Source organism: Blennius ocellaris, assembly GCF_963422515.1.
Source record: "Blennius ocellaris genome assembly, chromosome: 15".
NCBI lineage: Eukaryota > Metazoa > Chordata > Actinopteri > Blenniiformes > Blenniidae > Blennius > Blennius ocellaris.
In genome coordinates, this window is record NC_137664.1 from 10,684,697 (window position 1) to 10,811,488 (window position 126,792).

The window sequence follows — 126,792 nt, forward strand, 5'->3', positions numbered from 1 at the left end:
TGGTTGGTTGTCGTATCTGCAGAGCAGTCAAGTGCTTGTGTAATCAGATATCCCACACGTGATGACTCCTTCTACTCCGAGGCTGTTTATTGGGGGGGGTGGTGGTGATGGCGAGTACAGTGAGGTGGATGATCTCACGAAGCCATATGTGTGAAGCGTCTGGGAGATTATAGTCTGGCTTCATGAGCTGCAAAGCTCCTCTAAAGCTTTTTGGTAACAAGGACCGAGGGTCTGCAGCTTTATCCCCACCTGCCATCCCTTGTCAGACCCTCTGCCCGATGGGGGTGATTAGATTGGGCTGGGGGGGTAGAAGTCAAGATGTGCGGAGAAATAAAAATGTATTTCTTTTTTTAACGTTTGAGATAGGATGCTTCTAACTGCTTCAGAGCCATTTAAAGATGTAAAACCATAGAAAATTAAAGGTTTTTCAGGAAAAAGCTTTACCCCCCCCCCCCCTCAGATAGATACTTATATAATCCCCGATCCGGGTCAGAAAAGTGATTATCAGGTCTTGAACTTTGGGTCACCAGCAGGAGCCCTTTTCTGATGACATGAGAGTCCCGGAGGACTAATTAGGGTCCAACAGCTCACTGAAGCATGGAGGACGGAAGAAGACAAGTCAGTCAAAGGAAGATGAAGCAGATGTCTGGAAAAAAAAAAAAAAAAAAAGTTGAAATGTTTCAGCATCTAAAACGGAGAACAAGTGTTTCTAAATAGTCTGAAACAAGGGAGATCAAATAATGGATGGTTTGTTCATGCAGTCAGAAAGATCACAGGAAGACAAGCGCAGGACTGTGGAGGGAAAATTGATTTTTTTTTTTTTATTGCTTATTCATTCGACGTGTCGAAAGAGATTCACTGATCGCTGATGAGTGCATCACGTTAAACACGACCATTCTCTGTCTGAGGACAAGCAATGATATGAAAAGCGTCATCACTCTGCCCTCAATGCACTGTATAACCTGAATGTGTTTTAAAAAAAACAAAAAACAAAAAACAGCTTTGATGAATCGTTTCAAGTAGCAGAGCTGCACGTGCGGGGCAGGAAGCCGACTGGAAGGTGTCGAGGGTCAGACAGATGCTCAGTCAATGGGCAGTGGACAGGAAGGGTGTGTGTGTATGTGTGTGTGTGTGTGTGTACCCTTTTTACGGCTGTGCTCAAGATAACAGTAGCTGCACATCCAGCCCCAATAATCCCAGATGCATCAGCGTCTGATGCCAGGTTATGATTTGTAGCTGGGGAAAAAAAAAAGAAGATAACTCACACCTGTTGGTTCCAGATGGAGGATGCCCCCAATTCTCCATTACCAGAAGAATACCAGCTGAATGTGAAATGAATCATCGTGGGACTGATTTATGCTGCTCATAATTCGAGTGACATGAAAAAGTACTTTTAGCCAAGCAGACTGACTAAAGCAATGTCGTATAAAAGATCAAGCAGATAAGTTCACTTGACAAATACTATAGAAAAGCATGTATTCTTAATAGGAGATTAAGTCCTTTTCTCTTCTTTTGTAGTCAAACTGTCATTATTGAAGAAACCAGCTATAAAAGAGCCCATTTCCCCCATAATGCTTCTTCTCCTTTTCATTTCAAAGTGTTTCATGTTCGGTTAACATGGCTACTGGTTACATACTAAACAGACTCCAAAGCTATCAGGTTTTCTTCTTGTGGCTGCCCTGTCGTGACCTTTGAACTGTTCAACAAACTTCTCTCAAATTGAAGATCCCTTCTATACAACCTGCTGCAGGTTTTGTAGGTTTGACAATATCCTGATGTGCCTTAGTGTTTCAGACTGCATGCATTAAATTTTTTTTTGTGTGTGTGTGTGTGTAGATAACTTTAAAGAATCAGGTGCATTCAGGCAGAAAATTGTGCTGGCAGGCAAAATATTGACTTGTTGAGTGTGTTATTAAGCTGTGTTGTTATTGTGGCCAGATATTGACGCTAAAGTCGTCAAATCGTGTGAAATCTTCATCAGTCTATAAAGCTGACATACTGAGCGAAATGCTTCATAACTCAACGATACCGACGGCAGCGGCAGTTATTTGTGGTAAAACCTTGTTTCCAAACTAATAGTGCTGTTTGATATTACTGGTAGTGGCTGGAACGTCATCCAAGGCAATGCAATGTGTCTTTATTGTTTAATGTAGAGTAATTTTTACTGTAAATTAGATACCAAAAATACAATTTTAGTGAGTATAATAGTAATTTTAACGGATCTGTTGGTTGTTTGTGTTTTTCGAGGCTGCAGTCATGTTTTCACTCACTCTGTGCGTCGCAGTGTCACGTTCTGTTGTCCTCCGTGCCTTGTAAAGTTCCTTTGGCACTGTTTGTGCTGCATGTTTATCTCTTCACCGGGGATGTTTGTTCACTCGGCCGTGCGTTGTCGATGCGGTTGTGTACTAATCTGTATTGATCTGAAGTCACTTCCTGCCATTGTTGTGTCACATCCCCACTGTCTCCTCTCTTCCTGTCCATCAAGTCCTCTCTTTCCCCCGGCAAGGAAACCGGGTTTTGGGGGGGGGGGGGGGGGGGGCAGAGAGGATGCACAGAGGTGGAGTGGGGAGCGATGTGCATGCATGCAGGAGAGAGTCGGCCGGCCTGCGGCTCTGATAACAGGCTGACAGCGCAGGCGGCCTATAATAAGACTGAAGAGAAACATTAAGACACTCTGGTATGTGTAGTTGATTTAATACCTTCAACATACTGAGGATCACAACTGCTGTAAACAAGATTTTGATCATTTTAAGTATTGCATGAGATGAGTTCTCTTTTGTTTTGTTAGGGATTTCAGCTGCTTTAGCTGATCCCAGCTGACGAGGTTGATCCAGGCCAGGCCACCAGTAGGCTCAAAGAGATAATTAGTCAAATCAGGAAATGTTTTTTATTGGACATGATATTATTGTCATGATTTTTCTTCTGTGATTCTTCGTTGGATCAAATAGTGTGCGGTTGCTCACTTCTGCAAGACAACCTCAGATGTGTTTCTTCTTTATGACTGACAGCTCCAATATAAAAAGAAAATGCGTTGGTTTTTGTTGTTGTTGCGAGGACTCACAAATTAAATAAGGCGACAGAAAATGGGGATGTTCCATCAATATAGGATTGTGTGAGTGAGAAGAAGTAAGGGATGTTATGTGGCAGGTGACCTCATAGCCTGGTATAATTGAGACTAACGACAAAAGCACATGTGCATCGGGACCGTTCGGTTTGAGGTTACAATAGCTCATTGTGTTGCGTCCAGTATAGTCACGGCTGTTACATAGTGTGTGAACGTGTCAAACTCGGTAGTGTGTTTTTTTGTGCACTTTCAGGGGTGTGTGTGTGTGTGTGTGTGTGTGTGTGTGTGTGTGTGCCTTTTGCAACCTTGAAACCAAGCAGAGGGCTTGTGTTTCCAAAACTCTGTGAAGTTCGGACAGCCATAAAACTCTATTAAAAAGTTCACATTACATGTGGGGGGGGGGGGTTAAAAGATTCAGTCAATTTCTAAATCCTGCAGCTCAGTTCATACACTGTTTCTGGATTGTTCTACTGTTCTCCTGACACATCACTGTTTCACACAGGTTTTTTTTTTTTTGGGGGGGGGGGGGGGGTCGCCCTGTGATCCAGCAGCAGTACAGAGGAAGAGGAAGAGTGTTTTCCCGCCTTTCTGCCTGCATGGATCTCCCAGCAGGAGGAGGAGGGAAATGTGGGTTTAAGACTTTTCTGCAGTTTTTACGTTCAGACTGCAGGATAACACAGATTTTAGACATGCATCTTCTCACATGCTTCACATTTTAATGTCTTATATATCTGGATTTATTTTCTGAATGTGTTGAGCTTCCATCCTTCAGACACACAGCCGCGAGTAAAAACCACGACACCACTAACTCTTCTGTCAACAAATCCTCCACACGTCCCACTTTAAAGCCACCATTGCTTTCTGTTTTCGGCATGCTTCGAAAGGGTGTGGAGGATTTTGTGTTTTTAGAGACATCTGAGAGACCTGGGAAAAGTAGAAAAGAAAAACAGAAAGTGATGCAATCGAATAGTTTAGCTCATGAGTGACTAATAAAGTAACAGGGTCCTTTTTGATCACCTCCATTCTTCCCTAAGAGTTGCGGTGTTTGGATAGTGTGCATCCTGTCATTTTTGCAAACATCTTTCACAAACAGTTAATTTGTCTGTTGGTTACTTTCTGCTTTGGAAAAATTGAGTTTCATATTAATTGTGTATTTCACTTTTATTGTCGTAGTGCTTAGAATAGATTCCCTATTTTGGAGAATGTGCAGCCTTAAACTGTGAGATTGTCTGTCTCTATGTGTGGGATGGGTGTATTAAATATGGGAGAGATGGACAACCTTATAATGCCTTTGTGAGGAGTCTGTCGTATTTTGAAAACAAATTGCACCTTTATTTCACTCCGCTCTTGGTTAATATATGTTATGTGACTGTTGCTTTCAGTAATTAGTTTCGTCATTACCTTCATTTGTAAATAAAATTCTGATTTACAAGAGACGACACCCTCACAGGATCAGATTTACAACAGACATCGGCCTTATCTTAGAAATATTTCGCCTCCTACCTCGGGAGTTTGCGCATGCCACCAAATAAACAAACCATACCGCTCTTTATCCTGTGTCAGACAGGAGGCAAATACAAGCACTGATACATCTCCCTGCGAGAGTAAACAAATCATGGTGTCACCTTTCTGCCTCGGGTGATACATGAGCCTCTCAGTTTTGTTCCAATTAAAACTCTTGGCTGTCCTGCATAAGAGAAGATGACACCCCACCCCCCAAAGTATGTTTCTCCACTGACCTTGAGTGAGTTCATGCAGAAGTTATTTATACCTTTTTCGTGCAAACTGTCAGGGATTTCCCTCTGCTGCCATCATATATTTATATTTGATAAACACAGCATTTGGCAGCAGAAGACAACAACAGGCCGAAAGCAGGAAGGTTTCTGTCAACAGGCAATTCCGGTCGACTGTCCCACAGACAGTCAGTGAAATGAGACCCATCACATGCGATGGTCTCTACGGAGCATGACTTTCTACCCAGCAGATTAAAACCACTTGATTTAATTGGTGTAACTACATGTCGGGCCCCGGAAGCCGACGCATCTCTGATTCCAGACTTTTAATCCACGCACAAACTCTTTCGGAATTCACAGTATGTCGAGTGGTTGCCGCTGATCTTGATGTCTGACTGAGTGGCGTGCAGCTGGGTCATCGGGGTCATGAAGTCATGAAAACATCTTGCAACCTCTTAGCACACGTGCTAAATTGAATCAGGGCAGAGCGCTGCTGTGGAGGCACACAGAAGCTCGGTGACGGAGCTGAACGGCTGCTGCTTCCTGGCCTCCGACATAAAGGTCCATCAGCTGGACAACATGCAGGATCTGCACGTGTTTCTTTATAAAACTCTTTTAGTGGACAAAATGATGGCATACAACTGTGAATCAAGAACCGAAATAACATTGAAAACACTGTCCTTTTTCAGTACTGAATTGTTATACAGTACAGAATTGGAATGATTATTACCTGATGTGTTGCAATCTCTTTAAATAAACACCATGTATTTGCCAAAACACTGATATCGTAAAGTAAAATTTGGGGTGATATTGTCTGAGCGTGTATGTGGGGAGTATGTGGTGCCGAATCCGCAGCTCAAGTCTTTTGGACAAGTGAGAAAAGTGGTCATTGTATTGACTTTTGTGTTTGACATCTTGGTGTCAATCACCTCAGTCGCCTCGCTGACGTGAGTAAAAGGAGGAGCGGAGGAAGTGAACGGGCAGCAACGGAGCACAAATGGTTTCAGCCTTCTTGAAGTGTTGACTTTGACGACATCCTGATAATCAAGCCTGAAATATGAGACCGACCGCAGATTCAATGAGTAATGTCAGCGGTGCTGATGGCTCAGTCTCTGCCCCGGGGGTTTCATTTTTCACCAGGCGTCGTCAGAGCTGCTCTCAGGTTTTCTGTCGGGCATGTGATGTCAAGGATTCTCAGAGCGGTGTGCGAGTCCGAGTCAGAGCTGATCACACGTGAAGCATCCAGGAGTCAGCTGTCTCACTACAGGGGGGTGGGTGGGTGGGGTTTGCTGCTCTGTGCATGTGGTCTGACAGCTTAACACAACACATCAAACAACTGTCAGACCCCGACCAGCATTCACACGCACACACTTAAACAACAAGAACACACACCTCGTGCTCTACTGGTGCTGCAAGCGTCACCCAACCAGACTCGTAAAGACGCAAACACAAGGTCAGGAGAAAAAGATCAAAGTGATGCTGCACGGTGCTACAGACAGACTGACACTGGCGGCACTGCAGCGACGTGTCTCCGCGTCTTCGTGTAGCGTCGGAGAAACGTCCACACACATCTTCTCGATGTTGCCGGTGACTCAGTGGTGAGTATTGAATGAATTGAACGAAGGGTGAGGACGAGCGGTGAAATGCCTCGGGGTGGTTAAATAAAAGGAACGTCCCCGGTGCCTTCATGGTGTGTGGTTTATAGCGGAAGGCCACACATGAGAGGACAACACCAACCACAATCAATATGAGCCACAGGTGGGCAATTAAGAGGAAAAACAAGCCGCATGTTGTGGAAACGGGAGCTCTGGCATGCTGGTGGAGAGTCCAATCGGAAGTTGTCACTCCTAAAATCTAAAAAATAAAAAAGTTTTCGGGGGACTTTTGTCTCTCGGAGGTCATCCTTGCAGAACGACTCCCCTCATTTCATTTTTGAGAAGCCGATCCGTAAATGATGATAAGTGGATTCTGGGAATGTGGGTGGACTGCAGCTTTATTCACATCCTCATCAACAAATGGGGCTAAAAACAGATCACTATCCCACCAGAGTACAGATAGGAAACTTGCTTTGATTCATTCGTTCGCTCCACTTTGCTTTTTTTTTTTCCTGTTCTGGCAAACATCCTGCAGCAGGGAGAAGACGTTCGAATGGAGCCACACAATCACTTTGGGTTTGATTAACAAACAGCAGGCTCACATCACAATAACTGGCAACAACAAGTGGTTTCCCTGAGGGTAAATGACGTTGGTGACAGCAGAGGATACGGGAATAAATCCTCATCTCGATAATCAGAGGATGGTTGGGGGGGGGCAAAGCGCAGAATTGGGTAGAAGGAGGGAAGAGGCAGAGTCCGAGTGGCGGAGGAAGGGATGGGAGGAGGATGAATGCTGAGTGATACAGTAGTTGTGTCTAAAGGTCGGTGCCCTGGCGCCACGGCTGCCACTTTGCTGAGAGACGGAGCAGACGGCAGACTGAGACGTCCCACCTGGGACAGAAAAACACAATGAACACGAGAAACGCAGAACAGGAGACGTCTTAAAAAGAGTTCCCCTCCCCTGTTTCCCCCAGTTAAGTGCTTTCAAAGTTTAGAATGCGTTATGTTTTAAGGAGCGACAATTTGGCACTTTGAAGGACAGCTTAAAATAGTAACGATGAAGTAACATTGATGTGCCAATAATAAAAAGGCAAGAATCCAATATTTTTGTGTTTCCTGTCATTATATTTAATGGTGTGACAGCTGAAACTCGTGGTCAAATAAGGAACTGAGTTTTGAGATTTTCAGAGGAAACGGGGAGGTAATTGAAGAAAACTGTGTTTCACCGGCATGTTTCTGCAGTTTCACTACTCTGTTCTAGGCCCCTTTAATACAGATTGGACTAGTAAATAAAATATATTGTGGTTAATGCTGCAATATTTGCTGCTGGAAGCTCTCAGATGTTTCTCACTCAGCCAGTTAGGAAGCTCCCAATATTGAGATGATTTTTCTTCCTACTGGGAAGTGGGACTTTTCCCACCTCAAAGCTCGTCATTGCAACCAGTCACTACAAACTGCTAAAAGAAGGATTGACAAAGTACTCAAAACATTAATTTCTCTCAAGCCATTTGAATGCAGTGATTGTCACAGCAACAGATCCAAAACCACTCAAACTACAAATGAGTTGTTTTTGGACATTGTTTTGAATCCTTCAACATCTCCTATTGCAACTTACCGGTACACAGCAGAAAATTTCCCAAATACATTTTGCGAATCAGGAAGTAATCGCCACTCAACATGAGATTCTTCTGTTCTGGCAGATTCAAGGTACAACTACAAGTTAATATTGTTGTTTTAAAAAACAAACCAAAAAGAGGTAGAATATAAGTTTATATTGTATGTCGTCCTATCAGAACACACTTCCGCCATACTTGTTTTTGTTACATTTAAGGCTTTCATGGCCGCCAGGATATTCAAGGAACTTTATTTCAAATGTTGTATTAAGTTGTACTTCATTCTTGTCTACTTAATTCTACCCTTGATAAAACACAGTTCATTAAAAAAACAGCTTCTTTTTTGTTTGTTGTTTGTTGATTTTTAACCAGGAACTTGCTTTGCATATGTAATTGGTAAAAAAAACAAAAACAAACAAACAAAGGTGTGGCTCTTACTTCATGTCTACCGGTACTTCTAACATAACATCAAAGAGAAGATCCAATAAAATACTAAAATACTCAAATAAAAATGTTACAATAAAATTAAAGCTGAGTTTTATTTCATTTTGTAATCTAAAGACCATATGCAGGTTGTAGAATTGCATAACCTTTATAACATGTATATGTTTTCAAATAAAAAGGGTCAAAAATACCTTGAAAATGATCAAAAGCAAACATCTTTAATTGTATTTTCATGTTGTGGTTAAGTTGTTGGTGCATGTCCAGGCAAAGGATGTAAGAGACCCCGAAATGTAAATACACTTGCAGGATGTTCCAGTTTCAAAAACGATTCTCCATTGATATTAAAATTTAGAGTCATCTTGTCCAGACGTAACCCTACCCAAGGAACTTTGATCCTGTGAACAAAATAAAACTGTTGCAAGTTAGAAAGCATCAAGATTCAAGTAGAAAATGTGAAAAGAAAAGAAAGAAAGGAAAAAAGAAAGAATTAAATAAATGTCTGAAGAAACCAAATATACAGTATCGTGCAGGTTAAAATCGCAGTGAAGTGCTTATCAAATGTATGGGAAGTAGAGTGGGTGTGTACGCAGAGCAGAGCGGAGCGGGGGAGGAGTTGAGCAGGGGGGGTGGGGGGGTCAGGGGAGGGCGCAAGTCGGAGTGGGGGTATATAAGCGAGGGCAGATTTCACACATAGCAACAGAGTTCAGACTGCTGTCAGCTATCGTGGATCTATCTGCACCCGTACAAAGACTTTTATTCATCTTTGGAAAGAGAAAACCAAGAATGGAGATGGAGCCAACGGTGGGTCCTTATGAGTACTACGACTACGAGGAGACAGAAAACTCCACCATGTGTGACTATTCCGAGTGGACGCCGTCATACTCTGTCATCCCGGTGCTCTACATGCTCATTTTCATCCTTGGCCTCTCTGGAAACGGCGTGGTCATCTTCACCGTGTGGAGAGCCCAGGGCAAGCGGCGAGCTGCCGACGTCTACATCGGCAACCTGGCCCTGGCCGACCTCACCTTCGTGGTAACGCTGCCTCTGTGGGCCGTCTACACCGCCATGGGCTACCACTGGCCATTTGGAATGGCTCTCTGCAAGATCAGCAGCTACGTGATCCTTCTCAACATGTACGCCAGCGTCTTCTGCCTCACCTGCATGAGCTTCGACCGCTACCTGGCCATAGTTCACTCGCTGTCCAGCACCCAGCTGCGGACGCGGGGCCACATGCACGGCTCGCTAACGGCCATCTGGCTGCTGTCTGGGCTGCTGGCCGCCCCGACTCTCATCCTCCGCACCACCAAGTACGATGGAGAAACCAACCGCACGTCCTGCGCCATGGACTTCAGCCTGGTGGTGACGAGTAAGGAGCAGGAGAACCTGTGGATCGCCGGCCTCAGTATCTCCTCCTCCACTTTGGGCTTTCTCCTGCCTTTCTTGGCAATGATGGTGTGCTACGGCTTCATCGGCTGTACTGTTACCCGCCACTTCAACACTCTGCGCAAGGAAGACCAGCGCAAGAGGAGGCTGCTGAAGATCATCACAACGCTGGTGGTAGTTTTTGCCGCCTGCTGGATGCCGTTCCATGTGTTGAAAAGCGCCGACGCCCTGTCCTACCTGGACCTGTTCCCTGCTACCTGTGCCTTCCTGCGCTTCCTCCTGCTGGCTCACCCCTACGCCACCTGCCTGGCCTACATCAACAGCTGCCTCAACCCTTTCCTCTACGCCTTCTTCGACCTGCGCTTCAGATCCCAGTGCCTGTGCCTGCTCAACCTGAAAAAGTTCCTGCAGGAAAGCCCGGCCAACTCCCTGTCCTCACAGAAGACAGAGGCTCAGTCTCCGGCCACAAAGGTGTGACACCCAACCAGGATGCCCAGAGGCATGCTGGGGAGGAGGTGAGCATTGCAGAACAATGCAAGGCAAATCAAAACTCGGTGGGTGCTTGCTTACAGACCGTCTACGGTCACTTTCAGGGTGTCACCTTTGCTCCCCTCTGATGCGACTGGCTATGGTTTTTGGACTCGCTGAAAATCCAGCCTTCACAAACAGGAAAGCAGAACTGATCGAAAACCGGGGAACAAGCCTAAAACAAACTTTTGTAAAAAAAAATGTTAAAAAAGGCAAAAAGTATGGAAGGAGAATGACGGTTTCACAAGTTTGTCTCAGTTTGCAAGTGGACTTTTAAGCTAAGTACTGAGCTTTGAACTCTGAAACTGTGTCCTGAAGTCACAGTGACATGTAATAGTCACGTTTTTGCCTCTGCTGTTCTTGTTGTTATTAGTAAACACCCGAGTGTGGTAGTGCGGTATCTACTCCTAGATCATCGTGTCCGGTGTATCAGTCTGTAGTACCGGTATCTGTGCCCCAGACAGAAAAGCGACATTTGCGTGATGGGTGTGTCAGTCAACGAGACGTGTTTGAGTCAGATAAGACTGTGTGTGTGTGTGTGTGTGTGTGTGTGTGTGTGTGTGTGTGTGTGTGTGTGTGTGTGTGTGTGTGTGTGTGTGTGTGTGTGTGTGTGTGTGTGTGTGTGTGTGTGTGTGTGTGTGTGTAGATACTGCAGATAGACAAATGGCAGCTGACAAATGGATCCAGGTTGGTGAAAGACCCAATTAAAAAGGTGACTGTTTTGACAGTCTCCTGGCACATCTGCCTGTGAAGGACCACATTTGTGTGTCAGAATATCAATGAATTTGTTCCTGACAAGCATTCTGTGAATACACATTATTTTTTTGAACTCGTGTCTATAATTTGCTAATAAAAAGGTGCTCTGAAAAAAAAAAAAAAAGAAGAAGAAAAAAAAAGAAGCTCTTCTCTGTCCAGTGTCACTCTGCTGCAGCTTGTTAAGGCTCCCTGGAATGTATTTTCTCCTGTCTGGTGAATATGCTTCTTCCTGTTGGTGTGTTGCTGCGAGGGGGCCGTCTCCTTTCCATTGTGTTTCACAGGGCTGAAATCAAAGCATATGTCTGCAGGAAATGCACGGTCCACTTCTGTTTCCCTCTCCCAACGTTCTCGTTTCTTCTCTTTCCATCCGACCAGCAGGAAAAAAAAAATGTGCAAAGGTTTTCTCAAATGGATGATTCTGTTCCAGAGATACTAAAACCTTCAGTGGTAATTATCACAAAAATTACAGTGGTACGTCGGAAGAAATACTGCTTCAATTTTTAAATCCCTTTCAAAGTTGTTGTTGTTCATCATGTAAGTTTAAGAAAGGAGGTGGGAATGAACCATACAATTACAATATATATTTCATGTCACATTTTTATTTGCAAAAGTCTTCATTCATTTCAGTGTTTATAGTCTACAATGAATAGATAATAACCAGCAGCCCGCAGGCTCCATGTGACCCTCCATAGTCAGTGAAAAATTGTTAGTTCATAGTTTATGAGAACACTGAACTCATTGTAACCACATGCAAACACAATTTCAGATGTAAATACTTTGTGACCGCAGGGTTGAATTAAACTTGGGATCAACTTTTCCTCAATGTTAAGTCATAAATTGGCCCCTTGGCAGTAACGAAGGGAGTGTCGCAGCCCTCGCAGTGGTTAAAGTTGCTCATCCCTGGTTCAGCAAATATAAATAACTTCAACATCTTAAAGCATTTCTCCTACATCCAACCATGAATTGGATGTGCGATGCTACTCTGGATCTGCTCAGTATTCTGGTGCAGTTTCAGCCACGTGACTTTTCGTTCTCCCTGTACAAAGACGTCATATTTAATTCTCCCATAGGCAAATTATCCATCTTGCATCTGCTTCGTTTTGTGGGTCATTTTCACTTTTTCACCCGCAATGAATGAAATGTTTTGCTCAGTAAAGGTCATTTCTGTGTGTTTTTGTTCAATTTTATAAGAGAGCGAGCACGCAGTGCTGCAAATGTGAACTAAAATTAAAGCCGAAGTTAAAATAAAGAACAGACCCTTTGTGTTGAAATGTAACAGATTAAAAAGTTATTAGGAACATAAATACCGGTGCATCAAATTAGTAGACTTTTTCATACGTTCAGATGATTTTCCAATTTAGATTGAATGAAAGTTTGTAGTTTACATGGGATGAGAATTAAAATAACAAAAGAAAGAAAGTACCCATTGAAATGATATTCAAATTTTTTTCATGCGTTTTTCATGCATTTTCTATTGGAGTCTTTAAAATCTCCTCTCAAGTAGAATTACAAAACATTTGTTTTGTTACTTTTCACCTCAGTCCATCCTCTTTAATTCTTCAGGTAATCTATTGTTATCTAATGTGATCAACAGTGTGATAATTGCTTTCAGCATGTCAACACTACTGCTGAGCTTTAAATTACAATTCACTGGTTAACCAATTTTGACCGTAATGAGCTTTTTGCAGGAGAAACAGCGGGGACACAGAGGGATTGGACTAATCCTTGGTTACTTATTTGTGATGGCTGTCGACTGTCTGCCTCAATTGTAATGCCTGTAATGTAGCTTGAGTCTAAATCAATTACAGTTAAGGTCCAAATCAGGGGACCACTTTTTTTGGGGGGTACATGTGACCGGACTGAACTCTTCTGGTGACGGAAGCTTTTAGCTGTGAATTCAGGTTCAAACAGGTGACATGGCGTTTGTCAGTGTGAAAAGAAAAAAAAAAAAAAAGAATGCAACAGCTGCAGCCACATTCATCTTGCCGCCTTCATCACTGTCTCGGATCTCTTGATTCTAATCTGAGCCGGGGCGCAAACACAGAAATGCAAATGAAATCTCTGTCAAACTGAGTTTGAAATTTACTTTAGAACCTGTTGTGCTTTGTTGTGTTTTTTGTTTTGTTTATTTTTAATAAAAGAGGGACCGTCCTAAACTGAATTTACTAACTTTCTCCAGGAAACCTGCAGAAAGTTGCATGAAACAGGCACCATGCTTTCCAGAGTCGGCGCAACAGAACGTGCCATTGGTGAGACAGCACACAGTACATTTTTGAAATCCCACACATGAGCTATTTGCTTTTCCAAGACGACTTGTCACATTATCCTCCACCTGTTCGCATCAAAACCGAACGCGAGCTGTGAAAGATCAGATGGACGGATTATTTTCATGAGTCTCTGAGTACCGTGGGGGCTTATGTGATCACGTTACGCACATTTCACAGAGGGAACTTTGCCAAAAGTGCCACAAGAGAAAAGTGATTTATTCCGTTTGATCGTCCGCTGAGCTGGGTGTTTGTCTGAGATGACAAACAAAAATGTTTTCTCACTCCTGTAATTACCGAGTGTGAAAATTAAGCGTGTCTGCACTGGAAGACTCGCCTGAAGGAATCCTGATGGGAGAGACAGTCTTCCTTTTCCCTTCTAACAAATAACAAAAACAAATAGACCGACTTTCAGCGGTATAGGGATTTTTTTTTTTTCCCCCTCAAACTGAGTACCGGTACTTGTATGAGGCATTTTTGCAGCAGAGTCATATAAAACAACAGGTACCAGACAGACTTCTAATCGTTTCTATAATTTCATTGCGTAGACACCACAGTCATCTGCTGGTAAACAGCAACTAGCTCAGCTCTAACAACACAAGACTACTGTAAATATCAGGTCTAAATATAAACATATCGTTTATACAAATTGATTAAAGTATCATTTCGAAGGTTTTCATGCAGTTATACATCTCAAGATCATTGTTGCATTACCTTTAACAGCTATAATCTCATTTTTCTTTTTTTTACCTATATTTAACCAAGTGAGTCCTATTGAGATTGCAAGATCTCTTTTTCAAGATGAAACGGTGAGTTAGAGCTTTGCACTCTGTGACAAACCTCAAAGAGCCATCATGGCACACAGTGTCCAGGCAATGCAGGCGGTGGAAACGGTAGATCACCATAGTCAAGCAAGGGGGTGGACATTGCCTCAACCAACTTTTTCCCAGGAAAAACACGACTTGTTCTCTAAAATATAAACCGAGCTTGAGCTTCTTTACAGCGGTTTCTAGATGAGGTGTAAACGTTTTAAAGCATCGTTTTGGTTTTTGAGGCATACAAACACAAGTTTTAAGCCAAACAGGAGGAGTTGTACAGCAGCTTGCAGATACTAAAGAGATTGAGCAAGGGTAACGCCACAGCAGTAAATGACACAATCATCATAAGCATAATAATGAAGCTGCACTTGTGGATGGTTAAGACCCAGGTTAACATAAATGGTAAAAATAAGTGGATCCAGGACAGAACCTTGGGGGGTCCTGATATGACATTTAAGAGACAATATAATCATATTTAACACATCGGCTCCTCTCAGGAAGATCATTTTCAAAACCAACCAGCTACCTGCAGGGACAACCTTACATTGAGCAGTCGTTGCTTCAGGATGTGGTCGTCAACAGTGTCGAAGGCCTTTGAAAGATCGACGACAAGACAAACCTCCTTATTTTCCAGCACCTTAATTACATCACTTGACAATCTCTAAGAATGCAGTGATGGTACAATGTGGTTTTCAGAAGCCAGGCTGGTAAAGGGAGAGAATGTTATTAGCATTCATGGAATCTTTCAATGAGTTACTAACCAGTCCCTCAAGGCTGTTTTTTGAGTGAGGGTGAGGTTAAAATTACATAGTTTTGTGATCAAATCAGCTGCAAGTGTTAAGAAAATATGCTTCAAAATGACCTGGACCTGCAAGGTTTTTTGGTGTCTTGCGAGAGAAGAACTCTACTTCATCCACACAAAAAAAGAAACTAAATAACAAGACTAAGCATTAAGAACAAACTTATCATTGAAAGATTTTAAGGGTGGCAACTGCTTGAACATAGAGCCAGAGGCAATGAAATGCTCATTAAGACAATTGAAATACTCAAAATTAGATAATTCCACTTCCTTTTTTTAAGTATACTTTATATTGTATTGGGGTTTTTTTGTGTTTTTTTTAAGAAATATTTTTGCTGAGTCAAGCTTAAGGGGGTTTTGTCTTGATTCATAGTTGCTTTTAGCAGCCAGTTACATTTGCACAATGAGTCCAACTGAATCTAACAGTCAAGTCTTCTCTGGCTTTTCAGGTGACGTGTTAATACAGACCGTGATGCAGTGTGAAAAGGTTTAACATCCACTCTTCACTTAAACCAGGGCCGATGTCCTTATCAGTGAAATGTAAATGCAGTTTTAAAGAGTTTCTGTTGAGCTATCCACCCTCATTCACCCATTGTCATATGAATGGGTGACTAATAGCCTGCGTCATTGTGTTGTTTTAGAGCAGGCTTGTCGCCAGGCCTACTGTACGTTACAAACACATGTCCAACTGTTATAAATCAGAACCCAATAAACTAGGCCAGGCAGAAAATAGACATAGGAAGTGTGCGCACGTTTTTACTCCGTCCCATAACAATAGGGGCTGAGCGGCAGGGCCTGCAGACCGGACCTGGAGCCTGGTCTGGCCGATGCATGGTAGGATGAGATGCTGACCTCCCAAGTGTCTTGGAGGACCCTCTGCTTCCTGCCAGCCGCTCCTCCAGAACCCCCCCCCCCCCCCCCCCCCCCCCCGCACCGTCCCAGGAGAGTGACAGACCTGACGGACAGGATAGGAGTGAGCGGGCCATGCAGGAAGAGTGAATGGATGGTGGCCAAGTAAGGGGGATATCCTGCCTTTCAGCAGCATCTCTGCCCTCTGCCAGAGATGCAGGGTCTACCTGACGTCTTGGAAGGCTTTTGTCTGTTTGGTTCATACTCTCTTTTACAATTATTACATCAAGAAACCTCTAAAAAGCCTTTTTTTCAGTGTTTGACAACAGAAAATCCCAGTGAATAAGAAAATACTGTAAAATGTTATAATATATTTATCGTGGCGTGTGATTCAAACACCTGAAGTAACAACTACCGATGTGTCTCCCTCCTCTCTCACTGTCCCCTCACTGCCTCTCTGTCCCTTCTGACATGGCAGACATTTCAAAGGCCTTCAAACAAGGCGGCCAATCGTTAGTGAAGACACGTCGTTTCCGAATGAGCGGAAGTGCCCAAGCTTCGGTTGATTCCGGATCTTGGGGGTTATGAGACCCTTCGAGGAGATCGTCCTCTTCACCGGGCACAAAGTGTCCCTTCATTCCCAACTCTATCCTCTCCATTGTGCATCTTTCCCTCTCTCGGCTCTAAATGGAGGCCCTGTCAGCCACAACAGAACTCCGCCGGTTAAGAGCCTCAGCTGCATCAATTTGAGGGTTGCAGGTAAAAAAACAAAAACAAAAACAAAAACAAAACAACAACATTTAGTGCAAACATTTTTTTTATTGATGTATGATGATGTTTAATTTGCAAGTACAACCTGTTTACATATTCCACCAAAGCCAGGGTTTGGATGTTATTAAGAATGTATCTTTTAATGGAATCCATAAAAAGGTCCCGAATTACACTCTGCACTTATCAAGAAATGCAAGCAGTTTTTTCCGTTCTCTGAAAATCTGATCTGCTCCAGGTTGAATTAATGGAGCTATTGTAAATATTAATAAAAGCTTTGTAGCAGAAGCTTGTATGTTACTTACTGCAAGCAATAGGTAGATTACCCAGTTACGTAGCACCACATTTCTGAATATGTACTTATTAGCAAAATGTCTGTGATTCAACAACAAATGGATATTTACTCAATTGAATATTATGTAAAAGTTGTACTCTCAGACTTAAAGCCTGTATTCTTTTCATATCTGACAGTCAAATTGTTATCTAAAATTGAGTTTCAACAAATACAAATCTGGATTTAACCACATTGCAGTTAACCATAGTTGTGTATTACACAATGCAATTTTAGAGTGAGTCACTGTCTCGTGCTGTATAGGCAACAATCTGTTGCCATAGGCATTGTGTGTGTGTGTGTGTGTGTGTGTGTGTGTGTGTGTGTGTGTGTGTGTGTGTGTGTGTGTGTGTGTGTGTGTGTGTGTGTGTGTGTGTGTGTGTGTGTGTGTGTGTGTGTGTGTGTGTTTTGTATTTGTATTTGTGTTCGAGAGACATAAATCTGTTCGTACAAACACACTCATGTTTACTCAGTCACGGTGGGGAAACGCAACTTCCTTCAGAAGACAAAATGTCAGTCCTTAGACTATAACTCATTAACTTTAATAGCAAAGAGTGACTTTGGGGTCAGTCTAAGGGTTAAGTTTCAGTAAGCAGTATTTGTGGATGGGGTTTGTGTCCAGTTGAGGCATTTCAGAAAAAGAAAAAAAAACTCTCCTTTGAATGATACCTTGATGTCTCTAAGACTTCATGACTGATTTGTTTTATTGATCTTCATAGATAAAATTACATTTCCTGGTCCACTCAGAATCAATTGTCAGTGATTGTGCATTAGATTTTGTCATTCTTGTGCCAGCCTCAGAAGCTAGGCGCAAAGATTACTACTCTAATTTGTTGGATTTTATTTTTCTTCTTACGCAATTCTTTCAAAGCGTGTGGAAAATTTGGGAATAGTGTGCCATGACTTTTGTTAACCATTCGGCTAACCGTTTCTGGCGCTCAAAGGAGATGATGGAAATCAGCGTCTGTTGCCAGCTGACAGCTGAGCAGAGCTCTGATAGTTAAAGATGTCATCAAAGTAAACCTCTTCTCGAGGACCTCATTGGTCTGTATGTTTCATACTTTTCAAGTGATGGCTTTTCAGTATGTATTTTAAGTGATGTATTTTCCATATGCATTTTAAGTTATGTGTTTTCAGTATGTATTTTCGGTGATCTATTTTCAGTGATGTATTTAAGCCCAAGAACATTTAAAGCTTTAGAGAGAAAAAGTAATATTTTGAAGTTTATCACGACACACAGGCATAGAAGAACAAATCCAATCGAATGAATTCACAGAAATGCATTCAATCATGACACCTAGCGGTAGGCATTAGGAACTGTTTTGTCTCCGGACCTCTTGAGGTGTCTACTGTTGCTGGCGGACATATTTCAGCCACGCACCGAGGCCTGCTAGCAGAGGCTAACAGTTAGCCTCTCTTCTTAGGGAATGGCGTCGCGAAAACAGACGCGAGTGTGGAAATACGTCGAGGAGGGCAGCGTGCTGAAGCTGAAGTCGTACCTGCGGAAGCACCGGGACCTGGACGTGAACTTCTCTCAGGGGAAGAGGCAAAGGAGCCCGCTGCACCTGGCCTGCGGCCTGGGAGACGACGCCGCCCTGCGGCTGCTGCTCCGCCATGGAGCCGACGTTCTGCAGCGGGATCACCGAGGAGACACGGCGCTGCACGTCGCTGCCAACAGAGCCCTGAAACACGGGAAGACAGGTGACGATGACCCGGTTAATAGACCCCCCCGTAAATCCGCTGATTTTGTTGTTGTGGTTAATCTTTGGGGCTTGTTGTTTCAGCGTTTGATGACCTGGTGGTTCCTCTGAAGAACAGCTGCCCAGATGCTTTGACTGCTCCAAACAGAGCCGGTGTCACTCCTCAAGACCTGCTGAACTGGATCAAACAGTCCAAGGTAAACAACAACAATAATAATGCTGATATTACACCTCTTCTTGTCTCACGTCAGAAATGGTACAAACACACCCTATCAATACATCTGCCTCTCACTCAGTAGAGTGAATCGATCACAGTGCAGTTCATTTTTTTCTTTGTCAATCATTAGTATTACTTATGGATTCCCAATTTCACTGCTTTAAATACGCGTTTGATTGGGAACTGTGTCCATGATGGCGAGCTATTATTTCTCAAGTAGTCAAGCTTTGTATTATCCCTTTGTAAGGAGCCCTCATGACAATGACAACAACAAAAGCATTATTTTAGCCTTCAGCAAATGGGGTAGTGCTGCAGTTCTCTTGCACATAACACAACAATGCAAACAAAACATGTGGTTGCCTTTTTGGTGAAGTGATGTGAGGAAGCTCAGCGTCCTGATGACAATGTCTACTTGAAACTTACATGTTAATACATTTCAAACACATTTGCTGCCACATATTTTGCGGATGCTTTATACAAATGTGAAGCCAAGGTCTGCGGACCTAAGTGTAGAGAAACCAAGGAGACTCAGACTTGGAACTAAATTTACTCTTACCTGAACTCATTTAAAGTTGAATAAGATCAGTAAAAAAACAAAAACGCACGTGCAAAGTCATTGAGTAAGGATTGTAGCTCACATACTAGTCAACCTAGTCAGCAACTAGTCAGGCCACCTTAATGAATCTTTAAAGTCTCTCTAAAGGTATTTGCATGATATTTACATGCCGTCTTATTCTCATCACAGGCTGCAGAAGCAATGAGCCGTCCACGTGAGTCGGATCCTGAGAAGGAGTGGCTGGGGAAGCTGTTCGATGAGTGCGAGGATGAATTCTGTGAAACCTTTGGAGTGTATGATGGTAAATATTTAATGCTGTATCTCTTCAAACTTTGATCTTTGTAAATTTGATACGTTTTGAGAGGTTGTTGTTTGTTTTTTTTTTGCCTTCATGCCTATTTAATCATGTTTCTATGACAACTTATGGAGCACCATGTTTATGTAGCCTCTGACTGGTGTTTCCTGAGCACTTTACGTTGCTTGTCAAACTACGTGCTGCTTCTCTGCACCATCACTCTTGTTTTATTGATGTGCTCTTAAAGTCAAGGTCACAGAAAGTTGAAATTTTTTATGTGGAACTGTTTCACTGAGCGATTGAGCTACGTTTTGCTACATCACGACTATTGGCGGTCCTTCACCATTGTGTTTTCATTAAGTTATGGAAAATCAATGTCAGGCTTTCAGTGGTCACATGACCATGACCTCGTCTGTCTGCGAGCCTGTTTCACTTCCCAATATGAAACTAGATTTTTTTTTTAAGCCATGATCAATTAATTGCATGTCTTTAATCTGACGCCTAAAGTCTCCCGCCTTTCGTCTTTTCATCATTTGCTGCTAACTGCCGCGTTTGTTTTTCCACAGCCGATGACTTCCTCCCCGTCGACGACGACGACGAAGACTTCGGGGACTGGGCCGATCGTATCAGGAAGGAGTACTTTGATAAGAAACACGCAGAGGCTCAGAGACTGGCTGCGTCGTCGAGCGGATGGAAGAAGAGGAAGACCAAGGAAGAGCGAGAGGAGGAAGAGCGAAGCAACAAGGAGCTGCAGGAGAAGCTCCGCAGGGAGCACGAAGAGTATCTGGCTCGGGCGGCGCGGAAGGAGGAAGAGACCCGTCGGGGGAAGAAGCGTCACTACGAGGAGCGGTGCGCGGCCACTTTTCACGGCGGCTCTTCGACCGACGGCACAAAGCTGAGCTACGGCGACATCCCGTGGCCGGCTCCGCTGGGCACGGTGCGGGAGATGGTGGACGTGATGCTGCACGGCGTCGACCGGAAGGACGTGGCAACGTTCCGCAAAGTGCTACGGAAGCAGCAGGCCCTGTGGCACCCCGACAAATTCGCCCAACGGTGTGAAGCTCGGCTAGAGGAGGAGGACAAGCGGCGGGTTCTGGATACTGTCACGGCGCTGTCGCAGGAGCTCAACAAACTGGCGCAGAGTCTGAGGACTTAGAGAGGCCCGGGAGGGGCCGGCGTGGTCAACTGGCCGGCCAGAATCCCTCAGGTCGTCCTCTGAAACATGTTGTTCGTAACCTAAAAAAAAACAACTTTTGAAGCCCACTTTCCTCACGTTGCCCCTCAGAGTGGTTGGAATTTTATATCAGCATCAGCAACCTGACCGCTACTCTTTGTACTCATTAAAATTATTAAATGCAAAGTTGATTTCAGTTGTGAACTCTGTGTTTTGTATGGTTGGAACAGCAAGTAGAACTCACGAGTCGACGAATTCTGATCGTGAATAAAAGAATCAAATCTGAGTGAAGCTCAAAAATGGACTTCTAGGAACAAAACTGGAAAATTGCAAACCTAATAAGAGAACATGGTATGAGTCCATTTTCATTGTATTTTTTTTTACAGCCAGCAGGAATACATTATAAATCAGTCATTGATATATATATATACACTTGTATATGTACACTCCCCTCTGTAAATAAACAGAATAAATAAACATACATCACCAGAATAGTTATTAAACAGGGTTTGTTTTGTTAATTTCTTCCCCTGAAATGGTAGGAAAATGCTCATTAAATCACCTGACTGGGTGGATAATGGCTCATCGGAGTTGAAAATTATGACTGCTTCAGCTTTCCCTGGATTCCAGTGCTTTAATATTCAGGTAACCAATTATATTTAAGCTTCAGCTGCATTTTAATGAGAACATTTTACACTGACACCATTTAGTTTTTGATGTATAAGAGCTGATCACAAAAGCCCAGTTTTTTTGGTGTTATTCTGCAAATGGAAGTATGACTCGCTACCTGTTTAGATGTATTCTACACATCACTGGTACCGAGCATATCAGTAGGAGAAACCAGGAGAAATGAGCAGACGAACCTGCACTGAGCTGCTAAGTCATTACAAACCAGAAGATTGGAGTTGCACGTGTCACATTTCTCGAAACTTCATTCAGATTTTCCATTAATAATGAATTATAGCCTCTCTTACCACCATATGAACAGCTTCACTCAGACGTGCACCACTGTTCTAAAGGCCGTTTTATTTTGAATCATCATACGCTGTATGGTTTATTTATAGAAACAAAACGGATGATTTCTGAGTCTAAAAGTATTTAAATTAGAACAAAATACCCTAAAGCCTGCCTCACACTTCGAGAACCACTGACATGTCCAGTCATGGTGATTTTCAGTGGCAACATGGGATTTATGGGTGTGTTCTAATAAAAAAAAATTTAAACGCATTTTATTTTAATTTTAAATATCTTCCTCTTGTTTCACTTGCAGACGTCAGAATTTAAAGAAAAGTCTGAACTGGTTGGAATAAAGGAGGCAGATGGTCGGGCCGCTTTCAGCGGTGCAACAGAATATAAGAAGATGCGTTGGTTGCCAGGTTTCTCACATAATCCCCTTTAGAAGAAAACACGCACCTCCGCCTTCTACAAGCGAAACTAGAAAAAAGTGGGCTATGGCGAGGGCAAACCGAAATAATCGGCAAAACTGTGAAAAGCTAATTTAGTTCAGTTATAGCGATATTTAGTAACAGATGGATTTTCTTCAACAGTTACTAGAAAAAAAATCTTTACATATTTTTTGTTTTTGTTAAGCATGGTGAAACGTAGGAACCACACACTGCTGTAGTGGTTTGCACTCTCACAGTCACTTCATAGCAAGAAAGTGTACACAAAAGACCTTATTTCTGTCTTCTTCTTTTTTTTTTATTCCAGATTTTACCATTGTTTGTATGAACACAGAATATTATGGGCATGAAAAAAGCATTTTGGGGAAAGTATCCTGCTTTTGTGTCTTTGGCTGTCGCGAGACATTATTGAACTGAATATATATGCAAATAAACGAGACATACGTTGAAAATATTACGATTATAAAGCAGTAACGAAGCTCTATCATTTAAGTATCTTTAGCTCAAACACGTGTTCGCTATTTCTCCAGAGATACTCTATAGAATACAGATTTAACTTACATTTTATGTATTAAAAAAAAATCCTGTTTTTAATTCCTTTCTAGTCAGTACTTGCAGTGAAACATCTCTCCAACGAGAGCGACGCCTCCCTCCCTTCAAGATCCGATGATTCTCGGGGGATGCGACGATATCTGGCAACCCCGGAGACGCAATCTGTGTCAATTGCCGGGCGACGTAGCGAATAAAGGCCGTAGCCTATTTCTGTGACTGTGGCTTATTTTTGACGTGACTTTCAGCCTCGTCCGTCTGCGTGTGCGCCTCGATCGAGTTTTGTTTTTTTGGTTTTTTTTGCTTGTCGTCAGTGCGCGTGCCGCCGCTGCGTCGTCGTTGTTGAGGCGGACAGGTGTTGAAGGTAAAAAGAAATAAATAAATAAAAAAGAAACCGAGCCTCCAGGATGATGACGCCCCGCTCACACGTCGCTTCGTGCAAAAGGCGCATCGGGAGGCGTCTGCCTTTGTTTTCACGTTAGACGAGCAGACGCTCGGCGGGGGGGCGGTGGTGAGGGGGGTGGGAGACGACCCGGTGCGACTCCCACATCCAGCAGCATGAGGACGAACCCATCTTTCCTCATGGAAAGCGTCGACATTAGTGGACAATAATTAAATCCTCACCGGAGTTAATTGGTCTGAGCGGTGATTTTGGTCGAACATTGCGATGCCCTATTTTTTTTGCTTGTGGTGAATAGGGTCGTTGTGCAGGTGCAGGAGCCCAGGCTACAGACAGATTACAGGCAGGAGGAGGAGGAGGAGGAGGAGGAGGAGGAGGAGGAAGAGGATCTCTCTGTGTGGCAGATAAAGATGGTGTTTCGGAGTGAGGAGATGTGCTTGGCGCAATTGTTCCTGCAGTCCGGCTCTGAATATGACTGCGTTAGTGAGCTGGGAGAGCTGGGGCTGGTCGAATTCCGAGATGTAAGTATCAAGAGGCTCGTGGTGGTGAGGGGGGGGGGGAACAAAACATCAATGTCTTTTCAGATTAGATACGTTGTAATTTTAAAGCAATGAGGATGAATGAACTGATTGATCTCTACCATTCATTATCTGTCTGATTATGCATGCATGTTGCAGGGAGGATGTGCATCTATCTATCTATCTATCTATCTATCTATCTATCTATCTATCTATCTATCTATCTATCTATCCATCTATCTGATGCAGTAACTCGCAGCCCCTGACTTGTGGGGCCTCCTCTTGTTTCAGCTCAACCCAAGTGTCAGCTCATTCCAACGGCGCTTTGTCAGCGAAATCAAGAGATGCGAGGAGATGGAGAGGATTCTGGGTAAGCAGGGCACCTGGGAAGGTTCATGTGGGTGCATCAGGGTCATCAAGGGACTCACATGGCTGGTTGTAATTATATTTTGTGGTTAAAAAGAAAAAAAAAAATGCCAACGCGAGGGATTTTTAGCTTTCACAGCTCACTCTGACACATTTTTTTGCGTGGACAGGTTACCTCCTGCGAGAGATCCAGAAGGCGAAAATAGCCATTCCGGAAGAGGAGGAGAGTCCGCTCGCCCCGCCCCCAAGACAAGTTCTTGAAATCATGGTCAGTGTTGTGATTGTGACATTGTGATTGTCGTCTCTGATTCCTCGTGGTCCAAGTCTCTCCATACAATGTAATATTGTACCGGTTGTTTCGTCGACATTTCGTCAAATTAAACCCACCCCTGAATAATAATGCTGTACAAATTCAGTCGGATGCGTCTTTGGGTGCCTCTGTGATGGACTGGTGAGCTGCCCAGGTTGTGACCTGCCTTTGGCCATTGTTCGCCGGGATCGGCTCCAAGCCTCTGAAGCAGGAGAGAAGATGAATGAAATGACGGGAAAAAATAGAAAGTTGTAATTACGCCGCTTTCCCCGCCTAATTGAGAGATTAGTCTTTTTTGTCTCACCGACTGAGCTATTCGCCAGCAAATTGACGAATGAATGCATCCCATCAACTTGTTCGCTAATATATTTCTCACCTTTACCGCTCTGAAAGGCGGCTAGTAAAATATTTGGACCCGTCCTTGTGGCTTTTCACGAGTAATACGTTTCTTTGCATTAAAAGTACTTCTGTACAGAAATGTAGGATAAACAATCGAATGTATTGAAGATGGATGGATGAGCACATATTAACACAAATTCTTTTCAGACACAGTAAAACAAAAACAAAAAAAAACACGCCAGATATTTATCAATGCTGTGTGATAAAACCAAGCTATTAAAAGAAGCTCATTGTAAACTTGACCGTATCATGAGGGGATAACTACACTTTCTTCACCCAATTTACATTTTTTCCTCAAAATACTATTTGTGCGCTCACATAATTTGTTTTCCGGCGTTTCCCATTGCTCGCTCAGAATTTAGGCACAAATATAACGGCGGAGTGAGATACAGCAATAATGTAGCTGAACAAAAGATGAATGAATTGATTCATTTGTAACCCCGGCACCATGACTGAATACTGAGACTGTAACAGATTTTCATTGCCACTGTATTGATTGAAACTTCGTTTTCAAATGCAACATGTATTGTCATTATTTGTGTTATTTATTCTTCATGAAAAAAAAAAAAAAGCATTTTGGTTGTCATTGGTCTTTCAACAATAATAATAATCATTTACAAGGTCATGTATCTCTCAAAGTGAAGGTAAGGTTTTTTGTTTTTTTTCTGTGCAAAATGTCATCAAATGTGTTCCTCCCATTTCTGAAAATCTGACTTTTTAACTTGTATGATCTTCAGGTTTAAAGGTGCAGCATGTCATTACTATTATTTGATGTTTTACTGCATTAGGTGGCAGTAGAGAGTCGCTTTACTAACTGACGTGTATTTTATTTATAATATCTATGTGTTTATCCATCAGTAATGTCCACCACTGCCCCGTCTTTATCGAGCTCACTTAAGGAAGTGAAGACTGCAGCCGTGTTTTGATGCTTGGTCCATTTTAATGTTGATTCTTGACCCTGATTGAGCTGCAGAAGTCAGACTGAAAAAAACCCCAAAACATCTATTTTTGTGTCCAGGAGCAGCTCCAGAGGCTGGAGATGGAGCTCAGCGAAGTGGCAAAAAACAAAGACAAGCTGCAGAGGAACCTGCTGGAGCTCACCGAGTACACGCACATGCTCAAGATCACGCGGACCTTCATACACAGTCGCTCCAGGGTGAGTGCGTTTCCACGCAGCTTTCACGTCGGCTGCCACGCGCCAGCGTTTTCTCCTCCCACTCTGTTTGCGATCTTTGGCGAGACGCCATGTTTTTTTCTTGCCGCTGACGCGTTTTATTTCCCCGAGGTGCCGGTGCGGACTTTAATTAACGACTCGGTCATATCGCGGCCGCCATACGCAGCACCTGACTCGCGCAGAGTGCGACCGCTGCAGTGGCCCGCGCGTGTGTGATGGTAGAGAGTAACAGTACGCAGAGTCGACATCGCGGCATCGTAACAGCTTATTCGTCTTTTGCACGCCAAGAGCCCATTGCCAGGAACGCTTCGTGCAAGCTGTCAGAAATGTAACACGCTCCTTTTCATAACTAGCATGAGGCTCTTGGTCCCCAGTATGAAGAGTTCCCCACCATGGAGACCGACTCAGTCACGGGATGTACTGGGATGCAAAGACTTGGAGCCAAGCTGGGGTGAGCTGCATCAGGAGTCGTCAAACACATCGCGGTGTGATTCCTCTCCTTTTCAAATGCCTCGGACTTATACTCGGTCTGATTTCTCCTGGGGACAGTTTTATATCCGGCCTGATCCAGCGGGTGAAGGTGGAAGCCTTTGAGCGCATGTTGTGGCGAGTGTGCAAAGGTTACACCATCCTCAGCTACGCAGAAGTGGACGAGAACCTCGCCGATCTTGATACTGTGAGTTCATCCTTCAAGATGGGGAGAAAAAACTAAATTGCTAGATCGTTCAAAGAATTTGCAAAGTCAGGTTAATTTGTGACTTCAGATTGCTGGAAGCTGTTAATGTGTGTGCGTTCTGAGATGAACTCCTGGCCTATTCAGGATGTACATGTTTGTAATGATATGTGACACTCAACAAGCTACACAACAATGATGAACGTTTTAGTAGAGGCAGATTATAATGTTTATTAATGTTTTGGAAGAAAAAAAAAACTCATCTGACATGTTTGTTTGTTTGTTTTTTCAGGGTGAGATCAGCAAAAGTGTGGTGTTTCTCATCTCTTTTTGGGGAGACCAGATTGGGCAGAAAGTTCAAAAAATATGTGATTGGTAAGAAACATAATCACTCAGTCTTACCTTATCGATTGTCCCTCGCTAATAGTTGATAGATCTGTCTTTGTTGTCGCCAGTTACCACTGCCACCTTTATCCGCACCCCGAAAACGACGAGGAGCGGGCGGACGTGTTGGACAGCTTGAGGACACGCATCCAAGACCTCAATAACGTAGTGACGAGCGCTTCCTTCTGGCCCACACGGGAATATATAGTCGTACATGTGTTTTTCAATGAGCTTTTGTTTTCCTTCAGGTGCTTCATCGCACGGAGGATTACTTGAGGCAGGTCCTGCAGAAGGCTTCAGAGTCGGCCTTCACCTGGGTGCTCCAGGTGAAGAAGATGAAGGCTATTTACCACATACTCAACCTCTGCAGCTTTGACGTCACCAACAAGTGTCTGATCGCCGAGGTGTGGTGTCCCGTCAGTGACCTGGCAAACCTGAGAGGGGCACTCGAAGAGGGCTCAGTGAGTATGAAGCTCAATATATCTATCGGATTGAGCTGAGTTTATTTATTTATTTATTTATTTATTTTTTGCATTTCCACATTAAACTGAGACTAAGTAACGTCCAATAACAGTTCACAATAAGAACCCCAATCAGAAACACCACGACAGTCATATTGCATTTGTACTGGTTCTTTGTCATGTAAGTACTTGATCCCAGCTCCCTACTGTGTAGTTGCAACTGTAAATAAATGGTAAAGCCGCCAAAGTCATTATTTTGTCTTATGAATAGAGTTGGATGACGATGACAGCCCGAATAGAATAGAATAGAAGTCCTCTCAGTGTTCTTGCCTCATAATCCGATCCGGTTGGACTACAACCTTTGTAAAGTGGTATCAAAGATTAATGTAGAATAGAATTTTTTTTTCTTTCTGTCCAGTCCAGTGCCAGCTTCAGCTTGATCATTCACTTTTCTTTCACCTATTCCTTTCATCAGAGAAAAGGCGATGCCACTGTCCCATCCTTTGTGAACCGCATCCCAAGCTCCGACACCCCGCCCACCCTGTTAAGAACCAACAAGTTCACATCGGGGTTTCAGAGCATTGTGGAGGCGTACGGGGTGGGGGACTATCGTGAAGTGAGCCCAGGTAAAAGGACTCGCGTGGGTTTCTTTTCCTCGAAGGTTGGTTTTAAGTTCTGAATACAGACTCACTATATTTCTTCTGTTGGCAGCCCCATACACCATCATCACCTTCCCCTTTCTGTTTGCTGTGATGTTTGGGGACTTTGGCCACGGGATGGTAATGAGTCTGTTTGCCTTGTGGATGGTGCTGACAGAGAAGAACCAAAAGAAGAAACGCTCCAGTAATGAGGTGGGAATGATTTGGCACCATCTTCCATTGCTGGATCGCTTTTAATTAGCTTCAGCTGATAGCCGCGCTTCTGCTTCTCCCAGATATGGATGACGTTTTTCCACGGACGCTACATCATCCTGACGATGGGACTTTTTTCTATCTACACTGGACTCATTTACAATGACTGCTTCTCCAAATCTCTAAATATATTTGGCTCTGGCTGGAGCATCAAGGCAATGTTTGCAAGTCAGCAGTGGACGTGAGTTATCAGTACGAACACACATTCAGATCATAATTTTTTTTTGTTTATTCGCACGTCGGTGCGGGCAGGGTTTCAATGTTTTGGCTTTGTCGTTTTTGCGTGTTGCAGAAACAAAACCCTCCAAGCCAACGCTTTGCTCACGTTGGACCCTAATGTCAGTGGTGTTTTCAGTGGTCCGTACCCATTCGGCATCGATCCTGTGAGTAAAGGCACTCCGGACATTGCGGATGGACTATGAATGACTTGTTCTCTTATCATTTCTGCCTTGTAAATATTCCACCAGATATGGAACATGGCTGTGAACCGTCTGTCCTTCCTCAACTCCTACAAAATGAAGATGTCAGTCATCATCGGGGTCATCCACATGAGCTTTGGAGTTGTGCTCAGTGTTTTCAACCACTTGTAAGTTGCCACAGACATCATATATATATATATATATATATATATATATTCACATCACGTAGGAACAGGCTTTTGCAGAAGCCCCTTATCTGCTTTCCAGTGGGCGTCACAGCTATCCAACTTCAATAATAACACTGGCAGATAGAGTGAAAAATACAATTTCCTCATAGGTGTATGCTTGGTAGATTTGATCGAAAGATCGTAACGACTAATGAAGGTTCTGATGGTAATAAAGGTGAAGTAACTCTCAGTAGCAGAAGCAGCGGCACATGAAGCACTCAAACATACGGTACTACTGTCAATGATGTGCATGAGGGAAAGAAGAAAAGCATCATCAGAACAGACGATAGGAATAAGAAAATACTATGTTTTTGATTATATGTATTGTATTTAACATTGTTCATATTTGGAATACTGACACGTCAAGCTGGACTTTGCAGAAGCATTCAAATGAATGAAAACATGAGGACAGAATGATCTTTTGTTTGTCGATGAAGAGAGCTCTTGCCCTGGATTTGCATCTCAGTGAAACTCTACCACAAGGTTTAGACAACATCTCTGAAATACAAGAAGAGTCACGAGTTGCATTATTTAATTAATAATCCACAAATGAAATTGTCATATTTTGCAATAGTTGTACTTTTTTTTTTTTTTTAAATATGGTGCTTAAGTTAAATAACATTAGCTGTGGTTACATAAGCAATCCAATGCCAATCCAAATTAAAATGGGCCCATATATACAGTATATAATTCTGTCAGATTAGATGGCCCCTATTTGATTGGAGTCAGGATCAGATCGGAAGAGTTTTTGGAACCTGTTTATGCTCATAGTCCATGAAAACAGCTCATCAGGCTGCTTCCCACTGTGGGAGATTTGTGCAAACTTTGTGAAATTGTCGGTGGCACTAATTCGCCATGTGACACTTCAATCAATGTGCTTTGAAAAGAAGTGGAGGTGGCAAAGCCGCCAACTGATGCAGGAGACAATGATGCCACATCATGTTAAAAAAAAAAAAAAAAAAAAAAAAAAATGCTGTGTGTCCATGGCTTCCTGATCGGACTCTGAACAAAGATGTTTTCTGTTGTTTCAGTTCCTCGAGAAACACAGCCAGCTTGATTATCCTTTGTTGACAAATGAATATACACAGACTGAAAGCTCAGCGTGGGCAGCATTGCCAGACAGTTTTGAGCCCAAAACAAGATCAAAACAATCCAACTCAAAAAAAAAAATGGTCACTTGCGTGATGGTGAACTCACAAACTTTAACAATTGCACTAAACAACTAAAGAAAAATGGAGCACAAACAGGATTTAACAGCAAAAAGTTGCTGAATTCTTTTAGGTTTAATGTTTTTGATCATGTGAATCTATTTTGTTAATGCTTTTTTTTTTTCTATCTTGCCCAATGTGTTCACAATAAGCCCAAATGTATGGAAACCTGCTCAATTTACCAAAAAAAAAAATTGTGTGTGGGATAATGTTAGCATGTCATGGATAAGATAAGCCAACGTCATTGTTCAGATCAATACGGGATTGACACTTGAGGTGAATAAAAATCCACACAACAGCCTGATCACTTCCTTCAGTGTTCATGTAAACTGTAAAATCTGCTTTCTCAGTCCCAAATAAATCAGTTTAGACTGACAAGAAAGTTACCAAGTTACCATATCAACACAGCCACAGTGTTAACCCAGTTTCTGTTGGCATGAACTATTGAGTTATCCCTCCCTTATCTTTTTTTTTTTTTCTTCCCATATTTTCTTTTCCTCTCCCTTCAGGCACTTCCGACAGAAATTTAATGTCTATCTACTATTTCTTCCTGAACTGCTCTTCCTGCTTTGTCTCTTCGGCTACTTGGTCTTCATGATTGTCTACAAGTGGCTGGCATTTGGTGCCCGGGACTCCAGTCAGGCTCCCAGCATCCTCATCCACTTCATCAACATGTTCGTCATGCAGGGGAAGGATATCACTCCCCTGTATCCCGGACAGGTCCGTATTGACGACGTCCTACTGGACTTGGATGCCGATGCCAGGCAGGTTGCATTTACAGCTCACGTTTGTTGTGTCGGCTCAACAGATGGGGCTGCAGATTTTCTTGGTTGTCGTAGCTCTGCTGTCGGTGCCCGTGCTGCTGCTAGGGAAACCTTTTTACTTGTACTGGCTGTACCGTGGAGGAAAAGGCCTGCGCAGACGCAGAGTGAGTCCGGTTTAAAATCCACCACTGTTTGTTGACGTTGGCTTAACTGGGAGCGGGGTTGACTTAACGTTATCCGCGCGCCGTTGCAGGGTTACGAGAGAGTGAGGCGCGTAAGCGAGGATGACAACTCCGCAGCGCCGTCCTACGAAGATGATGAAGAGGAGGGATTAGACGAAACACAGACCAGAGAAGCTTTACCGAAACAGGTGTTGCTCAAAAAGACTCCCAGCTATAATAAAGCAGTACATTCTTTACTACGTTTATGTCATTGTTTGATATGTATGAAATCGCTGAGAGATCTTATACACTACTGTTTTGCAGTTCGACTTTGCCGATGTCACCCTGTACCAGGCCATTCACACTATAGAGTACTGCTTGGGTTGCATTTCCAACACCGCGTCCTACCTGCGCCTCTGGGCACTCAGCCTGGCTCACGCCCGTAAGTCCGGTCAGGGGCCCCTGACAAGTCTCCGCCTCTCCGTCACCGTTTTACCTTTGCTCTCATTCCCACTCGACGCGCGTCGATTTCTTCACGCCCCGTTTGTTTCCGTTTGGCTGCAGAGCTCTCCGAGGTGCTGTGGGGCATGGTGATGCGCCTGGGTTTCAGGATCACCACCAAAGTCGGGGTGGTGTTTCTGGTGCCAGTGTTTGGTCTGTTCGCCGCTCTCACCGTGTCCATCCTGCTCGTCATGGAGGGCCTGTCGGCGTTCCTCCACGCGCTCCGCCTTCACTGGTGAGTCGGCCTTCAACCTTTAGCTAACATATTGAGTCGAACGTGAAGACTTGTTTGTCTATGCATGAGCCTCTGAGCTTTCTGCTTTGACTTTATTTAAGTATTTTTTTTTTTTTTTTTAATCTCAGGGTGGAGTTTCAGAACAAATTTTACCATGGGACCGGCATTAAGTTTGTGCCCTTCGACTTCTCCCTCCTCCCCTCTGTTTTTGAGCAAGACGGCTTGCTCTGAAAACTCTGTGAAACAGTGGCTTCACATGTAAGCAGACTTTGAGGCCGGGAAGGATGCTGGACGTGGGAACAATGCACACTGTGATTAACGACAACAAACCTTCAAGACAATGAATTGAAGCTCATTCTTGTAGCAACTTTTTTCACCATGACAATTTTTAAATGTCCCTGGCTGTGCTGACTGCCTTACCACTGTACCCAGCAAAACCTTTGGATTTACAGAAGTTCAAAACTCTTCTGTCGATTTTATTTTCATTTTGTAGGTGAGAGATTACTCGGCACTACCTGTCGCACCAGTTGGATTATTTTCATTTCCTTTATTTGCATTGTGCTATGTTATGCTAAGGTTTGTATAATTTACAACATAGTATTTAAACAGATATACAGTGCAATGTAAAATTTGCAATTTTAATATCTACCAGAATCATATCACACATCCCAATGTAGTGCCATAGAGATTTATTTCTGATGACGATGTGAGGATGCCTTTGGGTTTTTAAACAACTCCTCCCATGACAAAGACGTCCAAACACAAAATGACAATAACACAACTCTTTTGTGAGGCATATTGTCACAAAGCACTTTGCAGAAATGATTGTACAATTTCAAGTTTTCACTAGTTACTGTGACGATGCCAAATGAAAATAATCAACTGTTTGCTGTTTGCTCATTTACTCATTCACACATTTATTTAAACATAACCTTCCCTGTTATGGATAAAAATGAAGAAAAAAAAAATACTTCGTAAAAATGTCAAAGAGCCTGAGGTCTCTTTCTTTGATTATACTGCTTTTTGGATTACTTAATAATCCTGATATTTATTTAAATTATTGTCTGTACAAGAGTCTAATATTTTACCATTTTACGTGTTGAATAAAGGTTTTGAGAAATGCAAACAAATACAGCATTCATTGTGATTTAACTGGCTACATTAAACATCATGTTGGTGAGAAACTGTTAATTTGTGACATGAATTGAGTTGTTATCTGTAAATCATACGTGGAATTGGCTGCCTGTAGGAACAGATTACAAATATAGATGAAGCCTTTACACTGACAGCAGCCTCTATTTTGATCAAGGTATCATGTAAATATGAGTATTCAGTTTGATATATTTTTCAACCTGGTAATATTTCAGTATTTTACTTTTTACAGACGCTTCAGGAGATATATCGAACAATGTTAGTTGGGCATTGTTGCTATGATGATTTCATTTATCTAAATATAATACCACTAAATGAAGCAGAAGATAAATAGTTGAGTGATGGACACCTGCTTTATAAAAGTTATCAAACTTAAATAACTGTTATTGAGCTTTTAGCTGATGATTGCAAAGGACATACATGATTAAATTGATTCAGGCCATTCAGTGACCCCCACTTAAGTTGGCACCCTCTTTCTTTACTACATTGTCACATGGGGGAGTGCAGTGTCATCTTTGAGAAGGTCACTCCGACCAGAATAGATATAATTTTGGAATAAACCTCTCCTCTTGCAAGTTAACCATGACCAGAGTGCGCCCCCTGTACCATAACTGCTCAAAAGGTCAACACATCACTGCAAGGGTCAATCAATTACTTTTTCTTTTTTTTTCCTAGGGGGTGTTATAAAAGGTAAAAGAAGCAAGGGCGCCCTCCAGTTGATTTAACCCAGTGGTTCTCAATTATTTTCTGTCACGCCCCCCCCTAGAGGACAAAAACATTTTCACCCCCCCCCCCCCCCCCCCCTCCGAATTGTACTACCATTGAGAACCTGATAATATTTATTTATTTATCTGTATAAACCACTGTATGAGTTGCTGGCACCAGCATTCTGCATACAATCGCCTGATTATCAAAATAAATTAATAAAATGAGCTGGAGGCCCTTTTTTTTATCGTTCAAGCATGAATAAAGACACTAATACTGAAAGTTGCGCCTGCCTCACGCCCCCCCTGACACCCCACCACGCCCCCCCAGGGGAGCTCGCCCCACCATTTGAGAAGCAGTGATTTAACCTAAGTTGCAAGTGAGGGTGAAAGACTCAACATTGATTAGCTGGGGCCTCACTGCATAGAGATTCATCCAACCACAGGGAAAATGTAGTGAGACAGACAACCAGACACACTTGTATTCACACCTATAAGGGCACTTTATTGTCAGTCGATATCCGACTGGCCCAGGTTGGAATCCCATGTTGAATTTAAAGACTACAACAGTTATTCCTAAAAAAAAAAAAAAAAAAAATTGGTGATGGACATGTTATTTATTAACAATGAAACTATAGGTTACAAAGTAATAATGTACACATAGCACATAATCTGCAAATAAATGAAAATACAAGTCCAAAGCAATTAGATTATGTAATGGGATACTTGTTAAATGTGATTGAATATTGGGGAAGTGATAGAAATAAATACATTAAAACTTCTTCCTTCTAATTGTCAGACATGTAGAATTATTGATATATATGTGGTTAAATTAAATATATATGATTGTAATGATGATCCCGGTTTCTGTAGATTCATGCAAAAACACACGCGCCACATGCGCGCACGCGCACCCACCCGCGGACCTGCACCAGCACCTTTCTGCCAGGATCCAGTGAACAGACGTCATCATGGTCCCCCTCGCTCACATCCTCGCGCTACAGCCACTAACAGTTAAAGTGCAGCCTCTGCACGCCCCCGCGCCATAACGAGGTCTCCTAATTCACTCAAGCTACGTCACCCGGTCGGTGAATATATCCGGTAGAAGTTGAGGTGTCTCGGGGCGGGAGTGGGGGGGGAAAAGAAAAAAAAAAGAAAGAAAGCTCCGGTACATCCACAGCTGCATGCTAACACGGTCGCTGTAATCCGCCTCCGGTCCCCGCTAACGGCTAAACCCGCACAGCTGTTGACCAACTCTCGGCGAGACGACCACCACCGCCCGCCGCAACCGACTCCCTCCGTTCCGTGTATCCCACCAGAGGGGCTCTCCCGGGCGGCCAACGACGCTCACAGGATGAACGAGCTGGTGAAGAGTTTGCCCTCCCCGACCCTTCCGGGGCTGCACCTGCCGTGTCTGGACGCCTACAAGGGCTGGCTCTTTAAATGGACCAACTACCTGAAGGGCTACCAGAGGCGCTGGTTCGTCCTCAGCAACGGCCTGCTGTCCTACTACAGGTAACACACACACACACACACACCTATTTCATATTAGAATGGAAAGTGACATTCCAGAATAGAAAAATCTAACTTTTCAATGAGCAACATGAATTGTCTGAGTCATGACTAGAAGCAGCAGCAGCAGCCACCACCCTCTTCCTCGACAAACTGCAGTTTCATACTTATTTAGTCTCTCTTTGTTTTCATTGTTCTTTTCTTTGTGACCTGAAATATAATTAGATATTAGTGGCCATTGTGTGACTTATAAAAGGCCTTGTGATGTCTCTGTGTGTCTTTGTTTGCTCAGCATATCAATTTATAGTCATGTTTTGTTTTCACTGTGGTCATTTGGCGATGCTTTGTAGTCATTCTGGTGCAATTAGTGTCCATTCTGGGTTATTTTCTATCTTTCTTGGTGGCTTTTTTATTTTTATTTATTTTAACTTTCTGGCTATGCAAAGTTTCTTGTGGCCATTTTCCCTTTGTTTGTGAACATTTTGAGTCTTTGTCACGCTTAATATTTTGTTTATAGACTGTCATCATATTATTTAATGCTTTTTGTGGGTCTTTTGTGTGCTTGCTATATATTATTGATCACGGCGTCTTAGTTTGTGGTAATTTTGTGTCTCACTGTTGATGTTTAATGTCTCATGTTTATATCATTCTGGCTTTTCGAATCTTTCATGTCACTTTAGGACAGTCTTGCTGGGACCATGTAATTGACTCATCCTTGCATAACAACATCCAATGAACAACATGTTTGCTGAAATACATTTATAAAGTTAGATTTCACACTGTCATACAGATCTTTAAACAAGTGTATAAGTTATTTCTTGTAGGATATGTGAAAAGAGGAGCCAGTAACTAAATTATTCAAACTAAACTGACAGCTAAATGTGTTTGGAAGTATGCTTTTAGTCCTTCAACATATAAAATGACCTTGCGTTGACTCTTTGTGTCATAAATAACTGTAATAGCACAAGAAAGGGGATGCAGACAGATGCAAGAAAATACTAATTTACTTTTTCTGTAGCTTCTCACAAGGCTGAGTAAGTTTGAACCTCTGCTGAAATAAATTATAGAATTGCAGAAGGTAGTCAGTCATGTGTAAACTACAGTAGGCTACTTCTACATAAAAAATACATTATAATCATGAATAAAATATTTATGAAAAGATCATAGATATTCTCTGTTGACAAAGAGAGAAAAAAAAACCTTTTCCTTCCACCTCTCAGGTTAGGTTGTCTAACTGATGTATTGGAATGCTATTTTAAAAAAACAAAGTATGTTAAAAAAATATAGCTGTTCCATTTTGTAAATGGAGCACATCAATATGGGACTGGGCGGCGAGGCTGCAACGTTTATCTTTCTTGTTCAGCTGTTGCACGCAAATGTAAATTCAGCTTTTTTTCTCTCTCTCTCTTCCTTTCTTTCCCCCAGGACTCAGGCAGAGATGGCGCACACTTGCCGGGGGACTATTCCCCTGGCGACGGCTCACATCGAGGTGGGCGACACCTGCCACATGGTGTTAACCAGCGAAGGCCGAAGCTACCACCTGAAGGCCACCTCCGAGGGGGAGTGTCAGCGGTGGGTGTCAGCTCTGCAGCAGGCCAAATCCAACGCCACCTTCCTCACGAATCACTCAGGTGAGCTCAATGTGGGTTTTTTTTTTTTTTTTCTTGTTCATGTCCTTATTCATGAATCCCCTGATGCAATCGAATAAACTGATTTCTTGTAAAGGGAAAAAAAAAATGGTGATAGTCAAACTAATTTTAGCTGCAACCTGAATGCAGCCAAGACCCACTTTACCTTCATGCGGAGCCTTTAGTGTTATATAAACTGTGGGACACACGATGGCAGTATGATTCAATATTCTCTAATAGGGGCTGAGGTGTTGATGGGGGGGGGGGCAAGGGTGTGAGCAAAGACAAAAAGGACAAAGCTGCATTTAATGATGCTGTAGTTAAATTATTCTACCAGCGACCAATCCGTTTGATACTCATTCTTCTTATCTCTGGACCTCACAATGTCATGTTGAAATAGACTGATGCTAAATGTTTTGAGGAGGGTGACTTTAAGAGATCCGGTTGTTTAGTCGTGTTTTTATGGATGCTTGTACGGATAAACCAGCAGCAAAGATGTGTAGTCTCTCTCTCTCTCTCTCTCTCTCTCTCTCTCTCTCTCTCTCTCCCTCCCACTCTGTCTGCTTTCTCCCTCCCTGTCTCCTTCAGTATGACGACAGCGAATGCTGAATGAAATGACCTTCCTTTAGGCTCCTCCTACCTGTTCTGGTAGCAGAAGCGGTTAAAAGAAAAAGAAGAAAAAAAGAAAACGAGAGAAAAGGAGGGTGTGAGGATTTTCATTGAAAATATTTTTTCACGGTGCACTCTGTGAACAATAGGGAGACACGAGGGCAGCCTTTTCAGTCATTGTCACCTCGTAAGTACCACGTTTCTTTATTATCCCTGACCGCACGATGAAGAAGTGGGGCAGAATGCTGTGTGTTTGCATTCGTGCTTTGATTGCATATGTTTGTTTGTATTGGCGGCCAAGTGTGTCTGTTTGGAGTTAAGCAAGTTGACCAATTTTAGATTTGTTACAAAATGTAGATTGGTAGTATTTCAAAAGTGACAGAAAAAAAACCCCAGAACAGTAACAAATAATCCTACTTTTTTGGGGGGAGGGTTGTTAAATATAGCTGATCAAGGTGTGTATTTGTAAGCTGGTTAAGAGGAGTGCACCTGCAGACTGATATATAAGGGGGTTTATGTTGCATCTCACCGGAGATGTTTTGCCTTTTTTTTTATAACGATTGTAGATGAAATACTAACCAGTGTTTAAAGATTTTTGTCCAGAGTTTGTGTGTGTGTGTGTGTGTATGTTTCTGATGAATCCTGCAATACAGAAGTTGTATTCACAGTAGTCATGATCTGCACGTTCCGGGTGTTATTTATTTCCCTCACAGAGACTAAATCTGTCTGTTTTTATGTCTGGTCTCACACAATGTGAGCAGCTTGTGGTGATGTGTGTGATTTTTTATGCTTGGGTGATTACTGACGCAAATCTTTGTGTGTTTTGCTGATGTGTGTGATGTGATTATAGATTATCCCGGCATGAGCTTTTTTGCTCCTGGGCTCAGTAGCGGGGGTATATTAATTGGCTAAAAGTGGATTAGAGCAGCAGTAATTAAGTGGATGTTGCAGGAGTCTACACATGCCCCTGGACTGGTTATGTAGTTATACTCTGAAGAGATATTTTGAAGGCACATAGGTAATTGATTAAAAAGGGATGAGACAATGTTTAACTGTGGTGTAGCCAGCTCTCATCCGATCACAGCCAGATCGTAAACGCTCTGTGTGTGTGTGTTGCCGTGGCTCGTAGTACATCCCCTGATCGTCAGCCCCCAATTCCTCTCTTCCCACACCGTGTCCATACTGATGGCCGCCAATATCACCTGTGGGTGTGTTTCTTCTATGATTCAGTGATGAGTCACCGATTGGTCTCAATCTCTCCAGCGTCCTGTGTGACAAATAACCCATCAGTGAGCAGACCACCAGAAAAGTGTTCTTTGGCCCTGTGTTGTCCATCTATCATTCCAAAGATGAGTGTAAATGAGTCTATGTAAACATGCTGCATGGCAGATGGCTCCAGATCTCGGTTTCATAATCTCACGTCTTGACACCTTGAGCACCAGAAGTCAAGAGAGATGCTTCTCTGTCTGCTATAATGTGGGTCATGGAACCATTGCAGAAGCTTGAAGGATATTTTTTCTTTTTTTTTTTTCTTTCACCCTCTCATTTTTTAATCTTCCCCTGCAGAGACTTTGTTAATCCAGTTCGACCTGGTTTGTTTTTGTTTCTTTTCCTCTCTGACGGAGTGTAGTAATTTGCCTCCACACTCTGGTACTCCAAGGCAATGCTATGCTGGCCTAGATTCAGTCAAAGTGCTTCAGAGTTTTTTTTTCAGTTTCTCACACACACACACACACGCAAACACGCAATGTTTCTTTCAGCAGACAAAGAATGCTTTGACCTAGAAAAGTTTAATTACATAGGATGAAGGCAGCGACCTGCATTTTAAATCTGGATTATTTGTTGTTTAGTAGTCTATGACTGCAGATTTGTATCTTTTTTTAATTATTATTCCAAGAGGCCTTGTTTGGCGCTCTGTTAACTCTTTCCAGCCACGCAGACTTTTTTGTAGGTGGAGAAAGTATCATCGAAAATGTAATTAAATAGCCAACGATGCTTTGGAGAGTTTGGAGAGTTGTAAAACTGCAAACGTGTCAAACGGTAAGAACGTAAGACTCTGACCCAGATTGGATGTATTTGTTGAATTTTGTGTACCTAAATAAAAGTGGAGAATGTAGAGGGGCAACATCAACGCTTTAACTGAATCAAGAGTGATACCTAGTAATCAATCAATCAGTTTCCCTGCTCTCTTCTGAAACTCTCTATGACTGATGGCTCAGCTCATGCCAGCAAAGGGTTGAGAGAGAGAGAGAGAGAGAGAGACAGAGAGACAGCGGAGAGAGAGAGAGAGGGGTAGTGCGTCATCTTTTTTTTTCTGCCTCTTCCTCTAAAAATAGCCTTGCCTCCTGATTGCACAGGCCTACGTTTCCAGGGCAACGGTGTTCATTCACAGCTTCCCAGTCTTGTAGAGGAAAGGCTTGTGAAGGATCAGGGCGTGAGGTGTTATTATCCTCCGCCATCCGTTCCCCATTAACGCCCTGCCAGCACGTCCCCACCTGAATTTACAGATCGGAAAGTGTACGTTTCCATCGGTCTCATGATGACACATTAATCTCATGTTATTGTTTACTAAAGTTAATACTTGAACTAACATAAACAGCAACGACATAATAGCCTGTAATTATACCCTGTTATCTCTCTCTCTCTCTCTCTCTCTCTCGCTCTCTCTCTATAAAGATGACTCAGGGGATGAGGCTCCTGTACCCCAGGAGGATCGAGCCCTGACACAGGGGGTTCTCAAGACCCTGGCCAGCAAGCTCGATGACCTGAGCACCTGTAATGAGCTGATTGGAAAGCACGGGGCCGCCCTGCAGCGCTCCCTCAGTGAACTCGAGGATTTGCGAGGACCCACCGACAGCACAGACAAAGTGAAAGCTGTCAATGAGCGAGCCACCCTCTTCCGCATCACGTCCAATGCTATGATCAATGTGAGTTCTTTTGATCCAAGCTTCCAACGCGGCTTCGCCGCTCGAAAGTCATCGACCATTTCCAACGTCTCTACGAGGGAACGTTGCTGAGGGGGAGCTGCCTGCGTCCGCTCACATGTCCTCTATTCACACCTTCAGGCCTGTCGTGACTTTCTGGATGTGGCAGAATCTCACAGCCGGAGGTGGCAAAAGGCCCTGCAGCATGAGAGAGAGCAGCGTCACCATTTGGAGGAGACCATCGAACAGTTGGCCAAACAGCACAACAGCTTAGAGAGAGCCTGGAGGGAGAATCCCACCTCATATCCAGGTGAGAAATGTCACTTTCTTTGTCTCCTCCACAGCTTGGCGCCTCTCTGTGTAGCGTCAGTGTCACAGTATAGCAGTATTGCCCTCTGTTGGTCATCAGCAGTGCTGCACTTGCTCTTCTATCAGCAATTGCATTGTATATGCACATAAATAGACAGAGCAATCACAAATGCTAGACATTCATGAGTAGTTCAGTAAACTACCTATTGGTGACAAGCATACAATTGTCTTTACTGATTTTAACACCACAGTTCGACGTCAGTGAAGCTTATTTCCCACTGAATGTTATATTTATGTCAAGTAACTGTTGACCTGTTTTGTTTTTCTTGAAATAGGTGTGGAGCAGTCTCAGGGAGGGGATGCCAGTGACGAGAATGATGATGCCGAGTTCTTCGATGCCATGGAGGACTCTCCTGCATTCATAACAGTGACTGCGACTGGCAACGTACAGCACAAGTCAGTGAAGACTTCCCGTTGGACATTCATCCCGACATAAAGCCAAAAAAAACCCCAAAACTAACATTTCTTTCTGTCAGGCGCTCAGGGAGTAACCAGAGTATGATGAGTGGAATCATGCCCAATGATTGGACTCACAATGAGAATGTACGTCCCACGCATACTAAGAAAATGCATTAACATCATGTCATTGTGTAGATAAATGAAATGAAACTCCATGTCTTGTTGCGTCTCTTTGCAGGATTCAGGCACAAACCACATACAGCTACGCCGAACGAGGCGCAGCCGCATTCCAGACAAGCCAAATTACTCCCTTAATCTGTGGAGCATCATGAAAAACTGTATTGGCAAAGACCTGTCCAAGATACCCATGCCTGTAAGTTAAAAAAAAACCAAAGGGTACTCTTCCCAAACGAACATAGATTAGTCAATGTTTTGTTGATTCTCAAATGCGCAATTGCAGGTTAACTTCAATGAGCCACTGTCGATGCTGCAACGTCTGTCGGAGGATCTGGAGTACAGCGAGCTTCTGGACCGGGCGGCTCAGTGCGACTCGTCCTTGGAGCAGATGTGCCTGGTGGCAGCCTTCTCCGTCTCCTCCTACTCCACAACGGTCCACCGCACGGCGAAGCCCTTCAACCCTCTGCTGGGCGAGACTTATGAGCTCGATCGACTGGAGGAGTATGGCTATCGCTCCATCTCTGAGCAGGCATGTCAAAAAAAAAACACATATTTCTCATATTGTTTACATAAGACAAAGATGCCTTGTTCTATTTTTTTTGTTACTTGCCCCTCACTGACACCAGCTGATACGCTTCCCTCTCAGGTCAGTCATCATCCGCCAGCTGCTGCCCACCACGTGACGTCGAGGCGAGGATGGACCCTGTGGCAGCACATCACGATTGACAGCAAGTTCCGTGGGAAATATATATCTGTCATGCCATTAGGTGAGCAGCAGTGACCCAGGAGCTTTTCTCGGTGCTGTCCAAAGCTGACAGTCAGTATACATGAACAGCAATGCCACACGGGGCCAGATCTGGTCTGTAAAAACGAATGTGTGGGTGGTGTTTGTCGCTCTTCCCATAGGAAACATCCACCTACAGTTCCACTCAAGTGGGAACCGCTATGTGTGGAGCAAAGTCACATCCACGGTGCACAATATTATCGTGGGAAAGCTTTGGATTGACCAGGTGTGTGCATGCTGAGTGCTGTTTATGTCAGTATTATCACTTCATTAGAGAGAAAATTTAATAAAACTCACTTGTGTCCTGCGGTCACATGTAAAGGTAACTTATAATGAATTACTCTAAAAGGTTGAGACGTAAGAGACACAACATAAAATGTTCACTGTCGAAAATCACTTATATTAAACACACACACGTAAATGAATAAGTTATCACGTTTGGTTATCTTATTCAACTCGAACATTTGAGTCTCGTTTGTTTCCTTCCTGTCTTTCTGCTTGCTGCCTGCAGTCGGGGGACATTGACATTGTAAACAACACGACCAAAGACACCTGCCGTCTCAAATTCTCCCCCTACAGCTACTTCTCCAGAGACGTTCCGCGTAAAGTAAGTCTGTTTCCATTTAACAGCAGACTTCTGGCCTTACCATCAGCTTGTTTTGTTTTTGTTTTTTAACACTCTCCTGAGTGCTAAAAGTGTCACTCGAGTTCCCAATAACCTCTAACATATGTTAAGTTTGATCCTCCTTGAGAAGAAAAATCTTGCATCTTCAGAGCTTAACAGTGATCATAGTCCAAGAAAGATCTGTTTCCTGATTAATGTTTATGTTGCGATGACCATGTCCTTCACAGTCAATGAGTCATCAGCTGAGACCATCATATGGTCTAACACCATGAATTGGAAAAAAAAAAAAAAAAGACCCCCATGCGAACGGACGACTCTGCCGTGAATATATCAGAGTGGGTCTGTAACTGATCTCATCCTGTGTGTCGGTGCCTCTGGTGTTCAGGTGACCGGGGTGGTGGAGGACAGAGAGGGCACAGCCCGCTACATCCTGTCGGGGACGTGGGACGACAAGATGGAGAGCGCTAAAGTCGTGGACAGCAGCCAAGGCTGCGGTGGCTCCGAGGGAAAGCAAAAGACCGTGTATCAGACTCTGCAGCCCAAACTGCTTTGGAAGAAATACCCTCTCCCGTACGTTTTTGGCACGTCGGGACCTATCTCTCCCAACATCTCAGTGACCGAACGTGTCATTTCAACCTCCTCACCTTTTGTGATGATCGTATTGTCTTTCCCCTCCGTCTGACTCTGTCTAAATGAGCTGTCCGTTCTACCTGTCCCTCCCCAGAGACAATGCAGAGAACATGCACTTTTTCTCCTCCCTGGCTCTCACCTTGAACGAGCCGGAAGAGGGCGTGGCGCCCACGGACAGCCGTCTCCGTCCCGACCAGCGGCTGATGGAGGCCGGCCTATGGGACGAAGCAAACGGCCAAAAGCAGCGACTGGAGGAGTGTCAGAGACTGGAGCGCAAAAGAAGGGAGGCGCAAGCCAATCAGGCTCTGGAGGAGGGTGAGTACAAATATCAAGACAAACAGCGGTGACAGCGACCCTCACTTCATTACTTATACATTTTCAAATTACTGTTTACCCTTTTTAATGGCACAAAACTTCAAAACATACAAATAATACATACAGGGAAAGCAGAGTAAGTTGGTTTAGAGGTGGAGTGTGTGTTATTTGGGTCATAGTGATAATAAAATCTCAGCAGACTGAACATTACTCAATCGTTTTCACTGTAGCCTTGAATTAAAACTCATATAGAATTATATACAATAGAGCATTTCTTCACGTTGAGAAAAACTACTATCGGCAGAAGAAGATAGAAAAATAGATTAATTCAAGTTGCTCAGTCTGACTGAGTGGCCAATCGTTGTTTTTGTGTCGCTTATACACTTGAATCTATTGGCAAAGCACCTCAAAAAAATTGTTTTTTGTTATTAGATTTCCATTTTTGTGTGGAATTTTCTGTAGTTTTTTTCTGTTGTTTTGAATTCTCATGAAAAAAAAACCCCCACAACATTTCTCTTATTCCATTCATGCTCCCAAGTCAGAAACTGCTCATGGTTTCCACATCATATATAGTTTAATAATAATGTTGTCGTGGGGAATCGATGATACCTTCTGGTTGATTTTGCACCCGACATATTAAACTGTTCCATTGGCTCTACTTTTGTGTAATAGTATTTGTAATTCTAAATTAAGAACACTTTTTTTTCAGCTAAAGATTTCAATTTCGATGACTCAAAACTTTTAGTTTATCGCATCCTCCTTCAACTTGGCTCGTAAGTTTCGATGAATAGATTGTATTTATTCATGATTTGTTACGCTTACTTATCGGTTCTTCATAAATGTGGTGACGTTGTGTTTGGGTCCCAGAAATGTAGACGTGGCAGTGACTTTTTTTTTTCGATTACACTGTCTGACATTTCGATTCTGTTCCACAAGGGCAAGATTTTGAAGGATACCAGCCACTGTGGTTTGAGAAGAGGACAGACGACACAACGGGAGAAAGAACCTACGTCTACAAAGGTGGCTACTGGGAGGCCAAAGAAAGACAAGACTGGAGTCAGTGTCCAGAGATCTTCTAGGACAAAATGTCGCTCACTCCAACGCACTCGGAATCGCGGATCCTCGTTTTAGCACGTGTGTGTGTGTGTGAGCCAAGAAATGCAAACGCAAAAAACTCCTCCTTTCACTCTCTCGTTTCAACGCTTCTGCTCTAATATACCCGTGTTTCCTGAACGCATGGCCTTCAGTTTGGAGAGGAGAAAACGGATTTATGAGACTGTAAAGAATCCCTGCGTGCTTGTGGGTGTGAGTGGGTATGTGTGTGTGTGTGTGTGTGTGTGAAAGCATTGCAGGAAAGTGTGTTACTGTACACTGAAACACACTTCGCCAGTGTGAAGGCTGATAACTTGGGAGGCAAGGAGTGCGATGTATATCTTGGGGAAAATGTTTTGAATGTCTTGTTCTCCATGAAGCTGGGACAATGAGTTCCTTGCAGGGCTTTTGCAGAGACAGCGGGTGTGAAGAGACACACACACACACACACGGGCTCGGAAGCCTTTCTTCTGTGCAAAAATGCTTTCTCAGCAAAACTTTACCTATCGATCTCCCCTGATACCTGGGCATTTTTTTTTTTTTTTTTACTCTTTTTTTTTTCCTAACGAAATGCACAAACTATGTTTAGTGTTTAGACAACTGTTTAGTGTCTGACCAACACAAGGCCATGAAAACTGAAGTACATGTGGATCTCTTCGGATGAACAACTTGAGTTGTTTGACAGGTAATCATTCCTTCTCCCAGAACTTTGATGTTATCTCTGGTTTTTTTGATTAAAGGTGTACTTCACCAGCTTTACACAATTATATCAGTTCACAAGTATCAAAGCACAACACACCCTGTGAACACTCTCGTATATTGTGTTCACTTTCCCGTGAGAAATGTTGAGTAATCTCAGAGTGGAGCGGACAGGCTTTGCAAGTTAATGGAGGTTCTGGGCAACTCTTGTCACACTGCCGAGATGCATTATGGGAAATGTAGGAAGCAGCCTTTTTAAAGGATGACCTATAGCAGGATCTAAACATCAGGAGATTGCTGCTTCTGTTCAATTTGGTTGTTTTTTTTGGTTTTTTTCATTCAGTAATAATTATGAAAGGTTTTTGTGATCGTCACAAAACTTTGCAAAAGGTCAGAAGTCCATGTGGCGACTGGAATACCGTCTCAGATATCCACTTCCACCGAAGCATAAATCTGGGATTGCCCTCGACAAGGGAATATATTGGTGCTCGATGGTCATTTTTAGCCTTAATTATGTAATGATAGCTAATTCCCAAGTTAGTACTACATCAAAATGAGGGATTTTGTACAGATTATAGCAATCTGGCAGGCATTTACTCAGAGAGTGTATAATTTGGTATGAAGTTTTTGTAATAACTTTACTCAGCATTTCAGGGTTTATCGTCTTGATAAGTAGCAACGAGTTGTTTCCCACAATCAAAACTGTCACAAATGGTTAGCTTTAGTAAGGTACATCATTATTAAAAATGGTCATTTTGTTGTGTGTATATATATCTATTCTGGCATTCGGCAATAACACTGCACAAGTTGTTTGTTTCAACCAAAACTTTGGCTCAGACCATTCGGACATTTCATGAATGATATTCATGGGAATTTATAACCATTTGCTAATTACCAGGAAATAGTCAAGGGAAGGCTTAACGACACACTTGCTAAGGGTTTTGTTTTCAAGTGAGCACTTATGTACAATAGTAGTAAATACGTAGACTCTATAACCAATAATAACCTGGAGGGTTGTTTTTTTTATTAATAGCTTACTGTGGTACAACCAGGCATGAAGCACATGTAAGACTGCCTGGTTGGTTTCTGGCTTGTACATAGCAAGATTATTATTATTAGAGATAGATTTATTTCATTCACACTCACTGCAAATAAAAAATGTCGTTTCACATTACTTGAATATTCAAAGTGAATCTCTGTTTGTGTATATAATTCTAATTGAGTCAAGACTATATACCAGTTCATAACATGTTGGGAAAAGTAAATTGTGGATTTAAGCTTGAGAGATACAATATATTATATCTATGATACTAATAAGATGTTCAAATCAAGCACAATTTTGTGCTTGCCTATTAATACATACCACATAACTCAACGGTTTTCATAGCAAAATATAGCTATGCATGGTTTTAAAGTGCGCGTGCACTTCTGTAGTGAGAAGCCTCATCACCTAGCTACTTGTGTGTGAGTTCTTACTGACACATGATGTGAATTCACCTTTTGTGCCCAATTACCTCAGAAATTTTACATTTTTGAGCTGAAATAAATATATGAAGCAGACATTGTGTTGTGTTTTACTGTTTAAGCTGTGCAATTGCCACAGAGAATGTAAAATGAAACCTGACAGAAATGACAATACAAAACAAACACCGATTTGACCCATTCAAATATCAAATTGTGCAGCTTTTTCAGGACATTTCTGATTTGTGGTATGTTTTTTTTTATTTTAACCATTTCCGAATAAATCACAAAAAAAATACTGAAAAATGTCCCATACAAAACGGATGATCAACATCTGCTGCCCTGGAGACTCAGGGGTGTCTCCATCAGCTTTGTCAGCGTTACAGTTCAGCTTTATTCAGCTTCAGCATTCACAAATGTGGGCTGTTCTGGAAATGCAAACCTCTCTTTGATCATTAGCTTGCCCATCATAAGCAAAATGAAAGAAGAAATACATTAACCAAACTATTAAAGTAGTTCCACTTAACCTCCTGAATATTAAACATTTAATAAAATTCTCTAAACACGCCACAAGGAGTTTGTTGAGGTGGTGGTGGTGGGGGCTTTTCTCCGTGCGCTCTGCCCCGAGGCTGGCTGCGTACCTACGTCCGCCCGTGCGTAAAGGTCGCCAGCTCCGTGCAGTTCACGCGCGGCGTCGCCCTTTATATAAACTGTCGTGTGCCTCCGGACCGCGTTCCCCTCTCGGCTGGCAGCGGCGGCGATCCACTGACGGAGGCTTCAGGGATGCGACCAGTGCTCAGAGGACAAGGTAGATAAACAACACCATCTAAGTCAACTTGTGGCGACACGTCGGGGAGGCGTGTGTCGGCGCGCGCTGGGAAGATGACACCCGTCCACACACACACACACGGTTTGTTTTTGTTTTGAAGCTAACCAGCGCTACCTGGATGCTAACAGCTACGCGTCAGCTAGCGCCGAAAACACGGGGGCTTGCGCGGTGTTGCGTGACAACGGCTCCACCACCACGCGGGGGTCACCGAATTAAACCTTCATCCAAAAATAATGGCCGCGGGTGTCAGTGGTGTAACGACGTGTTTTGGTTGCGAGCGAATTGAAGCCGTCACTACGCGTTCGGATGGCAGGGCTTCCCTCCGCTTCACCGCTCAGTCACAAGACCTCCCGGTGAAGTCAGCAGCTATATAAAGCACAGAATGGAGTGGGGAAACTCAGCAGCTGCCTGTGTCGTAGGCTTTTTTTTTTTTTTTTTTTATTATTATTGTTTTTGATCATATTTGGTTACAAGCACGTCCAGTACCCAAAAGTTCCGCTGCTTTTGGTGCATCACACCTACTCGTCCCCGTCAGTCCATTGCTGCATGTCGGATAAAAACCAATCGTGAAGAAGGCGCGTACATTTTTTTTTTCTTCCCTTCTCTATTATTTGTCTGGCCCGCCCTGAACAGATCTGCTCTCTCCTCCTTCCTCGCCTCCGCCTGTCTCCCTCCTGCACTCCCACCATGTGTCATTTCAGTCAGGGGCTCGTTACACAACCGGGCAAAATAGGAACACGTGTCTACAGGCGGCGCTGAGAACACAACAAAAGCCCCTGCAGATGGGGCAGCAAGCAGCTCGCCCAGGCTCTTAAGACTTTTTCTTAAAGTTTTCATTCTGGAGATGAGCGTTTTGGACTCAACATGTGCTTCCCTTCCAGAGAGGGCCATGACAAGAAGAATATGATCAGCGCCGATGGCTTCTCCAAATGCGTGGCGACCCTGCGAGAGACTGGCAGGAGGAGACCCCCTGCCGAGATGCTCCATCTGCTGTCTGCTGTCATCGTGTGGCTGGTGACCGGCACCACCATCTCCAGCCTCAACAAATGGATTTTCGCCGTGTACAACTTCAGGTACCCGCTGCTGCTGTCGGCATTGCACATGCTGACGGCCATCGTGGTGGACTACGGGCTGATCAAGCTGCGGGTGGTCCGGCACAGGGGGGCGGGAGAGCAGGACCTGACCCCCAGCGCCAAGTGTAAGGTGTTCCTGTTGAGTCTGACCTTCTGTGCCAGCATCGCCTTCGGGAACATGGGTCTGAACTATGTCCAGCTGTCCTTTGCACAAATGATCTACACCACGACGCCGCTCTTCACTCTGGCCATCTCCACGCTCATCCTTGGGAAGCAGCACCACATCCTGAAATACACCGCCATGATGCCCATCTGCTTGGGGGCGTCTTTCAGCATCATGGGAGAGGTGCAGTTCGACCAGACCGGCTGCTTCTTTGTGTTTGCAGCGACCATGCTGAGAGGCGTCAAGTCCATTCAACAGAGTGAGTACATGCTCTTTATCAGTCTTTTTCAGTGTTTTTCCTCTTTGTTTGCTTTTTTTTCTGCTTCAGGAATGGGTTCTTCTGTGAGCTGCAACATTTACTCCCATGTCACGCGGCTGACATCAGCAAACGCGTCTGTGTTTTCCGTCCCAGACACCGCAGCAGCTTCTGGTGCTGGAAGTTTTTAGACCGTTTGGTGATTCACTCCTCCGCTCAGTGACACACCCTCAAATTACGGTGGAATGACACACTGGCATATTTTATGTTGCCAAGACAACATAATAAAAACAAAATCAAATCAAAACTGCGGAACTATTCAATTGGTCCTCATAACATCATCTTCATTTTTGTCCAGTACCTTGTCATTTGGCATAAATGTACTTTTTCCCAGGCATTTTTAGTTATTTAAAAGTAAAGTGGCACTGTTTATCACTGGCGTACAAAACAAGCGCAGTAAGGTCATTCTGGTCAACACTTTACTTTAGTTTTTGTTTACAAGAAAGAATGATCTCAATTTCTAACAATTTTGCTTTCTAAATAAACACATTGTTACCAAATAAATTGTGATTGAGCAGGTGTTGGGTGTTTTTCAGTTATGTGTTGTTTTCCAGTTAGTCTGTTGTTCAAGGAAAACATCATAGTCAGTGACTTAAGTTCAAAAATGATTTCATAAATGATAATCATTTTTTTTCTGTCTTAGTTATTGTTAACTAATAACTCAGCTATTCACTCCGTTTTTAGATTATTATAATAAATGAAATCTAATGACCGTGATCATATGTTTGTGTTATTACATGTAAACAGTTTTAACAGTGTTCAAAAAGTTAGGCAACAATAATCAGTTTCCAAATTCAACCCATAACCATTTTCGATTTCATTTTATACATCCTCAAAAGAGGAGAGGAAAAAAAAAAAAAAAGATCAAATGTCCCCTGATCACTTTTTTCGTGTGCTTAAGCCAAGAGTCGCCGGTCTAAATAAAAGCAGCATCTTTAATACTTTCCCCAGTAAATACTGTGAGTCTCTGCACCCGGCTGCAGTTTTAAGTTAACGTCTGGGAAAAGAAGAAACTCTGTCATGTCATGTGAGCTGACTTAGTACATGTTCCCACTGTATCTCCATTATCTCATGTTCTGTGCTTTCACTAATACATTTTTTTTTTTTTTTGCATGAATTACTTTAAAGCTGTTTTTTTTTTCTTCCTGAAAACCGATTGGAACACAGAGGAGTGATTGTGTTCGCCAGATTAGGCTGCTTAACATTATTAGTCTCCATAACATGGTTTTGGTCAGTGGAGGTTTTGAAAAAAAAAAAAAGGAAAGTGGTGCGTTTCTAAAAATATATAGAGGCTCGCGCTTTAATTTAGTTGCGTAACTCGGGGTCATATATTAGGGATTGCTCAGAGGAATGCAATGTTGCTTACTTTGTTCCTGGGTGAGCACCGCAGGGCTCGTGACCACGGAGGTGATCCGTTTAAATCCCGGCGACAGACTTTACAAGTTTGCCGAAGAGTTTACAAACCCTGGCTTTGACCTTTTTGGCAAATAAACATGTAAGAAGGGAAGTTATGACTTGGAGTCAAATCTATAAACCAGCAAATAAAGGCTGCTGGACATTACTTATTTTTAAATCGCCGCTAAATCTTTATGTTCCGGGGATGTCGTCTCGAGTTTCAGAGAAGCTATATTTAGCGTTTCTCTCGTGTTATGATTTTGTTTTTCTCGGTTAACCTTTAAAAGAGCACAACAGGTGTAAACGGCACGTTTTGGCAAATGGTGCAAGGTCTTCTATGGTGCTTTAAAAAAAAAACTAAAAAAAAACTGCAGCAGCCTTAATACAAGTCGAATAATCAGTCAAAATCTAACAGTCACACATCAGTGGTTATGGCTGCTGTGCAAGCTGCTCCATGCCGTCGGGGGGAAAAACTACGGAAAGTAGTTTCAGTTTCACCAACAATATAGATGTAATGTCATTTGAGTGCTCGGTGATCGTTCTCTGCATGGTGTTCGGACCGTAAGGGCACGTCTGGAGTGACTTCCGTGGCCCGTGGAAGCAAGTTTGAACCCCTTAAACTCCCAACCAGAGATAATTGGTTTCACGGGTTGCCGGGTTATCAAACTTCCTTAATGTTGCCTTTCCGCTCCAGGCGCTATCACAGAGACGGTTTGGGGTCTGACGAGGGCAACGCGACAGGTGTGCTCATGTGCAATCCGCAGAAATATTTAAAAGGTTGTTGATTCCTTTTCAAGAGTTTCGAGCTTATCTAACCATCATCACAAGTCGTGGCTTGTCGTCCATCAGGAAAGAGTCTGTATGACCGAACACAAACATCTACTGGCACGTTCAGTAAACCAAAAGAGCAGCATTTTGTATTTTATGGTTCAGCCTGCAGGACATTAAATGGCTTGTGCTGACATAAAGAAGTCATTCTCTTCTACAGGGATTCATGTCTGTAGTTGTGTGGGAAGAAGAAGAAAAAAAAAAAAGTCCATAATCCATCTTCACACACAAATATTTGCATGTGATCCTCTTTCAACAGGGATTTTCAGTCATCAATGCTTTCCATATGTATTGATCAGTATCTCATACATACCCCGCTGCGGCTCACGGGTCAAGCTATAGGATGCGTTTTCTGGTTTTAATTTGAAATTCTCTCCAGTGTCTGCATGCCGGCTTCTACGTGTTCTTCTATGTTTTGCTCCTGTCACGCGGCCCCGGTGCATCAACAAAACACGCAGAGCAACAACAATAATTTCCTCTCCGACATCGCTGAGATTCCCTGCATCTTTGTCCAGTTTTGAATCCGCCTCAAGAATTCCTGTGTTTCTTCAGGTCGTTTTAGTTCAGAGGTTGCAGGGAACACTTTTTCTGCACCCACTACGAGTCAATGTGGTTGCTGCTCTTACATAATCTCCACAGTTTGCGCGGGTACATTTATTTATTTTAGTTTAAAGGTCGGTGGTCGCAGGTACGGAAATCAAACTTCACGTTCTGCTTATAATCTGCCCGCATCTCTTCGTTTGTTCAGGCATCTTGCTTCAAGAGGAGAAGATCAACTCGGTCTTCTTGCTCTACCTGATGTCCATTCCGAGCTTTTGCATCCTGGCCGTGGCCGCCCTGGCCTTGGAGAACTGGGCCATGCTGGAGTCGCCGTTGCACTACGACCGCCACCTGTGGGTCTTCATCCTGCTCAGCTGCCTGGGCTCCGTCATGTACAACCTGGCCAGCTGCTGCGTCATCACGCTCACCTCAGCCGTCACCCTGCACATCTTGGGCAACCTGAGCGTGGTGGGCAACCTGCTGCTGTCGCAGCTGCTCTTCGGCAGCGAGCTGTCCGCCCTCAGCTGCGCCGGCGCCGTGCTCACGCTCTCCGGCATGCTCATCTACCAGAACTCCGAGTTCATCGCCGGCTACCTGGACGCGCGGCGAGCCAAAGCAAAGGAGTCCGGACGGGGGGGGTTTCACCGTGCGAGCGGAGAAGACTCGGACACGGCGGATACGCCTAAAAGTACATGTCAGCGGCAAACTTTGGATGGGAAACGGGAAGATAAAATGGACTGAGGCGGGTGGAGGGGAGTTTGTTGAGCTCTTCGTGTCGTCAGGTGGTAGAGCAGCTGGAGTGTGACCTCATCAGGACAATGTCACTCATTGACTGACCCCCCCCCCCTTCCCCCCCATTGTGCCAATTGATGTCACACAAAATCCAGTCTGCAGAAAGGAAAAAAGGTTGCCTTCTATTTCATCTTTTCCCCCCCCGATTCATTTGTAAATCACTCGTATCTGTAACTTATAGCGATATATGCATGCATGAGCACACAGAACTGTTCGATACCTACTGAGGTGTCCACGCCGTCACTCATACGCCTCCACTGTGAAAACGTCCTCGCGTCCAGAGGGCTGTAAATTGACGTTTTGGGTGGCTGTCATGGACATTTATCTACTGCAGCGAGAGCCTCGTTTTTTTTAGGCGTAGAAAGGGGGGGGGGGGGGGGGGGGGGGCAGGTTTTTAAAGGCACCTTGCCTCCTGGTCTGTACGGGCACAATTTGAATTAAATCTATATTTATGGTACTGTTACACGACGACCACCCAGCCACCCCGTCGCAGTGAGGGACTGGGTGCTTTTGGCAGCTTTGATTTAATTTTTTTCGACGGTATGTACAGTAGGCATATTTGTTCTATCAAGAGTTTGTGCGTTGAGGCAGAAGTTACAATCATGCGATGAGATGTCCCGTTACCTACTGAAGCACATTTTCTTTTTCCACAAGGCACCACAGTGCCGTGTTTTTCAATTCTGTGTGGCTTCCCAACTCGCCGAAAGTCCTAGATTTTTGTTCTCATCCCCCAACCTGCAAAAGGCGGCCCCTGGAGAGACGGTCCAATTGTGGTCCTCGCGGCGTACCTCGAGTAATTGGGTTCACCAGATCTCTAAGGAGTGTCACTTCCTTTTAGCTTTCTTTTTCCCAGGCGCAGTGACAAGTTAAAAAAAGGGGGATTAATCGGGTTGTTTAAGATCTCTTTTATCCTCACCTTCTGTGACGGTGACGTTGTTTAAAAAAAAAAAAAAGTTGGCTCACCAGCTTGGCTTGAAAAACGTATTCCTGCTGGACAGTGTTCTATTTTTTTTTTTTTTTTTTTTTTTTTTTTTAGTATTACTAAAGAATTATATTAACATTATTTTATTTTATTTAAAAAAAAAAAAGAAAGGAAAGAGGAAAAAAAATAGAGATGATGTATCTGCTGCGAAATATTTATTATGTTGCAGGTCCATGTAGTCACTGGTGTGTGATGTTGTATAGCTATTGGTCTTAAAACGGCATGTATGAAATATTAGGTGCTGCCAGTCTCTTTTGAGAGAAAAGCACAAGCGTAATACTGCATGCTGCTCTTCCTCAGTCTAAAATTTTTGAGGGGGTGGGGGGAAAAAAATCATATTTGCAATCGGCAGCTAAACATGCAAACCCCTGCTGTGAGCGCTCCTTTCGGTAGTGCACCACCTGGAAATCAATAACAAAAGAAAAGGATGTAGTTATTAATGTCCGAGGAGCATAGCCGGATAGCCGTGGCCGGAATTTAGTGGCAGAAAACCAAAACGAAAGCCAACATAGATGTTGAGTATGTAGATTTACTGCCTCGCCGGTGAATAAAAGGTTCTACTGGATGCAGGAGTTTAGTCTTTTCCACCAACAAAATAAATCTATTGACTTTTCTAAAATAGACTAAAAGGAGGAGAATCTAGGAGCTGCAGCTTCTGAGTCACAGCCTGGTTTTAAGAGGCGGTTTGGGATCCTCGCTCTGCAAAACGACACACTAGATGCGGCCGCACGAAGTACGTGGAACGTTTTGCGTGTATCGACAAGACCGTCGGCAAGTTTCTCACAGCTGGTCCTATAACTTCCCATACACGCAACACGAGTGATTTAATGATCTTATCGGCTCATTTGGCTTTAGTTTTGTTGCATGTTGAAAGAATTGACTTCAAAAAGTACCGGTACTTTAAGCGGAACAAATTATGTTGAGTATGAAATCAACTAGAAAATAACTGAAAGTACACTTGTGGCTCAATGTTAAGCACCAGCATTGTGTAACAATTGTACAGAAGACCTGAACGCCTGCGTTTACATTGTATAAGTTAGTCGTTTTGTTCTCTTGGTCTTTGAGTCTCGGGCTCTTCCCTTTTTCTAAATAGGGGGTACGTTTTACTGCTTGTACTAGTACAGCATGCCAAATATTTTCTTTGAAGACCGATTTTCGGTTTGACTGATTCTGTCCGTAAACGTGGCCGTCGCTCGCGTAGTGCGAGGTCTTCACACGACACAACAACGTACGTCTTTTGATGTGTTTGTTTTTATCATCACACTCTGCCATAGAAGTCCCATCCGTCACGCGCGTACGTTTCCAGGGTGCCAATCACAGAATGAGCTTGTTTTTAATCGTCTCGTCGTCGCGCGCTTCATGATTTCACGGGAAATGGTTGACAAAGCATACGAGACGGATGTATTTGAGAATTTATCGTGTGCTTTTGGCTGGTTTGAATAGCTTACACGTGTAAGATGACGTAGAGCAGGACACTCCGTAGTCTTGATATTACCGAATACCTCAAGCGGGTCAATGGGATCTGCAGCGCGTGCAGAGGAAGAGGACTGAGGTCAAGCAGGTCTCCCAATAACGACAAGGAAGGTGCTGCATGAGGAGGATGGGTTTACTTTTTCAGTTATCAGAATAATCCTATCACAGATGTCAACATATTAAAAAAAAAAAAAAAAGATATGCTCTGGGTTTTTTTTTGTTTTTTTTAAATATATATATATATAATCAGTTAAACGCTACCTGTTTGGCTGCTTGTTATCACGTTGAGCAGATTACAAATCTGGAGATAAGCGACTGTTGCACTGACAGGGTACGATAACACTACCTTCAAAGCCTACGGTTCTTGTGTATATACTGGTTTTGATTGTTTTGCAAAGCTAGTGGGATGTAAATAGTTATTTTAATATATTTATGTATTTTATAGTCATATATGGCTGGTTGAATATTGACTGGTTTAAAGAAACAAAACATTTGCCTCATGCCTTATTTGGACATACTGTAGTTTGGGGGGGGGGGGGGGGGGGACTTTGAATGATGCAGGTGCTTTTGTTCGGGGGCAAATAGGTGGATAATTCACTGTTACATGACCTGCAGTTGCTTGAAACCGACAACCTGACACAATAAACTAACAAAACTGAACACCTCATTGCTGAGTCCCTTGTTTTTTTGTTTTTTTTCTTGGAGATATCAAACAAATTCAATGTTTTGTGCCGTACCAATGTCCGATTTGAATCTCACCGAGTCCTTTGTAGTAAACGCAAAACTAGATGAGCCCCTTGCAAATTACTAAATCAATTATGAGTAACATTACAGCCTCCGAATGCACAAAAGGGGGCATTACTTGAGTTTTACATATTTTATCGTTAAATTAGGAGGAGCGTGCAGCGGGGAAAGCTGAAACGGTAAGATTTTTAAAGCGTCTGGCACAGTAAATCCAAATCCCTCCCTTGGGACTCGACATAAAACAAAATCCTCCCAAACACACAGATGCACTTTTAACACTGGAGTCCATGAGAGAGCACTGTCACCATTTACTTAAAACCCTTACAATGTTCCCTAAAGTCAACCACTGAGATAGATCGCCAGTAAATCGCTAAAGTGAGTTCCTAAATTTCTACTTTTGCCCACTTTTATGTCTGCATGTCAGGAAAAAGAGCTGTTAAACCCAACCAGCCTCTAAAGCCCAGACTCAAACCAGGGATTTTTCTCTCTGTGAGGCAAAAATATTAACCACTATACTAACGGCACTTGCTGTCCAGTATTGTGGAGCAGTTCTGAATGTCCACCACTGGATGGGGCCAATTTGTTTTCTATTATATGAGCTCAAGCGCTGCTTAAACTACAAACTCTAGAGTCACCCTGCTGAAGTTGGAAACTATTTGATTGATGGTGTTTTTCGTCCAGATGTGCATGCTTCTGCCTGTCCCCGGGTGTAAACGTCGCCTCCCCATGTAGAGCTTCCTTTCTTACTGTAAACAGTTCAGTCTTATGCCTGAATAAGGCAGTGAAGCTCACTTTTTTTTTTTTTTTTTGCCCAGTTAACCCTTGACAGCCCACCCTAAGTTTGAGGCTCACACTTAGTGAGATCTATGGTTTCGAAAGTGAAAAGTTTATCCAGCAGAGTGTCCCATTCATTTTCAACATGACATCACCCACGATTCGGAGACGGGGCAGAGGAGACATGCTGCCACGGGGGGACGGAGATGGACGACCAAAAGGTCTGATGTGTCCCTCCCTTCCCCTTCTTCTTCTTCCTCCTCCTTCTTCATCCCTTTTTTGGGAGGTTCATGCAAAAGCTATCCCTACTTTCTCTCCAAACAAGCATCCTCATGAAGCTCTGCAGAGCGAGGTGTGCTGCCAGGGCTCAACTCTTCCCCTCCAGAGGAGTTCAAGGAGGAGCAGGAAAGAAGAGCTGAAGACCCTGGAGACAGCATCCATCACACATCCTGGGAACAGGTGAGACACTTTAAACACACACAATCCCCCCCCCCCAGTCGGATATATTTTTTCGGTGGGGGGTGGAATTTTTTGGGAACCCGTGTTTCAAGCGCATAGTTTCCATGCCGTTATCTCTGTTTCAGTAACGCACCGGTTCCACTGCATTACTATATTTGTACGTGTCTCTGCACTCAGCCAGCTGCTGACATACACAGAGGAGTATTCCAGCAGGACAAACATCTCTGCTCAGACGCACACACTTGTTTATATCTTCTTTACTCGTGGACTTGCATAGACAATGAATGTGGTATTTTTTTTCCTTTACATTCTTTAGATCAAGTTTATCAGTTTTGTTTTGTTTTTTTAATTTGCTGTGAATTAAGTTATCCAAGCAAAGTTGTGATTTGAAAAAAAAACATTTCTGTCCAGTTCTCTTCCCGTGAAGCGTACGTTGTCAGGACAGCTGCGATTTCACGCGACAAGATTTTTGCACATCGGACATGGGGTCCAACTCACCGTCGATCACCAGCGAACAACTGGCCGCAATCGAGGATGAAGAAGTCCTCAACAAGATGGTGAGCCAGCTCTTCATGACAGACAAGGAGAGATGTTGCTGGAGGAGTGAGATGTGACTGCCCATTTCTGTTTGTCCAGCAGAATTCTTTTTGACACTTAGTTTTTCTCACTCTTTTCTCCTGTGAAACCGAGTAAAAGAAACGTGGCCACCTGGATTCACTTTGCATTTTGCATGCACATGGCACGAGACAAAATTGTTCCCTCTGCTGAATTAACAGACGTTACCAATGCTGTATTAGAACGAAATGTGAAACGTGTTTGCGTCAAAGTGTTTCCTTCTAAATTCTCGGACCCCTGATTATACATTTCAGCTGGACGACGCAGCAGATTTTGAGGAGAGGCGGATGATTCGCGCCGCGTTGAGGGACCTGCTCAAGAAGAAGAGAGGTGGACACAGACAATATAAGATCTATTTGAGTGATGTAGAAGTCGGTCGACAAAGTTGCTTTTTTGACTCTCTGCCATCAGACAAGCGGGAGCAGGATCGAGGGTCGAGGCAGCAGGACCTCAGACAGCAGGGCCTGAGCAAAGGAGGAGCACCAGGCGGAGCCGTGAGCGTCGGGAGAGCATCCCTGAACCAGCAGCCGCCAACAACAACAAAAAGTGAGTCCTATTCGCGTTGTTCTGATTTTAGTTTTCAAGGCTCATCTCAGTTCTTCACTTGTCCTTTTTTTTTTTTTGCTCACAACAAGCAGGCCAGCAGTCATCCTACACTCCCTTCAACAGAACAGCAGGGAGGTGAGTCACATAACTACGAACAGCGAAAACATTTAAACGGTCCCAGGCGAGCGCCATTAGCTTTGAAACCACTTAATAAAATCGTGTTGATATAACAGGCAGCGGTTTGTGTCAAGTTGTAGCCGTCGTGTGTCAATAACGTTTGGGTTTGGGTTTTTTTAAACAGATCATTTACCTCGTTTTAAAAGACGACGTGGGCTTTCTGTGCAACTGTTGAGTGTCTTTGTCTCAAAAACGTTTCAGCTCCTCCGCCGTCTCGGGCCAGCAAGGTCCTGCTGCTACAGTACCCAACGCTAAAAATGTCAAACAGATGCTTCTAGACTGGTGCAGGGCCAAAACAGAGCCATATGAGGTCAATGTGCACTAACTCTCTCTTTTTGTATGTGAATTACGGCCTGGAAGGAGCCATACATAGCTCTGCCACTTGTGCCTGCTTGAACGGACTTCTTCTCTCTGGCATGAAACAGGGAGTGGACATCCAGAACTTCTCTTCCAGCTGGAAAGACGGCATTGCCTTCTGCGCCTTGGTGCACCGTTTCTTCCCCGACTCGTTTGAGTACTCCGTCCTCAACCCCAACAAACCCAGGGACAACTTCCAGTTGGCTTTCAGCACCGCAGAGTGAGCGCTCCCTCCTTACCCTTGCTTTAATGTGCCATCACACATTAAACCAGGGGTGTCAAACCCATTTTAGTTGAGGGGCCACATCCGACCTAATCTGACCTCTGGAGGGCCGAACAAGTCAAACGTAACATATTAAAAACTGCAGATACGGACAAATGCAAAGTCTTTCCTTCGTTTGATTATTTTGTAACTGCAGGAATTTGCCAGTCTATTCTGAAATATACGTATTAAATGAAATCAGATATTATTATATTTGCAAAAAAAAAAAACACCAAAAAAAAAACCTTAGTCACCTGTATCTGGATATCGTATTCGGGATTAAAACAATTTGTCATCATCTGGAAATTGTTTTGAGTTTGCGTGTCTAAAGTATCATTTCACATAAGTTGGACTCATTGTTTATTGTGAAAGGTGTTGCATTACATGTCCTCCACAGATGCATTAATGTTGGGAGTCAAATTCTGACCAAGGGTGGTTTTGAATGTCATTTTTGCCAATCGAGTGTTTTTAGATCAGCCTCTGTCAGATTTCATTTTTATACTTCACACTTCAAAAATCACACGGCGGGCCGGATTAGATCGTCTGTTGGGCCGGTTCTGGCCCCTGGGCCGCATGTTTGACACTCGTGCATTAAAGAGACAACTCTGTTTTGCTTTACACTTTTGACAGGAAGTTTTCTCTGCCGGTGTGTGTCTCAAGTGTTTTTTCTCTCATCGCAGGAGGCTGGCGGGCTGCCCCCCTCTGCTTGATGCTGACGACTTGGTCCGGATGAAAGAGCCTGACTGGAAGTGTGTGTACACCTACATCCAGGAGTTCTACCGCAGCCTTGTGGAAAAAGGATTGGTCAAAACCAAAAAGCGGCCGTAGACTCTGAGCAATCCAACTCAGATTTTTCTTCTTTTTTTTTTTTTTTATGTTACGCGCCTTTTCCAGCTACAGCTTGTCTTTGATTTTCCACATCTGGTTGACGTAGCATTTGAATGAAAATGATGATGTGTAGTATTGTTGATTGTTAGCAGGGACTTATGGGTGACTCAGTGGACAGCTGGTGCATTCCACTGAGATTACACATCTGTATTAATCCCAGCAGAGCCATAGTGCATCTGGGACTGACTTTTATGATGCTGTTGAGGGCCGGAGAGTGTGAGTATTAAAGATCCATTTATTGAATGTTCACTTCATTATGTGTGATGTTTGATCTATTAAATAAATATATTGTAATGGTTGTTGACTTATCTTTTGTCCTAAACTAGATTTGATAACTTTGTCCGATATAGTGTATAATTTCAAACTATTGAAAACTTTTGAAGGTTTTTAATGTTTTTGTTTTTATTTCTATGAATGTGAAAGACTAACAGTTGAAATGTCATAAAGCTCACTTCTCTCTTCAATGCTTTCAAAGGGCACTTGGTGAAATGTCTTCAGATTTATATCGTGTGAATAAATAATATGTCTGGTTTAAAATACTTCAGATAACAATCTTTTTTTTTTGCTTGATAAATCCTGTTGAACAGCTTCAAACTGACCACAATCAGCATCTGATCAATGAAATTTATGAGAATTCGGGTGATTTCAGAATGGGTTTCAGTTTGCCAACACACTTCTGAATACATCTGTCCTATATCTTTTATTGTAAAACAAAAAAAGAAAAGGTGCAGCAGCTTGAAAATAAACATACTGTGACTTGTATGTGCGTACTCCCTGCATGAGGAAAGAAGTGTGGAATTATTTTGGCACTGTTTTTGCATATTCTCAGAGTCCCATTATCACAACCTCCATGAAAGGACATTTCTAAATCTCACAGTGTTGCATCATCTCGGATTATCCTGGCTTTGGCTTGACACTTTAAATTTACAGCAGAGAGACTGCTTGTTGAAGGATGAAGTCTAAATCATGGCATCCAATACTTGCGTCTTCTATGAGCCCTCCAAACTTTTATTTATTACAATATTTAAATTCCTCCAGTGTGCACTTGGATGAAATACATGAGTGATGCATGATGGGTGCATATGACAAAGAAGTAGAACTGAGGCTGCAGTGCAAATTGTCAATAATTAATTATACCTTCAAATGTCCAAGCTGTGAGGGATATCTGAGGCACAGATGTAACCTAATAGAATTAATTATTTGATCGACTGCATGGTGGTGAGTGCATGATATTGTGAGGGCTGCTGGGTCGTCCTTTGCAGCTGCTATAAAGATATTGGGAGGGGGGGGGCGGATAGGTGGCCCTGCCAGCATCAAATTTAATTATTGACATGCTGATCAATTCTCCACATCAGTGACGCATTAATCTGCCATCGGTGCGACAGGACGGCCATTCAATTACACGCGGCAGGCTGCACTTTGGCAGCGGATTTCTTTATTTATTTTTGGGTTTTGGGTTTTGCCTTTTCTGCTGTTCCCGCCCCGAGAGAGAGAGAGAGAGAGAGAGAGAGAGAGAGAGAGAGAGAGAGAGAGAGAGAGAGAGAGAGAGAGAGAGAGAGAGAGAGAGAGAGAGAGGTGTGCAGGAGGTGCAAGCGGGATGCTGAGCAGAAGAAGGGAAAAAAAACACACACACACAAAAAAAAAGAAACCAAAGTGCACAGCAGCTCCGGCCAACTGCGTGGTGCATGGGCGGCAGATAACAAGTAGGATGAGGTTTAATAATCAGCTGACGGATTGTGGCTCACAAATCAACATGCAGGAGTCCGCGCGCATCATCGCGCGTGACCGCTCTCTGTCCTGACAGCCGAGAGGCGCGCGCCGCGGTATACCGACGGGGCCGGGTCCCGGTCCAGGTCCAGGTCCGTGCATCCATCCAGCCCTCGCCTGAATGAATGTGACAGTCTGGTCGTGTTGTGACCGTGGTGGCGAGGTGGAGGGAAAAGAAGAAGAGACTGATGACTGATCCCCTCCTTCACTGTGGATTTTTTTTTTCACATCACCTTTGCGGTTCACCTTGGAAATAAATCAGAAGGTAAGACTTGTTCCGGCAGGTTTACGTGGGAAGCAGTGGAAGCACTGCTGTTGTAGTTGTAAAAAAAAAAAAAAAAAATGTCCTTGTGACATTTTAATGAGCCTTAAAGCTGGTGCCCCCCCCCAGATCATGTCATTGGGACTGAAACATGAAAAAGGCCATGTTTTCATATGTGACAAATGCCTTTAGCACTTTGGAAGTGGGATCAATACAAACCTGTGCGATCACCACCATTTCCACTGCGGTCACGTGGATTTCTCAGTTTGCTTCGGATGAATTATTAAAGGAGGTGTATGATTTCTGAATGGGGACACAAAAAAACAAAAGGAAGCGGTGGGTTTTGTCCTCCTGTAATATCAGGCATCCTCCTCCTTGTGACCTACAGTATCTGTTGACATTGTCTGATGTGCTCCATTATTGTTTTCTGGCCACTAACTGACTGAGTGCATCTCTTCTGTAAGAGGTCAATCACTTTTTGTTGTTGTTGTTGTTGTTGTTGTTATTGTTGTTGTGTGATACCACTCTCTCACCAGCAATCATTTATCTCGCTTTAAAAATAGATCCTGGGTTAATTAATGTTGCTGAGCAGCTATAATGTCGCCCAGGGCCCAGACCTCTTAGCTCTTGTTATTATAATGTCATCAATGACCCCTGGGGAGGATGATGTGGACATGGACTCACTGTGATGTATTAAATAATCTTTCAGCCACTGCAGGTACCTCTTCGATCTCTGTTCTCGGTATTTTAATGATGTTGTATGTCATTCCTATGCTCTCTGGAAGCTGTACTAAATTATTAAAATCCCACACACTCTTACAGATTGATGGATAGCCCGCAGCAAGTCAACACAGACCCTTGTGGTCTTAAAGTGCAGCCCGGACCATGTGCATTAGTCAAAGCCGGCCCTGGAGTACCTCCACAGCTGACAATTCATGATGCACCTCTCACTATCAACCCACCAGAAGTGTCCAGGAAGCATTCTGGATCGAGCCCCATACAGGCCGTGCCTACAAAGGTTCCAAGCGAAATGGAGTCGGGGCAGGCCAACTCTGGCTACACTTCAGCACCACCAGCAAGCATAAGTCGGCCCCGACCGTCTGCTCTCAGAACTCAACCTGCTCCCAAGCTGACCAGGACCTCAGTGGACCCCTCCGAGGAAATAGATTTGATCCCCGTTTGCATTCCAGGACCTCAGAGTGCCAGCATCCTGCCACATTCTCCGACGGATTCCTCTTTCCCTCCTCTCCACAGCCCCCAGAGTCCCCACAGTCCCCAGCCTCTCCTCAGCCCCACTCTCAGCCTGTCCCTGCCCCAGTCCAACGCCAACCCGCCCTCCAGCCTCAGCCCCAAATCCGGCCTCAGTCTAAAATCCGGCCTCAGCCCCCCGCCACAGAAGATCGCCTCGCCTGGGAACTCCGCTCAGAGCCAGGCTCAATCTGAGAAGCCGGGAGAAAACAATGACTTCAGGTGAGACACATTATACCACTTTTATTAAAAAATATCCAGCACGTGTAATTCCCATCGAGCCAAATAGGGCTGCAGTCGGTGGCTGCAGGAGAGCCGGCATGCGCCACGTGAATCACGGCTGCAAATTTCACTAAGAGCTTCTTTTTTTTTTTAAGCTACCAGAGTGACACATTCAGTTGGCAGATTTCCCAAAGGCACTTTTGTTGTGTTCATCACTCATAAATAAGGGCCGTTCTTAGAAGGAACTTAGTGTGAAGCTCTGGAGGTGTGTTTGTATGAAGTTTTAAGGGGTTTTTTTTTCAGCCCAAGTGCTCACAAAGATAAATATTGATTTTTGCAAAGATCAATAAATATCACATCTGCATTTGTTTGGTTTGGAAGACATTGATGGATTCGGTTTTCAATCTACTATAATCAATACATTTCTCAGTTTATGATTTCTGAGTTATGAGCATTTCTCTTTGTTATAGCGTCGAGATAGTCTGCCAATTAAAAGAAACATGAATGTATTGAAAATGTAAATGTGAATATCATCACTGTGTACAAAATGTTGCTGTACATCAGCCAGCTATTAGACTTCATAAACTTCCTTTGTTGTTCAGCAATAACATGATTTTGACAGATTGCAAATGTTCACATTATTTTAATGAGTATTATTTTGATGTGCTTGTACTGTGATTAGTATTTCTCTTTCAGGCATATGGTTAGAATTTTTGAATTATTCTGCAACTTGCAATTTGTCACTCCTGAGTACCTGCACAGTTAAATACTATTCAAACCTGCATTTTTGTTGCCAATATATTTATTCTTTGAACAAAGAAAGTTCTTGTTTTACACCGTGGTGCTGGTTGTCGTGTTGAAGCATGAAACTCACTTATACATATCAAACTTGCTGTATTTGTTAATAACATTTTTACTTGTATTTTGAATACATTCCAAGGAACAAACAGTAATTCTAACTGAGCACAACTTAGGTTTTCCATCTCTGCGTTTAAAAAAGGTTTAAGCCAAAATACAGTTTTAAATCCATTTGAATATTCGATCTATAGAGTGGCTAGAAGTCAATGGCTGCTCGACGCCAATGTCAAATCACAGAATGTGCTTTGGAGAGGTGGTCAGTCGTAAACACATGACGCTGAGCGAACATAACAAGAACAATCAATGTCAATTCATAGACTTTATAAGTGCATCGATCTTGTTTAACTGTTTCCTTATTGTGCGAATTGAAGAAATATGTGAGTGTGGCTCAGGTGGTCCGGATGGTTGTCCTGTTATTGTGAGGTGGATGGCTTATTTCCTGTCTCCACTCATTCATGGGAAGTGTCCTTGAACAAAAAACACAAAAAAAACACTGGCCACATCTCTTGCTCCCGACGGAGGACATACACCTCACATGGTTACTACAAGATCATTTAACAGAGACTTTAATCAAAAGCAATTTGCATATAAATATCACTTGGGAGCAAAAGTATCGCGGTGTCTTATGAAGAATCGAATGACTTTGGCGGAAGAATTTGTGACTCTGGTCCCAGTCCGACACACACAGATGGGTAATTTCCACTGTAAAGTGCTTTGAGATTGAGGTGCTGTGATGTGATCGCCGTCTTTGTCATCACACCTACAGATACCAACTGACAAAAAGTTCCAATAGAAGAACTTGAAACACTTCATCTCCTTAACGAACACTTCCGTTATATTCTTTTCACAACAGTTGTTCAATTTTTACATCAAAGTAAGATAAACTTCTTTACTGACTTTAAATGGGAAGTTGGTGAACATTTGATAGAAATAACTTTCAACTCATTACTGGGGGGAAATTATGAATAGATTATTTGGTCTTGATTAATTATCACTGTGGAGTACGATAAAAATAAAAGTTGCATGATAGTGCAATTTCAAAAAATATTTAACTTCGTCACTGTAGTTGTCTGTCGGCTTTTCACAGGTGCAGGCGCGCACGGGAACACATAATCCTTCGTCATCATGGAGGTGCATAGAGGTGCTTAATTGTGCTCATCGCTCTCCTATATACAGAAACCCTGATGAGAGCTATTTCTCTGAGGATTACAGGATGGATTATGTCCTCCTTCAACCTCCACCATATAGTGTTTTAAAGCTAATGCAGCATTTCCTCTGTTTTTCTATCCCCTGAAAGGGTGTACATCGTCACGTGGAACGTGGGATCAGCTGTCCCGCCAGATGACATCACTGCTCTGTTTGGACCAAATGTTTCAGATGGGAACATTGACATGTTTATCATCGGGTAAGCAAGTATTTGTGCACGGCTCAGCAGTGCCAGAGAGACAGCCGTGAGTGCCCACTCAGTCATCTGCTTTATTTTGATTAGTCCTGTCCCATTAGCCATTGCAGTGCCGTTCATTATGATTTGTTTATGACATTTCTCTACTTTCTGGGTCCCTCCAGACTCCAGGAAGTCAACTCCATGATAAACAAGAGGCTGAAAGATGCTCTGTTTTCAGACCAGTGGAGTGAGCGCTGCATGGACACACTCAGTCCTTTTGGATATGTTTTGGTCAGTTCACTCTCTCTCGTCCCTCACAATTGTTTTTTTTTTCCCTCTGTGTCATTATCAAAAAAAGATTTTCCACAATCAATAGTATTTCGTGTGACCTCTCGTCTGCTCAGGTGGCATCCCAGAGGATGCAGGGCGTGCAGCTGCTGGTTTTCTCTAAGTTCTGTCATCTTCCATTCCTCAGAGGGGTGCAGACAGAGAGCACACGCACAGGACTTGGAGGATATTGGGTACGTGCTCCGCATCGGAGAGTGCCACTCTGAGAGAATCAGTGATTTGTGATGTTGCAAAATTTGAGGTTAATCCGTGTCACTGAGGTTTTGGTGAAAGTTAGAGAGTGTGTGTGTGTGTGCGTCTGCCGTCCTGCCAGTCGGACCATGCATCCGCGGCTGCATGTGTCGTTGTGTGAGTGACCTTCGTGCGTGTGTTGATGTCAGCATCACCCCTGGCTGCTGCTGGTGCAGTCTCCTTCTCTTTGAGGTCAGTGCAGCAGCAGCAGCAGCAGCAGGCTGTCTGGCTTTGTGGTTATGTGAGTCAGTGTCAGATAAAAACCCCCCATGACCTTGATCCCGGATACAGATCTCGGTGAGATGCATTTGTGTTTTTCATGCTATTATTCAAAGACTAAAAACAAATGAGCTTCATTTGTCACTTTTTTTTTTTCCCTGGCACTCCAAGGGGAATAAAGGTGGAGTCAGTGCAAGGATGACAGTGTTCGGCCACCCGGTGTGCTTTCTCAACTGTCACCTGCCAGCTCACATGCAGAACGTGGAGCAGCGGATGGAGGACTTTGAAAGCATCCTTCAGCAGCAGCAGTTTGAAGGAGGAGCTGCTACAGGAGTGCTGGACCATGAGTAGGTGATTTTTTTGTTAAAAAAAATTTACACATTTGACAAATTATAACAATACGTTTTGCACATTTACAGAAAAGTGCTCTGGTATTTCTTCATTGTTACTTTTATTTTTCATTTTGCTCTTTTGTCAACTTTTTAATTTTGAAAGTGGTGTGTGTCTTTACTGCTGAGAAACATTTCAGAGTTTGGGGCATTTTTTTTGTGTGCGAGTAGCCTTAGTCACTGTTTAACTTTTACCTAATTATTTGCATGCATGTGTAATCCCACTTTAGTGACGAATACCTTTTAATTCACAAAGCATTTTTTTTTTTATACTTTTGATAAACTGCAATGTTGCTGCTATTTCTAAAGCAGTGTAAGATCATATGGATCATATAGCAAAAGTATTGCAATAAAATGTTTTGTTGAATATCTTTTGACATTTGTATTAAAATGTAATTTACTATTAATGACATGGTAACAATTTAAGTTGACTGAACACAGAATGGTGCAATAAATGTGCCCGACAATGTTTACATTTTCGATTTTGCATTTCTTCTCCCCGCAGTGTCGTCTTTTGGTTTGGAGATTTAAATTTTCGCATTGAGGATTATGACATCCACGTGGTGAAATGTGCCATTGACAGCAATAAGCTGCCTCTGCTGTGGGAACGGGATCAGGTGAGGCACCTTCAGCTTTTGAACCAATTCTACAGAAACAGACGGATTTTCATGGAAGGCTTAAAGCCACCTGTTTGTCACTGACCACCTCCAATAGAGGGAGCCGCAGCTCCATGTTTTCAAACTTCACCTATCGTAAGATTGGATGAATTTCATTTGCCATATGTGAGCGACTCAGTTTCCCCCTTCTCTCTGATCTCTCCGCAGCTCAACATGGCGAAAAATGCTGAATCCATCCTTGATGGCTTTCTAGAGGGACCTCTCAAATTCCCACCAACCTATAAGTTTGATGTGGGCACTCATACATATGACACCAGGTCCATCCAGCTGCCTCGATCACATGCTCATTCTTCCAGATTATTATTATAATTTTAAATTTTTGTTTAATAAACACTCATCTGATTAGCAGTCTCTTGTTTATGTTTCATCCCCGTCAGTTCTAAGAAGCGGAAACCTGCCTGGACAGATCGTATCCTCTGGCGCCTTCGTCGCACCGGCTCCCCGGTCCCTACCCACAATGCCGCATTGCAACGGGGTCTTACCTCATGGTTGGGTGGGGCAACTAAAGTGACACAGCATGTGTATCGAAGTCACATGGGTTTCACCATCAGTGACCACAAGCCTGTTTCTGCCCTGTTTTCACTGCATGTGAGGCACTTTTGACACGCGACTTTTGCCAAAAAAAACCCACCAAAACAAATGTCTTAACAGCACTTGTTTGTTATTTTTTGTTTGCTTTGCTTTCTTCTTGTGCTTATAACTTTGTGGTATTTTGTCCAGTTCCCATTCAGGGTCAATACACCTCTGGTGGAGCTGCAGTTCAGCCAGGAGTGGTGCAGTACCTCCGATTCTACTGTCAGATTCACTGTTGCAACAAACTACCAGCGCAGCTCGTGGGACTGGGTGGCGATATACAAGGTTCTTCTCAAGTCCTTCATACAAGTTCCTACCGTTTTGTTTACCTCCAGTGTCAGGAATGAACAGATCTGTTGTGTGATTGCTTTGAGCAGGTTGGGTTCAAGCATCACAAAGATTACCAGGCATACGTCTGGGCCAAAGGAGAGCATGTAACACAGGCAAGTCACACCAGAGACTCCACTGAAAACTGTTGAGCTGTCGCTGAACTCTGTGATATTTTGGGTGTTTCATTTTTCTCTCCAGGTGACATTCTCAGAGGAGGACCTGCCCAGGGATGATTGTGAATACATCCTGGGTTACTACAGTAACAATATGAACAGTATTGTTGGATTGTCATCACCAATTCAGGTAATCTAATTCAGAGACCAACAGGTTGCAATCTTACTCCTTCTCATGATATATTCATGAGTGGATGAACATATACATTTGCACGTTGATGACGATATTCAGTTACCGTTAAAAATGCAGCAATGTCAAATCTAAGTAAGATAACCTCATTGCCATAGCACATTACTATGCAATGTTTAACACTCATTGGCAAAAGAATATGGAATTGAAAATTAATAGTTTATGTGCAGGTTGAGTTGCCAAAACCAGTTCAGACTTTAAAGAGGTTTTCGAGGCCGGTCCATTTTAACAGTTACAGTAACCACCGGGACGTGAAGTTGCTGAGTTTAATAGACTATTTTCTAGATACTGGCTTTACAGAACTGGGCAGGCTGGGGTTAGACAGGTTAGCTGGGCTTCAGTAGTCATAGGGTGTACATCAATGGAGCGGCATCGCAGATGATTTCTCACGCTCCACCAGAACTTTAGCAGGTTGATAATGATACATTATTTGTATATTATCATGCTTCAGACTGCAGTAAACACTTAATCTGGTGGACAGCCAGATGTAATCCAGTTATTCATTTCTTTTAATGTGTATCAGCTTCACACAGCCCAGTATACAAAAAGAATATCATGACAACAGTGTCAGATTACAACCATCCATTGCTGGATGTCAATAGGCTCAATGTTGAAAAAGAATAAATAAAACAATGTAAATAAAACATCAACTGAAATACCTCAAAAGAAACGAGGCTCCAGCTCTCTGAAACCTTAACATGGAAGGAATGTCATTAATATATGGGCAGATTGATTCTAAAAGTATTTTTTTAACTTCTTTATGCGTGTATTTAGACACATGGCCTCTTATTTAACGACCATCTCGCCCCCCTCTTGTTTATCCACAACAGATCAAAATGCCCATGCACAGCCCGACCGTGTGTCGCTCCGACAGCTCAGACGTCAGCTCTGAAGACGACAGCACGCTGGTTCTGCTGGCTCCCAACTCCCGCAGCCCGAGCCCCAAAACTGGCAAACACCACCACTGCCACCGTCGCAGTCGCAGCCCCGCCGTGCCCGCCCTTGCCTCCAACCCCCTGCCTTCCTTGCAAGGCCTCCACCTCTGCCCTCGCCCCAAGGACAGCCAGACGCGGAGCCGCTCGCCCTGCTCGGCCGCGAAGAAGGAGCGGCTGGTTTCCCCCGACGCCGTGCCGTCTCCCACCATCAGTCCGCTGAGCCCCCGCAGCCCCGTGTCGCCGGGAGGCGGTGTCAGCGCCCCCGAGGCCTTGATCGCTGCCATCTTGGGCGAACACAGACCAGCTCAGGTTAGCCCCACGGGGGTGAAGCAGATAGCGAAAGGAGGGGAAACAGACAGAGCAAAGCATGTAAACATCAAGAGTTAAAACGAGATCAGAGGGAATATCCACGCGTTCAGGGTTGGAGCTCAAACTGTCGACGTGCTTTCTAGAAGCAGCACATTTAAAGACTCCTAATGTAGATTGCAAACATTCCACATTGTAGCTCTGCGGTCTCCTGTTTCTGAGTCTACCACCATCTCATACACGGCTGTATGTACTATATCTTGGAGTCACGCGTGTGTCCAGACTTGATGACAAGTGCTTTTATAGACTCATAAGCTATATCATACGCAAACAAACATATTGAATGTGAAACCAAAGTCGAAGTTATCCTGTGACGGGACATTATTGACAGCAATACGGATCTATGTAAACAGTCTCGTATCAGAAATAAGGACCCTGGACCACCATAACCGATGGTTTCATAGTTCATGGCAGGGAGAGTGCGTGTTTGTGTGCGTTTTTTGTGAAAACATAAATAAAGTGTCACCAGATGGTAGATTAATATGTCTCTCTATAGGTCTTGGTCTGTATTCCTCAGATGAGCTTAACGTACACAGAGCATTCTATCACCTCGGCCAATGAGAAATGTCCATGTGACTGTGTGAACTTGAAGTGTAATCCTAGACCAATGCTCTTATTGTTGTTCTTAGCAGCTTTGTGAATACAGCCCCTGTTCTATGGAGGTCAGTGAGTGAAACGTTAAGGCTAATGTCGGGTTTTCTTTTTTGGTTTCCTTTGTTGGCTTTCAGGAAACAGTGTTTAATTGTGTGAGTGTGCAAATAAAATGTTGTTGACTCTAGTGGTTGACTTTAGACTTTACTATCTTCTCTTAAGGTTACTTTGAATAAACAAAGATCAATGTGAAGTCAGCAGAAATCGAACACATGGCTGGAGAAGGAAGGACAGGAGAGAGCAGATAACATATTGTGTTGTCTGACAAAAGTCCAGTTTTCTATATGTGACTCTGGATAAAGCAACCTTTATAAACTACTACAAACATACGTTTTGATATGCTTACCAAAGTGTCTCTTATTGAGGGTTTCCTCGGTGAGTCTCATTTTCAGAAATACTTTAAAGTTTAACCATCTTCAGCACCCTCATATCCTTTAATTGGTCTGTTTTCACTACCCGCTGTGACGAAAGAGAAGGTGAACCCGGAATAGTCCATCACGCAGCGAACAGAGAAACACAATCACCCATGCACTCATTTACAACTATGTAAAATACAGTCAATTAACCTCATCTACAGCAAGGTTTGGGGTTAGAGCAACAAAGCGGTTAAGAAATCTAAGCCTGGAATTCAAAGCAAAGTCTTCTCACTGTGTAAGTCACATTAAAAAGAAACTATCAAACATTTGTAAAATACTTATCATACAACTATCAGCTCATAGAAACAATATATATCTTCAATGCAGTAAATGGAAAAGTGAGAAGTCAAAAGGTAATATGAGATTTATGCAACTTATTACACTAAACAACATTCAATACAAGCATTTTAAAGTATTTTCCCAATGGGACCGAAATTATTGATCGGTAATGCTGTTGTGTAGAGTTGACACTGCAGTAATGGACTTTTGTCTCAATGGTTGGGATTAAGAGTTATTGTATAAACAATGCTGACTGTTTTACGTCATAGACTGCTCTGGGATCAAAATTGTTAAATCAGTGATGTGGTCATAATATTGTATGTCACAGAGACAAATCGGAAGGAAAAAAAAACAGACGTTATGCCAATCTCTTGCAACTTTCAGTCAAAATAACTTAAAATGTGAATACATGTACACACCTTAGGGTTTGTCCTAAAGTTCATAATTATTGTAATCACTTTCTGGATCAAAGTCAAAGGTAGGAACCAAACAAAAAAAAGAGGGCTCTCCATGAGGAACCAGTTTTATCCAATGGTGGCATCAGAATTCGTGTTGACACAATCGAGTCATGAACCTTTATTCATCAATCTGCTATTTTGTTTTATCCAACTCAGGGATGCCAGAGTCTCACTGTAGTTTAAGCATATGTGCCTATTTTAGAGGGTCTAGATATGTTTCAAAAACCAGGGTGTTAAAGAAGCTTTAATTCAGGGGCCACATACAGTCCAATTTCATATTGAGTGAGCTAGACTGGGAAAAACAAATAATTCCTTCATAACTTTTAAATTGACATTTTTAGTTGAGGCACAGAGTGTACACAATAAAAATATCCATATTTTCCACAAAAAAATAAACAATTACTACCCAGTATGACTGTAGCTTCTGGTGAAAAATGCAATGAAATGTCCCCAAAAGCTGCATGTTTTTAACAAAAGAAAAACCTCTTTTCAGCACGGCTTTGAAACCAGTTGGATAAGCAATGAGGTCGCTGTCGTTTGTGGTAGTGTCACCGATATCTCTGTTTGGTCTCATCATTAGGTTGCATCTGCTACTCTTAGGAAATTTGTCCCAAAAAGGCTGTGATTTCCATGATATTTCTACCATTTTGCTTGGTGGTCTGGCAGGCCGGACTGGAGCCTCTTTGCAGGCTGGTTTTCAGTCCCCGGGCCTTATGTTTGACAAAGCTGTTTGAAAGTGTTCAGGATTGGTGTGAGAAGTAATGTTTGAGTTATTTTTTTCATCATTCATAAACAGTTCCCCGCATGCATAATTATACATAATTGAATATCTCACTGATGTGTTTGAACCCATTAACACATTAAATATGTCTGTGCATGGGGAGGAGGGGGGGGGGGCACAAAATTTTTGAACAAAATGACAAGGTCAATACTTTGAAAAGAATAAAAAAATAAGATCTTGTGGGCAAGTCATGTTCCGAAAAAACCGGCTGGACATGTTCCTCAATGCCTGTCATGAAGGACAGCAACTGGACAGGGAAAAAAAAGTATTGAAGAAAATGATCGCGACAGCTTAATAAACTTCTGGAGCAGTTTAATGAGTATTTTCCCGAGAGACAGAGGGGATGAGGACGGGATGAGCTTTAGAACCAACATGGAAGTGTCACGTTGCCAAGCAATGAAGAGAGAGTCAGCTTTTGGAGATGTCACGTGACCCAGCGCTGATAAAGCCTCTCCTCTGCCTGCTGCAGCACTGTAATGAGCAGTAAAAATCCTCCCAGCGTCCAGCACTTCCTATCCCTGTGGGTGTGACTGATCAGATCTGGTTCAGCCGTAGACACAGAAACAGACTCCACATTGAACTTTTCTCCTGTAACTCCAGATTTTAAAAAAAACCATCCCTCGCTCTCCCATTAATTCCTCCAAATTCAATCTGCTACACCAGACAGTACCACTAAATTCACTTACTGATAAGGAAATAAAAGCAAAAGTTAATTTTGTATAACAGATAACTTTTAAATGGCACTTTTTGCAAAATTTTGAGTTTGTGTATAAATACTGCTTCTGAAGAAAGGGGTTTTTGATGTTTGTGATAGAGCTTTTTTTCAAAATATTTCTCAGTAGCTTGAATTTCATGTATTTTGCATGAATGGAGAGCTTGAAGTACCTGGGCGTCAACATCATAGGGCGTGACGTGGTCCGGTCACGTCAACACAGGGACTTTAGGCTCCCACTCAAGGTGCTCAGAAACGTTTACGCCTGCATCATTGAGAGCGTTTTAGCAGGCGGTATTGTCACCTGGATGGGCAGCAGCATCCAGCAGGACTTCTTGGACATGAGGAAGTTGGTCCAGTCAGCAGAGCAGAACCATCAGAACCAACTCTCCCCAACCGGCAGGACAAACCTAGAAAATTATTGAAATTGTAATTTCAGTGTGATATAAGTACTAAAAACATTCCATGCCGCATTATAATGCATATATTTGCTTGTGACAAATAAAGGACTTCACATGACTTGAAAACACAAATGGAGTCTGTTAAAAAAAAATGTCTGTTACTGAAGTGTTTTAATTGTTGCGTGAACCTTATGTGTCATGCTCGAATAAGTGACTGAATGGTTTTAATAGACCCATTTATGCATTGGGTGGGTACTCAGGTAAAGCTGCATATTTTGAGCCTTTTGAAATAACTTGTTTTAAAAGGTCATTTTTATAGCATTGCCACTTGCGAGTTGTTTTGGTTGATCATTAAACTTTTATGTGTTGGCATACATCTCAGGTTTGAACTGCACTGTCTGGTCATTCAATAAATGTGAGAAGTTGAAAATGTTTATTGATTTTAGGGGCTATGGTGGGTCCTGATGTAAGGTCAGTTTAGAACTGTTGTTAAGGGTTAGTTTGAGGTCAGGACACTCTAAAGCCTGCAAAGGTTGATCACAACATTGGATACTACCCAGCCTCTAATATGTATAATGCATTTTAATTCAATCAAAAGGGGACATATAAAGCATGCTGTTATGATAACAGCATGCTTTATCCGTGTATTTGAAAGGTTTCCAATCGTCTGATCTGAAATAATAAAGTTAGAATCTACTTCGACGAGACATACACCCTCTAACAGTTTCTAACATTGTTGTTGTTGGCTTGTTTTTTCTTGTTTTACCCTCGGGGACATTTTCTCTGGGTTTTCGGGAGCGCACGCCCCCTCGACACCACGTGGTCTGAGCTCAACAACAACATTGGCTGCGGGGTCACGCCGAAGGGTCTGGAGAAGTTCTTGCACACTAATAAATACAGCGGGTCTGGTCCGTTTCAGCTTTACCCGGTCGACCTGAAGTTGTCACGGTGTGGTGATTTGTGAAAGGAGGCTGAAGTTGCGGGGTTGTGCTCGTCCTCCTCTCTCTCTCTCTTTCCCGCTGTAATTAACTGGCGGCTGATCGGCTAGCTCGCGAGCTAACGGCGTGCGCGCACAGTACAAGCGAACATGAACGGAGAGCTGAACGGTTTCCATAACGACGCCCGCGGCGACGAAGACTGCTTCCTCTTCACGTCGGAGTCGGTGGGAGAGGGACACCCCGGTGAGTTTTTGTGTTTTTGTTTTTGTTTTTTTCCCGACGGGAAGAGCGCATCGTTGGAGTCGGTGTGTTAGCCTAGCATCCCGTTAGCCTCTCAAACAAGGTCATGTGGCTCAGCCGCTCCTCCAAAAACTTCGCGTCGGCGGCACCACGAGTCCACAAGTGACGGCGACACACCGAAGAACCGCTGCACAAGAGTCGGTCCGAGACAACGACACGAAATCAAACACGGATGAGGAATTATAGAAGGGAGTTGAAAAGATAACGGAAATAGAACTGCCAACAAGTGACAGGTGCTGAAGTCAGCCTCCAGCTCGTCAGATTCCGAACATGAGGGAAACGTTAAGGGGGAATAAACACTTTGCAGCCTTTCGTCTTGTAATATGTGTATTTTCAGGTGTTAACAGGGCTCCAAATAGTCCCTCCAAATTACAGCAGACCCCCCCCCCCCTGTTTGTGTGAATGTAAAGTTGCTGTTTTTGTGTTTCCAACTCGTGATTTATATTGGAGCAGGTCCAGATCAGACACTGTTACACAGCCAGACATTGTTTACATGTGTCTCAGTGTCGTGGAATAATATAGTATCACATTGGGAATATTTGTTGTTTTTTTGTTCTTGTTTTAAGTAAATAGCGATGTGCATTGTTAAATAAAGCTATGATCAAAAAGCACATCAGAGACTGTCTATTTGAAGATGCTGTCTGTATTGAGAAACCTTGAATATATAAGTGGAGACAGGAACATGAATATTTGCACTGATATATAAATCTGTTGAAATATGTAAATAAAACTCACTGATTAGTACATTTTAACAAGTACTTCTACTGTTGTTTGACTATAATTTAGGGAAAATATAAATAGCAGCGATTATTAGAATATATGATTGTTTGTAATTTTGCACACGTGAGAATTGTATGATCTTTTTTCTTTTAATTGTGAGCAAAATGTTTAAAGTTTATAAGAACTTGTTAGATATTGCCATGTTTCATTTAAATATATGATCGGTATCTATTTTGGGGATATTAAAGGGAAAAATATTTGACAGTGAATCATGCTTAACCCAATCAAAATTACAATAACACATTCATTTCATTCAGAGCTTTACAAAATGGTGTAAATGAAAACAGTATGAGGTTGTTGTGTAGGTCCGTGGGAGGAATTTGATGGTTTTGTGGGAGATGTTATAGACCAGTAGTAAACATTTGAAGCCTTGTGTGCTCTTTTATGAGTTAAGGTATTGTGCTTTTTTTTTTAAAGTAATTTGTTTGATTCAAAAAAAAAAAAAAAAAAAAAAGGAGGGGGGTTAAAAGTGGATTAAACTTGACCTGAAATGAAAAAGATCTCTACAGAAACAAGAGCAAGGCAGAAGAACTCAGAAATGAGTAATTTCTTTGCTCCCAATCGTTTTCCCTTAAGTTTCCCCCTTAACAGTGGAGTGGAAGTTAAGTGCTATCTGTCGGAGCTCGTGCTGTTACCAGACCGCTGCTGTCTGTCAATCACACTCTGCTTCTCCAACATGAGGGAACAGCAAGAATGACTGTTCCTTTATCTCACCGCCTCTTTTAGCTGCCAAGTGATTTGATTTTCTTTCTTTCTTTTTAACAAATGTACTCTTGTATTTTGAAGTTTGCATGACAATTGACCAGCTTAATTTGCTGTATCCTTTTTTTTTTAATTTAGCGCCTTATCGTCGGGCAGTAGGGGCAGCTTCATTGCCACAGATAATAGACTTACCAGTAGTCCTAAATATAGTTACAGCAGTGGCTACTACTGAAGCATTGGTGTAAACCTAGACTCAGCCATTATATGGCCTTCAGGCCACATGTGCCCATGCATGCAGTGCAACCACTTGGCTGCAGGGTTTTTTTTCTTTCAGCGCACAATTAATGATTGCAGTTGTTCCTTTTGCTGTGTTCAGTTTACATATTGAACAAACATTAACAGTCAAATCATGCTGAGAAATGAAAAAAGAAATACGCTGATGCAGAACATAAACGGTCACTAATCAAAACCGTGGCACATCCTACTTTTTAACTGGATTCATTTCTATTGAGTGAGTCGACCTTATTGCTCAGCCCTGCACATTAGGCCCGTCTAAAGAACTCATCCACAACCTGTATGGCTGCATTACAGCCGAAGCAATGCAAGGAATACTAACAAATCAGTTAACACGGGAAGCTGCTTCTGAAATCCTATGAATGCTGTCGCACTGGGGACACAATGTGCCTCAAAGTTTACTGCAGTTTTTCTGGTTTGTGTTGCTTAAACTCGCATTTTTGAAGCAACCGGGTGAAAAATGGCCACACTTTGTGAATTTTTTGAACTAATTCTGATTTTTTCTTTTTTTTTAACATTAACTTGGAACAATAACTTTACTCCGTCAGCTGTGCCACGGATGGTGAATAATATCATGCCACAATGTTCTTGTCTTGGACGTATTAATCATATTTAGCAATATCATAGGGTAGCATTATTAAACTTTACTAAACAAATCAATCAATTGTGTGTCATGTGAGTTTGACATGTCCTGATAAGTCGTATCAGCGGTTATAAAAGGAAATTAAAATATTTGGCTACTGTTAAAGACCTGGAGGCCTTTTCTCAGTCGACTGAGGCTGCCTCACTGTTTTACTGCCAGCGTGGTGAGAACGTGCAATGCAAAAAAAAGCCGCTTAACGTTTGCTTCTGACTCCCGAGAACCTGCAACGTTTCATCTTCTACAAGTAACGCGTATATGAATAATGTATTTCAAGGTATACAAGAACATCATCTCGCACATTCTCCTGCTATCAGAAGTGGTTCAATGTCACATAATTCAAAAAACTCACAAAGTGTAGCAATTTTTCACCAGGTTGCTTCAAAAAGGCTAGTTTAAGCAACAGAAACCAGAAAAACTGCAGTAAACTTTGAGGCACATTGTGTCACCAGTGCGACAGCATTCATAGGATTTCAGAAGCAGCTTCCCGTGTTAACTGATTTGTTCGTATTCCCGGCATTGCTTCTGCTGTAATGCAGCTATACAGGTTGTGGATGAGTTCTTTAGCCAGGCCTAATTTAAAAGTAGTTGTAGCAGCTTTTAATTAGTTTTATTTATTCTCCTTTTCATGTCATGCCTTTCTTATTCACCTCGTTTTAATGGGTTTCTATTATTTCCTTGCAAACTTTACAATGGGTTAGGCTTACGCACTGTCAATTACCTTGATGTCTAAAGCAAAAGTATTTCAGTTAAAACAAATCCAAAGCCAGCCGTACATAGAACGAGTTGAATTGACGGATGTGTGTGTGGATGGTGCAGATTGATAATGAGCCAAAGAACCAAACCAAGAGAAATAAAGCCCGACTTCCCAGGATGCTCGGCTTTTTCCAGATCTGACAAAAGAGCCGCAGAGGAAACGGAAAAGAAGCAACTGAATACATTCCTGTAATGGTGTATGGCATGAGGATGAACTTTATCGCGTTTTCTCCAATTATTGTTTTTTCTACATGCTTTCTGGGAAATAAAAATCTTCATCTTGTTCCACAGATAAGATTTGTGACCAGATCAGCGATGCTGTTTTGGACGCTCATCTCAGCCAAGACCCCGATGCCAAAGTAGCATGTGGTGAGTTTTCAAGACCTCGTAATCGATTTCGCCATCTTTCAATCACTCTGTATATAGAGAATTACAAAAAAAACAACCCAACCCAGTTTCTTTAATGAAACATGTTTGCAGGAAATGGAAGCTTCATTCACCATCAACTGTCATGATATTTATGTCTGAAATCACGTCTTTAGAGTAACAAGTGCTTCGTAGTTGTCTGTTTGCCTTCCTGTGGGCAAGCGCCTCATTCATTTCCACAAACAATTCAGTGGTCAGCAGCTTGATGAAACGGGGTCACTGTGGGTGTTACTCTGAGCCGCACCGTACTTTGTCTGCAGAGACGGTGGCTAAGACGGGGATGATCCTGCTGGCGGGGGAGATCACCTCCAGAGCCAGCGTTGACTATCAGAAGATTGTGAGGGACACAATCAAGCATATCGGCTACGACGACTCCTCCAAAGGTACTGCACTATTTCGAGTTAGTGTGAATTCTGGGTGAGGATAACTTTTTTTTTTTTTTCTTTCCTTCTACTGTTTATTACATAGTATATTGAGCAAAGAAAAACACTGGCTGTTAATATGTACTTGCAAACAAAACAAACCATAAAAGAAAGGGTGTAATTACACCAACCAAAAATCAACAATGCAGTAAAAGCAAGAGGTGTTGAGTGATATGGAGCTTTTTTTTGCATTACATGTTCTAACAACGCTGGCAGTAAAACGGTGAGGCAGCCTCAGCTGACTGAGAAGATGCCTTCAGGTCATTAACAGTAGCCAAATACTTTAATTTTCGTTTGTAACCGCTGACACAACTCGCCAAGTTTTGTCACACTCACATGACATGCAATTCATTTATTTATTTATTTTCAGCCTTTCCTAAGGAACTCAAAGTGGAACTTGCATATGAAAGTAATGCTCCCCTCCCACTGGTTTGCATAGTTTTTTTTCTCTAATAAAGGAGTGATAGATTTCCTTTCTAGTATTTTCCACTTCTTGAGCAAGAAGTCACCAACAGTGCTTTACATTGTTGATCACATTCACTCATTCACACACCAATGGAGGCAGTTGTCATGCCAGGTGCTCAGTCACTTGCTCAAGGACACTGACATGTGGACGGATAGAGAATCAATATATAAATATGAATAATTTGCACACGTATATTTTACCTTGTAGTAGAAACTCCAGTTCACCTTTGCTGGTTTGGAAGAAAACGACGCAAAGTTAGTCGACATGGAAACTTATGGAAGTTTTGAATATCGAAGTGTTAAACTGTGTTTTTCAGGCTTCGACTATAAGACCTGCAATGTGTTGGTGGCACTGGAGCAGCAGTCTCCCGACATCGCCCAGGGTGTCCATCTGGACCGCAAGGAAGAAGACGTGGGAGCCGGCGATCAGGTCGGAGATCTGCGGTTGTCCGTTTGGCCAGCCGCCGAGGAACTGTGGCCAGAAGTGCTTCCCATCGCCGCTTCTGGTCTATCTTTACATACACTGACACGATGACGAATTTGTCACGCAGGGTCTGATGTTCGGATACGCCACTGATGAGACCGAGGAGTGCATGCCGCTCACCATCATCCTCGCTCACAAACTCAATGCCAAGATGGCTGAATTGCGGCGAAACGGAGCGCTGCCATGGCTGAGACCCGATTCCAAAACCCAGGTTAGACCAAAAAAAAAAATTTTTCTCGGCTGCAACACAGCGAGTGGACCGTTGAGGCATGCAAGCATTTATGAATGAGCTCAGGGGAGCATTGCTTGCGTTGGTGCTTATCACCAGAAGATACTGAGCAAAGGTTGTCTTCTGGTGATTAGTTCATCACAATCACCAACCCAACACTATTATAACCCCACGAATTGACCTCGAACATGTTGGAAGTGTTGGAGGAAGCCAGAGAACCTGGCGAATACCAACACGTGTAATCTTCACACAGAAAAGCATCGGCCCGAAGTAATGGCGTATTCTTGTTGTTCAGTGCATTATTGTGGATGAGGATTCTGTAGCAGTAGTTTATGCAAATTTCAGTGTGAAAAATTTAGTTTTTTTAGTGTAAAAATGTTGGTTTAGAGTGCTGATTGTCTACAATGTGACATTTGTTTCATTCAGTGTCCTGTGTGTACATTTTATTTAGTGCAAATACTGACTTCTTTTCTTTCTTTCTTTTTTTAAACGCCATTGCGCAATTTAGATTTTCACACTTTGCATACAGCCAACCTTGATTCTTTGATAATTATCACGCTACACTTCCCCAATAGGAGAGAACAAACACTCTTTGTGCCTGAAGATCTTATCGCTTGAAATGTTTCATGGAAATGATCAATAAGTGTGAAACGTGTCACTTTTTTTTTTTTTTTTTTTTTTGGGGGGGTTTTCCCAATTAGGGGTTGACGTGCAAGGTTGTAGATTACAATCTGAATCCTTGAGCAAAATGTTAATATTAGCAGCATAACATTTGATATAGCTGGAAGCTATGGGTGCAGCTTGGTGTCACTTCAGGATCGCATTTATGAAACCGAAATTGACGAGGTTTGTGCGAAGTCGTAAAGCTGGTTTTTCTTGAACTGTAAAGAAGCCGCTGTGCCAAGCAGCCTCCGCGTCAACTCCTCCTTGTGTTTCGTCCTGCACCTCAGGTGACTGTTCAGTACCGGCAGGACAGGGGCGCCATGGTGCCGCTGCGGGTCCACACCATCGTGATCTCGGTTCAGCACGACGAGCGCGTCAAGCTGGACGAGATGCGTCACCGTCTGAAGGAGGAGGTGGTGAAGGCCGTGGTTCCGAGCGGCTACCTGGACGACGACACCGTTTACCACCTGCAACCCAGTGGCCGCTTTGTCATCGGAGGACCACAGGTGAATCCTGAGGAACATGAACACATCCCTCTTCTATACAGCTTTATGCAACCGACGCTTATTGGGCGCCGGAGCAGATTCAGGCTGCAGATGGGCGAAGGCAGGCCACACCCTGGAGAGGTTACTAATTCATCACAGGGCAAAAAGAGTTAGAAACATTTACACCCCAAGGGGCATCAATGATTCACCATTTAGCCTCAAACAGCTGTTTGGACTGTGGGATGAAACCAAAACAGTTGGAGAAAACCTGAACATGTACACTTCATCACATGACGTTAGCCTTTCGGTGTATTTCGGTACACGATAAACAATGCGGCTGTTCCAAAAATGTTTTGATTTCCACGAAACTCTGCGTTGTGTTTTCTCAGGGTGATGCAGGTCTGACCGGGCGTAAGATCATCGTTGATACTTATGGGGGTTGGGGAGCCCACGGAGGTGGCGCTTTTTCTGGGAAGGACTACACAAAGGTAGACCGCTCTGCTGCCTACGCTGCCCGCTGGGTGGCCAAATCTCTGGTAAAAGCCGGGCTTTGCAAGCGTGTCCTGGTCCAGGTGAGTGTACCGCCAGTCAAAGTGTCACACGGGTTTGAAAACTGTTGACGCGAATCTCAACGGCTCGGCCGACTTGTGGACTCGGAAGGTGGCCGGTCACAGGTTGGCAGAGGTCGGCTCGCACCAAGACGCTCATGCTGCAGCTTGTCATGTTCCACTGGTTGGTTAGAGGTTTTCCTGTGAACGCTTGTTAATAGTGCAGTATGCTTTGTAGGCATTGTGAATTAAAAGCTCATAGCTGCTAAAATCCACAGTCATTGTCCATGTTTTATTCACTTTTCCTCATTTTCCAATGTCGTTTCAAAATCTAGAGAAGGAACTTCTTAATATGAAAGCGGTGAATGTGGAGTGCTTTGTAGTTTTTCTCATTCTGAAGTAGTTTTTTGTCGTTTTCTAATCTTTGACGCTTCCTCCAGGTATCCTATGCTATTGGAGTCGCCCATCCTCTCTCTGTGTCCATCTTCCATTATGGGACATCCCAGAGGAGTGAGATGGAGCTTCTGGACATCGTTGTGAAAAACTTTGACCTCCGTCCAGGAGTTATTGTGAGGTGTGCTGTAACATATATTCCTTTTTTTTCCTTTATCTTCCACACACTCCGGAACGTGTTGATTCTAATTTTTCTGGGTGTTTCAGGGACCTTGACTTGAAGAAGGCCATCTACCAGCGCACGGCAGCTTATGGGCACTTTGGTCGGGATGTCTTTCCATGGGAGGCGCCCAAGAAGCTGAAATACTAAACCCCCCCCCTCTCTTTTCTTCTCCTGGTGGGCCATGTGTGTACGGCAGACCGATTCGTCTTGCCTTCCTTGTCCTCTAACCCTAACCCCCCCCCCTGAATTATTAAACCAGATAGTTGGTATCAATCATTAAATAGAAAACTGCTGTTTTAGTTTATAGCGGCACCGCCTGCTGATTTTTCACCTTTTTCACATGATCCTTAGGTCCCGACACTGTTAATGTGGATTTAACTAACATATGTCTCACCAAATCAGATATATATCTATTGACAGCTAGTATTTAAAACTATATTTATAACAGATTTTGAACAGGACCGTGCTCGTATTTAACAACCGTGAAATCCTTTCCTCTTGATTCAAAATCCCAGAGCGGTTTGTTTTCGTCCTTTGCTGCACTCCCTTTTTAAATGCAATATGTTTCCTATCACTCCAATGTCGTTAGTGGCGGTGGAATACGGCACCAACGTCCTCTCTGCTCCCCTTGCACTCGTTTTTATTTCTATCGGATGTTTCGAATGCGAAAGTACGGTCAAATGCACCAGTTGTTTTTTTTGTGCGTGTTGTCCCTTCAGGCCAGTTTTGTTCTGACGTTTTACAGAGAAGTCAGAAGCTGCTAATGAACTTGTGGTTTTGTTGGGCTGCACCATGAAATCTCTCCAGTTTTTTTTTTTTACTTTTTAAAAAAAGAAAAGTGTTTATATATATCTGTGAATGTCCTAAATTTGATTGTTTTCTGATAACGATAACGGCACAGCACTCCCCCCTTTCCCGAGGCTGACTCTTGGGTGTAGTTACAGAGAAACCCAGGCCCGTTCACCTCAGGACAAGGGGGCCGCCTTTATCACACAGCAACACTGTACTTGAAATATTTAATGTGTGCTTGACTTGTCGTGGGATCGTACAATCGGACGACCAAACACGATGTGCCGCACCTTTCCGTATTCAAAACGCCGCTGTTCACTTAAGATACACTTGTCGACAGAGTCGATGTCACCTGGACATGATGTCAAAGTGGGGAAATGCGAAGACCAGAGTGACGCACAAAGACAAACAGCTGGCACTGTCAGCATAGTGAATGTAAGACATAAAGTTACTCCTCATCCTATCAAGAATTAGTTGCTGGAACCCCCCCCCCCCAAAAAAAAAATATAGGGACTTTGGTCATTGATGGAATAATAGCTATAAAATGAATGTTTGACTTTTCTTTAAAATTATTCATTCGTTATAGTTTGAGTTATGACTGGCACAAGTGAGTTAACATCTGACAAGTTTGGTTACTGCTGCACAAGGCGGAAGCTTTACTGTCACTGTTCAGCGTCAAACAAAACCCAGACAATCTTTATCCCTATCGCACTTTTCATACAAATTAAATTCGCTTCACAGAATTTGAACAAAACACTACCTTGACTGTAAAACACTGAAACAAATGCATACATAAATAGAATGACTGTAATATGAGAACAGAAAAATGGGACACGACAAAATTCTAGTAAGAACTAAGATCTAAGTAAGCTCACTAAAAGAGTCTTCAGTTTACTTTTAAATGTATTAACATTGTGTGCTTTCGATATGACTAAAAAGCCCACTACCTGAAGACCAGAAGGCTCATACGATGATGGCAAGTCCAATAAAGAGAGCCCACGACCATTGAGAGGTTTATAAACTAATAAGCAACATTTCTTGAAACCAATTCAGGAGCAGCCAGAGCAGACCCTAAATGGCTTTCTGGTGTTCTGCTCCAGGGACGTGCAGAGCATCACAGTCATCAATCCTGCATGTCGTAAAAGTGTGTCTGTATTGTCTAAACATAGACAGACACACATTTTCTATACATACATTCAATGAGAACATAAAAAGATCAGCAGGTACTATCCAGTCACCTGCTACTAGTAAACATTGTTTTCCATTCATATTCATCAAATGTCTGTTTATTCCATGTTTCCGGCGGCCCAGAGTCCATCCATCAAGGAATGATGTGATCACCTTTTACTATTCATCTGATGAGTGCACTTAACAACAATCAGGGTTTTTACAACGTCGGCCTTCAACTTCTTCGATTTGTGCAGCTCACTTACCGGAGTTGAAAATGTACGCCCAACAATCTGACACATTTACAAATGCTCCTCCTCGGCTCGTCGTAAAGAGTTTGACTCCAGTTTTGCTTGTTTAAAGATCACCAAGCCCATTTTGTTCTGTGCATTAACATGCTGTAATGTCCTCTTGATGTAACTAGATGGCGCTGTGTTCCCATGAATCTGACTTACCTGTGCAGCTTCTTTTCGATTGGTACCTCTGCCACCACCTCCAGGTTGTTTAAAGTCTAGAACAGACACTTGAGTTGGTGAAATACCTAAGAATTGTGTTCTCTTCAGACCCCCGCAGATGAGACAAATGATTGGTTGGTGTTGTACAGAGAAACCAGCCTGTTTACATGGTCTCCTCTTTGGGGGGTTTGAATGAGTTCTTTTCGGTTTTATTTTTAAATGTCATTGAAGTGAAACTTGTCAGCGTGGTTGCTTTATGTGTAAAAGTGCCTTTTTTTTTTTCTTTCTTTCATTCCCTGCAAGTATCTTCACCTCTTAAAATGCTTGCACATGCAACACTTGTCACCTTTCAGCCCCTCTCTTTCACTTCCACCCCCTTCGTCACTGCTGAAGAACATGTTGCGTTTCTATCTAAACTTGGAATAAATTGCACTCTTGCTTCGTGCTTGTGAGCTTTGTGTTTTGTTTATTTTCTTAAAGGGAAATGTTCAACCCGGGCAGCAACCCAAACCTCTCTCCCTCCAAGCCTGAGCAGGTTTGGAGACAAATTGACGCAGAAAAGTGACGGAAGAAAAAAAATTATGATACCCCAATTGAATATGCAGGTCTTTATCTAGAAATGATCACACATTTGTGTCTAATCTCATATTTATTCATATCTGGAATTAAAGAAAAGTGCTTTAATTGTAGGTAAATGACACAAATTTACCCTGTTTTACGCATTAAATAAACGACATCAACACAAAGGCATTTTCTGACAGGATAAAGTTACGACACCTGACCTACCAATAGCGAGTATTTACCCCTGTGGCTGAAATGACTCCAGTGAGATGCTTCTTGTAGGTGTAAATAAAGTTTGCCCCACAAAGCAGAATTCTTTCAGCTGTGGGATGTTTGAGGGGCTTCTTGCATGTACAGCCCGTTTCAATTCACACCGCATCTCATTGGGATTTGTCTAATGTATTTATATTAAATATGCATGTTTGCATATGTAAAAAAAAAAAAAACACACAGGCTTTCGTTAGGGTCTCCAAATTTTTTTACAAGACTGAAAGCAGAAGTGGTTCGCAGCTGAAAGAAGCAGTGACGACCACTTCCTCCTCCAGAGGGTAAAACTGTTCAAACAAAAAGTAGTTTCTGTTCTGACTCGCCATTACTATTACAACCTGAAAAGTCAGGCAGGCTTAAATTTATATTCACTCGTTCCATCATACTTCATGATTCATGGATGTAACCTGTTTCCCTTTCAAACCTGAGTGATTCAACTCCAAAGGTCTTATGAAATCAAATATAGACTGGCTTTAATATTTAAAACAAATGCATCAAGTTGTGTTGCATTATTTATTTGGGGAAAAAACAAAACAATTGTGAATCATTACAAAAGGCAGATTTTATTGAAGGAAATGCAAAATAGTCTGGCTAATACATGTCTATAAGGACAAGCTCATCTATAATAGTAAACATTGAAGGATTTGATTATGTGAATTGAAACAGTCCATTGTGTCGTCATAAGCTCAAGAAACTAACATGTTAGTTCAGTCATTGCAAGCTACACGTATATAAAAGATGAATACCAGCTTTGTAACAGATCTGTGTATTCAGTGAAGTCCAAACCTGAAAAGAGACGTTTGTAAATGTTTCATCGGGTTACTGTTTTCTTCATAAATATTTTAAAGTGACGAAATTCACTTACCAAAAGATTTTAGATTGTGTTCAGTGGCTTCCAGGAAAACCTCTCACAGTAGAAGACGGTCTGCAAAGAGTAAATATAATCAGAACCGAGTGTCCCGTCGAGCCATTGGGGTGGTCGTTTACTTCAAACTTGTACCTACCCCACACCTGAGGGCAGTCTGCATGTCTCTGCACCTGTATGCTGGCAGAGTGCACGGATCTGCGGAGCGAAAAGCAAATTAATATTTATACACAATTTGACAAACTTGTAAATGTCACTGGATATATAATCACAAAATGTCCTTTTTTTTTTTAAACAAAATTCAGTTGTCTATGTTTTTCACTAGTTTATCCAACTTAATGGGAGGGGAAAACTCCCATACGGATCGAAACAACATGCAAACTCTCCACTGAAAGGCCAATAAGCCGAACCAGGGAAAACAAAAGTGCTAAAACCGACATCCTGTCCTCTTTAATAACACTGTGAAGTGTAAATACATCTCCTAATTTGCTTCGGGTAGCTCGTAATGAACTCTTTCCATATCCTATGTATTATTTCCCGAGATAATACAGAGGCAGTGTCGATGTTTGTGCTAATTCTGAAACGTCATACTATCATCTGCTCTTTAGAGAAAGATGCTTTAAGAAGCATTTCAAACCAGTAGCAATTAATTCAAATTGATTCAGACCAGTCGTTCACCCATCTTCTAAACTGAGCGATCGAACTCGACGGGTTGCGAGAAACTCATGTTCGCTCTCAAAGCTAAATGTAGCCAATAAATCAAATGTGAATGTGCATCGTGGGGAAACGTGTGAAGATCACACTGACCGACGACAGGGGCGTCCGTCCCTTTGCACATGTGGATGAGGGCGCAGAGGGCCTTGGGGGTGGCGTAGCCCAAGATGGCATCCATCAGCAGCTTGCTGTACTTGTCGATCACGGTCTGACACTGGTGGCGGTAGATGGGGGGCATCACCTTACAGATGTCTTCCAGGAGTTTGATCACGGCGTCCTGCAGAGAAGGGGACGCGACGGGCGTCGGGTTAGGTTTGCGTGACAACAGTGTTGTCTGACGACGCTGCACGGAAATACAAAAGGGTGACTGATGGTCCTTGTACGCGCTTCCTCGCTCTATAAACATGACTCACCTCAGTCCTCTCTCTTGGCAGCAAATCCTCCAACGTCTTCACGAACAAAATACAGAAGGAGCATTGTGGCGGCGACTGAGCCTAGTTTACAGAGACAAAACAGTCGGGGATTAAACCAAGAAGCAAAGCCAGAGAACTTGATCCTATTCGCATGCCGTATTATTTTCTATCGGGTACTTCCACAATTTTGATTTACTGACATTATCACTTACCCCAGCGGCCTGGATCGTCTCCACGAGATGCTTGAGTATCATTTCCTGCTTCCCCCCTGAACTGCAGAGTCCCATCGATTTGCAGAGCTCGGCCGGTTTCTACGGAGAAAAAGACCGACTCGCCATTTTACTTCACCGTTCTTCGTTCTTTTGACGAATCCACGGTTTATTCCAGTCTGACACTCACTACAAAACCAGAGAGAAAGCTGATGGCCATCGGAAGCAGCTTGTCCACCTCTTCTTTGCAGACTTGGCCAGTGGGGGCAGGCAGATGCTCACACACACTCTCGAGGCCATTCATGATCTTTTTCTGGAATGAAATAGTAACAGCTCTTTCTGTGATTTACGTTGTATCCACGTTTTTTTGTTTTGTTTTTTTCAGATGGATGAGTGAAAAATATATGTAGGTCAAAGTTTCGTTCTCACTTCAGCAGATGAAGCGAATAACGACGGCAACTTCAACTTTATGACTTGTCATTAAATGTTAAGACTGTGAGCCGGAAGAATGAACCAGCATGAAATAAACCTGAATTTCTTTGACAATAGTAAGATTGACACAGCTAATTATTATTTATTTGCATAAAAGTGTATAACATTATCCTGAAAGAAACCGTGCCAACTGTCAAGATTAAATAACAAAATACTATTTCATTAACTTATATTTCTCTAACCTGGGGAAACCCTCACATTATCAACTCCATAATAACACACAAAACTGTAAGGTATATTTAATCTAGTTTCATCTCAATAGTTTAGATGTTTTGTCTGTGGGCTGTTTTTACTCTCGGTGGTTTCCAGTTATGCAACAAATTGTTCTTATTAAGCAGTGGTTTTGTTTTTTTCAATGAAAAAACTAACAGATCCTGACCATTATATAGTGCTGTCATCATAACTACTACATCAATATAGCATCACAGCATGTTCCTATTTTTTTTGTTTTAATAAAACCTAATTGATTCATCATTTTATCTCACCATCATTGCCTTTGACTTTAGTTCAAATCATATCTGTGATGCGTGCAGTGATGATTAAATCAAAAAAATATTTACTGTACTTGAACGGCCACGTTTAGGGTAATACTTGATTAGTTTATGGACAAAAAGTTGGTAGCTGACCATTTAAATAATGTGAAGGGTTTTTTGCTTTTTCCTTCCCCTTTTGAGTCTCTTGTTCTAGTTTCCTGATTACCTTATGTTGTTATAAACCTGTTTTTTGTTCACTTCCTTCTTTTTGGAGGGGCTCACTGTGGAGAAAGGAGTGGCCGGATTTTTTTTTTTTTACGGTTTACTTTATAGTCATCCACTGAAATATGTGGAAACTGAGCGTCTTACCCTGTTCGAAGAATCTTTTAATCTACAATCAGACATTTTTCAAAACTTATGCTTAAAGTTCTGTAAACTAAATAAATTCCCTTTCTGCATTTTTGATTGTGGTTACACAAATATTTTGCTAGATTTCCTTCGTTATTTATTATTTAGGCCTATTACTGCCAGGAAGCGTTATAAATTATTTGCAAATAGTTAAAACAGAAGTGTGACTACACCAAGCAGATGAATGATGATAATGAAATAGATATTGAGATATATATATATATATATATATATCTCATATCTCATATATATGCTGCTAAGTAAAGTTTTTCAATAGATGACAACCCGAACAGACCCATATCACTTTTTCTTTTTTGATCCCAGCAAACTGATCTCACGCTGTTGCTGTAATATATATGTATTATTTTTTTAATTATTTTTTTTTTATTTCCTTTTTTTAAATCCTGGAGAACATCAGTTACATTGTACTTTTTGTTGTTTGACGCCCATTGTCCACAAACCAGAAGTGCCTCAAAAAAAGAGGATCTTCAAGGTTTAGAACCAAAAAGCACCTTTGATTTCTACTTTTATTTAGACAAAGGAAACAGGAAGTCGTTTGGCATCACAATGTTGAAGGTCCTCTTTTATTTTGTGCATGTATGTGTGTGTGTGTGTGTGTGTGTGTGTGTGTGTGTGTGTGTGTGTGTGTGTGTGTGTGTGTGTGTGTGTACACTGCTGCCTGAGGATAATCCACATCACTGAATGCACCGACAGTACTTCATTTCACAAAAGCGCAGGTGTAAAACAATTCCAGGAATTTAAGGCCTTCATTCGTATATTTATTGAGAACTATCTACTGCAGATCTCAGGAGGAAGTTGTGACGGTATTTCATTTCTAATCTCGTGAGTATATAGACAGGTCCAACGTTGATAAGCTTATCTGCGAATAAATATGAAATATGAATACATTCTGGAATGTTTATGCTGCTGTGAGTCGGACATTGAACTCACCTGGACATCTGGATTGGAAAGTATGTCACCGAGGAGTTCAATGATTTGAGTGCAGTCTTTGCAGACGTTCCCAGACTGGACATAGAGGAAGAGACACATACCCCCCCCCCAAAAAAAAGATAGTAGATTAGCTTTTCACCCACACAGACCTGCATTAATAATAATAATTTAACAACTTAATTGAATAACTTGAATAACTTAATGTGCAGCCAACACGTGTTTTCGTTTGGGCAGTTACGGTTCAAGTTTTGGTCGAGCCGGTTCAACCCCTCATCTGTCGACGTGTCCTTGACCAAGACACTGAACATCAATGTACCATAATACACATTTTCAGTCCTCTTTCCATGTCTGGTTAATACACATAATTAGATTCAGATTGATATATTTGTTGTGGAAAATCTCATTTGTAGCTCGACTGCACCCACCAGACAAATGACAAAGAACCAATTGAAAAGGGAACCTTTTTTCTCTGTTTCTAACTGGAAATATACAAAAAATTAATTCCTGATTTTCAAGAAATACAAATCTCAGTTCTGCCTGAGAGCTGCAGGCAGGTTTCCCACACTGCTCCCAGTTTAACTACCACTGGAAGAGCAGCAGTGTTAAAAGTTTAATACTTTCCTTCATTTTAAGGAATTATGCAGTAAATGCATCACATAAAAATGAAGGTAGAAATGTTTTAATAAACCGTAGGAGTTTCACTACAATTAAAAGCCTTAATGTTTTTTGTGTTCTGTTTCAATATGTCAGTAATATTCAGGATTTCAGTTCAGATGTAAGATTCTTTAAGTTGTGAACCATCACAACGTGAATACATTTGGTCTTTTCTTTTTGTGCTTTATACTATAAGTGTTGCAACTTGAGGTAAAAATAGTGTTTTAAATGATGTGGAATAATACCGTATGCACAAAAACACTTAAGCCATCATTGAGACACCTACTGTACCACTTTTTAGTCATCTTTTATGCCTTTTTTCACTTCTTGTTGGAGAAAAAGTGTACATTTGAATAAAATCAAACACGTTTCACCATTTTTCATTAAGAAACGTAATAAGTTTTTCCTTGGATTTCTCTAAAACATCCTTGTCATGCTGGTGAATCACACTATCCTACAATAAAATGGTCTGCTCTGTATCAAAATAACCTTAAATGTGATTTTCTAGATCCAATTTTTACATTTGTTTGACGTACTTTCACATGTGCATCAGCAAATATGGTTATTTGCCTTATGCTATGAGTTTTCTAGACAGGTGAATGTTATAATTAATGATTATTGAAGTAAACTCAAAATGTACAGCATTAATTTTAAAGTTTTAGCTTTGTGGAGCATAAAAATACCTCAAATAATTTACTAGCCCAACAAAACACAACAACTGGTGCTGGTATTACCTCAGATTTTATGCGTAACTGCTCCCATCCATCCATCCATCCATCCAAATCATCACCACCAAGACAAACAGTTTCTAATCTATCACACCATAATAAAAAATATCACTCATTGCACTACACCTGAAGTTTGGAATGAAAAGAAACCACTCACTCTCTGAATATCTGGATCACTTTGCACATCATTGGTATGATAAGTCAGACTTGATGCTGAAAGGACACACAGTTTTAAAAAACATAATAAAACCCACATCATCATTTATCTCATGACACAGTTTGTCATTTCATGCATGATACTGTTTCTATTGTCTTACCATAGCTTCGGCAACAGATGGAAAAAATCAAAGCCAACGTAAGGAAAGCCATGTTTTGGGGGGTTTTGGTTTCTTCAGCAGAAGCCTCAGGTCCGTTTGTCCACACAGACCAGCAAGCACAGCCTATATGTGACACGGCCCACCCACCAGCTGTAAGCCTCGCCAACCACACGTATGTGGTAGATTGATAAGACGTGTTTTCAGCTTTTTCCATCTCTAATATTAGTCAGGTTTCATATCCAGTTCCCCAGCAGCAAGGTGCAAAAAGGGAACTTCTTTTATATGAAAGAGATGTGAAACGGTTGTGTTTACACCTTGCCCAGTGTAGCTGCCAATCATTTGTCTTCTCTTTTTAAAAAAGAAAAGAAAAATAATTCACTATGTATATGCATTTATTATTTGCTAATGTCGAAAATGAGACCAGTACATAAATACAATTGATTTTACACACACACACACACACTGTTATTATGAGTTTCATGTTATTATGAGTTTCATTAACCTCAACAAAAAAGCCCATTGTCAGTTCAATGATGACAGAGATGATACATGTAATAACACTGATACTGTTAATTATGTGCACATCCGTACACAGTGAGGACTTCCTCTCTTCCTAATTATTCTAACTTGTCTTTTTATTTTCATGTCATTCTTGTGATCTTTGCTGACCTCGAGCTTAAATTGTTTGTCTCAAAGACAAACTCTCCTTCTTGTTCAAGACATTCATCCGGCTCCTATTTCTCGTTAAATAGTCTCTTAAACTTGTTTTCTTTTTGGGCTGTAATGACTTCAATACATTTTTTCTTGTAAGTATTAATAATAATACATTTTATTTCAAGGCACCTTTCTGGGCACTCAAGGACACCTCACAATTGTTTAAAACATGTGCATGAACTTGTGTTCCTTTACTTTCTCAGGGGAGTGGTAGATTGGGTTATGTGAGATATGTGAGTTATATATATATATATATATATATATATATATATATAACCTTACAGTTACAAATTCTCTCCACGTTTTTTTAGAAGAAGCAGTAAAGAAATGACTGACAGAAAATCACAAAAGTAGCTTGTCTTTTGTCTTTTCACTCTTTCAAGGGAAAGTCTCATTCATCTATTTACTTTTGATAAATAGATGACTTAGTATGAGCAAAATAATCAAACCAGCACTTATCAGTGAAGCAGTAATCACCGCTATGTTCACTGTGTCACTATGTGACTCTGACATTGAACTGACTGGCTTTTTTGTCCGTTTTAATTTTCAATTAATTGATTTTTATTTTCTAACATTAGGACGGTACAGTAAAAACACGTGGAACTTAACAGCTTCTGAAGGTACCAGAAACAGGAAATACACACATAAGCATGCATGTATTTCACAATGTAACTTTGTCAAGGAAATAAAACACAGTCCCATGTTCAGAACAACAATAGCCAAAGACTGCTTTCAGGTCAAATGATCCACGGAGTGATTCTTGGCAGGTGTTTCAGATACTGCAGGTTATTTTATTTAAGGAGACGATGGAAACCACACAGCACTTAAAAAAATGAGAATATCTGTGATGAAGTGGAATAACTAAGAATGTTCAGTCACATTTTACACTCAACTGAATGTCTTGCCTCCAAGAAACAGTCAGCAATGTGTTCAGATAAATACAGTCCCAAACGTAGATATAAGGTCTGAGTCATATAAAGCAAATATATCAACACACTGAAGTGACTATATAACACATACCAGGAGCTGTGACCTCTGAGCTGCTGAGTGCTAGATATACTCTACACATTTGTAAATGTGTAGTTTTGTGAAGTTTTCATTCCGCTATAATACAATACATATGATTTTAAAATCAAGCCTAATTTCTTGGGCAGATGAAAACAATAAATGCACTAAATCTTTGATATCATAAAAAGTAAACTTTAAAATTTTATTCATACTGCTGATATGCCTGAAACCCTCTTCATTGAACACAGATTTTTTATTTTATTTTTATTTTTTTTAACTTTTCATAGCTCTTTCTTTAGTTTCAACATAAAGATGTTGAAATGATGATCAAAGTGACAATCAAGGGTAAAATTCCTTGCTTGGACGACTTAAACCTGCAGAGCACGCATTGTTAACGAAGCAGGAAACAGTTTTGCATTAATGCCACTGGTGAACCATTTGGTACAAAGTACCCTGATGGAAAAGAGGATAATTTTTTGATGATCTGTGTAACTGCATTTCCTGCAACTCTTCATACCTGCATTGATCCAAGTGGCTTTAAGGTTTAATCCACTATATCTCAGTTATTGAAGCTCAAAATATTTGTTAACAATATGCACACACGCATAAGTGTTCCAATACGGGAAAGCGCTGAATTTACACCAGGGATCTTTCCCAGTTACCTTGATCGCTGAGTCAACTTTGATATTTCCCTGAAACCCATGATAGATAGACGGTATATAGGTCATCAAATTCACGAGATGATAAATAATCATATACCAAAGCCGGCTCACCTTTCAAAGAGCCCATTTTATCTTTATGGTTGGCGTCTTCCCAACTACTGTCAAACTTGTGATTCAATGTGCCAGTAAAGCCGTTTATTTCAGATTTGATTTAATGATTGCAAAGGTTTGCAGGCCGATTATATGGATCACTTTGAATAACTTTTTTTCTCCTCATGACCGTCACTCCCGTGTGTCAACAATGCTGTCCTCAAGCTTTTTGACGGGTAAATGGGATTGTCAAAGTAAAACAAGGTTAATTAATTGTGTAAAGACACATTTTGCAGCAAAGCAACTCAATGTCCTCTACACCACCTGCAAGAATAACAAAAACCTCAGAAACACCATTAAAGTGGAACAAGGAGGATATTTAAAAAAAATTAATTATGAAACAGAACATAAACAGCACAGAAATAATAGCTGAAAGAACATCAATACAATTAAAAAATTAAAGACACGGTAGCACCAGTGGCGGCCAGCCAAATCGAAGGCATCAGGGCACACCCTTACTGGGATCAGAAGGAATAATTTTTTTCTTTTTTAAATAAAATATATGAATATACTGTAATTATGTCAAAAATATGTTTTGGGCTCTGAATTGTATTTGCTTCATTTTCTACAGATAATCTTCAATAACAGACAAGATTTCTTGATTTCTCTCCCGAGTGTGTGTGTGTGTGTGTGTGAGCAGCTTGGGGGGACGTGAGAGTCGAGGTGAGGGAGGGTTTAGTAGCGATCATCATCTCACCAATGACTGAGTGACTGACATGAAATCAAACCAATAAACGTCATTTCATGTTGAGTCTCGGGGCGCAGTTTGAATCGCATGACCAAACCTGCTTGGCGATTGGCTTAAAAGTCAGTTCTGGTTTGTTCTCGTGAGTTTCTATGAGATGTCGAGATAAAAATAACAAGGTGTGGGTCTCTGATTATTAACTCTGATCACATCGCTTCTAGTTTCCCTGTTTGAAAGGAGAAATTTGGCTGAAAAGCTGCAGGTCAGGTTCAACTTTGTCCATCATAGCAGTGTTTAAATGCACACAAACAGAAATGTGTTCGGATGGTTAATGTTAATAAATGTTTTGATAAGTTCATATTTATTAATGACTTAAAATCTAAGACCTTTGAAAAAAAATGCAGTTTATTTTGCACTGCTATATTTTGAGGTTTCTTTGAAAAGCATTCTAAATTGAAAATATACCTGCTGTTCCTTTTGTTTTTACTAAACTCAGACTAACTAACTGTCATTTCAAGTAAACCAAAACACATTCGTTTTCTTCAAGGGACTTATTAAACATCTACTTGTATTTGTTTACAAGTATGTTAAGGTCAGAGTCTTAATAAGTGCTCTCTATACATCTGTTTAAAAGTACAATAATTATCATCAGGGGGGGGGGGGGGGGGGGGGCTCTCTCAATGCAGAAAAGGCTATATGGTTTAAATTTAAATGAAGTTAATGTTTGCTGAAATTGAATAATAATGAAAAGCCCCACCTAATAAATTTATTATCACCCGCCACTGAGCAGCACAAAACGTGTTCATTTGAAGGCATCATCTTAAATGAGTAAGAAAACATATCAAATACAAAAAACACTCCAATTGATACCAAAAAAACCCCCAGGCTCTTCTATTTCTAAGCTTGCCGTGCTCTGCCCTACAGTTAAGTACAGCCCAGAAAAGGCCATGGCTATTAAAGTTGGTCATTTTCACAATGCAGCTTCACAGAGGATAATGCCACTGATAATTATCGAGCCGTGTGTCACGCTCCAGCCATGTTTCGGTAAGACTCATCGAGGACGGAAGCCGTTCTATTCGCTGTTATGCGGGGAACTGTAAAAAAAAGAACGTCAATATTGCTTCATAATTGGTGTTTGAGAAAATTTGTTTTGAGAATATTCTCCCTCTTTGTTTTTGTCTTCTCTGCCCTCATCATGCTTATTCACTTAGTAATTAAACTCTGCAATGAAAATATGGACATCACATACCCGCTTGAGAATATGACGCTTTATGACAAAAGGATCGATGCATCCAGCTCTTGTTGAAGCTTTTATGTTGTAATTTTAGCCTTATACATCCATTGTTCAGGTGGCTTCATTTTACAGTAATTGAGTGTCGTGGGTTGCTGGAGCCAATGCCAGCTGGCTCTGGGTGAGGACAGGTTGCACCCCTGGACAAGTTGAGACGTTCAGTCACACAGGCACTGTTCACAATACAACAAGCGTCTGATAACGACACATCGCCACGCACACGCAAAATGTCTGAACCACGGACGTCGCGTCGCCAGTTGCTGCTGTGTTTGGTAGGTGGTTTGTCAATGCTTTCAGAGGCTCTCGACCGCCATTGTTGTGAAGACGAACAGACAAAACACAGCAAAAGTTTGTCTCTTTTGAAACAGGGCCTGGGACTGTGGGAGGAAACGAGGCCAGGGTCAAGGTAAACGTATCCCAATTTATGGCAGTCTCCATACAAAATACATAAAAGATCACATCCTTCATAGAATACACACACTGACGCTCCTATTTACAGTTCCTGAGTAGACCAATGGCGGCCGGAACGTGAGAGTTCAGCTGCTTGTTGGATCTGCTTGTAGGCAAACTGAGCCCAGCAACCTCATGGTAACAAGCGAAATGCTAAAAATAGAAGATGGCTGCGGGTCTGTCAGGATTACCTGATTCAAGGCTCGGATTGCCCCTGTGGCATTGAACTGCCATTGTTCATACAATTGATGAGAATTAGTGCCTTGCAGATTACGAAAGAAGGAAAGTCCCTTTATCCACTTTTGAAACTGGAATTTTTCAATCACTGTTTGTTGCTCTGGGTGTGAAGATGGAACGTTTGTCGCCCTCACGATGATCAAAGGTTTCTTTCCATTGGTGCCGGACAGCTACACACTTGACCTTACATAGCTTTGCAGTCAAAGATTGGTGATGAAATTCCCTTTTTCCTTTTGCAAAACAGCTTCCTAAATGTGTAACGAGCAGTGAAGTGTCTCCATGGTGCCGCTCAAATGAGATCTATATAGATTGCATGTAAATCGTTAGCTGCAGTGTTTGATGCTACAATATTATGGGGGGGGGTTAATATAAAAGTTTCCAACTCAGGATACATATTTAAAGTGCCGTCCACTTTATGTTACATCAGCTAAAGAATTTAAATTGTTTCCACACCTAACTAATTGCCTTCATCTCATTAAAATTAATACTTGAGGAAGATTATAATTATTAGTGTGTTTTGCAGCCCTGCCACAGCCCTCATGATGAGAAATACATGTTTTGGCTTTTAAACCACAGGACTTCTATCAAAACAATTCGCTGGAACATCGGTGTTTTGATGTGCATTCGACAGGAGCTGTTTGCCAAATTAACTGTAGATCCTCGCTGTCCTTTCTCTCAGATGTTACATTTACGTTGTATTTCGGTTAAGCCTGCAGAGCTTCTTACTGTAAAAGATGAGGTCTGGTTGCATTTTGTGACACACGGCCCTGATGAAGTGAGAAGTGATTCACCAGTGACTCTTCTGTCTTTTTTCTTTTTTTTGAGAAATAATGTCAGATATAAAACAATACTTGCCATTGACTGTTCTGACAAGTAAACAGAGTGTTCAGGTATCTTGGGGAACTACAAACTGGTTCTTAAGGTCCTGGTTACTACGGATAGAAACAGTGGTGAATCATCCAAGGCGTACACAATAGGCGCAATGGGAGGGATTTCTTGATCTTTTGTCATAAATCTGTCATCTGTTTCTTTGTTTTGTGTGTGTGTGTGTGTGTGTGTGTTTCAAGCTTATGAAATGTGTTTCATTTTTTACATTACTTCCTGGTGTGGCAGAGCAAGGGGCATTTCCTTAGTCATCTTTTCTTACAACAGGTGTACAGCCCATGACAGAGCAGCAAACTCTACAGAATTGCATTGAATTGTTCTGTATGTTTGAACCCATATTTTTTCCAAACTTCTATTTCTGAGGGTTTGTCATCGGCGTTTTCAATTTTTGTGCGCATGACTTTCAGAACCATGGACGTGAAGTGTGACTGAGACTAAAATATTATTTCATACAAGTAGCAGGAAAAAGGACTCGCATATTGTTGTTTTAACGTGCCCCCCGCCCCCGCATTGCTCAGAAACCAAAAATGCTGAAAGTTTTGTTTCCATGAAAGAGTTTAAAAAAAACAAAAAAAACAAAACAAGCAGTGTGGGTTTTGTAAGCCGAATAGAGGAGTGTGTGTGTTCTGATGGAATGACAGCCTATCCAGGGTGTATCTTTTCCTTTTAGCGAAATGCCAAAAGCAAAGTGCGTGCAATCCGCTCTGGGAGTTCATTACTGTAAACGCTCACTTCTTGGTTCTTTATGCGCAACAAAACATGACTATCAGTGCTGAACAAGCATCCCGAAGGCCTCGGAAGACACCACTAGATAGGAGAAACACAGAGAATGTCAAAATAAGATTTTAATTTTAATTTTCACAATAATAAATAAAAAGAAAGATATATTCTCTTACATACATGGCTTACTGATTCCTAAATGGCACCAAACAGCAGCAGAGAAACCAGATATTACAAAAATGTATACAAATGGCTCAGTAAAATGTTTGAATACATCAAATGATTTTCAACACAAGTTATCTGTAAAAGTAATTTGCATTTAGCGTCATGTTGTCATCAAATGCTTCGTGCAAAAAGTGTAAGACGTCCACCATTTCATGCATGTTTATTTGTTATTATGATTCACTATTATATATTCAGTGACTGGAAAACAATAAAGGCAAATTAAAATATTCAGAATATGTACTGTACCCCTTTCACATTTTCCATCCTTTAATTGCAAAATATTTTTCCCATAACAATCTGAAAGATCTGCTGTATCTATAGAGAAACCTGTCATAGCTGTCAGCTGCCAATGTCTGACAGGTTTTCACTGCAAAGCATTCAAGTTCTTCTTAGAGTTCCTGCAGTTGTTTCTAAAAGAAGGACTTTTCAGGTTTTTTTTTTAAATACCTCCATTGTTTTTAAACATGTCCTGCGGATACAAAATGTGTTTATTTCCAAAATCTCTAAATACATCATACATTTGTACTCAGAAAAGAGAAAGTACCTGCCGGTCTGAGTGTTGTGTCTTGACACACTGACAGGGTTAATGAGTTGGAATTGTGCCATGACAGCGATAAAAGTGAGATAAGGTGGCCTTCATGTTAGAAAATGTTGTGAGCATTGTCCGCCTGGGGGAAGAAATCTATGACTTACGATCTACAGTATCGGGTACACTGCTTCCTTATGGTATTCATAGAAAAGGTGGGGTCTGACTTTGCTTGTAACTTGTTGTTATCTTAACAAATGACTCAGAACTCTGAGTACACCACAGTCACTCATACCTGACCTGGGGCTTTACACCAATTACCAACATTACTGAAAGTCAGGATAGAATGTTCCTGGTTGATGAGCTGTATAAATCCAGAAATATCATTTCTAATCTGGTCTTTCTGATTCTTTCTTTCTTCTCTGCCGTCGTTACACTGTGAAATATTTTTGAATGATTGTAAAACTCACATTACTCAACTTTGTGCTGCAGCCAAACGCTCCAGACTTGAGCCGGTCACTAACTGAACCAATGGTGAAATGTGGCTTTTTTTCTTCTTTTTTTTTGCTAAACCCCTGAGGTTGACAAACAGTGTTTCAAGCATTACCGCTAATTTCTGCTTTTAGTTTTCTCCTTCCTTATAAGATTGATTAGGACACAAAGGGTGCAACCCTTCAGTGGATGTTATGAAACCGAACACTTTCTTCTAACAGCTATTATAGTGATGCATATCAAGATCTGCAAACATAATCGGTTTTTAAACAATCAGGTCTTGCTAAATCAAAGAGATGCAGCCGTGTAAAAGACACAAAGAGGTATTATAATGGCATTTACATGTACGACGCATAGAAAAAAAAGTTTTTTTTAATTTAGGAACAACGGAGGTAGTTGTGTAAAAAACACAACACAACACAACAAAATAAATGGACTATCTAATGGCTTTTCTTCTAAATAATTGTATTTATTTCACTTCATTGTCCTAGTCATTCAGAGCAACCTCTATTTTTGTCAACAAGTTCACCTGGACTATGAAAAGGAATCTGGAAGGAAGAACATGCAACCCTCACACTTTTTCAGCATTTTATACTGTTGCAATTTTAACACATACAAATTATACGTTCTTTAAATGACACAACAAATAATGTTTTTATCAATGTTTATGTTTTTTGGATTTTTCTTTTTCAGTTTTAATGGGATGTCAAAATCTTCCCTGGCTGCACAGTGTGTATCGTAGAGCGTTAAAACATATTACAAACAGTGACGCTACTCATCGTTGGGCATGTTATTTAGTGATTGTTTATCTTGTTTAGGTGTTTGCCAACTGCTTGATTGGTACACGGTTATCCACCAAATTATTTTAGCTCTTGTTCCTTTCCATTCTTCCCTTTTTTTAACAGATTCAGATTCAGATTCAATTAATTAGCCATTTGTGGTATGGAAACCACATTGGAAAAAAATATGCAAGGAGCTCAAAGTGCACCGACAACATTAAAAGACATTTCTTGATTACACAAAAGTAGAAGTTTAAAAGAATCTTAGCATTTTGAGTAAAATCACGGAGCTTGCGTAAAAAAAAAAAAGAGAGAGACGTTGTCTTGTTTTCTGAGCAATGCTACTGGTATTCCAGCTCCAAGTCAAGTAATGAAAAAGAGTCACGCCCAAGAATTTACATTTGTCAACAATCTGCACCTCAGAATCATTGAGAATAATAGGCTTCTGATTCCTATTGTGAGAAAAGTCAATAACAAGTTCACATGTTTCTGGTGCGTTCAAGAGCAAGTTGTTAACCTAACTACATTTAACTACATTTTCTACCTCCTCACGATAACGTGATTCTTTGTTTTTTGAGCCGATGAGCCCGATGATGGTAGTATCATCTGCATATTTAATTATCACATTACTTTCATGAGATGCTACAAGGTCGTGAGAATACAGCCAGGGGCTCAAAATACATCCCTGCTGGGAACCAGTGGTAGCATACGGCTCATCATAAGTACATCCATTGATTTTGACCCTTTGTGGTAAAAAAAAAAATCAAAGATCCATTTACAAATGGAATCATCAAGTCAAAGGTATTTGAGTTTGTGAATGAGATCTGTTGGGACCATTGAGTTAAAAGCTGTGGTGTCGAGTTAACTGTAGTCTATGAACAGAACTGGAAACAACTGTTCTTTGCTGGAATGGAAATCACTGTTAGTGGGTAGAACTTTTGTTATTTTTAGCACCAAATCCCTGGAATAATTTACTGATTGATCTTATAAAGAATATTCTGATAAAAAAAAAAAAAGGTTTCAATACCTTGTAAAATTTTAAAAGACCTGGTTATATTTAAATGTTTCCAGTTTTAAAGTTTTGATGTTGTGTCTTCTTTGAAATTAAAGGGATTTAAACAGCACATATCTGATTAGGCCAAGAAACCACAAGTCAAACTCAGTTTGTTGCATGTTCTTAAATATAGTTACAAACCCATAGTATGAGAGTGTCAAGAGCTTTCAATCATGATGTTGGCACACGCTGACAGGTAAAACATCAGTTGTTAGCTGTGTGAAGTTTGAACTGCAATTTCAGATTTCAGTTGTAGTAATGTTTAATCACTACACTATAAAGTCAATGTCGGTACTGTCTAACATTAAATGGATTTAATGACCGTGGCTCACACGTTGAGCATGCGTTGGATTTGTTTTTTAACCTGGATACCCTCAAGATGCCAACGACTGTCACGTAATTCTGGCCGCTTTGCTTATAGGCTGTCCTTGTTGTAAAATTTGCTGGCATTGAAAAAGCGTTACACCTGATCCCCACCCAAACACTCCCACTCAGCCAAAATTATATCTCTGATCACTGCTCTTTGTTTTCCTCTCTGCATTGTCACACCTTTCCATGACAACTATGCACACGTAATTCTGAGCAAAGCTGTCGAGAGTTCTCCCCGCCCACAGTCACACATGGTACAGGTCAAATCATACATAGCATCTCTGCTCTTTGCTTCGTTTTGTCAGTTTTATTAGCCTTGTCATAATGTTTTGGAAAATACCGCGAACAAGCCATTGTAAGTACAGCAGGCTCAGTAAACCCAACTCATAAACAGGAATATCTCATAAAATGAAATTGTGGCACGCATGTCTTGTTTTGTTTGCTTTTTGTTTTGTTTTTTTCTTTTTTCCAAAAACACAACCGGTCATTCATTCACGACTTTGTGGGTTTACCCAGGTAACTCTGAATTGAGTTAAGGTAATCAGTTGTCTCACATAATAAAATGGTTCCCTTTTTTCAGAGGATTTCTCAAGTGCATCAGTTGCCCTGTTGTAATACTGAATGCTGAAGCCACAAGCAGTCAACTACTGAAACAAATAAGCGTACAATAACACAACCCCGCACACACATCATCCCGCCGCCCAATCTGTCTGTCTGTCTGTCGTCTTCTTTTCTTTTCTCCCCTCTCGCCCCTCACGCCAGCCAGAATATCAGAAAGTCGCCACTTCCGAGTCTGGTTCATGCGAAACTTTCTTCCTGTTCTGAGGGAATTTTTCTTTTCCACAGTCACTTATGTCTGCTCATGTGGGTGTGTTTGGTTTTTCCTTCGTGAGAAGCATCTGAAAAAGGACTGTGTTGTATTTGGCGCTATTAAAATAAGGTTGAATTGAATTGAATAACATTCATCCAACGTTTTGATACAATAACAACCAACACACATTCACGCCTATGGGGAAAGTTAACATCAAACAGCTTCAGATACATGTTTGTATTTAGTTTTTATCAATCGGTTATAGATCCGGGAGAAAATTCTCCGTTCAGATCTTTTTTTCTGTTTTTTGAGTGATGTTTGGAGTCTAAATTTCTGCATAGCCTGTGCTATAATTGCCTTATTGTGGACATCATTCACAGATAGAATAAACATGGTTAGTATACTGCGATTGTGAGGGATCTGTCTTTTCGCAATTTTGGGGAAAAAATGGTGCATGATGTTGCAGTCTCGCTGAGAGTGAACTCATTAAAATTTGATTGAGTCACATGCATAAACTTTTCTTCCTTTCCAAAGAATACCTTGTACCTACAATTGACATCAGGATTAGAAGCTAGCTATTAACTGATAAGGAAAAAAAAGAAAAGCATTTCCTTCAGCACAGAGAGGAGGAAGAAGGAAGAGCTGGTGACTGACAGACGCTTCACCTGCTGAAGACGTGGGCGAGGCTTCGAGGCTGAATAAAAGACGGTGACTGTGGGACATGCAACATAGTTCACTTCACCTCGTAAAGAGCGACAGAAGCCTTCACAAGTGTCGATACAGGCACAGGTAACAAGACTTCTTTAAATCTTTATTGACAGCATAACTTTTTAATTGTACACTGTGCTACACCAGCATTTAAATCACATTTTAGACTAATTTTGGTTGGATGTTTTTAATTTTTTCCCAGAGATGATCTTCTCTGTCCTTCTTGTTCTGGGCATCTGCCTGATGCCCGGTGAATCCAAACTAGCAGGTAAATCCATTATACTGCCAGCTCGTCTCGAGAGTAATTCTTATTATTCTGTGTTTTTGGGGGTTTGTTTTGGTGGATTTTCACTGGATAGCTGAATTTCTTTTGTTCTCATTAAAGGTCAAACGTTTGACAGTCCTCTCCTTCAACAATGTTTTGACGACGCAAAGAAGATTGTGGATGACGCCTACACTTACTCCAGACAAGAGTGAGTTTTTCTCATATATTTTTTTGTAATAACCCTGCAAACATGCTTGATGCTTAGACCTTTGTCGTATCCAGTGAATTTCTAATATTCCCCTTGTATTAGCAAAAAAAGACTTAACTTGTCTCGATTGTTTGGATTTTGACTCCAGGAGTTTGAGACGGGTTCGCAGGGAGGTGGTGAGGCCTCAAGATGCTCTCCGTATCCTGAAGCAACCTCGTGCTTACACTCGTACAGCCGTGAGATCTGCGGACTACATGGCCCAAACCCTCCGTTTGCTGCAGGAGAGGACACATCACATCCACAAACGCTCTCTCAATGCAACAGGTTAGAGACAAAATGGAAGGTGGCCCCGACAGAGCTGGTTTTGTGTTCCTGGTGTGGCACGCAGTTATAGTGAGAGCATACTGGAATACCTCAAGGGTCTAATTAAAAGTCAGGCATGCAAAACTTGGAGATATGCACAGCATTTACCACAGCATGTTATCTCTATTTTTCAGATATGCTCAGCGAGGAAGATCTAATGAAACTGTCTGAAATAACTGGATGTGCTGCTCAGACCAGAGACCCACAGTGTAATACCATATCAGCCATTAACGCGTTTCGCACCATCACCGGCGTCTGCAACAACCTGTAAGTAAAGCAATACAGCTTGTTGAAAGGTTTTTGTGTCTTTTGCACTCTTAACTCTTCTCGTCTTTAGAAAAACATGAAAATGGTTGGATTGATGAAACTTGCTTTTGAAAAGTGTTGTGACATACAGCTTTGAGGACAAGCCACCTCAAAGAGAAGTGCACACGGCCCTGGGATTTCGCAAACATGATGAGCACATCTCTTATTTTCTCTTCAGAAAAGCAACTCGTAAAGGAGCCTCCAACACCCCGTTTGCCCGCTGGCTTCCTGCTCAATATGATGACGGTGTCTCTGAACCAAAAGGAAACAGCAGCCGAAGGCTCAACAACTTCCTGCTCCCGCTGGTATGACCTCAAAGTCCCAGATGATCAGCTTCAGTGGATTATTCAAACTCTGATGGAGGATTAAAACTACCCGAATCTCCTTCATTCTCAGGTCAGACAGGTGTCCAACAACATCCTGAGTACAACAGATGCGGGGGTAGTCAGTGACAGAGAGATCACCCACATGGTGACAATTTTTGGTCAGTGGAATGACCACGATCTCACCTTCACGCCCTTCTCGCCGAGCATCAAGTCCTTCAGCAACGGGGTGGACTGTGAGGACAGCTGCGAGCGCAGTGAGCCATGCATCCCCATCAAGGTAGGTGTTCAACCTCAAGCCGTCCCGCAGAGATGCCATTTCCCTCCATAATCTTTGGTTCCCTGACTTAAACTCCTCTTCCAAACAGATTCCTCCCGGTGACCCTCGCTTGCCCACCGGCCCCGACAGCTGCCTCCCTTCATTCAGATCAGCCGGCGTTTGTGGAACAGGATTCTCAGCCTACAATTTTGGTGGAAGTGCAAACACAAGACAGCAGATCAATGCGCTGACGGCCTTCTTAGATATGAGCCAGGTGTACGGCTCCGAGGAGAAGCTCGCTCTGGATCTCCGCAACCTCACTGACGATGGCGGCCTGTTGCGAGTTAACACAGAGTTCAGAGACAACGGCTTGGAGCTGCTGCCCTTCCACTCTCTGCAGGTGAACATGTGTGCCACTCGCAGAGCAATCACCAACAACAGCAACGCCAGGGAGATCCCTTGTTTCATTGCAGGTGAGAAGTTTTCAGTGTTTTCAATTGTCAGTGGAAGCTCCACAAAAATTGTAAACAAGTGATTCATGCTTGATGTCTCAGTGATCAGTAGGAGTCCACAACAGCTGCTAGGATTATGCATATTAATCCAGTAATCCTGATTATATTTTAAACTCTTTACAATGAGACAAACTTTTCTTTCATGAACCTTTTGTTGATAAAATTATTTCTTGAAACAGATAATAAACAGATAATAAGAAGTATGACATACGATAATTGTGAAACACCATTGTAATGGACATTTATTGACAATTCTTAAAGCATTATTAAGCACTGTGATATCTAAATGTGGACTTTATTTTCACCCATTCAGGTGACGTCCGTGTGGACGAGAACGTTGCTCTGACAACGCTTCACACACTGTTCGTGCGTGAGCATAACCGCCTGGCTCGACAGCTGAGGAGACTGAACCCACAATGGGGCAGCGAGACTCTTTACCAGGAGGCCCGCAAGATCATGGGTGCTTACGCACAGGTAGCAGAACCAAGCAGTCAGTCATGTTTGTCCAACGATGTCATAATTCAGCCAAACTGAGCATCTCTGTCTCTCTCGCTCAGGTGTTTGCGTTCAGAGACTACCTGCCACACATTCTGGGAGCGGGCACAATGAACTCCTTGATTGGTCGTTACACTGGATACGATCACAGCGTTGACCCCAGCATCTCCAATGTTTTTGCAACAGCAGCTTTCCGTTTTGCCCACTTGGCAATTCAGCCATTTTTGTCACGCCTGGATGGAAACTACAGAGAGAACTCCCAGTTTCCCAACATCCCCTTGTTCAAGGCTTTCTTCACCCCCTGGAGAATCCCCTTCGAAGGTGAGTTGCACACGGCAAACTGTTACTAATGTGTAATTCTCGCTTAAACTGTGACCCTAATAGTCCTTTCATTCCTCCAGGTGGAGTTGACCCCCTGCTGCGTGGTCTGATCGGCCGTCCCGCCAAACTGAACGTACAGGATCACATGATGGTGAACGCTCTGAGGGAGCGGCTTTTCCAGTTTGTGCAGCACATTGCATTGGATCTGGGCTCTCTCAACATGCAGAGAGGGCGTGACCACGGCTTGCCCGGTACATTCCGTGCTCATGTTCAGGTTTTGCCCCATAGTGTTTAACTTCTGCTGTAATTGCCCTGACATTTATCTGCTTACTTCCACAGGGTACAACGCCTGGCGCAAGTTCTGTGGCCTGTCTCAGCCCAGGAACCAGGCCGAGCTGGCTCGAGTCCTGGGAAACGCAGACCTAGCTCGCAGCCTCCTTCAGCTCTATGGTACACCCGACAACATTGACGTGTGGCTTGGAGGTGTGTCGGAGCCTTTTGTCCTTAGTGGACGCGTTGGGCCTCTATTTGCCTGTCTTATCGCGAGACAGTTCAAGAACATCCGCGACGGTGACAGGTTAGTATATGTTTGTGCATACAGAAATACTAGCATATTCACTTTTAATTTCCATGGAGGACCACACAATCAAGTACTTTTGGATGTATACGCATAATAAACACATTTAAGAAGCCAGCGTGATAATAACTTTCAGGGTGAACTCCATCTTTGTTGTTGTACTTTACAGTATATGTTCACATTTTCACAATATGTTCACATTTGTTTTTATTGCATACTGCATTATAGAATGGTGATTCTTTGTTTTTTTTAATATTGGACTTTGGATGCAGGTGTCTGCATTTCAGCTGAAGCTCATGTTGATATAAATCTCTTTCTTCTCTCACTTTTCAGGATGTGGTACGAAAATAGGAATGTCTTTTCCCCAAGGCAGAGGGCTGTATTGTCCACTGCTTCACTGGCCCGGATAATCTGTGACAACACCGGCATCACATCTGTCCCCGCTGATGTTTTCACTGTCACCACGAGACGGAACCGGCTCGTTCGGTGCTCCACGATCCGTCGTTTGGACCTGTCAGCATGGAGGCAGAGGCCCTGCAGAGGTGAAGCAACACTGATACATTTTGAAAAGCAGTAAATGTTTTTAATCTGTATTTTACTGTGTTTCTAACTAATTTTATCTGGCATCTTACAGGCGCTGCTTGTTCTGGACCCAAAGAAAGACGAGAGGTTGGTTTTATCCACCACTCATAGACACACTGAAGTCACATCTCATATGATTCTTTCCTTAAATTTTTGTCATCTTTTATTGTTTTCTCACCAAAGTACCAATTAGGCTTTGCTGTTACAAGCATTCTGAGATCTTAATTTAACTTCTTTATCTTTATTTCAGCTGGAAACAAATGAGGTGGAAGAGTCACTTTCGCGCAAGAGGCGCTCTGTCTAACAGGGCCAAAGGGAAGACAAGGTAATTTACTCATCCCTTTCAGCTTAGATAGCCTTCTCCCTTGATAATTACAGCTCCAAATGTTTTCTGAACAGTTCAAAATGGTGAATTAATATCAAGTCCAAGAATGCGAATGAACAAAATTTATTATGATGCAGTTTGAACGAGAACCTGAATAAACCATTTTCATTGCAGAAAAAGCAATAGATATAAACATTTGATACTGTAGTGCCAAAAATTACAAACTTCATTGTTTATTAAACTTTTATCTGACAGCCGGAGCACAAATGATGTTTGTTTGCAGAAAGCAAACTTTTCTCAGATAATCTTTTCATCAATTCATCCCTGAGAATTTAGATTTTTTTTTTTCTTCTTCAGGATTCACACCTCTTTTTGGGGGTTTTGAAATACACCTGATGAACTCTTATTTCCCTGCAGGCCCAGCAGGACCCACCAGGCCCCAGAGACCTGCCAGACCACCACAGTCCAACATCCTGACATCCACAGACTCCGTTCTCGGTCCTCCTGGGCCACTTCCAGCCATTACATCTGAGAAAATGATTCGCTTCCATCAGATCGTCGACAACAAACAGAACCATCACAGCTCCTCGGCAGGCGTGTTCATGTGTGCCATCCCGGAGTCTTTGAGGCCAGCGCTGAGACCAATGGGATGAGAACCTAAAGCTTCTTCACATGTTGCCTGCTCTACACTGTATGGCCCTTTTTGTTCCACCACACTTTTAAATGCTCTTATTTTATCTGCTTTAGGATGAGTGTTTTTTTCCCACCTCTGCATTGAAGTTACTTTTACAGTGAATTAAGATTCACTTTTGTTAGTAGTTTAGTTTTTTCCTCCAGTAGACGAAACTAGGACAAGTGTGCAAATGTTTAATACTTTCATGAAGGAAAAACAAATTTGTGATTATTTTTAATGAAGGCAAAGTGTGATTTCAGCTAATCTATTGAACTCTGTTACAACACACAATACATTGGACTGGAAATGTAAAGACATACAATTTAGAAGATGGATGATTACCAGTGTTACTATGAATATGAAGGGTTTGTTTTCACATTTTCTTTCACTAAAATGCTCTATTGTTTGTTGTTTTACAGACAACTTTCTTGTTGTGTTTCGCTATTTGCACCGAAATAAACTTTGGAAGCAGCAAACATCTTTTTTCATGTCATCTCATTTTGCATGTTTGCTTATGCATTTCATGTTTGCTAATAGTAGATAGTTCCTATTTAATATCAACAGCGTCGAAGACCTTTGAAAGATCGATGAATCAAAGTTGAAATAAAATATCAAATGAGAAGAACACCAGTACTCTGTGCAGGGATAAATGTCATAAGCCTCGTGGAGTATCATTGGTGTGCTTTCAACTGCTGAACATTTTTTCCCAATTTAAAAAAGGATGAAGCATAACAATGACACAGCTTTATGTTTTTCTAAATTATTCACAATATGTGAAGAATTACTGATTTGTAAATTAATCAATCACACAAGCCGTTTCAAGTGGCACAACTGACACACTCAGTCCTGCATGTCAGCCTCCAGATGCATTAATCAATGAATCCATGGATTGATCAATCAATCAACTTTACCTTTAGAGAACTTTTCATACAGTAAAATGCAGCACATTATTTAAGTATTCTTAAAGGCCCTTCCTCCTCCTGCAGTCACGCTGACCTTCCTACCAACCCCCTCTGTAATGCCTATTGATCGACTCAAACAGGCACAAATAATGTGTCCATCACTACTTGATTTCCAACTACCTGATGTGGCTTTAGTAGACTTCAGTCATCGAAATGACATACAAAGTGTCTACAGCTTGGCTAATATCATGTCACAAAATCTCTGCAGTGATGCAACTATATGCAAATTAGTAAAGGATCCCAAGAGAGACAGTTCAAAGCAATTAGTTCAACATTAGTTAATTTTATTTTTATGCTATTAGCTGCACTACATTTTGACTCAGTTACTGCTAAGTGAACTATTAATTGGACTAACTTGAATCCAATTGAAAACTCCATATCTATATTCAAAGACAAGCAAAATTTAAAAAAAGAGTTAATGTTTGGCTTTATAACGTAAATGTGACCACAAATCTCCTCGTGGGAAAACGTCAGTTCACTAAACTGCTTTACTTTTTGCTGCATTTTGAAAGGAAAACGTCCATGGGCCATCGCTCTCCTCTAGATGGAGCCACTGTTTCTTTGAGTTTAGCAGTCCTTTACTCCAGAAGGAGAACATTTTGGCCTTGACAGTCCGACTTTAGTCTGGCATTGACTTCTGCTTTAAATAACATTTTACACATATGCAAGTCTACGTGTGTCTGGAAACAGAATGAGGGACCACAGGAAGGAACCCAGCACTCCATTGCATGTATGTAAACCAAATCAATATCAACACGAGCACAGTTGAACTCCCAAAATTAATAGATGAACAGATCCAAGGCCTATATGCTCCCATCTCAGTAGACGAACTGCATGAAGCTCTCCAGCACATGCCTGATGGTAACGCCCCAGGACACCCTGCTGAATTTTACAAAGAATTCTGGTCTTTACTATCAGCACCGTTGTTTTTTTGTTGGGGTTTTTTTTTTTTTTTTTTTAGAATAATTGAGATGATTAAGGAATCTTCAACTCTCCCTCCACATATGAACTGTGCAAATATTAGTCTTCTTTGAAAACCGTATAAAGACCCCTAACTCCCATCGTGCTATCGCCCAATGTCACTTATTGATGTAGATCTTAAAATAATTAGTAAATCATTTGCAAGCAGACTGGGGAAAAATTACACCCTACATCATACACCCAGATCAAACTGGGTTTGTGTTAAAGGGTGACACTATACTAACAATACACGTAGATTAATTAACCTTATAGACCACTGCCACGACAACAAACCACATGTCGCCTTCTTCAATCCAATCCAATCCAATCCAATCCAATCCAACTTTATTTATATAGCACATTTAAAACAACATCCAAGGTTGAACAAAATGCTTCACAGTAAAAAGTAGAAAGAAAACAATCAAACAATCAAACAAAAAGGGCAAAAATGAGTAAAAACAGGGTAACAGTGAGTAAAAACCACAGTAAATAGTGACTTAAAAAAAATATGCAGCGATGCATAGAAAGCCTTTGACAGGGTGAATTGGAAATTCCTAATCACTACACTACAAAAAAAAATTGATTTCGAGAAAATCTACCTCCCTAAGATAATATATATATATATATATATATATATATATATATATATATATATATATATATATATATATATATATATATATATTGTACACCTCACCCAGTGCCTGGGTCAAAACCAATGATCAAACTTCTTCAAGCTTCAATCTTGAGAGGCACCTGGCAAGGATGTCTACTCTCACCATTTTTTGCAATTTTCATTGAACCACTAGCAGCTCAGACAGAACAATGACATAAAAGGAAAGCAAATGTAACCAATAAAATATGCCTCTATGCAGATAATTGTGTTTACTGCCAAGATTGGGGGGGCAGCCAGATCTATCCATCTATCTATCTATCTATCTATCTATCTATCTATCTATCTATCTATCTATCTATCTATCTATCTATCTATCTATCTATCTATCTATCTATCTATATCGCAAGTAACCCTGGAAACAAGAGTCTCTTGTTACACAGTAATAGACCCCAGTGGCAACATATATAATGAAAACAACACAGGGCCCAAGATGGAGCCCTGGGCCACTCCACAAAACAAAGAGCTGTTTAATCGAGCAGCACTAAGACAACAGGGCATTTTGCATCAACAGACAGGGGGACATCATTAAGCACATTCAGCAGGGCAGTGTCTTGGTCTACACCCAGACTGAAATTTTCCCAGAACAGTATGTTTGAATTTAATTGAATAACATTCATCCAAATTGTTCATACAATAACAACCAACACGCATTCACGTCTATGGAGAAAGTTAACATCAAACAGCCTCAGATACATGTTGTTTGTTTGTTGTTTTTTTTAACTGTTGGAAACTGGAGTACGAAGAGAAGACCCACCCACAAAAATAAAGAACATGTAAACACCACATAGAAAGACACGATCTGTACTGAAACCCAGATCTTGACACTCTGGGGTCAGAGTGCTGTTCTCTGCATCATTGCGTGGCCAGCACAAAAACATACAAACCAAAGCAACATAGCAACAACGAGATAAAAAGGCTTTTAAGCAAGAGGTTGTATAAAGGTTTTTTTTTATCATCTGGGAAAGTAGGAGAATCAGTATTGTCAATAAACATCAAAAACAATCAATCGGTTATAAATCCACGACAAAATTCTCCTTCTTTTGGATCCTTTTTCAGTTTTTAGACAGATGTCTGCAGTCTAATTTTTTGCATAGCTAGTACTGACCTTTTCTCAGTGATTGCCTTACTAACCACCGACACGTGGACATCATGTACTCACAGATAGGATAAACATGGCGAGTGTATTGTGATTGTGAGGCGTCAGGCTTTTCTTTATTTTGAAAAAAAAAAAATGGTGCATGATGTTACAGTCTTGCAAAGAGTGAACTCATCAGTGTGGTTGGTTCACATGTACGAACTTTTCCTCCTTTCCAAAGATTGTCTTGTACCTGCATAAGATGTCAAAAACTCTGATTCAACATTCCCTTCACATCACATGTTCACACTAACATGGCTAAAACTAAAGACATATATTAATATTTAAAATCATGGAGCTCCTTGCCATTTCTTGACTTATTCCGATGTTTAATTTGACCATCTTAGAATGAGCGGGTGCAGGATTAGCCCCGGGACATTAACTGATAATGTCCCGGGGCTCTTCAGCACAGAGAGGAGGAAGAAGGAAGAGCTGGTGACTGCCAGAAGCTTCACCTGCTGAAGACGTGGGCGAGGCTTCGAGGCTGAATAAAAGACGGTGACTGTGGGACATGCAACATCGTTGACTTCACATCTCATAGAGCGACTGAAGCCTTCACAACTCTCCATACAGGCACAGGTAACAAGACTTCTTCAAATCTTTATTCACAGCGTAACGTTTGAGTTGTACGCTGTTTATCAAATCATTCCACATCAGCATTTAAATCAGATTTTAGACTAATTTTGGTTGGATGCTTTTTATTTTTCCCAGAGATGCTTTTCTCTGTCCTTCTTGTTCTGGGCATCTGCCTGATGCCCGGTGACTCCATACTAGCAGGTAAATCCATTATACTGCCAGCTCGTCTCGAGAGTAATTCTTACTTTTCTGTGTTTTTTTTTTGTTTTGATCTTATGGAATTTCACTGGATAGCTGAATTTCTTTTTTTTCTCTTTGAAGGTCAAACGTTTGACAGTCCTCTCCTTCAACAATGTTTTGACGACGCAAAAAAGATTGTGGATGACGCCTACACTTACTCCAGACAAGAGTGAGTTTTTATCCATCTTTTTTTTAATACTCCTGCTAATATGCTCGATGATTAGATTTGTCTCGTATCCAGTGGATTCTTCATATTCCTCCTGTATTAACAAAAGAGAGAGAGAGAAAAAAAAATCTCTTGATTGCTTGAACCTTGATTCTAGGAGTTTGAGACGGGTTCGCAGGGAGGTGGTGAGGCCTCACGATGCTCTCCGTCTCCTGAAGCAACCTCGTGCTTACACTCGTACAGCCGTGAGATCTGCGGACTACATGGCCCAAACCCTCCGTTTGCTGCAGGAGAGGACACATCACATCCACAAACGCTCTCTCAATGCAACAGGTTAGGGATAAACGATGGTTAAAAACCAGACATGCAAAGTTTGGAGATATGCACAATATTAACCACAGTATGTTTCTCTTGTCCGAGGAGAAAAGGCTTCCAGAATCAGTGTCTTCTTTTAAATCTCTTTTTTTTAAAAACCTCCAGTTTAAATAACATTATGCCCCTCTTTATCTTTTTATATGCTCTCTTTTTAAGCTACCTAGGCTAGTGGTGTTTTGTTGCCAATAATAAGAATTTGTCTATAATTTTCCATCTGTTCAATGACTGCTTGTCCGTCTGTTTGATTGTTCAGTCTCACCTGACTGTTTTGCACCTGACAAGTGCTATATAAATAAAGTTGTTGTTGTTGTTATTATTATTATTGTAATTATTATTATTAAAATTTTTCAGATATGCTCAGCAAAGAAGATCTGATGAAACTGTCTGAAATAACTGGATGTGCTGCTCAGACCAAAGACCCGCAATGCAACACCATAAAAAACCTTAACAGGTTTCGCACCATCACCGGCGTCTGCAACAACCTGTAAGTAAAACTATACAGCTTGTTGAAAGCCTTTAGTGCTTTCTGCATTTTGACCCTGCTCGTCTTCATCAAATCATGAAAAAGATAAATAGTTCTTAAAATTTTTGCTATCATGTAAAAATGTTCGAAATGTCAGAATATTATCATTGATATTTGGATTATTGCCACTTAAGATATTTGGATTTTTCATTCTCTAGAACAGTTTCTCACAAAAAAAAAAAAAAAACCAAAACATGAGGGTTGGATTCATGAAACTTGCATTTGAAAAGTCTTGTGAAATAGAGCTTTGAGGACAAGCCACCTCAAAGAGAAGTGTACACATCCCTGGGATTTCTCAAACATGATTTCCAAATGAGCACATCTCTTGTTTTCTCTTCAGAAAAGCGACTCGTAAAGGAGCCTCCAATACCCCGTTTGTCCGCTGGCTGCCTGCTGAATATGATGACGGTATCTCTGAACCAAAAGGAAACAGCAGCCAAAGGATCAACAACTTCCTGCTCCCGCTGGTACGACCTCAAAGTCCCAGATGATCAGCTTTATTGTGTTGTTACACAGGTGGTGATGATGTGAACTAAGATGGAAAAGGACTATATTTATTTACAAGGTTGGTAGCATTAGAATGACAGATGGTAGAATCAGTCTGGGAGAGTCTGCGGCCGAATGTGCGGCCGAATGTGCAGCCGACTATGCGTCTCACACCAAATCCATTCCTGGCACAAACCCCCACCCGACCAGAATGTCAGGACATATATGGTTCAATTCAGAAGAAAGAATTCCTTATCTAAACATCATCTTCCCAAAATCTCACACAATCTGCCTGTCAAAACAGGAAGAAAATATACGTCAGGTCTCAGACAAGAGTAGCTGTCAAGGCAGGAAGAAAATTAAAACAATATACCTCAAGTGGATTATACAAACTCTGATGGAGGATTAAAACTACCTGAATCTCCTTCATTCTCAGGTCAGACAGGTGTCCAACAACATCCTGAGCACAACAGATGCAGAGATAGTCAGTGACAGAGAGATCACCCACATGGTGACAGTTTTTGGTCAGTGGAATGACCACGATCTCACCTTCACGCCCTTCTCGCCGAGCATCAAGTCCTTCAGCAACGGGGTGGACTGTGATGACAGCTGCGAGCGCAGTGAGCCATGCATCCCCATCGAGGTAGGTGTTCAACCTCAAGCCGTCCCGCAGAGATGCCGTTTCCCTCCATAATCTTTGGTTCCCTGACTTAAACTCCTCTTCTAAACAGATTCCTCCCGGTGACCCTCGCTTGCCCACCGGCCCGAACAGCTGCCTTCCTTTATTCAGATCAGCTGGCGTTTGTGGAACAGGATTCTCAGCCTACAATTTTGGTGGAAGTGCAAACACAAGACAGCAGATCAATGCGCTGACGGCCTTCTTAGATATGAACCAGGTGTACGGCTCACAGGAGAAGCTCGCTCTGAATCTCCGCAACGTCACTGATGATGGCGGCCTGTTGCGAGTTAACACAGAGTTCAGAGACAACGGACGTGAGCTGCTGCCCTTCCACCCTCTGGAGGTGAACATGTGTGCCACTCGCAGAGCAATCACCAATGACAGCAGTGCCAGGGAGATCCCTTGTTTCATTGCAGGTGAGAAGTTTTCAGTGTTTTCAATTGTAAGTGGAAGCTTCGGAAACTGTAAATAAGTGATTCATGCTTGATGTCTCAGTGATCAGTAGGAGTCCACAACAGCTGCTAGGATTATGCATGTTAATCGTGTAATCCTGGTTATATTTTAAACTCTTTACACTCTACAATGAGACAAACTTTTCTGTCATTAACCATTTGTTGGTAAAATGATTTGTTGAAACACGTAATAAACTGAAAATCACAAGAATGAGATATGATAATTGTAAAACACCATTGTGTTGAAGATTTATTGACATTTCATAGATCATTCTCTCTGTTCTTTGCTACGTCGATGACCAACAATTCCTTGATTCATCTGTACAGATGGCTAGCAAGCACACATCCCTGTTTCACTCTGTTGGAGACCAGGAATGGCTTTGTTGTCTCCCCATTGTCTTGATCTCTGGCCAGCATTCCATCATGTAGCTGACGTACGGCAGCGATGAACTTCCCTGGACAACCATACTTTGCCATGATCCCCCAGAAACCATCTCTGCTTACTGTGTCAAAAGCCTGGTCAAGTCAGCGAAGGTGCAGTACAGATTGACATGTTGTTCCTGGCACTTCTCCTGAAGCTGCCTGGCAGCAAACACCATGTCAATTGACCCATGTTCTTTTTGAAAACTGCACTCATCTCAGTACGAGACCACCTTCTTTGTAGGTGTAAGCTGGAATGGAGTCTGAGCCCGTTGTTTCGGCACTGGATAAACAATGGATCACCTTCTGGATCGCTTCCAAGATAGGTAGTGCATCCAGTGACTCATTGACCAAGACTTATGGAAGCTGGTTTATGGCCTCATCATTGATGGTGGAGGGGGTCATTCAGGATGCTGATAAAGTGTTTGACTCATGTATTGAAAATCTTGTCTTTGTTGGTGAGCAGTATGGCACCATCTGCACAGAGAATCGGGGATATTTCAGAGGTTTAGGGACCATAAACTTCCTTCAGACCACTATAGAAGTTCTTCATGTCATTTCGGTCAGCAAAGCCCTGAATCTCATCAGCTTGGTTGCTCAATCAATCATCTTGCATCTTGTGCAACTTCCTCTGAATGGTGCTACGAATGATCTTCAGCATGTCTTTTTTGGATGTGTAATTTGGATCATCTTTCAAATCATTATAAAGTACTCTAATAACTAAACCCCTAAAACAAAAGTCTTTGATTTACTACGCTACTTTTATCTTCAGGTGACGTCCGTGTTGACGAGAATGTTGCTCTGACAACGCTTCACACACTGTTCTTGCGTGAGCATAACCGCCTGGCTCGAGAGCTGAGGAGACTGAACCCACACTGGGGCAGCGAGACTCTTTACCAGGAGGCCCGCAAGATCATGGGTGCTTACGCACAGGTAGCAGAACCAAGCAGTCAGTCATGTTTGTCCAACAATGTCGTAATTCAGCCAAACTGAGCATCTCTGTCTCTCTCGCTCAGGTGTTTGCGTTCAGAGACTACGTGCCACATATTCTGGGAGCGGGCACAATGAACTCCTTGATTGGTCGTTACACTGGATACGATCACAGCGTTGACTCCAGCATCTCCAATGTTTTTGCAACAGCAGCTTTCCGTTTTGCCCACTTGGCAATTCAGCCATTTTTTACCCGCCTGGATGGAAACTACAGAGAGAACTCCCAGTTTCCCAACATCCCAGTATCCGAGGCTTTCTTCACCCCCTGGAGAATCCCCTTCGAAGGCAAGTTGCACACGGCAAACTGTTACTAATGGGTAATTCTCTCTTAAACTGTGACCCTAATAGTTCTTTCATTCCTCCAGGTGGAATTGACCCCCTGATGCGTGGTCTGATCGGCCGTCCCGCCAAACTGAACGTACAGGATCACATGATGGTGAACGCTCTGAGGGAGCGGCTTTTCCAGTTTGTGCAGCACATTGCATTGGATCTGGGCTCTCTCAACATGCAGAGAGGACGTGACCATGGCTTGCCCGGTACATACCATGCTCATACTCAGGTTTTGTTTCAGAATGTTTTACTTCTGCTGTAATTACCCTGACATTTACCTATTACTCCCACAGGGTACAACGCCTGGCGCAAGTTCTGTGGCCTGTCTCAGCCCAGGAACCAGGCAGAGCTGGCTCGAGTCCTGGGAAATGAAGACCTAGCTCGCAGCCTCCTTCAGCACTACGGCACACCTGACAACATTGACGTGTGGCTTGGAGGTGTGTCAGAACCTTTTGTCCTTGGTGGACGCGTTGGGCCTCTATTTGCCTGTCTTATCGCGAGACAGTTCAAGAACATCCGCCAGGGTGACAGGTTAGTATATTTGTTTTCATCGCCTGCTCAATCTCTTCCTCTCCCGTTACTGAGAGGAGCGTCTGAACTTCATTGGAAGACCGCGATGTTGTGTTGTGCACCGACATTTCAATAAACCAGTTAATAAAGTGAAAAGCAGTGAATGTAAACCACAATGACACTGTTCACAGTGTCATTGTCACATATTTAAATATTGCGGGCAAGCCGAGAGCGACAACTGTCACCACCAATAAGCAGACGGTTGCTTTGTCGGTCTTCCTTATGAAACCAGTTCCTCAATGCGAGGTACCTCTGTGGGAGAGTGACGAAAAATTGTAATGGGTGGTTACGTGTCTTTTCATACCATGCACAACTTTTGTCAGTGGGGCTGCATAAAAACCCGTCTTATTCTGTCCCGGCACAAACAGCACAGTGGGACCGCAGCTCTCATGTCATGTCTGTTCATCATTTTACACCAAAGGATTGTAGTCTGACCTCATAAGAATGGCACTCTGTTGTCAAACTCGCCTTGATGGCTGAATTAGGAAGAAACCTTATTTTTTTTAAGAAGCCAGAGGGATAAAAACGTTCAGGGTAAACTCCAGCTTTGTTGTTGCTCTCCATATGTGTCCACATTTTCACAATATATTCAGATCTTTTTTTATTGCATACTGCATTATACAATGTTGATTCTTTTTTATTATATTGGACTTTGTTTGCAGGTATCTGCATTTCAGTTGAAGCTTGTGTTGACATGAATCACTTTTTTCTCTCATTTTTCAGGCTGTGGTACGAAAATAGGAACGTCTTTTCCCCAAGGCAGAGGGCTGCATTATCCACTGTTTCACTGGCCCGGATAATCTGTGACAACACAGGCATCACAACTGTGCCCACCGACGTCTTCACTGTCATCTCGAGGCGGAACCGGCTTGTTCAGTGCTCCACGCTCCGTCCATTGGACTTGTCTCCGTGGAGGCGGAGGTCCTGCCGAGGTGAAGCAACACTGATATATTTTGGGAAGCAGTAAATGTTTTCAATCTGCATTCAACTGTGTTTTAACTAATTTTATCTGGCATCTTACAGGCATTGGTTGTTTTAGATACCAACGAAGACGACAGGTTGGTTTTATCCACCACTCGTAGACAAACTGAAGTCACATCTCATATGATTCTTTCCTTAAATTCTTGTCACCTTTTATTGTTTTCTCACCAAAGTACCAATTAGGCTTTGCTGTTACAAGCATTCTGAGATCTTAATTCAACTTCATGTTGATTTCAGCTGCGAACAAATGAGGTGGAAGCGTCAAGACCACGCAAGGGGCGCTCTGTCTAAGAAGGCCATAGGGAAGACAAGGTAATTCACTCATCACTGAGGCTCGTTCACCTTAGATAGCCTTCTCCCTCAAGAATTACAGCTTTAAATGTCTTCTGAACAGTTCAAAATGGTGAATTAATATCAAGTCCAAGAATGTGAATGAACAAAATTTATTATGATGCAGTTTGAACGAGAACCTGATAATGGTGGTAAACTCAGATAACATCTCATTCTGACGGCCACAGGAATTAAATAGCAGGATTTCGTTTTGATGGTTTGAAATACACCTGATGAGCTTTTACTTCCCTGCAGGCCCAGCAGGACCCACCAGGCCCCAGAGACCTCCCAGACCACCACAGTCCAACATCCTGACATCCACAGACTCCGTTCTCGGTCCTCCTGGGCCACTTCCAGCCATTACATCTGAGAAAATGATTTGCTTCCATCAGATCGTCGACAACAAACAGAACCATTACAGCTCCTCGGCAGGCGTGTTCATGTGTGCCATCCCGGAGTCTTTGAGGCCAGTGATGAGACCAATGGGATGAGAACCTAAAACTTCTTCACATGTTGCCTGCTCTACACTGTATGGCCCTTTTTGTTCCACCACACTTTTAAATGCTCTTATTTTATCTGCTTTAGGATGAGTGTTTTTTTCCCACTTCTGCATTGAAGTTACTTTTACAGTGAATCTTAACTTTCATTAGTAGTTTAGTTTTTTCCTCCAGTGGGTGAAACTAGGACAAGTGTGCACATGTTTAATACTTTCATGAAGGATGAACAAATTTGTGATTATTTTTAATGAAGGCAAAGTGTGATTTCAGCTAGACTATTGAACTCTGTTACAACACACAATACATTGGACTGAAAATGTAAAAACATACAATTTAGATTATGGGAATTACCAGTGTTATTATAAATATTAAAGGTTTGTTTTCACATCTTCCTTCACTAAAATGCTCTATTGTTTGTTGTCTGTAAAACATGTTTTACAGCAATTTTATTGTCTGTCACGTTTTGTACCAAAATAAACTTTGGAAGGAGCAAACACCTTTTTTCATGTCATCTCATTTTGCACGTTTGCTTATGCGTTTCATGTTTACTAATTGTAGATAGTTCCTATTTAATATCAACAGTGTCGAAGACCTTTGAAAGATCGATGAATCAAAGCTGAAAGAAAATATCAAATGAGAAGAACACCAGTACTCTGTGCAGGGGTACATCTAATTATAGGGATTCCTTACCTCATAAGGATCACGTGGTACCATTTATGTAGTGTTTTGGCAATTTATCTATCGACAATGATTAATAATCAAAGATATTTATCAATTATGTCATTAAAAAAAATTTATTGTTCCAAAAGAACCGATATCTGGTGTAGAACATAAATGCCGTCTTCCTCTCTCGCCAATTAGAAATTTAAGCTGTTATAGTTTGCATATATTGTCTGTATTTTATTATGAATCAAAAAATAAGTGATGTCACCACTTTTCAAACAGAGAAAACAATGACGAGCTGCCTGTAACTTCAAGATCTTTATACCATCTTTCAGCTCATCGTTTTGTTTCCCACCCACAGATTTACTGTTTATATGGTTCGCTGTCACTGTTTTAGTTCCAGCTGTTTCCAGTGAGAATGCTGTAAACTCCGCCCGTGTACCACCTGTTGAACACCAAATAGCAGTCAGAGACAGTTAAAACACACTGGGGGACTTAACTGCATGAACACTCAAATATTTTCCATAAGTGGAGAAACAAAAACATGGAGGAAAAGGGGAGGAAATATAGATTCACAGGCACCTGACAGCTCAAATTAAATGTAAAGTACAAATACAAACTTTGAGAAAGATGTTATTAAACGTAACTCACATAAATTTCCCTTGTGTTTGCATATTAGTTAAGGGAAGCACTCAAGATAGTTTCAGCCAGGAGGTTGAGACGGACAGAAGTGATTACGTTAGATAGAGGCATTGCTCAGATAAAAGCTTGGCAATTTTTAGTCAAAACATCTGTTCGTGCTGTAACTGTGTCTCTGGGGCTGCAAAATAAACGGAGATACTGCAAGTGAAAATATCTAAAATCTGTGTGAGTCACTGCACAAGACACAAGACAAAGTGTTTCTGGTCCGTGTCTTGATAAAGTGCTCCTCCTCGTGGCGGCACACACTGCAGTAGATGTTGGAGATTGCCACGTAGTCCACCACACTGTGTGTGTGTGTGTGTGTGTGTGTGTGTGTGTGTGTGTGTGTGTGTGTGTGTGTGTGTGTGTGTGTGTGTGTGTGTGTGTGTGTGTGTGTGTGTGTGTGTGTGTGTGTGTGCGTGTGTGTGTGTGTGTGTGTGCGTGTGTGCGTGTGGCACGAGCCTCAGCTCTGGTGCTGCAAGAGTAATGGAAACCCAGTATTTATGAAAGACGAGAAAATATTTGCAATGTCTGCTTCTGTCATAGAGGTTTACGCTGAGCTGAACATTATTTGAAGAGGCTGCGATGAGGGAGGGGGGGAGAATCCACTACGAGAAGGAAATGCCGAGGTATACAGTGAGCGTACAAACTCTAAGGTGGAGTAAAGTCTTCAGACTAGATCAGGAATGTCGGCCTCACTGCAGATGGTCCCAGGTTGGTGTGTGGTCCTGTTTCACGATGAATGACCTATTACATGGACAAAGGTCATTTGATGCGAAGAAGAAAAAAATTGAGAGGAAGTTACATATCACACACTGAAGCTGGATTCTCAAGAAACTTAATTTGAATCAGATTGGGTTTCAGTTTTTGGTTCCAACAATATATACAATCTTTGTTAAACTCTACACATAGGGTGCTATGTTTAAGCATTTCTTGAATATATATACACGGAAATTTCAAGCTGAGCAATAACTGTTTGCCTTATGCCACCTGAAACAATGTGTTTATAGTAGATTTAGCCTCTTTTTTTTCCTCTTTCTTATTTTTTTCTCTCTTCTTTCGTCAATGATATGTCTCCTGGAGAAGAACTAGTTTGTCGATTTCCTTCCTTCATTTGAATATCAAACAGGATATTCGGAATCTTTTTTTTCTCAATCGTGTGCCCCAAAAAAAAAAAAAAAAATCAGAAACCGGGGTGAATTCCAGCAACGTGGACAAAAGAACTGGGCTAATTCCTTGCAGATGTCGCTGAGCTGCGTGAGGGAACAGTGTGCAGAGCAAAGCAGCTCCGCGGAGAGAAAGTTCAATCAGTTGTGAGCAAAATAAATCAGTGGCCAGGTACAGCTGGTTCTGACAGTCTGCCTGGTGTCGAGGGGATAAGACAGCGCAGGAATGCACATAGTTTTTACTCTCTGGAGGAACTGTCGGTATGTTAGAATGACAGACGAGGACACAAGTTATACTTGAAGCCAAATCACAATCATACCATGGCTGAAAGGGGAGCTTCATTCGCAGTATTGTCCCGAAAAAACAAAACAAAATAAATTTCTTATAAAGATGGGCCCGACAACATCTCTGAAGAGAAAACAGGAAACTGGTTGAACAACAGCAGCTTTCATTCCTCATGCTGCCGTGACTGAATTTGAGAAACATTTCAGGACCTTTTCATCTTTTTTATTCTTTTGACTGAATGTCATGAATGTTCTGTCTGGAGTTTTTGGCTTCTCCGTCCAGAATCAGATTTTTTCTTTTTTTTTTTCTTTACTTCATACTGGTCTACAGAGGGAGTATATAGTTTCCTTTAACTCCAGCTCTGACCTGATTGGTCCTGACTGGTTATTCAAGCCTCACATGACTGTAAGATGACGTCTGCCTTTCGTTATCCAAAAGCAATACATCAGACTCGAAAGTAATTTACAGCATGATTTAATCAGTTTGCTCCAACAACAGATAGAACCATTGTCAGCCTCAGAAGTATTTTTAGGAGGCTTGTGATTTTTTATTTATTTTTTTTGTCATGTCTTTTTTTCCAGCTCCTGTTCAGACAGAAGACATTTTTCACGGGTTTATTTATGTACTTGAATCCTCATAACTTTGTTTCTGAAACATTTGAAAATTTACCTTGACATTATTTTGAAAGTAATAAAAGTAAGTTGACAAAAGTATTAGTTCGTTACCATATCAGTACAAGTAGAACCATTCACAGGTTACAAAAAAAATCAGTACATGACATAGAGTATTTAGAATCCATTGAAAGGCTAACTATATAACATGTAAACTTATGTTTTGTATCCTGAGCCACACCACAAAAGAGTCCGACTCTCTCAGATGGATTCTGCTATTTATCACACATCCAATAATAGCAATTAAGTGACCTGACACAATTAAAGATGTGCGTGCATGCATGCATCACCACTGGGATTGGCAATATGTGTGCTGTATTTTAAACATATTCATTCAGTTCAGTCTGTATATTCAGCACTCTGCTTGGTCCGGGCTTCATTTTCAGTCAATAAATGTTTTTTGAGACAACAGTAATCCCAGTCTTGTGTTTTAATTCTTCAGCAGTTTCAGGATAATGAAAGGTTACATTAACAGTTTTTTTTCTGATTGTTGTAATGGAAAAAAATCACCAGTTTGGATATCCACCAGCCTCCTCTGTCATTTGCATCTGGGTATAGTCTCTATATATTTGCTCTCTTGATCACTACTCTCACTATTTCTGCTGCTAGAAAAAAAAAAAGCATTTTCCAAAAGAGCTGATTGGAAAGTATGTAGTCTCTTATACCTGCTGGGCTCCTCAACAACCTGGTCTGTTACCACAGCAACATACCTGGATGTTTGTTTGTTTTCCATGTGTGTTTTATGAGTGTCTGATTCCCTCATGGCAACTTGTTTTTGTTTTTTACTGTTTTGCTAGTATTTGCTGTCTGGTCTTGCTGACCTTCAAGGTTTTAATCCTTCATCTGGTTTGGTTCTTTCTTGTCATGTCCTTTCCAGTTCCTGTTGTACATCAAAATTATGCCATTAAGTATTGAATCATGTCGGTTTCAGCCGTAAATGTTTCTTTATACGTCTCAGGTCTGTCATGTCCCCTTTGTAGTTGTATTCATTTTGTCTGTTTCCAGGTCATGGTCATCATCTGGCCGTGTCTCACTTGGATTGTTTCCACCTGTGTCTCACCAAGTCTGATGTCTTGTCTTGCACTTGTACAGTCGATCAAGTTTCTGAACTTTTGTATTTGTTTAAAGGAAACCATCTTCAATAAAGATCACCTTTGTTTCAACTTCAGTGTCCTTGTCCTAAGTCTTCCATCCCTGCGTTTGGATCAGATGTTTGTTTTTTACAACTTCTATGCACAGCTTAAGACACACTTGAGCCAACACACTGGTAATGTGATGCACAATTTTGCAACCACAACAAAAATCAATAAAGATGTAGCTAATCATAAACGACGTTTCTCTACATCTCGTTGTCTTGTGGTGGTCAAGTGTTCACAGATCCTTCGCTGTCTGCTCTTCCCATCTTTGTTAAGTGTCGGATTGTTCACAAGGAAAATGAGCTGGGATGAGACCGACTGTCATGAGAAAAGTTATTTTCACTCTACGCATGATCTGTTGTCCCAATAGCATGAGTCTCGAGAGATTGTATGGCGAGGATAGAATGTTTATTAATTGAAATATTTTGCGTCTTCACCTGTATTCACAGTTTTGGTGTTTGAAAGAGGTTTGAAACCTCTTTCAAACACCAAAACTCTGCATATATGGATGGATGGATGGATGAATGGATGGATGGATGGATGGATGGATGGATGGATGGATGGATGGTTAAACCAAGCCAGTCTTCACAGTGACACACAGTATCTTGAACACTCCGAACCGTTTTTTGGTGGTTTTTTTTGGTTTTTTTCAGCTTTTCTGGATATTAATTCTTTCACAGACCAATAGTACAATCTAAAAAAAAAAATATTGCAATTGTAGAGTTTATCTGAGGTAAGACAGTAACTTCCGCCTTTCTAAATGACTCTTTAAGATACCATTGGATGTCTTCAGTAACGTCGTGTGTTTTATTACCAGTGACAGCTTTTCGCAGACTTTTGTTACTTGGTTTCTACAGTTTTAGATTTTGCTTCATAACCAAACTCTGTTTGTATGCCTTAAAATAATCTTGCTTTCAAGTCAACAGTTCTCATTAAACTTTGTGACTTGAGAGACTGTAAAATGTTCTCAAGCTGTTGTTGCCGCGGTTTAGCAGCCATTCTGTGGTCAATTCTGTGGATGCTGCAAAGAATTTCATGGCTTGCTCCGCTGAAGAAAATGAAAACCTTAGATTAAGTTTACCAACCTATGTATTATATGTGTAGTGCTGGTCCAGGAAAATGCTTGGATTGATCTGGACCAGAGCTTGGGGTCAGGAGTCTGCCACCAGCAGATGTGTCACCACAACTTCATATTGTTTTTCACTTGGCAAAGTCTAATTATGACCTGAAATTTCACTGTGAGATGGATAGGATTGGTTTGCAGAAGGAAAGAAATAAGAAGGAGAAAAAAAACCAGTGAAAATGCTGGCCACGGCCATCACAGTAGTTCTTTTCAGTTCCTGGGATCCTCCTCTGAAAAAGATGATAAGTGTAGAGACTTTTTGGCAGTAAGTGTTATAATTTGGTTGGGAGTTCATCCAACAGTCAAGAGAAAAGCAATAGATCGTGGCATTCTGTTGAAGTTAAGAAAACTAAAAATGTAGACAGTAGGGAAAAATAGGGAGTTTTTCAAGAGATTGGTGGCATTGCTCAAGTCTTATG

At 42.0% G+C, this 126,792-nt stretch overlaps 10 protein-coding genes across 11 annotated transcripts; 9 read left to right on the forward strand and 1 right to left on the reverse strand.

The window, feature by feature from the left end:
• Nucleotides 1–9,177: 9,177 nt before the first annotated feature.
• Nucleotides 9,178–12,191, forward strand: LOC308140727 (apelin receptor B-like). The gene has a single exon (XM_080510626.1). It carries the CDS (start codon nucleotides 9,233–9,235, stop codon nucleotides 10,307–10,309), a length of 1,077 nt encoding a protein of 358 aa, XP_080366752.1. The 5' UTR covers nucleotides 9,178–9,232; the 3' UTR covers nucleotides 10,310–12,191.
• A 6,142-nt stretch (nucleotides 12,192–18,333) lies between these two features.
• Nucleotides 18,334–21,083, forward strand: nfkbil1 (nuclear factor of kappa light polypeptide gene enhancer in B-cells inhibitor-like 1). The gene is made up of 4 exons (XM_080510455.1): nucleotides 18,334–18,646; nucleotides 18,730–18,842; nucleotides 19,608–19,719; nucleotides 20,280–21,083. Exons 1-4 carry the CDS (start codon nucleotides 18,373–18,375, stop codon nucleotides 20,867–20,869), a joined length of 1,089 nt encoding a protein of 362 aa, XP_080366581.1. The 5' UTR covers nucleotides 18,334–18,372; the 3' UTR covers nucleotides 20,870–21,083.
• Nucleotides 21,084–23,634: 2,551 nt separating this feature from the next.
• On the forward strand, nucleotides 23,635–32,969 carry atp6v0a2a (ATPase H+ transporting V0 subunit a2a). Its single transcript, XM_080510620.1, has 20 exons — nucleotides 23,635–23,760; nucleotides 24,049–24,127; nucleotides 24,294–24,391; nucleotides 25,851–25,988; nucleotides 26,360–26,457; nucleotides 26,556–26,682; nucleotides 26,972–27,054; nucleotides 27,135–27,228; nucleotides 27,312–27,524; nucleotides 28,000–28,150; nucleotides 28,236–28,375; nucleotides 28,459–28,616; nucleotides 28,728–28,818; nucleotides 28,903–29,021; nucleotides 30,799–31,009; nucleotides 31,098–31,217; nucleotides 31,307–31,423; nucleotides 31,539–31,656; nucleotides 31,779–31,950; nucleotides 32,079–32,969. The coding sequence occupies exons 1-20, from the start codon at nucleotides 23,650–23,652 to the stop codon at nucleotides 32,179–32,181; spliced, it is 2,541 nt and encodes an 846-aa protein (XP_080366746.1). The 5' UTR covers nucleotides 23,635–23,649; the 3' UTR covers nucleotides 32,182–32,969.
• A 2,191-nt stretch (nucleotides 32,970–35,160) lies between these two features.
• osbp2a (oxysterol binding protein 2a) lies at nucleotides 35,161–44,857 on the forward strand (the record flags this gene model as incomplete). Its single annotated transcript, XM_080510119.1, has 14 exons — nucleotides 35,161–35,321; nucleotides 36,744–36,949; nucleotides 40,232–40,482; nucleotides 40,621–40,789; nucleotides 41,124–41,244; nucleotides 41,325–41,391; nucleotides 41,486–41,620; nucleotides 41,708–41,953; nucleotides 42,071–42,191; nucleotides 42,331–42,434; nucleotides 42,720–42,815; nucleotides 43,219–43,403; nucleotides 43,558–43,778; nucleotides 44,715–44,857. The coding sequence occupies 14 exons, from the start codon at nucleotides 35,161–35,163 to the stop codon at nucleotides 44,855–44,857; spliced, it is 2,226 nt and encodes a 741-aa protein (XP_080366245.1).
• A 2,845-nt stretch (nucleotides 44,858–47,702) lies between these two features.
• On the forward strand, nucleotides 47,703–55,930 carry slc35e4 (solute carrier family 35 member E4). 2 transcript variants are annotated; one of them, XM_080510121.1, is made up of 3 exons: nucleotides 47,703–47,838; nucleotides 48,741–49,354; nucleotides 52,383–55,930. In XM_080510121.1, exons 2-3 carry the CDS (start codon nucleotides 48,763–48,765, stop codon nucleotides 52,913–52,915), a joined length of 1,125 nt encoding a protein of 374 aa, XP_080366247.1. In that variant the 5' UTR covers nucleotides 47,703–47,838; nucleotides 48,741–48,762; the 3' UTR covers nucleotides 52,916–55,930. The 2 variants fall into 2 exon arrangements, with proteins under 2 accessions (XP_080366247.1, XP_080366246.1); XM_080510120.1 differs by lacking the exon at nucleotides 47,703–47,838 and having other exon boundaries at nucleotides 47,857–49,354.
• A 1,931-nt stretch (nucleotides 55,931–57,861) lies between these two features.
• On the forward strand, nucleotides 57,862–60,459 carry smtna (smoothelin a). Its single transcript, XM_080510122.1, has 6 exons — nucleotides 57,862–57,955; nucleotides 58,268–58,559; nucleotides 58,652–58,694; nucleotides 58,938–59,046; nucleotides 59,162–59,313; nucleotides 60,036–60,459. Exons 1-6 carry the CDS (start codon nucleotides 57,881–57,883, stop codon nucleotides 60,181–60,183), a joined length of 819 nt encoding a protein of 272 aa, XP_080366248.1. The 5' UTR covers nucleotides 57,862–57,880; the 3' UTR covers nucleotides 60,184–60,459.
• A 2,639-nt stretch (nucleotides 60,460–63,098) lies between these two features.
• Nucleotides 63,099–70,436, forward strand: inpp5ja (inositol polyphosphate-5-phosphatase Ja; the record flags this gene model as incomplete). The annotated part of the gene is made up of 12 exons (XM_080509907.1): nucleotides 63,099–63,742; nucleotides 65,898–66,005; nucleotides 66,167–66,275; nucleotides 66,389–66,505; nucleotides 66,954–67,129; nucleotides 67,677–67,788; nucleotides 67,996–68,105; nucleotides 68,226–68,436; nucleotides 68,569–68,706; nucleotides 68,799–68,864; nucleotides 68,950–69,054; nucleotides 69,945–70,436. 12 exons carry the CDS (start codon nucleotides 63,099–63,101, stop codon nucleotides 70,434–70,436), a joined length of 2,388 nt encoding a protein of 795 aa, XP_080366033.1.
• A 4,540-nt stretch (nucleotides 70,437–74,976) lies between these two features.
• Nucleotides 74,977–85,725, forward strand: mat2aa (methionine adenosyltransferase 2Aa). The gene is made up of 9 exons (XM_080509715.1): nucleotides 74,977–75,294; nucleotides 78,815–78,892; nucleotides 79,210–79,332; nucleotides 80,154–80,266; nucleotides 80,388–80,531; nucleotides 81,500–81,718; nucleotides 82,087–82,269; nucleotides 82,686–82,819; nucleotides 82,906–85,725. The coding sequence occupies exons 1-9, from the start codon at nucleotides 75,201–75,203 to the stop codon at nucleotides 83,006–83,008; spliced, it is 1,191 nt and encodes a 396-aa protein (XP_080365841.1). The 5' UTR covers nucleotides 74,977–75,200; the 3' UTR covers nucleotides 83,009–85,725.
• Nucleotides 85,726–86,627: 902 nt separating this feature from the next.
• sftpba (surfactant protein Ba) lies at nucleotides 86,628–92,436 on the reverse strand. Its single transcript, XM_080510588.1, has 10 exons — nucleotides 92,325–92,436; nucleotides 92,165–92,220; nucleotides 90,626–90,700; nucleotides 88,492–88,614; nucleotides 88,305–88,403; nucleotides 88,093–88,173; nucleotides 87,773–87,956; nucleotides 87,105–87,163; nucleotides 86,966–87,025; nucleotides 86,628–86,886 (listed from the first exon to the last, which is right to left on the reverse strand). Exons 1-9 carry the CDS (start codon nucleotides 92,374–92,376, stop codon nucleotides 86,975–86,977), a joined length of 780 nt encoding a protein of 259 aa, XP_080366714.1. The 5' UTR covers nucleotides 92,377–92,436; the 3' UTR covers nucleotides 86,628–86,886; nucleotides 86,966–86,974.
• Nucleotides 92,437–104,814: 12,378 nt separating this feature from the next.
• On the forward strand, nucleotides 104,815–120,641 carry mpx (myeloid-specific peroxidase; the record flags this gene model as incomplete). The annotated part of the gene is made up of 25 exons (XM_080509908.1): nucleotides 104,815–104,887; nucleotides 105,061–105,193; nucleotides 105,411–105,537; nucleotides 105,629–105,835; nucleotides 105,924–106,287; nucleotides 106,640–106,800; nucleotides 106,884–107,142; nucleotides 107,223–107,393; nucleotides 107,482–107,719; nucleotides 108,053–108,261; nucleotides 108,354–108,388; nucleotides 109,044–109,089; nucleotides 113,744–113,809; nucleotides 113,930–114,017; nucleotides 114,172–114,347; nucleotides 114,741–114,873; nucleotides 115,253–115,379; nucleotides 115,835–116,041; nucleotides 116,130–116,493; nucleotides 117,722–117,882; nucleotides 117,966–118,224; nucleotides 118,305–118,475; nucleotides 118,563–118,800; nucleotides 119,563–119,771; nucleotides 120,406–120,641. Exons 1-25 carry the CDS (start codon nucleotides 104,818–104,820, stop codon nucleotides 120,639–120,641), a joined length of 4,455 nt encoding a protein of 1,484 aa, XP_080366034.1. The 5' UTR covers nucleotides 104,815–104,817.
• Nucleotides 120,642–126,792: the final 6,151 nt, after the last annotated feature.

Bases quoted from the DNA above. Each gene is read 5' to 3' on its own strand.
- LOC308140727 (XM_080510626.1), top strand. From the start codon at position 9,233: ATGGAGATGGAGCCAACGGTGGGTCCTTATGAGTACTACGACTACGAG.
- nfkbil1 (XM_080510455.1), top strand. From the start codon at position 18,373: ATGGCGTCGCGAAAACAGACGCGAGTGTGGAAATACGTCGAGGAGGGC. The intron at 18,843-19,607 runs GTAAACAACAAC...TTCTCATCACAG, and splicing joins ACTGGATCAAACAGTCCAAG to GCTGCAGAAGCAATGAGCCG. The intron at 19,720-20,279 runs GTAAATATTTAA...GTTTTTCCACAG, and splicing joins AACCTTTGGAGTGTATGATG to CCGATGACTTCCTCCCCGTC.
- atp6v0a2a (XM_080510620.1), top strand. From the start codon at position 23,650: ATGGTGTTTCGGAGTGAGGAGATGTGCTTGGCGCAATTGTTCCTGCAG. The intron at 25,989-26,359 runs GTGAGTGCGTTT...TTTCATAACTAG, and splicing joins TCATACACAGTCGCTCCAGG to CATGAGGCTCTTGGTCCCCA. The intron at 31,010-31,097 runs GTCCGTATTGAC...TCGGCTCAACAG, and splicing joins CTCCCCTGTATCCCGGACAG to ATGGGGCTGCAGATTTTCTT.
- slc35e4 (XM_080510120.1), top strand. From the start codon at position 48,724: ATGTGCTTCCCTTCCAGAGAGGGCCATGACAAGAAGAATATGATCAGC. The intron at 49,355-52,382 runs GTGAGTACATGC...TCGTTTGTTCAG, and splicing joins CGTCAAGTCCATTCAACAGA to GCATCTTGCTTCAAGAGGAG.
- smtna (XM_080510122.1), top strand. From the start codon at position 57,881: ATGGGGTCCAACTCACCGTCGATCACCAGCGAACAACTGGCCGCAATC. The intron at 57,956-58,267 runs GTGAGCCAGCTC...TATACATTTCAG, and splicing joins AAGAAGTCCTCAACAAGATG to CTGGACGACGCAGCAGATTT. The intron at 59,314-60,035 runs GTGAGCGCTCCC...CTCTCATCGCAG, and splicing joins TTGGCTTTCAGCACCGCAGA to GAGGCTGGCGGGCTGCCCCC.
- mat2aa (XM_080509715.1), top strand. From the start codon at position 75,201: ATGAACGGAGAGCTGAACGGTTTCCATAACGACGCCCGCGGCGACGAA. The intron at 80,532-81,499 runs GTTAGACCAAAA...CCTGCACCTCAG, and splicing joins GACCCGATTCCAAAACCCAG to GTGACTGTTCAGTACCGGCA. The intron at 81,719-82,086 runs GTGAATCCTGAG...GTGTTTTCTCAG, and splicing joins TTGTCATCGGAGGACCACAG to GGTGATGCAGGTCTGACCGG.
- sftpba (XM_080510588.1), bottom strand. From the start codon at position 92,376: ATGGCTTTCCTTACGTTGGCTTTGATTTTTTCCATCTGTTGCCGAAGC. The intron at 88,404-88,491 runs GTGAGTGTCAGA...TTTTCTCCGTAG, and splicing joins GCTTTCTCTCTGGTTTTGTA to AAACCGGCCGAGCTCTGCAA. The intron at 87,026-87,104 runs GTAGGTACAAGT...TACTCTTTGCAG, and splicing joins AGACTGCCCTCAGGTGTGGG to ACCGTCTTCTACTGTGAGAG.